At 46.7% G+C, this 144179-nt stretch overlaps 1 protein-coding gene across 18 annotated transcripts; it reads right to left on the bottom strand.

Moving 5' to 3' along the window:
* Positions 1–31977: 31977 nt before the first annotated feature.
* Positions 31978–137102, bottom strand: FGFR2 (fibroblast growth factor receptor 2). 18 transcript variants are annotated; one of them, XM_043475273.1, is made up of 18 exons: positions 136962–137102; positions 132880–133166; positions 108912–109178; positions 107952–108029; positions 98006–98175; positions 86151–86274; positions 68624–68814; positions 67359–67506; positions 63539–63741; positions 53864–54015; positions 50903–51024; positions 48741–48851; positions 47189–47379; positions 40522–40644; positions 39891–39961; positions 38469–38606; positions 36702–36807; positions 31978–33783 (listed from the first exon to the last, which is right to left on the bottom strand). In XM_043475273.1, exons 2-18 carry the CDS (start codon positions 133043–133045, stop codon positions 33721–33723), a joined length of 2424 nt encoding a protein of 807 aa, XP_043331208.1. In that variant the 5' UTR covers positions 133046–133166; positions 136962–137102; the 3' UTR covers positions 31978–33720. The 18 variants fall into 18 exon arrangements, with proteins under 18 accessions (XP_043331208.1, XP_043331201.1, XP_043331206.1 ...); XM_043475266.1 differs by having other exon boundaries at positions 31978–33691; XM_043475271.1 differs by having other exon boundaries at positions 31978–33691; positions 63545–63741.
* Between the last annotated feature and the right edge of the window lie 7077 nt (positions 137103–144179).

Genomic DNA, 144179 nt, shown 5'->3' with positions numbered 1-144179 from the left:
ACCAAACAAATTCCTTGAGAGGGTCACCTCCATACCTTTCCTTACAAACAGCCCCCTGAATACTCCCCACCCCCAAAGTGGAAAGTCTTAGAAAAGCCTGCCCCATGCCTTGTCACTAGGGTCTCCGCTTTCAATCTCAAAACAACCACTTATTGTCTCCCAAGCATATTTTTATCTGAGAGCCTGTGTGTTCACTGGGCTGTGGAAGAAACCTTCCAGAGTCAAGCTCATTTCCTGAGACTGCCAGCCCCAAAGGAGCTGGGGAAGGAGATGCACTGGAGAAAGGCGTTGGGGAGCCCATGCGGAGAACAATTTATAGTGCACAGGACTCAGGTGTGGTGAAGACAGGTGACTCTTCTAAAGATTAAACTCGTTATCAAGGTAAGGCACACCGTAGGCCAGGGTCACAACCAGGGAGCCGAAAGCCAAGTACCCGGGGTGCAAAAGGCCCTTGGGTACCAAGTCTGCCCTTCCTGAACCTCCTAAACGCTGGTGCCCTGGGTGCCTCCCTTGCCTCCTCCATCCCAGGCCACACATCCCCAAAGATGGCAAGAACAAGTTCCATTCTCCCCACGTGGCTTGCTTTAAAGACTTAGTGGGAAAGGCGGGTATTTTTTGTAGCAAGCCAAAGCTTGTCTGCCTGAGCTGGTGATCAACTCCCAGCAGTTACATCTCAGCCAGTCACATCTTCTGACTCCTCCTGTGATCACCAAACATCTTCCCGTTGAATTCCTGGCCCAAGTCCCAAGCAGCCTGAGCAGAAGTGCTGGGGCTTCCTCCCAGATCCCATCACAGGAGATTCCCCAGCCATAGACAGAGTGTTCTTGCTTCATTGTGCTCTAGAGGGGCTATTAGCCCTGTGATGATGGGCTGACAGTTCTCAAGTAATTAAACAACTCCAGGAGTCTTTTAAACAATCCTCTAATTACTAGTCTCACCATCAGAATTACACCCTCCAAATCCTAACTGATGCTACCGTAGACTCTTGGGAGCTACAGGCATTGGGAGAAAAATCCCAAGAGAACATCTCGTCTGGGGTCACAGACAAGAGTGAGTGGGCACAGTTTCCCAGGGTGTGGCATGGTCAGGACAATGGTTTGGGGGTTTCCTCTGGGCCACTCCAGCCCCCATTCCACAAAGATCCTCTACTAAGGCCCAGACTGGCAGTGATGTTTGGTTTTGCTTTGTTTTGTTAAAAGCAGTTTTAGGTTTACAGAAAAATGATTGGAAGGTACACGTATACTCTTACTCTCTCCTCATTCTCTTGTATTACAAGTATCTTGTGTTAGTGTGGCTCATTTGTTAAATAGTGACGCACTGACATTATTATTTGCTAAAATCAGAGTTCACATTAGGGATCACTCTTGGTGTTGTACACCCTATGGGTTTGGGCAAGTGTATGATGACCTGTATCTACCATCATCGAATCATGCAGAATAATTTTGCTGACCTAAAAACCCCTCAACTCCACCTATCCCTCCCTCCCCACGAAATCAATAGGAATTTTTTTTTTTTTTTTTTTTTTTTTTGCTACTTACATGGCTTTAGGGTTTCCCTGATGGCTCAGATGGTAAAGAATCTGCCTATAATACAGGAGACCTGTGTTCAGTCCCTGGGTTGGGAAGATCCCTGAGAGAAGGAAATGGCAACCCACTCCAGTATTCTAACCTGGAGAATTCCATGGACATAGGAGCCTGGCGGGCTACTGTCCATGGGGGTCACAAAGATTTGGAAATGACTGAGTGACTAACACACTGTTTGACTTTATGGATAATTTTTTTCTTTCTTTCTTTTTGGTTGTACCATATAGCATGTGAGGATCTTAGTTTCCCAACCAGGGATCAAGTTCACACTCCTTGTTTTGAGGGCACGGAGTCTGAACCACTGGACTGCCAGCAAGTCCCCAGTGAAGTGTTTTGACCCCTAATTTGCTAAGGACATTTGTATCTTTTTCTCTTTCTTCCCTTGAAAAGAAATGGAGGCGATTCATTCCGGTCATAGACTCATCATCAAGCTGAGCCCGCACATTCTCGTGAAACATGGTCAGGAACACTCCGTACCCCCCATGTTCCCTGTACAGCCTGGAGAGGCTGGGCTGTGCGCTGGGCCATGGCAGCCTCTCTCCAGGAGCCCAGCGGCACAGCCAAGCTCAGGGACTGCCCATTTCTGGTGGTAAAGGATGGTTGCACACTGTCCACGGCATCCGTTTCCTACCTTCTCATTACCCATTGATGGATGGGTACGCGTGGAGTCCAACCTGTGCTGAGGACAGACAGGTAACAAAAAACAATAAAAATGCAAAGAGCAGGCAGAGCTTATCAACTTAGAGCTATGGTTCTCAAAGTACTGCCCGTGCACCTCCAGGGGTCCCCAAGACCTTCTCTGGGTTACATGGGCTTAAAATGATTTCCGTAACAATACTAAAAATTATCTTCCTTCTCACTTGTATTGTCTCCAAAGCGTACAGTGGAGTTTCCCAGAAGCTACAGGGTTTGTATTGCAATAGACTTAATGCATAAACGAGTACAAGGATTCAAAGGTCTTCCATTAAGGCAGGCAATAGTTTTACAAAATATTTTTTTTAAATACCACTTTTCATTCTTTCTTCTTTCGGAAAATAGTGCTAATTTTCACTTAAAAAGTTACATGTATAATATATAATGGGATTATTACTGTTAATTTATGTGAAATAAATACTTGTGCTTTTTCTGGTTTTATTTTCTAATATGGTACATTGAAAGATACAACCCAGATTAAACAAAAGTTTTTTGGAATCTTTAATAATTCTTAAGAACGCAAAGGAGTCCTGAAACCAAAGAGCTTGGTCCAATTTACAGCAAATAACCTGGAGTTAGACAGACTTCTGTTGAAAACCCAACCTCCTGCCATTTGGATAAGTTATTTATCCCCCACCCATCTAGAGCCTTGGCTTCTTTATCTGTCGAATGGTGATAGTAATGTTTACTTCATGGGATGGTTGCAAAGATTAATGACTTGACATATAAGAAAAGTACCTCTGGTCACTGGCATAGATAGTCAATAAACAGTGCAAACAAGAAGGAAAAAGAAAGTTTAAAGCTGAGTTCCCATTTTTAAAATGAATATATAGCACTATTGTTCATGTACAGTTGGGCATGAAATCCCAGTAAATATCAAAGAGGACCTTCCCCCTCTCTTCAATTCAGGCAATGGTCAGCTGAAGCCAGCGGGCCTTGAAAGGCAGGGGAACTTGCATGGGCAGAAGGAAGGATATTTCTCATCTGTTCTTACAGGAGAGTAGTATTTATAAAGTAGCATGATCAAAGGCTCTGGAGGAGCGTTTCTATGGGATGTTTAGCAGACTTAGCCAGCCTGCTTCTATACACACTCACACACACCAGACACACATGTCCACATGGAATGAGTCTGCATACATGAAAGTGATCACATCCAAAATCAAACAATCATAATGTAATTAACAGGCCCTTACTTTTAATACTTGCTTGTGTTCAGTCATGTTCAACTCTTTGCAGCCCTATGGACTGTAGCCCGCCAGGCTCCTCTAGTCCATGGGATTTTCCAGGCAGGAATACTGAAGTGGGTTGCCATTTCTTCCTAAAGGGGATCTTTCTGACCCAAGGATCGAACTCACATCTCTTGTCTCCTACATTGGCAGGCAGATTCTTTACCACTGAGCCACCTGGGAAGCTCCAACAGGGCCTTGGTGTTTCACAGTTACTGACCATCTCCTCTGTTGCAATGCCACTCAGCCTGTGGGATCCCAATTCCCCTACCTAGGATTGAACCTGGGCCATGGCAGTGAAAGCCCAGATTCATAATCAGTTGGACATCAGGGAACTCCAGCCTCTGTTGCTTTTCAACCCTTTTCTGCTCATCCCAATCCTAGGCCCCACCTAGAGGTCTGGATACAATAGGTCTAGGCAGAACCCAGGCATCTGTACTTTTATATAAGCTTCAGGTGAGAGGAGAGTCCTCCAGTCCACTCTGGGCAGAGCCCAAGAGAGACCTGAGAGGTTCTGCCTTTAAAGAAGATGCTTGTGACATAACTGAAAAGATAAGGCACAGAGAAGGGGCCAAGCCAGTCTGTAATGAGAAGGGCCTGTTCGAGGAAGCAAGATTGGCAAGAGAGAACAAAGGAGGTGAGAGAGGGAAGGAGAGAGTGCTGGGGACAGAGGCAACCTCGGGACTTGGCAAGAACTGGATGGTGCACTGAAGATACGATCATTTCAGAAGGGTTGTGGGTGGAGTGAGAAGACCCCCAGAGACAGTGCTGCAACATAGCAACAGCACAGCCCTTACCAGCATCAGACAGTTATCCTACACCAGGGCAGCCTTGTGTGAAGAGGCTACCTTGAGAGAAGCAGGGCCCCGGGGTCCAGTGGCAATGCCAGCCTGAGCTGACCTCACAGGGAGGTAGCTCGGAGATATGGAAGAAACAGAAAGAATAAATACCCCAAACTCTCTTCCTTTCCTCTGTTTCCACACCCATCAGAGGCCAGTGGTTGGCTTCTGTGTCCATTTGCGCCAGCTTCTGGGGCAGAGAGAAGTGGGGAGGGTGGACAGTGGTCCCTTGGGGCAAAGGGTAGATGTCAGCCACTGTCACATGATTAGAGCAGGATTCCAAGCAATTATTACAGATGTGTCTCTGGAGCCCTGGAGGAGGTGATGAGCTGCAGCTGCACTAGAAGTTCTCATGAGCAACCTTGATCACAACCTGTCAACACCAAACGTGGGAGACTTGCCAGCCTGTGCCAGGCACTCCTCCAGCTCCAGGAGCCCCCACAACCCAACCAAGAAGAAGTGGTTACATGTGGGCACTGAAACTCTGAGAAATAAAATAGCCTGCCTTAAAAGACAGAGCCAGATAGCGACCAGGCAGGATTCAAACCCAGGTCTATTGTATAAGAACTTGAGCTCTGGCCATCCTCTCATGCTGCCTCTCTCCAGAAAATAAAGTGTGTGAGTCTCGAATGAAGAGAATTATCCTTGGCATCTGCATCCTAAAACTGAAAAGAAGGATTGTGTCAATCCTTGCAGTCCCCTTGCAGTCCCAGGGACTCTCAAGAGTCTTGTCCAACACCACAGTTCAAAAGCAACGATTTTTCAGCACTCAGCTTTCTTCACAAGGATTGTGTCTCCTAACAAGGAGAAGTTAGGCTATGATGAAGTAACAAACATACCCCTTATTTGAGATGCTTAACCACCCAAAAGTTTATTTCTCTCCATCATTGTCTAGTCAGGGAGGCAGTAGTCATGGGGGACCCTTGCTCCTAGTATTCATGGGGGACACAGGGGTCGTTCACTGTGTGCTTCCACAGAGGCCACGGGATGGGAAGGGAACATGGTAAAGAGTTCTCACCTACAAAGTCCGACACGTCACTTCACATATTTCATTGGCCAGAGCAAGTCCTATGGCCCCACCAAGGTTCATTACAATCTCCATGCCAATTTCCCTTGGATTCTTACTACAGGCTGGACATTATGCTAAGGAGTTTGTACATCTCATCTCATTTGAAGCCCACAACCACCTATGAAATGCATTTAGAGCCCCATTCCACAAATGAGGGCTAAAATGCACAGAGGGGTTAAAAAATTTGCCAACGCCATACAGTTCAGTTCAGTTCAGTCGCTCAGTCGTGTTTGACTGTTTGCAACCCCATGAATCGCAGCACACCAGGCCTCCCTGTCGATCACAAACTCCCAGAGTTTACTCAAACTCATGCCCATCGAGTCAGTGATGCCATCCAGCCATCTCATCCCCTGTTGTCCCCTTCTCCTCCTGCCCCCAATCCCTCCCAGCATCAGGGTCTTTTCCAATGAGTCAACTCTTCACATGAGGTGGCCAAAGTATTGGAGTTTCAGCTTCAGCATCAGTCCTTCCAATGAACACCCAGGACTGATCTCCTTTAGGATGGACTGGTTGGATCTCCTTGCAGTCCAAGGGACTCTCAAGAGTCTTCTCCAACACCACAGTTCAAGAGCATCAATTTTTCAGCGCTCAACTTTCTTCACAGTCCAACTCTCACATCCATACATGACCACTGGAAAAATCATAGCCTTGACCAGACAGACCTTTGTTGACAAAGTAATGTCTCTGCTTTTTAATATGCTGTCTAGGTTGGTCATAACTTTCCTTCCAAGGAGTCAGTGTCTTAATTTCATGGCTGCAGTCACCATCTGCAGTGATTTTGGAGCCCCAAAAAATAAAGTCTGACACTGTTTCCACTGTTTCCCCATCTATTTCCCACAAGGCAATGGGACCAGATGCCATGATCTTAGTTTTCTGAACGTTGAGTTTTAAGCCAACTTTTTCACTTTCCTCTTTCACTTTCATCAAGAGGCTTTTTAGTTCCTCTTCACTTTCTGCCATAAGGGTGGTGTCATCTGCATATCTGCAGTTATTGATATTTCTCCCGGCAATCTTAATTCCAGCTTGTGCTTCTTCCAGCCCAGCGTTTCTCATGATGTACTCTGCATAGAAGTTAAATAAGCAGGGTGGCAATATACAGCATTGACGTACTCCTTTTCCTATTTGGAACCAGTCTGTTGTTCTATGTCCATACAGGAAGTAGGAAATAGGGCTATGATTAGATCCAAGCAATCCAACACACTTAACCACTGGACTCTGATCATTTATTGATCATCCAACTAATAATTACATTTGTAGGGCCTATATGGGAGGAACTGAGGACCCAATGCAGGTCCAGAGAGCCTAAGTCCCTGTACTGGTGGATCTACAGTGCAGAAGACCACGCATTCTGATACATTTCATCTTTAGAGTGTGCTTGTTGGTATTTTCCTAAGGCCCGCTTGACTTCACATTCCAGGATATCTGGCTTTAGGTGAGTGATCACACCATCATGATTATCTGGGTCATGAAGATCTTTCGTGTACAGTTCTTCTGTGTGTTCTTGCCACCTCTTCTTAATATCTTCTGCTTCTGTTAGGTCCATACCATTTCTGTCCTTTATTGAGCCCATCTTTGCACAAAGTGTTCCCTTGGTATCTCTAATTTTCTTGAAGAGATCTCTAGTCTTTCCCATTCTATTGTTTTCCTCTATTTCTTTGCATTGATTGCTGAGGAAGGGTTTCTTATCTCTCCTTGCTATTCTTGGGAACTCTGCATTCAAATGGGAATATCTTTCCTTTTCTCCTTTGCTTTTCACTTCTCTTCTTTTCACAGCTATTTGTAAGACCTCCTCAGTCACCATTTTGCTTTTTTGCATTTCTTTTTCTTGGGGATGGTCTTGCTCCCTGTCTCCTATACAATGTCATGAACCTCTGTCCATAGTTCATCAGGTACTCTGTCTATCAGATCTAGCCCCTTAAATCTATTTCTCACTTCCACTGTATAATCATAAGGGATTTGATTTAGGTCATACCTGATTGGTCTAGTGGTTTTCCCCACTTTCTTCAATTTAAGTCTGAATTTGGCAATAAGGAGTTTATGATCTGAGCCAGAGCCAGCTCCCAGTCTTGTTTTTGCTGACTGTATAGAGCTTTTCCATCTTTGGCTGCAAAGAATATAATCAATCTGATTTCAGTGATGGCCATCTGGTGATGTCCATGTGTAGAGTCTTTTGTGTTGTTGGAAGAGGTTGTTTGCTATGACCAGCGCATTCTCCAGGCAAAACTCTATTAGACTTTGCCCTGCTTCATTCTGTACTCCAAGGCCAAATTTGCCTGTTATTCCAGGTGTTTCTTGACTTCCTACTTTTGCATTCCAGTCTCCTATAACAAAGCTAGTGGAGGTGATGGAATTCCAGTTGAGCTATTTCAAATCCTAAAAGTTGATGCTGTGAAAGTGCTGCACTCAATATGTCAGCAAATTTGGAAAACTCAGCAGTGGCCACAGGACTGGAAAAGGTCAGTTTTCATTCCAATCCCAAAGAAAGGCAATGCTAAAGAATGCTCAAACTACTGCACAATTGCACTCATCTCACAAGCTAGTAAAGTAATGCTCAAAATTCTCCAAGCCAGACTTTAGTAATACGTGAACTGTGAACTTGCAGATGTTCAAGCTGGTCTTAGAAAAGGCAGAGGAACCAGAAATCAAATTGCCAACATTTGCTGGATCATCAAAAAAGCAAGAGAGTTCCAGAAAAACATCTATTTCTGCTTTATTGACTATGCCAAAGCCTTTGACTGTGTGGATCACAATAAACTGTGGAAAATTCTGAAAGAAATGGGAATACCAGAGCACCTGACCTGCCTCTTGAGAAACCTGTTTGCAGGTCAGGAAGCAACAGTTGGAACTGGACATGGAACAACAGACTGGTTCCAAAAGGAAAAGGAGTACGTCAAGGCTGTATATTGTCACCCTGCTTATTTAACTTCTATGCAGAGTACATCATGAGAAACACTGGGCTGGAAGAAGCACAAGCTGGAATCAAGATTGCCGGGAGAAATATCAATAACCTCAGATATGCAGATGACACCACCCTATGGCAGAGAGTGAAGAACTAAGGAGCCTCTTGATGAGAATGCAAGAGGAGAGTGTTGGCTTAAAACTCAGCATTCAGAAAACTAAGATCATGGCATCCAGTCCCATCACTTCATGGCAAATAGATGGGGAGACAGTGGAAACAGTGGCTGACTTTATTTTTTGGGGCTCCAAAATCACTGCAGATGGTGATTGCAGCCATGAAATTAAAAGATTCTTACTCCTTGGAAGGAAAGGACCAACCTAGACAGCATATTAAAAATCAAAGACATTACTTTGCCAACAAAGGTCCGTCTGGTCAAGGCTATGGTTTTTCCAGTGGTCATGTATGGATGTGAGAGTTGGACTATAAAGAAAGCTGAGCGCTGAAGAATTGATGCTCTTGAACTGTGGTGTTGGAGAAGACTCTTGAGAGTCCCTAGGACTGCAAGGAGATCCAACCAGTCCATCCTAAAGGAGATCAGTCCTGGGTGTTCATTGGAAGGACTGATGCTGAAGCTAAAACTCCAATACTTTGGCCACCTGATGCGAATCACTGACTCATTTGAAAAGATCCTGATGCTGGTAAATATTGCAGGCAGAAGGAGAAGAGGATGAAGGAGGATGGGATGGTTTGATGGCATCGCCGACTCAATGGACATGGGTTTGGGTAGGCTCCGGGAGTTGGTGATGGACAGGGAGGCCTGGCATGTTGTAGTTCATGGGGTCACAAAGAGTTGGACACGAGTGAGCAACTGAACTGAACTGAGCTGTTGGTATTTTAACCCCAAATCTCAAAGCTGGAGAACCCGAGTCTAAATGACCCTTGATCTCATCTTCATCCCCTTTTATGGGGGGAGATTCTCTCTGCAGTACCCCATTGTCTTCCCTGCGGACTTACAGCGTCTGTGTCAACACCTCTCTCTCTGGTGTCAGCTCACCTTACCAAAACTTCATCACGCTGAGCCCTCAGTTTCCCCATCCTGAGACTGGAGGAACTGGAATAAACCCCTGCCTCGTGGCATTCCCCTTTCATATATTGGCGAGCATTGCCACATTGTTCTCTGGGTAAGAATCAGATAAGGGAACAATGTTTTAAGTGCCCCATCCTGCTCCTGGAATGGGTGAGCCTCTTTAAAGGAAGGCAAAGTTCCCAGCGTGCCCAGCCTGGTCTCCACGTGGCTGCCTCTGCTGCTCTGCATGCCATCATGTTCCCACTTCTTTCCTTTGTACCAGGCACTCCCTGAAGACAGCATCAGCCAGGACATGCCTCCAGGCCAGGTTTTTCTGTAGGTGGGGGAATACCTACTTGGAAAGTCAACACATGTTTTGTTTGAGCCCTGAGATAACGTTTGCCCACCCTCCTGGAAAAGGATCGGGGACCTCTGTGGAGAACTATCTAATCAGTTCTAGTTTCCCAGGCCTTTCTTGTTGAATTTTCACTTCATTTTTCAAGAGAAAATAGCCAAGGATCACAGGTTACTAAATTTCTTTCTTTGCTTTTTTCTTTTTATCATAAAGATTAGGCCCAGGCACTAAGATTTGAATTAGTCTATCTTTTCTTACCATATCAATGGGCTATATAATCATAATACCTAGTATTTGCTCAGTACTTTGGGGTTTACCTAACACTTTAATATTTGTACTCTTGATTCTCACATACTTCCAGTGAGATACACATCAGAATTCTGCCCATTTTATAGATCAGTAAATTAAGGCTTGAGCTTCTCAGGTGGCACTAGTAAATAACCTGCCTGACAATGCAGGAGGTGTAGGAGTGCAGGCTTGATCCCTGGGTTGGGAAGATCCTCTGGAGGAGTGCATGGCAACCCACTCCAGTATTCTTGCCTTGGAGAATCCCCGTGGACAGAGGAGCCTGGTGGGCTACAGTCTATAGGGTCACAAATCAGATACGACTGAAGTGACTTAGCATGCATGCATGCAAACTAAGGCTTACTGAAGTTCAGTAGCTGGCCCAGTGTCACATAGTCTTTAAGTGGGAGATCTAGGGCTTGAAATTCACATTTAAATCTGCCACGCAGCCACGGCCACTACATGCTTGCCAAATTCCACTTTAGCAAAGCAATGATTTCTACTTTTAATGATTTTGTAGCCCCAGAATGGAACCAAGATATTTATTTGATAAGTGTATAAAGCATTGTTGAGCAGGAGCTATTTGGGAGTGAGTCTGTAAAGAGAAGGCAGGTGGGCAAACTCTGGGGGTCCAGCAGAGAGGGGGTTCAATTCATCATTTATCCTCACTATGCAGATGGCCCCGTGCACGCATGTGTGTGAGTTTCTTCAGTTGTGTCCGACTCTTTGCGACCCATGGACTGTAGCCCTCCAGGCTTCTCTGTGCATGGGATTCTCCAGGCAAGAAGACTGGAGTGGGTTGCCAGGCTCTCCTCCAAGGGATCTTCCCAACCCAGGGATCAAGCCTGCATCTTCTGCATGGCAGGCAGAATCATTAACCACTGAGCCACCTGGGATGCCCGAGCAGGTAGCCCTACTGATGAGTCAAATCATGAGCAGACCCTGAGCACATCACCCCGATTCTGCAGAGAGTAGACTCCTGGGACTGGGATGCAAAAAAAGGCTTCTGATGGAGAGAAGTGAGCAGGCCTTTGGGCTGGGACTTAGAGGACCAGGGTGAAGGTAGAACAAGGGTAGATGAAAGAAAATGAGCTTCCAGATGAGTGCAGCCAGGGCCCAGGTGGGAACACCAATGCCAGGAAATCTTTAAATTCTTCATTCTGAAAAGCTCTGGCCAATCCGAGAACATGGGAACACATGAGACCACAGAAAGCATGATAATCATCCATCTCATCCTGGGAGCAAGTACCCCACTAACAACCCCAGCTCCCAGCATCACCTGACAAGGAGGAAGAGAAAGAGAAATGATCCAGACTTCAGTCACATGAGGCATGTTTGCACAGGTACACACACCAACTCCCCACCGCCCTCTTCTACAGATACTATCTCTTAATTATTCACAGCTTCACTATATTTCTTATTACAAAGATGCAAGGTTTGGGGACCATTAGAGGCCAGAGAGGTGCCCCCCCTGAGTCCCGGAGGTAAAACCCATCACCTCCAGCCTCTTATGGTGATTTTTCATTTCTCTGCTTACCCCGCTGTGGGCAATAAACTCCCTTGGGGGCAGAAGCAGGTTCATGAGTCCCAGTGCACCCACCGAGCACCCACAGTCAGTACTTGGTCAGGGTGGCAGGGAGACAGAATGCGAGGGGCATGGCCAGAGCAGAGGAGGAACCCGAGTCACCACCAGTACCACCTTGGATGCTGCCTTCCCCTCTTCAGCCTAAGTCTTGTTCTTAAAGTCACAGGCTTGGCATGAGTCACCTCTAAGCCCTCCTCCAGCTGTCTTCCTCTCTCTCCATCCTGGGAGTGTTTCTTGGCAGGCTAGGGGGGAAGTATTTTGTTCCACCCCCCACTCATTATCTCCCAGCCCTTTCTGCCCCAGAGCTTCAAAGTTTGCAGAGTGACCGGGAGTTCTCATAATCGGTGTGCATGACCCTATCGCCCCCCCACCATCACAGACCCCTCGGGCACAGCTTAGCCAGGTCAGGGGCTGTGCTCTGAAGGAGGGGCCTGACCTGTGTCAGGCTGTCCTCTCTCAACATTATCACAAATGGCCCACCTCTCAAAGCCACCTTTCAGGATGTATAGCCAGCCTGGACCCGACGTCTTCAGGTTCATGTGTTAGTCACTCAGTTGTGTCCGACTTTTTGCAAGCCCATGGCTCCTCTATCATGGGATTCTCCAGGCAAGAATACTGGAGTGGGTTGCCATCACGTCTCCAGGGGATCTTCCTGACCCAGGGATTGAACCCCGGTCTCCTGCATTGCAGGGGGACTCTACCACCTGAGTCACCAGGGTGTGTGTTTTCTTCAGGTTGCCAGACTTAGAAATGTATCCAGGCCTGGAGATGTTAGTGAGAGGACAAAATTTTAAAAAAAAGACTCAGCCCATAGCCAGAGGGCCGGGGGCTGTCTGGGCTCCCCACCAACACCTGGCATGGTATGTGTTTCTGCCTTTCTGGCAGCAAGTCCAACACCCACTCTCCTCCTTCTGTCTCAGGAATGGCATCCCGGTTTCCTTTTGGAAGTTTGCAAGCTGTGTGATTCATTCACACAGGGTCACAGAGGGTCATTCAAGATGCCCCGCCCTCCCCAGCCAAGAGATGGCACCTGAGCCTGATGGAGCCCACCATGCAGCTTTTCCATGGAATCTGAATTGTGAACGGAGAAACAAAAAGTAGGAAATAATCCTTGTCCCAGTGGCAGCACCTTGGATGGAACTTCCATCCTCTGCCAAGACTCTCAGAGCAGGCACACGCCAGTCCTTCTGCCCGAGCTGGCCTGTTTCCCTGATTCCGACCCTCGTTTTCAGTTTCCTGTTCTGTTGCCCATATCCCTGGGACCCTGTCTGATTCACCTTTCAAATCTTTCAAATCTAGAGTAAAGGGGTAGGGACCACACAACTGGTTGTCTTGGAGAACAGCAAGACCCCTGCCTCTTGCCAAGAATCAGGACCATCACAGTGGCAAGTCCCGAGCTCCTATCCCAACGCCACCTCTCAGTTGTGTGACTGCATGTTCTGAACTTGGCTTCTCTGAGCCTCAGTTTTCTCATCTCTAAATGGGGAAAGTTTTGCCTACCTATTGGGATTGGGGTGTGGGTTAATAAAATGCCCAGAGAGGACCTAGCACAGGGCTGGAAACCTAAAGGACACTCAGGGAGGGTAGACTAGATTATCATTCTGATGAGAAGGTCTCATTGCTTCTCATCTATTAACCCCCGGGTGTACTTGGATGTATTTCAGAAGTGGTCAACTTCTTTCTGATTCACATGCAATGAAATCACACCTTTTCAGTTGCCCAAACCATTGGGTCACTCAGAAAATGCTTCCCAAACTCCTTTTGGGAAAGGACTTCTTTTTCTAACTTGAAACAAGGACAAGTCATTTGCCAAACTGAAATAGCACATAAACCTTAGAACCCACAGATTTGAGTGAATTCTAATCTTGGCCAAAACTGGCAGGAGTGTGAGGGTGTGGGGGGAGGGGGAGGATGAGTCAGAGATTCCACCCTTCAGAGGGGGCAGCCTAATATGGCATTGGGGAGCCACGAGAGACGACTTAGGTATGCCTGGACTTCCAGACTGGAGCCATGACTCTGGCCATGAACCAGCCGTGCCCCGCCCCCTCCACCTACCCTCACACACATACGGAGCAGAGCCTTGGGTGGTGAACCAACACTGGGAGCCCAGATCGTGTTGGAAGGAGCCAGCCAAGAGAACAGGACCTTGACCCCAGAAAGGATGGCACCCACATTTCTCCCAGCATGCCCTAGGGCTGGGGCCAAAGGTGGACCTGTCTCCTCAGGCAGTCCATGGTCCTCACCGACTCCAAGGTCTCCTGAGGGCAGCCGACGTCAAGTCTGAGATAGGGCACACAGACATGTGAGCAATAGTGAGGCTTCACTCCACATAAACTCAGAGCAAGTGAAATTTATTTTCATCCCTGGAGAAGAAGACTGGGTAGGGGAGGACCTTCAAAGATGAGAAGAGATTTCAGTGGCTGTTTTACAGTTTGATGAAAACGTGGAGATGCCTCTTAAATGATGTGAGTGGAAGCACAGCTTACTTTTAGACCTGGCTTGGCTGCATGACTTTGGGCAAATCACCTGCTTCTTTGTGTTTATTTGTTTTGTTTTGTTTTTTAACCATCTGTAACTTGAATGAAGTCGAGAAATGCTTCTCAAACTGGATAATTCATCAGAATTACCTGGAGGGCTTGTTTCCTGGGCTCTGACTCAGTAGGTCTGGGGTAGGACCTAAGAATTTGCGTTTGTAACAAACCCCCCCAGGGTTACAGAATTACTCAGGCATATTCAGGGAAGAAGCAAGTCTCGTTGCACTCTGATTGGACCGGCTGAGGTCTCCTGTCCATGCCTGAATGTGCTGCTTATCCTCGCCTTCTAATGCTCCAGGGCTTCCCTGATGGCTCAGACGGTGAAGAATCTACCTGCAATGTAGGAGACCTGGGTTTTACCCCTGGGTCAGGAAGATCTCCTGGAGAAGGAAACGGCAATGCACTCCAGTATTCTTGCCTGGAGAATCCCATGGACAGAGGAGCATGGTGGGCTACAGTCCATGGACTTGCAAAGAGTCAGACATGGTTGAATAACTAGCACTTTTACTTTTCTCATGCTCCATCCCTGGGGCTAGCAGGTGAATCCATTCCCCTAGACCACTCAGGTCAGCAAAATAGAGAGTGGGGATTATTGGGAAGGGTTGAAAGAAGGAATTATGCTGGAAACACAAGCAACAGAACACCTCCCCTGGTGTCAGAGCCGGCACTGGAACCCTGGCGAGGCCCACTCCTCCGCCCTGTTCTTTCCAGTCCACCTGCCTCCAAAGTGAACTAGCTCTGGGAGGAGTCCTCATTCAGGTCCCCACCTCCAGGGAAGACTGTACCTAAACATTCCAGACAAATGAACCCCATCCACATTCTTCCAAGAAGGAGGTAATTACCTCGGCTCTCCTGCCTGGTGTCCCCGGGGAAACTTCAGCCACATGCCAGAGTCACGCTGGGTCATTCATGTATAAACCTGTGTCCTGGACAAACATAAAAAAAACTCTCAACCACTCTTGGGCTTGCAGGCTTGCACAGTGTCTATTTGCTGACCTCAGAGGGACTCCCTAAAAGATGAGTGTCATGATGAAATTGATAATGAAGGGGCCAGTGTGTCTCTGCCTCTGTCCCTGAGGTTCAACACTTCAGGACATTTGGCGTGGGACTCATTTACTGGAAAACAGATTAATGTCAGGATTCAGCCAGCAGACAGGCTCTGTGCTCAGACAGGCTGAATGCAACCCAGGCTGTGTGACCTTGGGTAACTCATATAACCTCTTCATGTCTCTTGTCATCTTATAAGCAAATGGAATGCTAAGGGTGCCTCAAAAGGTGGTTTTGACAATGAAAATGTACAAAGTGTTTGAAATGGCCCCTGATGCATGCCAAGCACTTTATAAACATAAGTTATAATTATTTAATTCATAAGGTATTGATGACACATCTCCTATGGGTCCAGACACTGTATTAGGTGAAAGAAATTCAGAGATATGTAAGGATCTGGAATACTATCATCACAGTATTCAGTTCAGGGGAAGAGAAGACCCAAAGAAAGAGAAAACACAATACATGATGACAAATATTATTGCTGAGCTTTGAAAAAAGTTCTAACTCTACCAGCAAGAGACCAAGATAGCCTTTCAAGGACTGACATTTGACTTAGGCCTTCAAAGAGTCTGCAAAAGAAAGGCATCGAGGGAAAGCCATTCTAGGTAAAGAGGTCAGAGCATTGACTTGGGGACAGGTTGTCCATGGAAGGATGGGCTCACAGTGACAGGGACATAAGGTCCCTGGTGGGGGTGGGGGTAGTGGATGATAGACATGGAAAGTCAGTTAGTATGTCATGCTTCAGAATTTGGATTTTATCCCGAGACAGTAGGGGCCAGCAGAAGTGTTCTTTAAGCAAGAGAAGGAAATGGGATGAGACATGACTTTTTTTAGGACTAAAACTGCTAGCAGGGTGACCTTTCTGGGGAGAGACAGTGATGGTCAGGCTAGTCAGGAGATGAAGAGATGGGAGGGCAGAGGCAAGGCCGTGGTTGTAGGGATGGGACTGAGGGGGACAGAATCAGGAGAGGACAGTGGGCAGGAAGTGGTGGTTACTGGACACTGGAGAGGACAGGAAGGACAAGTCAAGTCCACATCTAGAGTCTCCAGCTTGGGAGGCTGATGAACGGTCTTGACCGACTTAGGGAGCTAAGAAGAGTAGACTTGAAGAGGTTGGCATGAGTGGAGCAAATGGACACGTACTGGGTCATTTTCTGTGGGCCACCTCTTCATACTTAAAATGTCAAGTAACTATTAGAAAATGGAATAAGTGATACAGAACAGAGTTTTCAAATTTTCCCCAAGAACCATCATAAGTCTGGAACTCTATCTCCTGATCGTTAAAGCCATCAAGATCATCAAGCATAGCTGCAAAGGGCAGGCAAGGATCTAAACAAGAATAACAAGCAAAGCACTGTTGGGAAGGCAACCTCCTCGTCATTTGTAAACTGAGTCGTGGCCACTGATTGTTGTCAGGTAATATAAATGAACACGTTTAAGAGACATCTACTCTAGGGATTCTGCCCAAGGCCCCAGGCCTGTGCGTACCCCAAAGGGGAAGGTTGGACAATGACCCCTTTCATGCAGTCCTCTTCCAATAGAAAAAAAAAAGAAAATACCAATTTTAACCATGGAAGTAAATAGAGAAGATGATGGCTTCAAAATTAAAGGTTGGAAAAGAGTCATGCAGCAAAATCCCAAACCCCAAACATGGTCGAGGACTCCACAAACCACACATATTTGCACTTCAAGGGGGAAAGATGTTTTGAAAGAGTCCTTGAAATAAAGATTCCCAGGTTCCACTGCGGGAGGACCAATTTCAGTCCAAAACACATCTTTATGGCTGAGTTTTTAAAGCCCAGGAAAGTGTTCCTAATGGAAAGGTTGACCAGCCTGTCCACACACCAAACCAGCAATGTCGTGGCTCTTTAAGAAAATGAGATTTTTCCTTTGCAACTAGGTCAACTGGGAAAGAAAACAAGGATTTCTTCTGGAAAGTTTGCAGTTTTCAAATGGGATGTTAGGAAAATAACCTTTATGGAATGGGATGCCTTATTGCCTTTACTTTTACCTGAAGCCAGGTTAACTGGTTGAGAGGAAGGAGAGGCAGAAAAACAGGAACCACCTGCAGCCCAGACATGTTTTCTGCTGAGCTGTTTTACTTGAGTGCCACGGGCCCAGGCCCACTGAGCCCAGGCAGGTGCATGGAGAAGGTAGGCTGGCCGGGTAGGGTCTGGCCAGGTAGGGCTCACGTGCCTGGTCTAAAGGGGATAAATGCTAATCTGCTCTGGGCTCTGTAGCCATGTGACGCCAATGTCACCTGCATCTGAATTTCCAGGAGAAGCATGAGATAGGCTTGTTTATGTAACATCTTCTGAATTTTAACACCAAGAACAAGTCCCCCCAAACTGAAACACAACATAGGCCAAACACTGCCCAGTTCATTGGCACCCTTTTAGATCTCTGCTCTCCTGTGCTAATCAGGATTGAGGCAGGATTTCAACATGCCAAGAGAAGGAGAGAAAAGAGAGGGCTCATTTGTTAGGCACTATCTTGATGCTAGAGGCCAAGAGACTTGGGTTCCTGTCCCAACTTTTTGACCAACTCCTCTGTATGTCGCTGGGCCAGCTTCCAGCACCCCCTTCTCCAGGCCTCTGAGAGGAGGGACTGGGACAAGGTGAATTCCAAGCACTCAACCACCTACAGCTTGGCATGCTGTGCCCTCAGCTGATGGAAACCATTCGGTGCCTAAGAGGTGTTTTCTGGGAATCAGAGGTGACCCTGAGTTAATGGTTCAGGAATTTAGGGGAGGGCAGTCCCTCTCAAATTGCAGGTGATTTCTCAAGAGGAATCTCCCTAACCTCCAGAAGGAAACAGAACTGATAAACGGAAGGCCCAGTGAAACCCCTGTGATATGTTCACCTGTGTTCCCATCACCTGTGTGTCCCGTAGGGGTTTGCCTCCTCACTGAGACCCTCAGCAAATCACCCCTCCTCAGCCTCACAGTGAGCCTATAAGGCAGGTGCCTTTGTCCATCTCTTCATCTGCATTTTGAAGATGAGGCACCGGAGGCTCATAAGCATTAAGCATCTTACCCAAGGTCACACAGCAAGGAAAAGGCCAAGAGAAGGTCACAGTAAACTGAGGCTGGTCTATGTCCGGAATAGCTGGGCCATCTATTTCTAGGCAATAAAAACCCAAATACTGCAGGAATAGAGGGTGTCTCAAAAATGGGCCGTTTTCAGCATCATTGCACACTCTGCTCTTTCTACAACTTCCTTGGCCACATAAAGACAGCTGTGAGCAACTCTGCCTTAGGCTTGATTTAACAAGGTCAACCCCATCCTGGACCATATTTCTGTCATTTTGAAAGACTTTCCTCAACCAAGTAGCCCACCCTCTTTCTACATAACTCAGTTGTTGCTGTGGTTTTGTGTTGGTTTTTTTTTTTTAATCAAATTCATTCAGTTCAGTTCAGTCGCTCAGCCATGTCCAACTCTTTGCAGTCCCATGAACTGCAGCACACCAGGCCTCCCTGTCCATCACCAACTCCCAGAGTCCACCCAAACCCATGTCCATTGAGTCGGTGATGCCATCCAACCATCTCATCCTCTGTCATCCCCTTCTCCTCCTGCCCTCAATCTTTCCCAGCATCAGGGTCTTTTCAAATGAGTCAGCTCTTCACATCAGGTGGCCAAAGTATTGGAGTTTCAGCTTCAACATCAGTCTTTCCAATGAAGACCCAGGACTGATCGCCTTTAGGATGGACTGGCTGGATCTCCTTGCAGTCCAAGGGACTCTCAAGAGTCTTCTCCAACACCCCAGTTCAAGAGCATCAATTCTTCAGTGCTTAGCTTTCTTTATAGTCCAACTTTCATATCCATACATGACCACTGGAAAAATCATAGCCTTGACTAGACGGACCTTTGTTGGCAAAGTAATGTCTCTACTTCATTACCTGGAAAGAAAAATAGCTTTTTCTCCTTTCTCCTTAGTGGTATTTTCTTTCAGAACCCCAGATGTGGGAAAAGACAGGATACTGACTGTTTATCTGGCAAGTGCAGGGGCCAGGCCTACTGGGCTACCCTCATCCTGGAAGACATCCTGACATCAGAGGACACGTAGCAAGTATGCCTTTCTCCCCAGAGAGAAACATTCCCCTATTCCCTGAGTGAGTGAACAAATCTTTCTCCAGAACCGCTTGCCTCACGCAGCCAGAAAGAACTGGAGAATCTCAAACCGCTTTGTCCGCAGCAGAGTCACCATCCACAGGACCCGAACTCACTCCTTCATGTGCAAAGCTCACCTGTGAACTTGGGAGTGGGCACAGACATCTTCTTCATGGCCCAGACCTCAAGCTTTCTTATTTATAGTCACATTCACCTGCTTTGAATGACCTTTAGACCTGTTCCTGTTTTGCCTCTTTCCAGGGTTTTTCCCAAAGTTATTTGACAACAGTTATGTTGGGGCTGGGATGAGGGGCAGGGTTCACAACTGCCCCTATGATATATATGAGAAACCTGACTCTCCGGGGACCAAGGGCTTGCCCGGCGGGGCTATCCAGTTGATGAGGACAGAGCTGGGTTTGAAGTCCAGCTTCTGGACTCCCCTGGGTTGGGCCACCTGCCTTGCTGTGCCCCCTTCTCACCCCCATGTGAAGGCTGTGGGGGCTCCCTGTGGTCTGGAACCAAGGGGGTCCCAGTAAGCATGAGCAGAACATGCCAGTCCTGGCTTTGAAGCCCACGGCTACGCAAAAGCTACCCCCCTGGCTCAGAGAGACAAGGTGTCATGCCTGCAGCTCCTGGCTGTGGTCTGCGGAGCAATACAGCCTGTATCCCTGTAGGACAGTATCTGAGGGCTGGACATGAGGCCAGGAAGAAAAGGAGAAAGGAAAGAGAGGGAAAAGGACAGCTGTGGATGGAACTATGTCCCTCCCCAACTCACATGGAAGTTGTTGTGACTGCTTCCCTCACGTGACTGCATTTGGAGACAGAACCTTTAGGGAGGTCATTAAAGGTGAGTGATGTCATAGATAGCATATTAAAAAGCAGAGACATTACTTTGCCAACAAAGGTCCGTCTGGTCAAGGCTATGGCTTTTCCAGTGGTCATGTATGGATGTGAGAGTTGGACTGTGAAGAAAGCTGAGCGCCAAAGAATTGACGCTTTTGAACTGTGGTGTTGGAGAAGACTCTTGAGAGTCCCTTGGACTGCAAGGAGATCCAACCAGTCCATCCTAGAGGAGATCAGTCCTGGGATGTTCATTGGAAGGACTGATACTGAAGCTGAAACTCCAGTACTTTGGCCACCTCATGCGAAGAGTTGACTCATTGGAAAAGACCCTGATGCTGGGAGGGATTGGGGGCAGGAGGAGAAGGGGGCGACAGAGGATGAGATGGCTGGATGGCATCACTGACTCTATGGACATGAGTTTGGGTAAACTCTGGGAGTTGGTGATGGACAGGGAGGCCTGGCCTGCTGCAACTCATGCGGTCACAAAGAGTCGGACATGACTGAGCGACTGAACTGAACTGAACTGATGTCATAAGGGTGAGACCCTAATCCAACAGGATTGGTGGCCTTAAACCAAGAGGAAGAATTCCCCTTCTGCCTCCCTGTCCTCTCTCCCCATAGGCATTGAGGAGAGGCTCTGTGAGGACTCAGTAGGAAGGTGGCCACCTGCAAGCCAAGGAGAAAAGTAAGTGTTGGTCGCTCAGTTGTGTCCAATTCTTTGTGACCCATGGTCTGTAGCCTGCTGGGCTTCTCTGTTCATGGGATTCTCCAGGCAAGAATACTGGAGTGGGTAGCTATTCCCTTCTCCAGGGGATCTTCCTGACCCAGGGATCAAACCCAGGTCTCCCACATTGCAGACAGATTCTTTACCATCTGAGCAAGCCACAGAGAGCTCTTCCCCAAATCAAATCACTTGAAACCATATATTGGATGTCAAGTCTCCAGAGTTGTGAGAAGTGAAAGTCTGTTGTTCACTTAACAGCCTGTAGTAATTTTTTATGGCCTCCCAAGCTAAGACCAGCAGGAACTGAAAGAAGAGGGAGAAAGCACGGCCTCAGTGTGGCCAGCCACCACCAGGGTGCATCACACCACCCTCACCTCTCTGTTTCCACACCTGACACCTCTCCCCACCCCAGAATCTCTTCCATCTTCAGGAGGCCTACTCCCTAGAGACCTGGACTGAGACCTACCCCAGTCAGCCCGGGCAACCATTTTACCTTAAAACACGTCCCTTGACATGGGCAGATTTCTCCCTCTTTGATCCATTGTCCACCAGAGAATGACCCTCGTCCCTTCCTCTGACCTGGGTTGTGTGCCTTCCTCTTCAGTTTGGTCTATCCTCCAAGAAGGTCGAGTATAGGTCACCCTCTCACTGGAAGCTGACCCATCGGGTAAGGACTAACTGCTGGGCTGTTGTCAGGAGTATGGGTATTGCAGACAGACTCTCATATCTGGGAACAAGCCAGCTCAGGTTTAGACCCCAGACTCCCAAGTGGCAACTGGGGAACTGTGACTACATAGCCTCATCTCCTCCTCATCTGTCTCGGGAGAGTGGTACGAACATGAAAGGAGGTGCTGGGAAGACGCACCCCCGTTCAGGCCCCTTCTCACCAGGGCAGGAAGGGTCTGGGGCTTAATGTCTCTGTCCAGACACCAGAAGGCCCTCAGATAGAATGGGAGCCCCAAGCTCCACCAACCTGACTGTAAAATTATTTGAGAAACTGCCAAGTCTCAAATATGCCACCCTCCTCCTCTCATAGGTTGAATAATATACCACCTACCCACAAATGGCTTCCTCGGTGGCTTAGATGGTAAAGAACCCATCTGCAATGCAGAAGACCTAGGTCTGATCCCTGGGTTGAAAAGACCCTCTGGAGAAGGGAATTTCAACCCACTCCAGTATTCTTGTCTGGAGAATCGCATCGACAGAAGAGCCTGGCAGGCTTACAGTCCATGGGGTCACAAAGAATCAGACATGGCTGAGCGACTAACACTTTCACCTTCACCCCCAAATAGTTTCATATCCTAATGCCTGGAACCTCTGAATGGGAGTTTCCTTTTAGGGAAACAAGGCCTTTGCAGATATCTTTAAACTCAAGAATTTCAAGATGCAGTCAGTCTGGATTGTGGAGGTGGTCCCTAGATTCAGTGATACACAGAGGAGAAGAGGCAAAGACACATGAAGACAAAAACAGAGGAGGCAGTGATGCAGCCACAAGCCAAGGGATGCCTGGAGTTACCAGAAGCTGGAAGGAGCAGACAGATTCTCCCCTGAAGCCTTCAGAAAGAGCTCAGCTCTGCTGAAATCTGATTTGGGTCTCAAGTGGTGACAGAATAAATTCTGCTTGTGGTAAGCCAGCAAGTTTGTGGTAATTTCTTACAGTAGCAAAGGAAACTCTGGGACTCTATCAATGATCAGTAATATATGGAAGCTAATACACCCTCCATCCCTGGGCCCACAGTGCTGGGCCCACAGCACATGGCTCGCGACTGGCTGGCTTGGTGAAAAGTGCTAAAATGAGCCTCAACGTCATCCCAGAGGTTGTCCATTGAAAAAGCAAACGTGCTTTGGGGCAGTCTTGAAGGGCCACATCTGTCTGCATGTCCCATCCTCTTTTCTCCTCACCCATTGTCAACTCTACCCAAATATCTGTTCGTCCCCGGGAAATGGGGCATGGCCTCACTTTTCTAGAATGCACTGTAACCCTTGGTTCTGGCTCGTGGGAGCTAAGTTAAACACTCCACGGGGGGCTCCCTTTGCACAGACTCTCAGCGTGTCAGTTGTGCAGGACAGATGCTGCCCGCAGCCATCACATGGAGTGAGACCCTGCACCAGCTTGACTAGGGCACGGCTTCTTAAGGGTGGGGAAAGGATGTCCCATGTCCCTCGCTACCTGCAAGGGTGGGGAAGTAGGAGATCAGGAGTGTTTAGAAACTTGGTCTGGTGGACTTCTGGGGAGAAAGACTTAGAAGTGAAACTGCTCAGGCTAATTAGACCTCTTGGAAGTGGTGGGTGTTGGGGAGAGGAGGGGTGGGGGACCTTTGGATACTTTTTGTCCCATCTCCAACCCCTGCAATGTAACAACATCAATGACCAAACCATTTGATTTCTTTCTAGCAAGGTGCTTGTAATGTAAATGCAGTTCTAGATCAACCCCTGGATTCCCCCCCAACCCCTTCCACGCCAATTTCAGACCCTCCCCCCACTTTGTGAAGAAATTCTGGAACCATCCATGCCCTCTCACCTCTTTCTTTCTTAACAGACTGTGTGCTCCTCTGTGGGTTTGAAACTGATCTGAACTCTCCTTCTAAGATGCGCTTGGATCACGTATGATCCTAAATAACCAGGAGGCCCTAGTCCTGGGACCACCAGAGGAATTGAGGAATTCAGAATGTTTTTATTTTTCTGAAAAGCTGTGAAAAGCTCATCGACAATGGTGCATATGCACACACACAGGCAACCACAAATCCTGCGCCCGCCCCCCCCTCCTTCCCGGGGCTTTTGTCCAGGGGCCCCTTCTCGGGTTCTCTTTGGGTCCACAGGTGCCAGGTAAGTCAGGTCAGGCCCATACTGTGTACCTTTCAAGGGATCCCACTTACATCCCGGCCTTGTCCCTCGCAGCCACCCCGGTCTAGCTTTTCACTCTGGGAAGCTGCCAAGGTTCAGTTTCCCCAGAGCAGGTCCACATGCCCAGGCTTCCTTGCCCAGGGGTCCCCTTCATGTCACATCTCCTGCACTTGACTAAACTCACCTGCTTTCAGGTCAGAAACCATAAGGGCTTAGTGTTTGATTGGCTTTAAACCTCATTTAGAAGACAAGGGGAAAGCTGAAACCAGATCCAAGCATTTTTATTACCAGTCTCCATTACCTATAGACATTTATTGCATATGTAGTTTTTGCTTCTTTTTTTTTTCTTCTGGATCTGTGAGAGAATTGCTTGCCGCTTTACAGAGCAAGTGGCTCTGTCATTTCAAGCCTTCAACAATCTGACTTTGAGAGATAAACTCCTGCTTTAGGGAAGCAAATAGAAGTTACACTCGGTTACGGGTCCCGGTAAACTCGGGCAGCTCCAGCTGTCCTGAGATGGCCCTTGTGTTCAGGGAGGAGTTTGGACCAGAATTTGTGCCTACCATTTCATCCATGAAAATCTTAATGCATGCAAGAACACCAAGGGTGATGGAAAAATAAAGTCCGGCCAACAAGACTGTAAAGAAGGTCCGAAGGTGCACCTTCACAGGGAGAGATCAGATTAACTTCCTGCCAAACAAGCATCACTCAAATCCGAACGTCAACCTCTCACCCTCCCTCCTTCTGGAAGAACCACATTATTTATTTAGCCTTTGGTTTGAGGATCTCTGTGGCAACCTTGTTTGGAAGAGTCCTGGGCAGGCTGGTACACGGGGCTCCAGGGGAGAAACGGCGCCAGGAAGGCTTGTCTCGACACATCACATTGGCCACTAACTGTCTCCAAAGGATCTGAAAACATCCCGTTTGGCCTAAGGGTATTTTTCATGACTTTCATCCCCGTCTGCCAGGCCTTTCAAATGGGACCCCAGTCCTGAAAATGTGTTAGTCTCTCAGTCGTGCCTGACTCTCGTGACCCCATGGATGATAGCCCACCAGGTTCCTCTGTCCATGGAATTCTCCAGGCAAGTATATGGAGTGGGTAGCCATTTCCTTCTCCAGGGGATCTTCCCAACCCAGTGATTGAACGCGGGTCTCCAGCACTACAGTCGAATTCTTTCCCCTCTGAGCCACCAGGGAAGCCCCCTCCAATCCTGAAAGCACCCCCCCAATTTCAGAACCTTGTCATTTGCTGCTATCCTTGACCATAAGCCACCTGCCTGAGCCTGGCATCCACCTAGTACCTCACCATCTAAACCAGGGGTGGGCCAACTTTTTAGTAACATGTATGTGTGTCCTCAGTCGATCAGCTGTATTTTACTCTTTGCAACCCTATGATCTGTAGCCCACAAAGCTCCTCTGTCCATGGGAATTTTCAGGCAAGAACACTGGAGTGGGTTGCCATTTCCTACTCCAGGGGATCTTCCCAACCCAGGGATCAAACCCACGTCTCTTGCATCTCCTGCATTAGCAGACTGATTCTTTACCACTGAGCCACCTGGGAAGCCCTTTTGTAAAGGGTAACAGACAGTAAATATTCTTACTTGCAAGCCATTTGGTCTCTATCAAAAATACTCAACTCTCCCATATAGCACTGAAGTGGCCATACACAATAGAGAAATGAATAAACATGGCTGTGTTCCAATAAAGCTTTTTTTTATGGGCACTGAAATTTGAGGGTTATGTAATTTTCATGTCACAAGATAGATCTGTGTTTTCTTCCAACCATTCAAAATGGGTAGCTTGCAAACGGTACAAAATAGCAGGGGGTGCCAGATTCAGTCTAGGGGCTACAGTTCGTCCATGTCTGTTCTGCACGTGAGCAGGACAAGCCCCTCCACTGACCACGCCCCCAGCAACATCGTTTCCATGTTGTGGTTTAACGTTTCACCTTTGCCTTGTTCGTTCCTAACTCTGGCTGCTACTGGATGATGGCCAACAGTGAACCAGAAACTTAGGTATTTTGGTTAAATCTAAATCCACAACGCAGCAACCCAAGGGGTAGTCTCATGGGGGATCAAGACCAGGCCAGGAAGGAGCCTAGGTTTCTGATTTCCTCTCCTGCTGTGTTAGTGTATGCAAAGATACAGTTAGACTTTTTCCAGAAGAGGCAGAAAGTCAAATCACAAAGCAATGTAAAAAAGGCATTTTTTACGTAATACCTTTTGTAATGCCCTGTTCTGCAAAAAGGCTCCAAGCATTTTCTCCCATTTAAAACTTGAATTGGCAGCAAGGAAAAACGCCTGGAGTCAACTGAAATCTCTGATAAACTTCCCCCACAGAGTGGATAGAGCTTATTCCAACCCCTTCCCCTGTCTGGGAACTTACACTAATTTCACAACTCCCGAAGATTCACTTGAACAGCCTCTGAGCAATTCACAGTTGACATCTTTGGAGGGCACCGTTTCAGGCCTCCTCTAGTTTTTCCATGTGATATTTCCTTTTGTCACAAAACCCATTTTGATTTGCTTGTAACAACATCACATGCAGAGTCAGAAAGGAGTGTCTCTCACAAAAATCCTCCTGAGATTTACAGTTTTGGTTTGATCTGCTGTTTTTTTCTTAACTGTGATACTTAAACCCTTCCTCAGCATGACTGGTACAGCTCTGAAAGCATTGACTTGTCCCTTAAAGTTCATCCAGGGAATTGCCTGGCAGCATTTATAGAGCAAAGCTTGTTTTAAAACGGAACACAATTAACACAACCATGTAAATCAGCTACACTTCAATTTAAAAAATAAAAGGGGAACATAACAGGTTGAGTATTGTAAGCAATTTCATTATTTTAGAAAGTTTTGATCATTATTTTCAGTGATTTAAAACATAATTTTTTTTTCATTTACAAAAGTAGGGGAAACATGGTCCTAGTGAAATTCAAAGCTGACTAGCAATTTCATGAATAAGTTTCTTCAGTAAAAATGACAATTATAAACACATACATATACTTTTTTTATATCTGCCTCTATATCTATGTCTATCTACACTTTGATCAATTGATAGATAAATAAAACAGCAGCTAATATTTGAATGCTAGGTAGCAGGCACTGTGTTTAGTAAAATCTCATTGAATTCAACTCTTATTTGAGAAGGGGATCATTTGCCCCTCTGAAACTAGTCAGTTCTAAAGGCAACCCATCAATGTTCATTGATGCTGAAGCTGAAGCCCCAGTACTTTGGCCACCTGATGCAAAGAGCTGACTCATTCAAAAAGACCCTGATGCTGGGAAAGATTGAAGGCAGGAGGAGAAGGAGACAACAGAGGATGAGATGGTGGGATGGCATCACTGATTCAATGGACATGAGTTTGAGCAAACTCTGGGAGAAAGTGAAGGGCAGGGAAGTCTGGCGTGCTACAGTCCATGGGGTCGCAAACAGTCAGACATGACTGAGGAACTGAACAATTACAGACCAAGAAAACACTTCCTCCATTATTCTTAATTTATAAATCCATGAATCTGTCCCTTTCCAAGTACATTATGCTGAGGATTTTGGCTTGTAAGGGATGCAGGCAAGATTCAGTTACGTGTCATCAACCAAAGAAGGAGAGGGGAAAGAAACGTGGACATAGAGAATGGACATGTGGACTTGGGGCAGGGTAGGGTGAGATGAATTGGGAGAGTAACACTGATACATATGCACTCAGCTCAGTTCAGTTCAGTTCAGTCGCTCAGTCGTGTCCGAATATATATACGCTGCCATGTGTAAAATAAATGGCTAGCGGGAACCTGCTGTCCAACGCAGGGAGCTCAGTTCAGGTCTGCGATGGTCTAGGCGGGTGGCTTGGGTGTTGGGTGGGACCGGGAGTTGGGTGGGAGACTCAAAAGAGAGGAGATATATATGTGTGTGTATGCTCAGTTGCTTCAGCCATGTATGACTCTTCGCGAACCTTTAGACTGAAGCCCACCAGGCTCCTCTCTCCATGGGATTCTCCAGGCAAGAACACCAGAGTGGGTTGCCATAACCTCCTCCAGGAGATCGTCTCAACCCAGGGATTGAACCCACCTCTCCGGTGTCTCCTGCATTGCAGGAGGATTCTTTACCCACTGAGCCACCTGGAAAGCCAGATATATGTACATATAGCTGATTCACTTTGTTGTACACCAGGAACAAACACGACATTGTAAAGCAGCTATACTCCGATCAAAGGGGAAAAGAAAAGAATTTGAGGGGAGAAACACGCTCAAAAGAATCAACTCGAAAAGAAGGCAGTGTTCTGAGTCACAGGAAGAAAGACCCATCACTTATCTGCAAATGTATTTCAAGCCTAATTCTGTCATTGAACTACATACCCTAGAATTCAACTTTGCAAATGAAAGGAATCCACTGCCTTTTATTTCAAAGGTCTTGGGAGGATGGCCAGGGCTGCTGGAGTCTCCAGATAGTTGGCACTGACTGTGCTCACATCTACCGTCTTCTGTGGCCCCTCATGTGACCTCTGAGACAGGACTTGGAGGCAATTTTGAAGCATTCTTCAAAACCACCTGGAAACCCTGAGGAAAAGAGGACACAGAAAGGCCCCATTCCAAAATGTCACTTAAGACGTGGAAGGCTTCTGTAGTCCCTGCCCAGCTGAGTCATTTCAAGGCTTCCAAGGAATGAAATGTGAGAGAAGATAAACTTTGCTTTCATCTTCAAAAACATCAAAAAATAAATAACATCAAAATGCAGGCTGGATAAGGAAGGCTCCAGTGTGCATACATAAGTAATGGTGCATTAATCGGTCCCAGGGGATTCTCAAGCTCACTAGACTTTATTTGCTATAAAACTGGGGACCAGGGGAAAGATGCACTCAAGGATTTCAGCCAGAAAAGAGTCTCTATCCCTCTGCATCTGTGAGTGCTTCCTTCTTTTCTCAGTCAAGAGGAAAGAGATGGAATTGATCAGTTTCTCAGGCCCTCCACTCCAGGAAGCTCCACTGATGCTCCTTTGCTATATTGGCCATTTTATAGATGTCAAAGCTAGCCAGTTTTGTATTTATGTATTATGTATCTTTGATCCATGATCTAAGTAGCATTTCCTCAACTTTTAAAATCTTGGAGAAGACACTTTACACCCACTAGCTATAATAAAATGTATAAACAATAACAAGTGTTGGCAAGAATATGGAAAAATTGGAAACTTCATACACTGTTAGTGGGAATCTAAAGTACTGCAGCTGCTTTGGGAAACAGTCTGGCAGTTCCTCAAAGGCTAAACACAGAATTACCTATGACCCAGAAATTCCACTGCTAGGTATACTACCAAGAAAAATAAAAGCATGCGACTACACAAAAACTTTTACACAAATGTTCATAGCAACGCTTTTCCTAATAGCCAAAAAGAGGAAATAACCCAATATCCACCAACTGATGAATGGTGGAAATATGTATATATCCACACAATAAAAAATGAGTGAAGTGCGGATACATGCTACGGCACGAATGAACCTAGAAACCATTATGGTGAGTGAAAGAAGATAGACACAAAGACACAATATATGATTCCATTTATATGAAATAGCTAGAATAGGAAAATAGCACACTGGTGTTTGCCAGAGCTGTGAGGAGGAAGTAGGGAGTGACCACTAACTGGTATAGGGGCTTCTTTTTGGAGTGAGGAAAATGTTATAGATGGTGGTAATGGTTGCACCATCTTGTGACTATCTACCAAAAACAAAAAATCACAAATATACAAATTCTCAGGAAGAGAAAACTGTTTATCAATAGAGTACCAATTGCCAGGGCTGAGCTAAGCTCCTACAGGCAGCCCTTATGTTAAGACCACGAGGCTGGTGATAAGCAGTTTTACAGTTGAGGAAATGAAGGTCCAGATAGAATCCATGACTTGGCCAACATCACCCCACTCTAAGAAATAAACCAAACCAGTTCCCTCCCAATCCACTATCCATCGTCTTTCTTCTGGACTGCAGAAGGCTGCCTTGCTTACGTTTCCCAGGAACCTCAAGTACAGCCTCAAATTCCTAATCTGTAATAGGGGAGGTCTCTATACCTGGCCCCACTAGTCTGTTATACAGTACAAGCCAGCAGAGCATCATCTGTTTTCCAGGATGGGGGCTGGTCGTCAATCCTTAGCTGTTCAAATCTGCCATATGTTTTACTGCAATTGCACGTTTCAGTTTTCTATGTGTGGGATCAAAGAACCTCCCAGAGCACCTGGTAGAGGGAAGCTACCTGAGGTCACCAGGGATGGAGAAACTGGGAGTGGAACAGAGTACCCAGTCCTCAGGCAATCCACTGAAGGCCCAACTTCTCCTCCCCACTCTTTACCTGCCCACCCTGTCCGAGGCCACCACCAGCTGGACTTTGAGGCAACCTCTTGAATCAGCCCCCTTCCAGGCTGGAGACGGCAGGGCCAGGTACGCCTCCTTCCTCACCAACATGCCTTTTGTTCATGTCTTGATGACAATCACACAGTGGTTCAACTAATTCCCAATGTTTCCTTCGGTCCTAGGGTGAGAGGGCAGGGGGAAGCCATAAGCTTTAGGATTCTTATCAAGTCCTGCCTATGTGTTTATTGGGAGCAGGTCTCAAAAAAAAATTATGTCTAAAAAGTATCTCAAAAGAAGTATCTCTCATCCTTCCCATGGACCACATTACCTTCCTTCCCTTCCCTTGCCTAATTCTTTTCGATCCCATAAGACTGGAGCCTTCAGGCTCTTCTGTGCATGGAATTCTCCAGGCAACAGTACTGGAGTGGGATGCCATTGCCTTCTCCAGGGGATTTTCCCGACCCAGGAATTGAACCCGAATCTCCTGCATTGCAGGCAGATTCTTTACCGTCTATGTCACCAGGGACGCCCCCTTGATGATGAATCTAATTCTAAAATGAAAATAGCTAATGGCTGGTATAGGATTACAACTTACTTCATCTAATAACAATATAATTTACATTGTAAAAGCCATAGACTGCCCCTAAACAGTCTCAAAAATATAGAAGATACATCATGAAATTGCATGAACATGGAGCATCAAGTCCTTCCTGAAGCCTGGCCAACCAAGGAGAGCCCGCTTGTGAAGATGGCCAGAGGGCTACAGAAGTCTTCCTGTATACACGTGACTGCCTTAAAAAGGCTGCTTTCACCTATTTTTACTTTTTTTTTTTTAATTGAAGTTTAACTGATTTACAATGTTATCTTTTTCTTTTTTGGCTGTCCCATGTGGCTTGCGGGTTAGTTCCCCAATTAGGGATTGAACCCAGGTCACAGGATTGAAAGCGCTGAGTCCTAACCACTGGTCTGCCAGGGAATTCCTATGTTATCCTATTTTTTATTTATTTTTATTCATTTTTTTATTTTTTTTTTTCCGTGTTATCCTATTTTTAAAATCTCATTCTTTTAGGTGGGATGATACCCCTGTCCTGATGATAAATAGTGCAGGAGATTGGCAAGTGCAGAACAAGGGCTGAGGTCACTCTTCAGTTGGCTGGTGAGACCCTTGCTTCACTAATAGCCTCAAACAGAACAAAGATGCCAAGGATACCACCTTTGTCTTTTTTTTTCAAGAGAAATATTTTATTCTAAACTGAAAAGTTGAGTTCTGGCCAAACACGGCACTTTTTAACCACCAACAGCCCCAGAGGGTTCTGAGAGCATGGCTGAAGTTCAGATGCCAGATTGTTTTTGTCTTCTTCTGCTGGTGTGAAGGCTGGCAAGCTGATCTAATGAAGCCTTAAAAGTCACAGACACATATTTGTCAACAGGCAAAATGCAGTTTCCCTCTTCAGATTCTTGGTGGCATGGAAACAGTACAATTATTTTGAAAATCTGCTCAAGTTGTCTTTTTGAAAATTTGAAGCAAAGTGTAGTTTCCATACATCATGAGGAAGGCAGCTTAAAAGGTTTCAAGGTGCCCAGTATCCAGAGCTTCTAAATGTCTCCCCTCTGATGACCTCCCATCCTTAGAACATCTGCCCAGCCACAAAGCTCTCTCCCATGCCCTTCATTTGCTCCTCCGGGAGCAGCTAGGGTCCAGAAAGGAACACAGACTTCCCTGGGGTCCCAGGAAGCAATGAAGCCAGGACTTGAACAACCTTTTCTGATTTTCCACTAGATCCACCTGTCCCAGGTACTGCTGGGTCCTGGCCAAGCCCTCTGAGAAGTCACCTGTTTGTAGCAAACAACAGACCTCCCCAGCTCTGCCTCCCTTCCGGGCGATCACACCACGCGGCACCGAGTCAATGCCTCCGAGCACGGGAAACCACTTGGTAAGACACGAGTGTTAAAAAAATAAGCCGCATGACATTTATTTTGTCTTGTTAACATTAATATCTGTAGAAACATTTTTATTGTCAGTATAAAAATTAACAGGTTTTATTAAATACTTTCTCCAATTTCATAACACGTTAAAAATCAGTGTCATTCGCATTCATGTCGCACAGCCAGAGCAGAGTGAGAAGGTGTTTTGAAAGCAAAACACAACACGTTCATACAGAACGAACACCATGGCAGTAAGACGACGCTGGCATCGGGCGGGATCTTTCAGTGAGGTCCTGCCAGAGGAGGCGGAAGCGATCCCTTAAAAAGATGGAAGGATCCCCCAAACTATCAGCAGAACAACTCAGTGTTTCCATTTTCTCCGACGGGGCATGAAGATTCTAAGAGACTTCTCTGTTGCCAGTGAATCTGGAAGCCGTGATGAAGATTCGCCAAAGAGAATACAGGCTAATCTGATCAATGTGCAACTTGGCAGGGAGGGGGGCAGAAGGCCAGCGTCTGGACAGAACATTCTATTAGCATCTCGATGAGAGTTCCTCCTTTGAGGAACGGATTAAGGCATCTTTTTAAGAGAACGCCGGCACCGTTTGTCTTGGGAAGCCCAGTGAAAGGTTTATGGGCCCAATGACCAAGCTGCACCAAAGCAACACACCTTCTCATTAATGGGCCCTTTTACGGGCAGTTAGGTGGTTAAAGGACAATCATCTGACAGCAGAGTTGAAATACAAATAAACCAAAACTTCACTTTCCCCAGATTAGTCATATTTTGTAAATATTTCTCTTTTCAAAGGATCTGGTAACTAGTTAAGTTCAAGTAAGAGATTAACTAGTCTGGTGCGCTGCCTGCATAGAAATGCCACTTAAATTACCAAAACAAGAAAAAGAAAAAAAAAATAATAAACAATTGTTTTGTATATTACCAATTCATTAATAAATTAACGTCATATCATTTTTCCCTGAAAGCAAAAGTACTTTTCCACCTCCGCTCGGTGAAAATTAAGAAATTCTGTGTAAGAAACAGCATTTAGCAAATAGCTATTTTTAAAAAAAGAGAGAGAGAGACCAATTTGCTAGGTGCGCTGGGACATCCATTTAAAATCAATACAAAAAATAATTCCTTGTAAATATATAATATATATTTATACATAATTTGAATATATTTACATACATCCAGCACCTATATACTGCAATTGTGCTCTATAAGTGTGCGCTGACATATATTTTCTCCAATTATTACAAAATTCACAAGGCAGGCAGAACGTGTGTTTGCCTCAAGTCCGGCTGGTCCACAGCCAGTACCCACAGTGGGTCACGAGCACGTGGTGGCCGATGGCAGTCCATTGCCCCCACAACCTTCTTGTTCTCCTGGTGAAGATTACAAGTCTCCAACTGGATAAATTCTTTACACGTGTGCCGATCATTTTTCCAAATATTTACTCCTCTGATCCATATATACAAGCCAAGACAACAGGCTCCTGGAGGCAAGGCCCCCCCTGCTCAGTACAGCTAAGTTCCTGACGCCACCCTGTTTGGGGACAGGGGGACAGGCCCATTCATGTTTTAACACTGCCGTTTCTATGTGGATACTGAGGAAGGCAGGGTTCGTAAGGCATGGGGTCCGGAGAGAAAACAGAATCATCTCCCGAAGAGCAAGAACTCCTTGTGTCAGGGTAACTAGGTGAATACTGTTCAAGAAGCTGACTGAGGTCCAAGTATTCCTGAAAGAAGGGAAGAGAGACGTTTTATTTCATCTTGGGTCAGGATAACAAGGTGAATACGGTTCGAGAGGCTGACTGAGGTCCAAGTATTCCTGAAAGAAGCGAAGAGAAGACTTTTATTTCAAACACAGGTTCTTGGGACGTTGATATGGGAGTAGGGACAGGATGGGGGCACCCCCAGCAGGGAGAGACCCACCCAGCCCAGCTCCCGCAAAGACCACCTTGAGACCCCGACTTTATCTCCTCTAGGTTACCCTTCAATAGTTACAAACTATTGCCAAGTGGGGAACCCTAATACCCAGCCGAGCGGTCACCTCGATGGGCAGACCCCAGGACTCGTTGATAGACCACACAGTTCAAATCCACGCCCAGCAAAATGGGGAAGATGTAAGAAGCTGTGGAAGTCCAGGACATCTTTCCAGCACTGAGACCCTGAATATTTATGTCACAAATTACATTTTACTATTGTAGCTTCTAGGATAATTTAAGGGGACTATGTCTTCATTCAGCGGGTAATTTCACAGATGCAATTCATTACTCTCAGAAGCTCTCTGAGTTGAAAATGTAAACAGGTTCAAAAAAGGCTTGGATAGACTCATGTATGTTATATCCACAGTAGACAGCAAAAGAACCGTTTAGGAAAACGCAGGTTACATTTCAAAGTTTTGCAGGTTTGAAATTCAAAAAGGGCTCTTCTGCTCCCTGAAACACTTAGTGGTGTTGCTGCCGGGAAACCTACCCAACGGCCCCTAATATTTCTTTCGACTTAAAACAGGTGAAAATCCTCTACCTGCTCTTGTGTGGCCCGTGAGCTAAGAATGGCTTTTAACATTATGAAATGGTTGGGAAAAAGAAAAAAAAAATCCAAAGAAGAATAACATCTCATGGTATTAAAGTATGTAAAATGTCCTAAAATTTAAATGTTAGGGTTCATCCAGTTTTATCTGAACATAGACACATTTATTTATTCATTTACACAATGTCTGTGCCTGTTGCTACAGAGATCCACAAAGAGGCGTATGAAACTAAAAATATTGACTGTCTGGCCCTTGACATAAAAGGTTTGCAAACTATGAAAAGATTTCTAAACTGGGCCACTACTGGGTCTCACTGCCACATCCAGGCTAGCATGTTGGGGTGCTTCTGCTCACACCCCCAAAAGCCAAGGAGTATACCATGACACGTGGTTTTGCTGAGAAGGGGACAAAAAGTGTAGACCACAGCACAATGAGCCTCGGTGTTATCAGAGAAGGGCCCACAGAATGTTGGCGACTATACATTTTAACAGACAGGAAAAAAAAAAACCCAAACCACCCCTATAATTCATCAACAGGTTTGGCAAGAAAAAGAGTCCCCATCCAAGAAAGGGGGATGTGTCCGCTCCAACAACATCAGCATGAACCACACGACTGGAAACAAACACACCCACCACATCAAAAGAGAACTTTTTTGCTTACAATGATAAAAAATGAAATTTTGTCCTAAATGGAACCATTTTTCTCCAGCATGTGGTAATGATTTTCAGAAGGAAAGAACTTCGATTTTTATATCCGTTAGACAATATGGCATTCTGCTTTTTTTTTTTTTTTTTAATTTTAGGATGCTAGATGTAAGTTTCAGGGTGAAAACAGGCCCACTTTAAATGTAAATGTATAAATAAATGGCATAGAGCATGGACACAGGATCATTAAAATGGAACTTTAGTGCTTTTTCAGTTTCTAACTGAAGCCATAAATGTTCAGATCTGATAGGGGAAAAAAAAAAACCTAGGGATATCAGTGGATTCCAAGTCTAGGGTTAAAGGAACTTATACTAGAAACAACAATTTTGGCAGGAGAAGAAAGTTGGTTGTTTTTTTTTTTCCCCCTTGAACTGTTCCTTTCCTTTTAACTTCTGAAGGTCAGCTGTATTCATTTAAATGCAATCTCTCCCTTTATCAGCCACAGTCAGACACACAGATAATATTGCTGGCTTAAGGCTTCAAATCACAACATTTAATTATTTAAAAAAAATCAATCTGAACTATTAAATACATTATTTTAAAATAAATATGTTCTTTTCCTTCTAAAATGTTTAGGCAGTTTTAACCTTTTCTGTTGTTATTAAGACAACTATGGGGATTTTCTCCCCTTGTCTGGAGGAACACTGTTCTATATCCTCATTAAATACTACTTCTCTCTATTGTGGGGTTTTTCTGGCCTTGATGGGTTTATCATCTTTCCTGCTCACATCACTTTCTTTCCACAACCAAAGATCACTCTCTCTGCATGGTGAAGTAGCCACGGACATGGCTGAGTGTGGACAGTGAGTGACAGAAGACGGTTTCTTTTGTTGTTATAGGTTATAACTATTTTATAGAAAATACATATTTTATCAAAAGTTTTCACTTAAAAATCCTGTAAGTCACTCTTTAAAGGAGTGACTCTGTGCATGTTTACACTATGATCACACAGGGTCATGTAGGTCTATGTCCTGCATTATATAGAAGCTGGAATGGCACAACTTCACTTCATCCTGGCAAGTTCATTGGTAATGGACCATCAGCAGCCCTCAGAGGACTGACCAGGAGCCCTCAGAGTACTGACCAGCAGCCCTCAGAGTAATGACCAGCAGCCCTCAGAGTAATGACCAGCAGCCCTCACACTAATGAGCAGAGCAAGGAATCCAACCAGCACAGAAACCCCAGCTCCTTCCCACTCAAATCCAAATGCTGCAGTTTTGGACATTTCTTTCCCCCTCCCCATCTTCCTACACACACACACTGTGGACCCACAAGCCACAGTGAGGGGCGGCCTCAGGTGGGGCCCTCTGTGTCTTGCTTCTGTGAGTCGGAACTCTCAAGATGGAGTTCCAAGAAAATTCAGGGTTTGGGAGGAACACAGTTTCACTCTGTCCAAGCCATGGAACAATGATAAACTGTACCCCAGACTCCCACTGGGGAGGCTGCATTTCAAAAGCTGCACGGGGGCTCCCCAGCAAGGACCCTTGGCTTCTGGAAGGAGGCTCTTACCTCGTTGGTTGTGAGTGTGAGAATTCGATCCAAGTCTTCTACCAACTGCTTGAAGGTGGGTCTCTGTGAGGGCACTGCATGCCAGCAATCTCTCATCATCATATACCTGGAAGAGATGGATTTCCTTGGTGAATTAATTCCCTGAGGACCAGGGGTGTGGCTATAAGTCACTCTTAACAGTCAGTATGGAGAGATGTCCTCAATTATGAAAATGTATCAGAACTTCCCTAGCAACTGAATTAGGAAGTGGTGATCCACTCTGCCAAAAGAGGCACTACTTAGTTCCTCTGAAAGGCACTTTGATTTACAAAAACACCACTTTATCCAAAATGCTTTAGGACAGTATCTACACCATCTAAAAAGACACTTCTGGGAATTTCCTGGTGGTCCAGTGGTTAGGACTCAGTGCTTTCACCACCAAGGACTGAGGTTCAATCCTCAACCAGAGAACTAAGATCTCACAAGCCATGCAGTACAGCCAAAAACCCAAAAAAACACTTCTATGTGTTTTCCTGGTTGACTTCTGGTACCCCTGTAGCAGTGACTTATAACATGGCATCACATTTCCACACTTCTGGACATTGTGGGAAGAGCCAGGTAGGGGCGGGTGGAAATCCAGTCTTCCCTCCCCACACACCCTGCCAGGACCAAAGCTGCTCTACTGTTATCTGCCCGACACTCTGGACAAAGGTTCCTCAGTTTTGAAAAACTGAAGTTTGAAAAGCACAACATTAAGGCAAGGTTCTTATGAATTAACCTGTCGTCACTGGGCTATGCCTTCACTTCCGGATTAACTCTTGGACAGGCCTAGGTTCCCAGGCCTTATCTTGACGATGGGTTTCGACAGACCCTCTATAGTAGAAAAAGCACCAGGAATGACAAGGAGCACAATAAATGCCTTTATATAATATACTATAAAATGTGACCATTCATCTGACGCCCACTACGCACCGCAAAGCATTCATGGGATTACTGATATAAAATCCCCATGAAACAATACCCAAGAGACCGCAGTCTCTGGAAAAATCCCTCTTCTTAGCTGACACTGGGAGCTGGGAGGAGAGACTCCTTTTCAAAGCACTGATTTTGCTGCACAAGACGCTTGTCAACAACACAAGTAATTCCACTTAAAGTACAGGGTAGGTTTTGCTCGAAACCAGTTTTATAGTCAGATCAGGATTAATATACTATATTAGCACCTGGACAAATTTTTAATCCTCTGCACTGAAATATGGGTAAAATATCAGTAAGCAGACACTAGTTCATTCACCCTGAGGGCTGTGGTCGAAATCCATCTATGATAGCAATGGTCACAAAGAGGCTGCAGAAGCACCCACTCTCTACTCACAGTGCAGAGGCCACAGACCACTCATAAGAAATGGAGGCAGCCCCATGGATCTCAAGCTTGTATATGAGGGAAGGCTTGATGTATCTTCCTTTCACTCTGAAGAACAGCAACGACAGCACAGCGGCCCAGGAAGATAACTGTGGGGCTCACTGTGGAAAGCTGGGAGCCCTCGGCCAAGCACCCAACACATCCGTGGTGTAAAGCTCACTCCATACCACCTCAGAAGGATGCTCTTTCTTTTGGACAGTCAGGCCTGTCTGAACTATCTCAGTTCTGGGATTGAGCCCAGGAAGTCTCAGCAATTCTTTTTCTCAGGACATATTTAAAAACCTGGGGGCCTTAGGAAACCAAACCAGCCAGGAGAAGCATTAGTGGCATGGTGGGTCCCCTGGGGCATCAGAAGAGACAACAGCCCTTACAGTTCGTTGGTGCAGTTTGCTGGCTTGTCCATCCTATGTCCCTCCTTAAGCAGCTTAAAAAGTTCCTCCACGGGAATCCCTGGGTAGGGCGAGCCCCCTAACGTGAAGATCTCCCACATTAACACCCCGAAGGACCAGCTGCAAAGAGGAGAGAAAACAGCATTAGTAACCCATCTGAATCACAGAAACCTAAACACACCCAGTTAAGAAAACAAACTCCCCCTCACTTCTTACGTTCAAAGACAAATGACCAGGGCCCTCCTGCAGTTCATCCAACCTGCCCCTTCCTGCCCCCAGAAAGCATCCCCAGATGATGAAGAGGAGATATTCTGATGGGATTTTCCATCAGCAGACAACAGATAAGTGATGGTAAACCATCACTCTCTGGGGAGGGTGGGGAGGGGAAACAGGGACGGAGATTCGGTTCTTCCTTCCTCCTTCCACCACTTTCAAACAAAACTCTTCGTCTTCATGCAGTGTTATTAACATGAGCTTCTAAGCTGGAAACACACCCTCACTGATTCTATTAGGGTGGGTTTCAGAAATGAAACTGCCTTCAGTTTTGTATACAGCAAGAGAAGCAGCTCACTGCAAAACCGGAAACCATAAGGCTCTCCTTCTAGGACTGCTGAAGAGAACCAGTGGCCATGGCACAGGCTCCATGCCTGCCCCAGAAGCCCTCCCACCCACACAAGTAAGAACAGCTCAGCTGACTTTTTAACTTTTGGAATAATTATAGATTCACAGGAACTTACAAAAATAGAGCAGTGCAATCCTCCGTACCTCTCACCCAGTGACTCCCAGTGGTAACATCTTTCCACCAGATTTCCAAAGCTAGAATTCTAAGACACCGCTTAGAGCCTAGCTCTGGTAGTGTTTTTAGGTGTATCGTAATTGAAATACTGTAGTTTTCAGTCTACTGCTGTAATGTTATCAAGGCTGCAAAGACGAGGTTGGACATTTTTCAAAGGATAAACAGGGAGCAGGCTCTGTGGAGATCCCCTGAGTGGCTCTCGTCCCAACCAGCCTCCCCCTGTAAGGACAAACCCTAGCATGGGGAAAATACGACAAACCGCTCTCAAGAAGGAAAAGCTGAAGAACGCGAAGGACACGCCAACAGCTTGGCAAGTTAGATAGCAGCTTTGTACTTGCACATCCGTGAGTAAGTTCAAGGGGGGAGCTTCCGCTCTGGCAGGAGCAGGTTAGCAGTTCCACCTCCCATGTGCTTTGAAGCCAGGCAGATTAGTAACAGAGCATTGGTTACCAGCCTGGCAGAAAATCCGTCCTTTCTAAGGCTGGCTCCTGCACCTTCTCTGCCTGTGCGAAATGCAGCAGGCACCAAAGAGGGAAGGAAGGCGAGGAACAGACAAGATTTCTGCAAGTCAACCCCAGGGAGGAGACAGCAACAAGGGAGTTACTCACACATCGCTCTGATGGGTGTACACTCTGTCGAAAAGGGCTTCGGGAGCCATCCACTTGACCGGAAGTCGGCCCTGCAAGTGTGGAAGAAATGTAAAACCCAATATATTAAAACCGGTTTACTTTAGCAGCCCCAGCCGGGCTATGCCCTGTTTATTTTAAGAGCTGACACTCTAATGGTTTTTGGTGGAGAGTCATTAGCGAAAAAATACGCTCCAAAGGGACTACACAGCATGTGGGAGATGCACAGATATGGACATGTTGATAAAGGGTCGTTTCCTCATGATCATACATCTTCCCTAGCACGTTGACACACCCTGGCCCATTTCTAGGTGAAAATTAACCCAGAAACTCCCAAGCTCCAATCTTTGCTAGGGAATTTCCAGATGAGGAGCTTATGAAGATCCTAGAGGCTGATTATTCAGTATATAAGACTAGTTCACATTTACTAAGAGTCTTAACTCTTAGCAAGAGTTAAGCCTGAATTTGCTTATTTAGAAGTTGGTAAGGAGTAATGCAAATGAGCGGGAATAAAAAGGCATTGGTCATTCTAGTTCTGAACATTATCTTTCACCTGGAACACTCCGTGCCACCCCTCCAACCCTCTCCCACCATATCATCACCATAGACTCACATTTGTGGTCTTTTTGTAATAGTCTATATTGTTGATATCTCTGGCCAGTCCAAAGTCAGCTATTTTCATCACGTTGTTTTCTGTTACCAAAACATTTCTGGCAGCTAAATCTCGATGAATGCACTGAAATTAAAAAAAAAAAAACAAAGAAACTTGTTTCAAAATGCCACAAAGATCAAAAAGGTAACATAGGCACTTCTTATAACGTAGACAGAAGACACAACTAAAGTCAAAAATTGGTTTTTCTTTTCTAATTAAAGACTAAGACCCCAACTATTTCAACAAGCAGAGGTAGATAAGAAGCCACATGCCTTTTTAACTTCAGTTGACTGGCATCCTTCACATTGTGAAGACTCAAATGCAATTTTTTCCCTCTCTGCAGTTCAGGACACTGTTTTCTTGCTCATTTTTGAGGCTGTCCCCCTGCTGAGTTCCACCCCATCCCTTCTCTTGGCTCACTCTCCTCTTCTCTCCCCACCCCTTCAGATTCCTTGGCTTAACTCCTCTCTCCCTCAAAACAGAGGACCTGCCCCATTAATTTTATATATTTCCATACATCCTCATGGCTCCCATTCTTAGACACACAGGAAAGATCTTCAAATTCTTATCTATATCCTGACCGCTCTCCTGGGATCCAGATTCTCACTTTTATCAGGCTACAGGGCATTGCCACATCCCTTTGGCACCTTAAGTTCAAGGTCTCTACTCTTATCTTCTTGGTCTTTTTCATACACACCTGTGACACACACACCAGAATTCTTTACAAACTCCTCCCGAGTTTTGATTTCAACTCCCAAATGCCTCTCCAATTTGTCCACCCAGCTCCACTCCCCCTGCCACCCGCTTAGCCCAGGGTCTCATCACTGCCCACCCCCATCCCCTACAGACGGCCACACTATCTGCACAACAGTGTCTGTGCTTCCAGACTTAGCCCTATTGCATCTTCTTTTCTGTTTCCCTCAAATTTTGTTTCTGAAGGAGTTGGTCACATCTGTTCCGGGCTTATATCAAAATCACTGCCTGTCTATCCAAATCCTCTGTCCAGTTCTCACCCAACACCTGGATCCCACATAGGGCCCAACCTATGTCTGCCACATACACAGGGGCCCGGCGCTGAGATGCTTACTACAGGGCTGCCGATTCATGGTTCTAATGTGATCTCTTCAGCCTCAGAAAGCTCTAGTCCTTATAACTTCTATATTTCCTTTCTGCAAATGATATGCTTTTGTAAGCTGTTGAAAGCGTTTTAGTTGTACTTTAATACACCAAAATTTCATCAGTATACATAGTAACTGAGGTCCCAAAAACCTCCTATTTTTGGAAATGGTAAGGTAGACAGAAGTAAACAAACATCCCTAACAAACCCTTTTACATAGGTTCTGGGCAAAGGCAAACTATTATATGAAGGAGAGACTCCTAGCAACCCCTCTGATATGGGTGAGATGCGGCTGGTTTTAGACACTCTAAGAAACAGGCCATTAAAAAAACAGGAGCAAGCCAAACTCTCCCTGAAGAATGAATTAGGAACCATTCTTTTCTGCCCACCCTCCAACTATTCCCTGTTTTCATCGGCTTCTGTGGCCCCTGGACGGGCTAAGGTCATCGCGGGGAAAGCAGGAGAAGCCCACGGGCTGCCTGTGCCCGGCCGGAATGGAAGCAGGAAACTCAAGAGCTCCCAGAAGCTGCCCGGGGATCCGGTCGGGGCGGGAGCCGGGCTCCTGGTTTGGAGGCCTCTTCAAATGGAACTTCCAAGTCCTGGGCCAAACTCTCCCGGCGGTGTGCTCCCCGCCGACAAGACTGTGCGATTGGCAAGCCATGCGGTCAGAAGAATCTGGCTCCCTGTGCATGGGGCTCCGACCACACATGAGGGCTCAACTCTGAGTCACCATGATGGCGACCTCCATTCTCACTGTGGAAGCCAGAATCCATCACCAGCCTCCTGCGTCCCCGGGGGCTGGGAAACACCAAAGCCCACCCTCTGGGCTGAACAAGAAGAGACTTGGAACCAACACCCAAGAAAAAGAAAATAATCAACGTCAGGCCAAATTCCCATCATCTGCAGAAATCCGAGTTGTTCTCCAGTGCAGAGCTGACCATTTTATATAACGAGCTCTTGGAATATTTGATATTCCTTTTTTTAAAAAAAATAAACAAAGGTCAACGGGTCCCTAAGGAAGGAAGACCTCTATGACCCTGACAGTGTGCTGGATGTCTGTGCAGAGTTGATCACATTAAATTTCCAAGACAACTTATGAGATGGGTGTTACCATAGCCATTTTAAAGATAAGGAAGCTAAGCTTTAAAAAAAAAAAAAAAAAACCCAGCAAAAATAAAAACAGTTGTTCAAGTTAAACACCTTGGAGGTTTAACTGTCCTTAAGATTTTATCAAAAAAATTAGTGTACTTTGCACTAAAAATAGAAAGGCTTACACAACTGGGATAAGGCTCAAATACCACATCACCCATTGTATAACTGTACACATCACAGCGTCTTTTAACTTGTCCATCTCCAGCTTAAGCGCAGGACTGCAGGTTCATCTCTACACGCCCAGCAGAGAGCCTGACCCCGTCAATGTCCATTGAACTGAGTTTCTCATTACACTCCATCAGCAATGAGCCAGGTGTCACAGCCAACAGCTCCTCAGGCGGGTCTCTAACAAACGCATCACCCTCCACCGGGACAGAATACGTATGGCAGAGCTAGGATCTGACCTGTCCCCTGCTTCTCCATTGTCCACTATCAGAAATAAGCCCTCCAGTTTTAGAAGCAGGTTCTACCCCGGGTACCATTCTTAAGATCCTCATCTAGAACCTGCCCAAACCTGTTCTAGGTCCTTAATTACAGGTGGCCTTTGGCAAAGAGCTTTGGAAACATATGACTGCAAAGCCTTAGGAAACAGGACTCTGTCCCCTCTACTCCACCCTGGGTTGGCAAATGAAGCCCAACACGGAGCATTTCTTCTCATCTTCTTGGCCTTTTTCATATACACCTGAGATATACACAGAGAATTCTTTACACACTCCTCCTGAGTTCTTTTTGATTTCAACTCCCAAATGCCTCTCCAATGGTCCTTTTCTTGGTCCAGAGAGGCGGGAGTACCTGAGAGCAAGATAGTTGAGTAGAAAACCAAAAGGCCAGGTCTGGGTCCAGCCTCTTTATTCTCTGAACTGACGAGTCCCCATCTCAGAAATGAGCACAGTGACACACACATGTGGGCTCAAAGGTTTCCTGCAGTTTCCTAACAGCCCCCAGCATCTTTACCCACAGGACAGGGATTATAAACACACCTGTTTCTGAGTTATTCTGGGGTTACGGACAATACTGTATGTAAAATGTTCGCCCCGGGCCTGGGAGGACACTAAGCTCTCAAAAAGTGGTAGTGATTAGTAGTATGATTATTATTACAATACTACTAATAAGAGTACTTTCAGTTTTCCATTCTAAAACGTATTCTTTTCCCCATTTTGCAGAGTTCATCGGATCCTCAGTTCTCTCTTCACCACACCACAGAGCAAAGCAGGAAGGCTCTGATGCTCGGGGCCAGGGTACGATATGGGTGGTGGGGCGGGGCAGGACCACCATCATTCCACGAGCCAGACTCAACCATCTTCTTTCTCCTCCTTCTGCCTTCCTGAGACACCTCTCTGGACCTCTGTGAACCACATTCTGGGTTTCTTCCTCCTCCTCTGAGGCTGCCTCCTCCATCTTTTCCTGCGCTTTAAGTCAATCTCTGGATTTGAGAGGTTTCTCGGGGTTTGACTCCAAGCTTCTGTTTCTGCCTCTCGCCAACCTCCCCGCCCAAGGTGAACTCATCCATTCCCATGCCCTGAACCTATACCTTCTTCACTGGCTCCAGTGTCTCGCCCAGCCCCCCAGAGCTGAGCTGCAGCCTTCAGTTTCCTGGCGGACATCCGCCCTTGAATGACCCTCGGACATACTGGAAATGCACCTGGGGTTTCCCATGGGAATCAATTCCTGCCACCGCCCCTGCCCCTCCCATCTTCCTCATCCTGATAAGCTGTACCACCATCACACCACCGTCCAGTTTCTCAAGGTGGAAATCCAACAGTCATCTTTGGTCCCTCTTTCTCTCCCTCCCGTATCTACTCAACCCATTAACTGTCCTGATGGCAAAATATATCCCAAACCAATCTACTTCTCTGGTGTCTATCGGAGCCAATAAACCTTAGCTGAAACAATGGTCACAAGTAGTTACCTTTATACTGTGAACCTGATCCAAATCACTGCCCCTTGGAGGGGAGAAGGAAATGGTAACCCACTCCGGTACTCTTGCCTAGAGAATCCCGTGGACAGAGGAGCCTGGTGGGCTGCTGTCCATAGGGTCGCACAGAGTCAGACAAGACTGAAGTGACTTGGCATGCAAGCATGCACTGGAGAAGGAAATGGCAACCCACTCCAGTATTCTTGCCTGGAGAATCCCAGGGACAGAGGAGCCTGGTGGGCTGCTGTCTATGGGATCTCAGAGAATCAGACACGACTGAAGTGACTTAGCAGCAGCAGCAGCCCCTTGGAGGTTTCCCCAGTGCCCAGAGCCAAGTCTTGCCTGGGGCTGTCACCTTCTGAATGAGCAGGGCCTGCCTCCACACAGCTTGTCCCTCTGCAGGAGGACTCAGCCATCACCTTTGGTCCCCAAACCTCCCGAGTCCCCCCCGCCCCGTTCCTGCCCGCACACCAGGGGCTTCCTCCACAGCACGATTCTCAGCCTTTCACATGCTTATTTTTATGCCCATGTTTACTGTTGATTTCACCTGCTGTCTCCCACAGTGCCTGCTCCAAGAGGCCAAGGACAGCGTCCATTCCGGTCACCTCACAGGGAGCCTGACCCAGTGCATCAGGCATCCGAATCAGGCATATTTGCTGAAGGATTAATAAAATGACCAGGCCAGCCTTCTACCACTTTGTATCAGGAGCAGCTCCCTGATGAGACGCCAAAATCTTCCCCCCTCCACACCAGAGCAGGAGGACAGAGCAACAAGGACCAGAGGGTCAGACCAGGCAGCCTGCAGGCAGGATGTCTTCCCAGGGTTTTACTTAGCAATTGTTCCAAGCTACAGGAAAGGTGTAATAGAACAATGGATATCCACGTTTGCCAGATTCAATTCTTATGCTTCCTTGCTCTCCCTTTCTCTCTATCCCCAGACTCCCCACACACACTGTTTATGGATGAACCATTTAAAAATGAGTTGCAGACTTCATTAGCAGGTATCTCCTACCTGCTAACACAAGACCTCTGTCACTGCCCCCAAATTTAACATTGAAACAGTCACATTATCTAATATACAGTCCATATACCTCTTTTAAATGTTCATAAACGGTTTTTACAAAAGCTGTCCCCTTATCTCCCGCCCAGAACAGGGACCTAGTCCAGGATCGCACATGTATATTTAGTTGTCATGACTCTTCAGCCTCTTTTCATCTGGAACTCTCTCTGCAGCATTTTTTTTTTTTTCCGGTCTTTTGTGACTCTGACATTTTGAAGCAATGTCTTGTCAAATGTCCCACATTCTGGATCTGATTGTCTGACTCGTCAGCTGGCAAAGTCTGCTGCACACACACATAAGCACACAACTCCATCCTGTCTTGGTTTCCCAAAATCTATACATTGGGAGATTTTACAGGAAAAAACAATTTTTTTTTTGAAAAATCTTCAACTCTGGACTCTTTTGCTAAGAAGAAAAACCCAGAACATGTGGTAACTTTGGCTGTGTTCCCACCTGGCTACAGACAGCAGGGGCCGAGGTGCAGCGGGGCCCTTCCTGAATCACTACGTGGTGTGACGTGACAGGGACCGCCTTGTCCCATCAATGACCGTCATGGCCAAGATCCAGCGGGGGGACAGAGGGTCCACGCTCACCAGAGGCTCTCACTTCTTTGGAGACCCAAGGAATTACTGGTGTTTCATGACACTCCAGAGCAGATAAGAACAGGTCCACCTCTGCCCAAGGAAGAAGCTGTGGACCTTCCCCGAAGTGTGGGCCAGGGAAGGGTGCCTGGGGCCAATCCAAAGTGCCCCAGGGGACATCTGGGCACCCGTCTAACTGCTTTCAGAATAACTCAGATGTTTCAAGTTCCAACTGTGTGCAGCATGCTTGGAATGCAAGTGATTCACCTCAGGGGACCCGGCCAACTTTTAACCGCAGAGGGTCACCTCGCGAAATGAGACAAAATAAATCCAGAGACTACCTGGCACTCGATGCTACCAAAACACCCCATCATTTGATCTCCACTCCTAGAATCTTTAACATCGTTTCAAACTCAAAACCACAGGGACGACACCCGAGGTCCACGTCCAGAGACTCAAGAACCACAAAACAAAGCCAAAAGATCATCGGCATCAAAGGCAGCACCCCCTAACCCACTGCCGCCCACCTGGAAAGCTGGTTCCCCAAAGGGTGCTGGCCAGCCCCGTCTCTGAGAAGAGACGTCTTCTCTGCTCAACTCTGTGGTGCTGCTACAGGTCTATGATGCAACTCTGGCTGTTAAAGAGTTCATCAAACCCCAGTATGAATAATGCAAGACACATTTTCCAGGTTGTACAAGACAGGCCAGGGCTTGACTCGGCAAACGAGCCCATCCAAATGGCCTGTTCTCTTCAGACATTTTTCACTGGAATCCATCCAACCGAGGAGAAGGGGAAGGACTCACTTTCTGGGAAGCCAAGTACTCCATGCCCCGGGCCAGCTGGTAGGTGCACGACACCAGGTCCTTGAAGGCCATCTGCTCCTCGGGAACGCGGCTGATATCATAGGAATACTCCATCCCGGGTGGCCTCCGGGCGCGGAGGTATTCCCGAAGGTTGCCTTTCGAGGCGTATTCGACGATGACATAGAGCGGCCCTGTGGATGGAAAATGCTAGCTGGAGAGGCAGTAGACCCTGGAGCTGCCCTGGGGCAGCTCTGCCAAGGAGTTCTTAGTTATTACAACCCAGTGCTTTATTATTTTTTTTTTTTAATTTAAACATACAGAAAGGCACACACAAAAATAGAACACCTGCCTTCTAATCGCCCCCCAAATGACAACTGACAGCTGGTCAAGGTGGACTCAACAGTCTTTCATAAAACAGAAATGCTTCAGTGAGTGCCCCTTTCTTGTCATGCCCCCTCTTGGAAAGCAGCGACTACCTTAAATTTGCTGCTCTCATTTAATTTTAAAGATTTTACAAACACCTATGTATCAATAAACGATGTATTATTTTTAGCGACATCAATGAGTAATAAAGACACAGCTTTGCACCAGTTTCCCCCCACACATGATCTTTCTGGAAGCCAGTCAGGCTGATAAAAAATAGATCCAGATCATTCCGTTCAACACTTACATAGAGTCTATCATATAAATATACCATGCTGTATTTATCCACTCCCCTAATGGGTTGTTTTCAGGTTTGGGCCATTGTAAATGTTGTGCAATGAACACTGCAAGCTAGTGCATGGCTCCTTACACACACATGCAATAATGTCCCTATGGCAGAGACCAGCCTGTTTTCGTGTGTAAATGTTACTGGCACACAGCGAGGCCAATTCATTTCTGTATTGTTTGTGGAAGCTTTCTCACTCCAGCAGTAGAGGTGGGTGGCTGCCACAAAGCCGAAAATATTTACAATAACCCTTTACAGTCTCCTGACTCCTGGTAGAGACCTCACAAGGAAATTGCCAAGGCAAAAAACAGGCATTCTAAGTTTATTAATTATCATTAAACTGGTTCCCAAAGTGACACAGATCATCTATGAGAGAAGCCAGGGTTCTCACTCCCTGGAGGAAGATAACATGTCCTTCCTGTCCATCTCCCCTCTTTACGGCCACTCCTGGGGGCTCACCCATAGCAAGACATGGTTCCTCAATCCCATTTCAAGGGAAGAACTTGTCAACCAAAATGCAGGATCTTACATTGGTAACTCTCTCTTAGCACTCACTAAACAAACATAACAAGATGGCCTTTTCCAAACACCCTCTAGGTTATGTCCAAAAAACAGCAGGACCCTATAGGCCTTCCCATCCAGGGTCGCCCAATATCCACCTTTCCCCCTAGACCCCAGACATGGTCATCAGGAACACCTTCCTGAGGGGGGTTTTAAAAAGAACTTTAAACACGTGCTTAGGAGGCTCTAGGAGCAAGATCTAAACATCCATATACTTCTAAAATGATATGGATGCTGAACCCTGGGTTACGTGAATGAATGCGTTTTTTTCCTCCTACTCACCATCCTGCGTACAGGCTCCAAGGAGATTTATGATATTTTTGTGTTTCCCAATCATCTTCATCATCTCCATCTCAGACACCAGATCAGAAAGGTCTTTCTCAGTGGCATCATCTAGAACATTAGGTAAATTACGGATCAGTTTTGCTACTATTAGTTGATGAACATTTGGTTGAAACAACATGAAATTGAATTTCTGAACCAGAAAAGACTTTCCAAATCACCTCTCTCCTCTTACTGGTAAAGCAGGAAATGCCCAGAGAACTGCCTTCCTCCGTGTCAAACAGCTAATTTGGAGTCAATAGTGTCAAAAGTCAGGACAACTGTATACGCCTTGAACTCTAAGGCCAATTCTTTCCCAGCAAACCTCACAGATACAGAGGCATTCTTCTCTACTGTGAAATAATTCTATCCTCTGGCAGATCGCAGGTACCTCAGAAAACCACATCAAATTTCATGGGGCCTGAAAGCAACTGTGAGGACTTCTGTGGAGGAGGAGGAAGAGGAGGAGATGGGGGCATTTCATATACTTCAGACTTTTTCTGGATCACAGGCTGCTAAGCTGAGCCCTCAAAGCCCACAGGGCATTCACAGATGGATGCAGGCAAGGACAAAAGTCCCCATACCAAGGACAAAAGTGTGTGTGCGTGTGTGTGTGTGTGTGTGTGTGTGCGCGCGCGCATCTGTTTGCGCGCGCTCCTACAGCTTGAAGGGATGAAGGTTCTCGCCTTCCATGGGCTTCCCAAGGGCCTGGGATTCCCATCCTAAAATAATTAAAGTTTTAAAAACCTCTCTGCTCCATAATTTCAAACAAGAACACGTTAGGTCCTGCATATCCTGGCTCGCAGTTAAGCTTCCAAAAACTGGCAAGATTCTTCCTCAGGTACCTGAATTGAACTAATTCAATATGGGAAAATCTGGGCTTACTCCCAAAATGAGGATAGGTCATGGATAGAAGCCATGCTGCATAAAGCTCTTTGGCTTCACAAAAGGAAGAGCAACACAAGCGCCTGGAGCGTAAAATCCACGCGGACGCCCATGGAGGAGTGCACACGTGCCCCTCAGAGGGAGAGGCTCCACTGCTCAGACACACAGGGTCCTCTCTAAGCTCCGAGATGCCCACTGGATATTAAAACAGCCACAGCTGATGTCTGTGGTCCTCCCAGGCATCACACACAAAGTGGGGAGCAGCTCAAAATGTCCTCGTTTTCCTGGGGAGCCATTCAGATACAGAGCTAAGGAAATACAACCAAAAAAAAACACCCAATACCTTTCCAACTATTTCTACCCTGCTCCCTCCTCTCAGGAAGAGATGCGATGACTCAAAATCCCACGAAAGAAAGAAAAAGCCTGATTCCTGGGTGTCCACAATGCGTGACACTCCCCCCCGCCCAACACACACTCAGACCTCTCTGCCAGGACATGTGGGAAAAACTCTGCTTGGGGTGTCTTTTCTGAGATGCCTACAATGGGCTTTATAATGTAACCGTTCCCTATAACTCCTCTCATAAAAGAATACTGTGGGAAGATGAAGTTAATGGTTAAAAGGTCTTCAGGCTCCTTGGCTGTAGGCATGAGCAGGGTTGGAAGGTTAACACAGAAATGTTCAGGCTCCCACGAACGCCTCTCAACGTTTACATCTCTGGGTCATTGCTCACACGTCCCTGAACGTGTGAGCAATTCTGTACCAGCATCAATGCCGTGAGCTCCCTTTTAGCTTCCTAAGCGACTCCCCCCAGACCAGGGCCATTCCTGCTCTGTTCCTCTTGCAAAGAAGAAAGAGTGGCCTCCTCTCTCTGAGCCTTCTTGGCTCCCCCTAAAAAGGCTAACTTCCCTTTATTTGTAAGCTAAGGTTTGTATTCTGCATCCAAGGTACCAAAACTCATCTAAATTAATCAATTCTACGTGAGTCAATGCTTTCTAAGCATTTTCAAATATAAAGGGAATGAGCTACCACTTTCTAACAGAACTGGCTTTTCTTTTTAATAAGTGCACACTGCTCAAGATAAATAGTCTGTCCGAGATGCTGATTTATACTGAAAACTTCTCAACCCCTAGGTCAACTATGTGCTCTTTGACCCCGTGCCATGATAGAGTTCACACAAAAGGAACATTCTTGATAAGGCGACCCCCCCTCTCCTCCCTCCCCACACCAACCCCCTCACCTTTCAACATCTTCACGGCCACAGTGACTGCTTCCTTGGGCTTCTCCTTGTCAATTCCCACTGCTTCAGCCATGACCACTTGCCCAAAGCAACCTTCTCCCAGGGGTTTGCCCAGCGTCAGCCTGAATGTGTAAAGAGAGGATTAGTACATGGCATCTGGTACAGCGAGGGAAATTCCAGAACTCAATATAAAAATCTTTCAGCAGCTTACAAAAGCATGGAGCATTTATCATATGGAACTAATGAGACTTGGGGAACACACGCGCTTGAGTATTTTCTTAGTGACGTTTTAGGGAATGTCAGTGACTGCTGGAACAACTATTGAATGTCACATTTGTATTCTTGATTTATTTTCTTTAAGGAAAGTATCCTTGCGAGTCAGGTGGTCAGCTTTCCTAAGTGCTAATGAGGAGAAGCTTTGATCTTGAGCCCATCGAATATTTGTAATTTAGAATGTCTCAAAAAATACCGTTAAACTTTTTTTTTTTTTTGTCTCTGTGAAGTGATGTCTTTAAAAATCACTATTATTTAAATACCAATGGACTTCAAGGTCACATCCTGGGCCAAGTTACAAGATATGAATCTTAAACGCATTTCAAGGAATCTCTGTTTTTTCATTAAAGGAAAAAGAAAACTCTAGAGAGAGGGGGGATTTTTCTGACATATTAGTTTAGAAATCCTTATGACTACCCAAAATTAATAATGAAGAAAATCCAAAGTGAACACAACAAACTAAATTTCTAAGGTCAGAAGTGCTACATGCATCATGCTAAAAGCTATATAGACTCCTTGGACATTCCAAAAACCAAAAGAATGGAAGAAACTTTGGAATACTTACAAATGTGGTTTTTTCATTTAAGTATAACACAGCAAAGTACTGAGCTGCCACTAGTAAGCAGTATTTTTGGTAAGTACGCAATGGTTTGAAAAAGTTAAAGCAAAGACCAAGAGTAGCTGGTGCTATGCTGAGGTAATTCCCTTCCTACCCTGAGCTAAAATTAAATTTAATATCTTGGCATAAAATAAACATTTGCATTGGAAAAATGGCTAATTTATGTCCTATTGCCCTGCTACTACAAACATAACAATCCTTTCTTTGTACAACGTCTGCCTCCAATCTAATAAACTGCTTCTAAATAGCCTTCATTCATTGGAAATCTGCTCCACCTATGGTTGTGCTAAACACTATTTTGAAACGCTTAGCACTCAGATTTTCCGCACTCAGGGTACTCCGGGTGGGAGCTGGCAGACAGACTCCCACTGTTGCCGGTGGTGTCACAAGTGGCAAAAGCTATGGCTTGAACGCGGGAGCTGCAATTTCTTAAAATATGATCACAGCTCCCCGACTCAGTCCTATATCCATAGGAATGTGCACAAGAACCCACCAACTTGTTTAGTCAAGCCCTGGCGCATGAGAAACACCCCCTTCTCACACTCCACAGGTGAAGAAATCATTCTTTGCTTTTTTCTGGTGCCTCACTGCTAAGAATGCAGTAAACAAGTCCTGAATGAATGAATGAACAGCACACAAACTGGAAGTCACTTCCGTTAACACTCTAACAAAATGACACCGGTACAATAATTTGGCTCTAATTTATGGCATATATTAATATCTCTAAATGAGCTGTTAGGAAACAAAGCCAGTTGGAGTTGTGTGAGTCAAGGTTATAAGTGCCATGTTAGCTACCTCTCCTTCCAAAGCAAGGCTCCTCATCACATCCAATCTCTGAAAAATCTTATCTTTGTATTTCCAAATCTGTCCATGAGTCCCTTCTCTAGTCATTAGACACTTCTCTGACATAACCTCAAGAAGACAGTGCAAATATCAAGACTAATAGGGTAGCTGTACATAAGCAAGTCAAAAGCTTATTCCAGTTGATTCGATGCAGATGTAGCGTCAGCAATTTCTACCTTCCATTACTCTCAAGCTGTTTAGACTCTAATCACTACAAGAGAGACCCTGGAAATGAGCTGACAGCCCTTCAATGACCATCATATTCACTTCAGAAGGTAAACCTGGGGGCTGGCCCATGGCTGGAAGATGGAGGGCTGGTAGCCCAAGATTTGTCCACTGGCTGGATGCCCATCTTGCTGAGATTTGAAGTTCAGATCTCACCAGTTATGAAGGGAAATTCACATGAGCCAAGAATTGTGCTCAGTTCTGGGAGGTCTATACTATGACCTTCATTTTATAGAAATGAAGTTCAAACAGAATCAGGTAACTCATATAAGGTTGCCCAGCCACTGGCTGGCATAGCCAGGATTCAAATCCAGCCCAAGAGAATCCAAAGTCCATGAACTTGAAGCGAGACCAAGAAATATACAGCTCTCAATAATGCCTTCACCAGAGCCCAGGTGGCCACACTTGGACTGATCTTATTGGAACACCTCTATATCAGCCAATAAGGAAAATATTATGGACCATAAGAAATTCAATGGCGGGTACCATATTTGAAGATTTTCAGCCCAGTATTACATCAATAACTATTAAAAACAGTACTATTGGGTGAAGATTCTTAAGGCAATTTATATTCCATATCTAATCTCTCTAAAGAAATGAACCATAGGACAGTCATGTTCTAGGAACCAGAAGTTAGAATGTCAATTCTGTTTTATAAATGGGATAATCCCACTTATATTCCACTTGACTGGATCTAAATTATCTAGAAAGTAAAAAAAAAAGAAAGAAAGAAAGAAAAAAATACTAACAAGGTACCATTTTGTTTGGGGACCATGGCTCAGTAGCTCTGCTTTAAAAGAACTATTAAAAAAGAGTCCATGAGAGAATCAGTTCTTTGCTTTTCCTGGAGTTGGTTATTTAGAAATACAATCTTACCCATTCCGGTTGACGTCATCACAAGAAGACTTTGGCAGTTAACAGTCATAAACAGAAAACGTCAACCCCATGTCCCCATTTATACTTAAGTCTTCATTGGGAGATATGTTCCCACTCGTACTCACTTATCTCTCGGAAACTCCCATTTGGGATCTTCTGGAAGCTCGTACTCGGAGACCCCTGCCAGCATGGGGGTGTCTGCAGCTGAAGAGAGGCGAGTTGTAATCCTCACCAGCGGGGTGTTGGAGTTCATGGAGGAGCTGGACTCAGCAGAAACCTGGATACAAAATGCAAAGACAAAGATGTAATCCTGGCTCCACCTGAGAAGACTGGGAGCCGGCCAGAACCCAGCCAGTGGTCAGCTCTTAGAAAGCAAGGAGAGGCTGGGTTGGCCAAAGTCATTAATTTAGGACCAAACATTTAGGAGCTGGATTCCAACTCCTCGGTCCTCCTATCCAGGCAGTATGTGCTAGATTTCATCCAACTTGTATGTTCCTAAAACCAGACTTCCAAACAACATTTTTTAGACATTGCTTGATTTAAAAAAAAAATAAAAAGTCTTCTTTCTGCCCTAAACCCTCAGTGTATCATCTGAGGACACAGAGCTAGACCCCCACGGGCTTCATTCTTGTCTTTTTGCCTGGGCTTGTAGCAGAGCCCCAGATTAGCAATCTCCTCCTGGCATACCAGCTCAGATGGTGAATCAATGCTACGGTTATGAAATTCCACAAAAGCTGGAAAATCGGCTCTTCAATCAGCTCTATCTTTTGAAATGTAAAGGAGAATACGTCAAGGATCTAGCTCTAGGATTTGAATGTGAAAAGCATTCTGGCAGCAACAAGTGCCTTTATTCAAGGGTAACCAGAGACCCAGGCATTGGGGACCACCGTCTACTTCTTCCCCATTCCTTCTGAGAACCAGTTGATGATCAGGTCAACTTTGGTTTCAGAAACTAGTAAACGAAGAGTCAAGGGAAGAAAAATACCTCTTTATTCACAATCTTGTGGGAAAGCTCCACTCCCCATCCCCCACCCCCCAGCAGACTGCAGGCTTTTACTGAGTTTTCTCAGTTTACGCTCATTCATTATAGTCTGCATTTGAAAAAATGGTACTTCTTAAATATATTATCTTCCCTGTGCTGGTTTCTATAAAGGAAAATACCACTACGGGCTGCCTGATCATCACTTCATTCTAAACCATGAACAAGACCGGCCCAAGAGAACTGGAATCAGGTTTGACGTGATCCCTCAAATTTGGTTCTGTCCCCTACATGACTCTCACATCAACCCTTCTCCCTAGCAGTGCTTACAAACATTTTTAAAATCAAGGTGGCAAGGACCAAGATGAACAAATATAATGAGGATGAACTTTCAAGGTAGAGCCTGGACCATTCCCACAGGGAACCAGAAGACTTCCCAGGGAACGTCCTACTTAAAAAACCTTGACTCTCTGCTTCTTAAACCCAGACTGCCCTTATAAAGCAGGCAGGAAACCTGAGAGGATGTCCAAACATGGACTAGGGGCTGAGGATCGTTCCAGGAATAGGAAATTGGTATTAGTATTACTTATAATAGCAAGAAGAAGGCAATTTTTAACACAGAATTTCTATTGTCTTTTTAGTGTACATGAAAACATTTCTGAGCCTTCTGAGCAGTCTTTTGTCAAAGGGAATCATGCTTACATTTTATTATGTAGACTCTATGATCAAGGTTTACTATGAGCATAGTAAACACATATATGTGTGTGTGTGTGTGTGTGTGTGTGTGTATATTTAATGATATATATATATACATATTTTAAAGGAACTGAGCGGTCATTAGTTTTGGAGCTGAGAGGGGCCTCATGGACAGATAAAGCTCTAAGAGGCTTCACACCTAAGTGCCTGGGCCACAGAGGCAAACAGCAGAAGCAAAAAGACGAAAAGGTTTAAAAAAAAAAAAAAAAGACAAAGGTAAACATGAAAAGCCTGCAGAATCTACCTCCGCAGCACGCTGACCTCAGCTGCAGGGCCCACCAGTAACACCATCTCCGCAGCCTCCACTGACCCCATATATGTCTTGAGCTCCATCTGCAGAGAAGGGCTCAGAGAGATTTCAAGGAACAGGTTTGGGTAAAAACACTTCCCCAAATCCTAACGCCCTGAATCAGGTCGTGAGCTATGGATGCCAAAGGAGATGGGTGTTCACAGACAAAAAGGTCTCCCACGTGAAGAAGCACAAATCACCACGCATCACGGTCGGAACCGGGCTTGAAGATCACAGCCAGAAGCCTGGGAAGAGCAGTCAGAGTTAGTCTGGCCCCAGCTGGACGAGGTCCGGCAGAGTCCACAGCCAGAACTCCCTCTCCAAGGCCAGCAGTGAGCCCTGCTCACTGGACCGCAGGGTTCCTAGAACCCCTGTGCAGCGTGTGCAGGGACTTGGAGATGGAAAAACCCCTGGGGCGGTGATGGGGGGAGCAGCTCTGGGTGAGGAGGCCCGGCCCGCCTCCTCTGGCATCATTGAGGTTTCAGGACACAGTGAGCGGGGCCGCCTTCCCACACGAGGTCAGAGGACACAGGCACGGAAAACAAGTCTCAGAAAGGATCCGTGAAAGCCTGAGCCCTGGTCACCTTCGGGGAGATGGGTTAGAAGTTGAGGAGGGAGGGGGTGGAATATGTCTTATTTCAGAACCTTCTAAAGCATTTGAATTTGATTACCATGCATATGTATCTCTTTTACATTCTAGAAAAACAAAGAACTTTCCCTTAATGACAAAAATATTTTTAAGAATGAGAAGGATCTGGGCTGAGGCATGTCATGGGCAGGAGTGGGGGGGGCATGAAACATATTCTTGAAATATACTGACATCTAAAATGAGTCAAAAACGACGAGATCTTGGCTCTCATCTCTTCCCTGGGCTGTAGGCTGAGTGTTGGGGCATCTCTGCATCCTTCCAGGTGGGTCCCCAGTGACTCCCCCAGCCTAGCTGGTGCCACCAATCCTAGCTGGCACCCTTCCCCTGCGAACTGTTTACAATGTGGGACCCTGAGTGGGGATAGGGGTGGTCCCATCTGAGCCAAGTGCACCACTGCGATCTGCAGGGTCCCTATTCCAACACTGTGAGAGCTTCAGCCTGTCACTTGACCTTCCTAAACTCGAGTCTCCTCGTCTGTTAAAAGGAGGCCAGTCCAAAGAGATCCAACCAGATCCAAGGACTGGCTGGAATCCAAGGAGATCCAACCAGTCCATCCTAAAGGAAATCAGTCCTGAATATTCATTGGAAGGACTGATGCTGAAGCTGAAATTCCAGTACTTTGGCCACCTGATGTGAAGAACTGACTCATTGGAAAAGGCTCTGATGCTGGGCAAGATTGAAGGTGGGAGGAGAAGGGGACGACAGAGGATGAGATGGTTGGATGGCATCACCGATTCAATGGACATGAGTTTGAGCAAGCTCCAGGAGTTGGTGAAGGACAGGGAAGCCTGGCATGCTGCAGTCCATGGGGTCACAAAGAGTTGGACACGACTGAGTGACTGAACTGAACTGAGAACAGTTCCCACGTCACTGAATTACTGTGAGGGTAAAATGAGGTCATACCCATAAATCGTTTAGCCTGGCACCTGCTAAGAGTTCAGTTTTGCTACCAACACCACAATGGCTTCTCTTAGCATCTTCTGTATTTTTGGCTGCACCCCAGTGGTATACGGGAACTTAGGTACCTGACCAGGGACCAGACCCATGCCCCCTGCATTGGAAGGCGGTGTCTTAACCACTGGACCACCAGGGAGGTCCCTTAGCATCTTTTTATAGTCATTTGCTGCTCGGATTCATGGGAGTTTATGATAACCCCTCCCTCTGGGGAGGCCTGCAGACTTGGAGCCTAGCACTGTTCTGTGTGAGAGATGCTGTCTGTCAGATGGTGTGCAGCAGGGGAGAAAGCAATTCCACCGGCATTAAGGGTAGGATTTGCCTTAATGGTTTGAAAGATGAGACCCTCTGCTCACAGCCAGGGTGGGTGGGTAAGGGCTGGAGGGGTCCGGTGGGCAGAAGAGCAAGCCTCAGAAATTAAGGAGTCAGGGGACAGTCCCAGGGCAGGAGGAGAGCTGGAGAGTTAAGAAAGCCCTCATGACAAATAGGGCTTAGTGGCTGCCTCAGAAAGAAAAACGAAGCATTCAGTCAGAAGTTAACTGCTCTGCGGCTAACCTGTGACCCCAGAGGAATCTTTGCCCACAAACCCGTGACAAGAGTTCACACCCATACACATCTTCCCCCACAGACAGAGTGTCTCTCACAAGGTTTCAATGCAAAAGCTTTGAAAATGGAAAACCTTCCCCAACTTTGTTGCTGTCACTAGAATGAAGGTTATGGGAACTTTGTTCAGATTAAGGGCAGAGGTTTAGATTCCATGAACAGATCTGGAAGATACTGCTGTTAAAACAAAACAAAACAAAAAAAAACATACACAAAGAGAAGAAAATGTCCCGAGTGGAACAATCGACAGAATTCAATCCCTCTGTCTACGGAAGGTATATCATAATTTTACCTCCATGCATTTTACTATGCTTTTAAAATCCCCTCTGGGACTGTAAAACATGACTGGCTTTCTCTTCACTCCGTCTTACTCCAAGCGCTAACGTGTTTGCAGGGCTGGCCCAATCCCTTGCAGGCAATTCCTCTGAGGAACACCGTGTTTCTGGAGCTTCTCTCTTCTGGACCACATTCTTCAAGGAATTCCACTGAATTTCACTCCTGAATCCTGCTTCTGCAACATAGGTAATCACTCTCTTTTTTTGGGAGGGGGCACAAAATCAAAATCTTCCCTCTCAGATATGCTCCTTCAATTCCAGGCTTCCTTTTCCTCTAATTTTGAAATATCCGAATTAATAGTGATCACTGAGTTACTTAAAACAAGAAACACTAACACTCTAAAATAAGCTGTTTCTACTCCCAAATCCTGGCAGGCCCTTTTCTATCATGTTTTGCCACAGTCTCCACTCAGCTTCCTCACTCTCCGGAATCTCTTTACCATAAATTCCTCATGCCATAAATCAAGCTTTTAACTAAATGTGCTTTTTCTCCTATTTCCACAGCACATAAAGGAGATTAGGTAAGGAAGTGGGTTTTTTTTTTTCCTTTTCTTTTTAAAGGGCCACCAAGAGATTGTGTTGTCCTTTAATACTAGATTCGATTCATCAACGAGAGGGGGGGCCCGCAGAGAACAGGGCAGACAGAGGTATAGATGCCACAAGAAGGAGGACTCACACATGGACCACAGCCAGCCAGAGAAACCCTCTGACGCTCAGTCCACGGATCCACATTCTCAAACCAGAGCACGAGACCCCAGCGCTAACACAGTGATGTTATAAACACCGCCTATCACTCCCCAATAGCAAACAAAGTGCCTTCACCACCTAGAGCTGGTGGTTGAAATAAAGGTTCAAGGGATGGGGGAGGGGAGGATTTTTTTTTTTCTTCCATGACAAATTTTAGGTAAACAGGCAGGGGAACTGATTTGACACTTACTTTCCTCCTTCAGCAAGTCTCTGCATCCCCAAACCTCCCCCGAGAGAAAACCTATCAAACCCCGACCGGTCTCATCAGCCCAAACCCAGGACTGATCTTAGCCGAACTTCGTGTCTTCTGGAAGCTGAGGGGGAGAACGGCCAAGTGGGGGCTGGGAGGGCCAGGGGCCCACACGCAAGGGCAAATTCCAATTAAGCCATCCATGACCATCCAATTACCCACATGCTTTCTGGAACCAGCCACGTTCCATTAGACCACTTGAATGACCAAAATACAGAGAATGTTCCGAGATCACGCTGTTTAGCTGATCAGCAGCAAATGAGCTTCTAGATGTGGGCCTGCCCTTCATAAAATGCAGTGGGTTTTGTAACACCGCCCCCAGAACTGGCTCCTAAACCACACAGGTCATTTTTGTCCCATTCACAATGTCCCTGGGAATGTGTCCTTTGCCTCAAAGATACTGTTATAAAACATCACCTTGACTGACCTTGATTTTTCTCTGGTTTTCAATCTATCTGTACCAGTAACCAAGAGGGCGAAATTAAAGTCTGGGGAAAGAAAAAAACAAAAACCAAAAAACCAACCCTGCCGCCCCGTCCTGAGATGCTGATGGTGAGATAGCATGAGGTACATGCATGTGTGGGGTTATCTGCTGATGCAAGTGTATCTCCATCCCACCCAGTGGAAGAGTCTGGCTCTAGAAAAAGACTCAGATGTGCTCACTGAGAAACCAATTCAACAAACCCAGTTATGCTGCTTACCTCCTGAACAAACAACTCACTTCCTTTCACACCTCTTCCAGCCCCCACAGAACTAATGTGTGCAACACACAAAAAGTACAGCCCACCCGGCAACTCATGGATGTGTCAGGAAGACTTCCCAAAGGCCACGCCGTCCACTAGCAGCCCTGGAGACCTGTACAAGAGCCAGCAGGCTCGGGCATACACCCCTCTCTGGGCTGGCTCTTGCTGGTCCCCTTGTTTGTCTGAGCCCCAGCTCAGAACATGGAAGGATCCCTGTCAAAGGAAACAGGGAGACACCCTATACCACCCACCTCCCCTACCGAAAAGTTATTTCTCTTTTCCCAAATATCAGAATGCATAAAGAGCCTCAACAAGCTCATGGTTACCAGGAAATGATCACAAGGAATTTCTTCTTTGGTACCAGAGAAAAATATTTTTGTGTCAAAAACTAATAACAAGCTCATATGTTGGTCTTACACTGGTAAGTCCAGTACATATTAGTAAATATCAACAAAAAAATTCACAATAGGATAAAACATTTTTTTTTAAACCTTTTATTCTAAAAAGGGAGCAATGATGGATCTAGTGAGATGTGGTCTGTGCATGTCTGGGGAGGGGCAAGGATCAGGGCCAAGAATATGAAATTCCGGGCACATGCAGGACAGCAAGTGCTAGGAAATACCGAGGAACAGGCCATCCCCAAGACATCTAATTACAGCTCACCTGTCGCCAGGTAAAGGCATGCCCGGCATCCCTGTGGTATGCTCTCTGTCATCAACATATCTGCAGGCCTTTCTGGGGCTTTTCATTCCAGCCACAGTCCAATAACCCTCTTTTATCCAGGTATCTGATAAGCATTCCTCCACCAAAGGGGCCATGCTTATTATGGACGAATGGCTCTTTGTGAAGAATCAGCAGGTCCCACATGTACAGCTGAGATGTGTCAACATCCCCCCAAATAAACGCCCAGAGATTTGTTTTTCCAGGGGACTGGTACCTGCCTACTTTCGACTGCTTCTCTTACACTATTTGACCCTACTGAAACACAAAGCCATTGCATCCCAAATGAAGGCCCTCAAATAACTTTGGAGCCACTGGCAAAGGCCACAGGCCATGTCTTTCATGAAACCTGTGTTAGACTAAAAGCACTCAGAAAATTAAGAAGGAAGGAGGGGCTGGAGGGATAAACAAGGAGGAAGAACTGGAATGCTGCCTTCAGTTACACATAAGGGAAGGACAGGAAAAACGACCAACTTAGACTGAGACGGACAAAGAAGAAACACCAGTCAGCCAGAGAGAAATACAGCACAAAGACCAGAGTTGAGTCAAGGGGATTTTAAAGGCATCTGCTTCTACTATATTAAATAAAAAGAAGAGTACTGTAACAGCTGTAGGGAAAAAAAAAAAAAATCATGATGAAATAATTACAGGACAATGGTCTAGCTACACCAAATTAAAATGCTCCAAAAGGTAGCATTTTTCCCTATTAGAAAAAAAAAAATAGAGATGGGACTACCACTCTCTCTTTCAAGTCCCTAGAGTCAGGATCTCAAGATGGTAGCTGTAAAAATGGTCCAAATGGCTGTAAAAATGGTCCTGCGGGTCAGGCTGGAGTGGCCACACCACCCGAAGGTCACTGAAGGTACCATGTTCTAAGAGTCATCCTAAGACTGGACTCTCCCAGAGTCAGCCAAGTGGCCTCATCATCAGTTCCCTGGCCCCAAGAAAGATACGCTCAGTCACTTCAGTTGTGTCCAACTCTTTGCGACCCCATGGACTGTAGCCCACCAGGCTCCTCTGTCCATGGAATTCTCCAGGCAAGAATAATGGAATGGATTGCCATGCCCTCCTCCAGGGGATCTTCCCGATCGAGGGATCAAACCTGCATCTCCTGCATTGCAGGCAGATTCTTTACCGATAAGTCACCAGGGAAGCCCCGAGAAAAACAGTGTACCACTTTAATAAAACAGCGTTCTTGGAGGCAGGGGGAACCAACGACATCTTTCTCCCCTGCCTCACCCTGCTGCTACTCTTAACACCATGTGGGCACCACTCTACACTTGACACACACTCCAAATGCTACCCTCAGCCTCCCCTTTTTTTTAAGCCTCCATCTAGAAAGACCTGCTTGAAACATAGATTCAAAGAAGTCAACAAGGACTCATTCAGCCCAGAGTTTGGAGCTGGGCTGAGAACAGCCATATCTGTGCCAAAACCACTGCTGACCAACTGGTTCCTAATGTTTCCTAACGCCTTGTCCAGAAAATTTCATTGCCACCTGCAGTCCCAGGAGGGGTAAGGCTGGGATTAATCCAGAGTTTCTCAGAGTGCATTTCAGAATCATCTGAGGACTTACTTAAGATGTAGATTCCTGGTCCTCTTCAAAACCTACTCAACCAGAATCTCTGGGGCTGCAACTAAGGAATCTACAATTTTAACAAGCATCCTGTACACACTGAGTTAGAGCCTGTGAGTTAGACATTTTCCTTACTGTTTCAAAAATCATGTCTTTATTGGAACCAAGTACTAAATACTTTTGGAAACACTGCCTTCACACCTGCCTTCCCCTTCCATCTTCGTGACCACTTCCAGCCCCACCAGCTTTGCCAGGCCTTGGTTTAAGGCAGAGGTGTTGGCTCCAGCTTGTCCCATCTGCCCAAAGCAAAAGTAAACCCACCAGGAGGCATAGACGAGCAAAAAGGAACCAACAAGACTGAGGTTAACAAGCTCAAGGTTAACAACAACTAGTTGCCCGTTCAATATAAAAATCATTCTGCCACCAAATCCACAGTCATGTTCATGTGAACACCTAATCATAACATATTATAGGCATATGTGTGGATGCATGCTCAGTCATGCGACCCCATGGACTGCAGCCTGCCAGGTTCCTCTGTCCGTGGGATTTTCCTGGCAAGAATACTGGAGTGGGTTGCCATTTCCTCCTCCAGGGGATCTTCCTGACTCAGGCATGGAACCTGCATCTCCTGCATTGCAGACAGATTCTTTACCACTGAGCCACTGGGGGAACTATAGGATTCTATTTTAAGAATCAGAGGTGGAAGCCAAATCCAGTTAAGACAGACCTCATGGGGTAGTGGTTCAGACACCTCCAGGCAAAGGTTTCTGACCTTGACTTCAAAAAAAGTAAGTCCAAGAAAACCAGAATCCCTTCCTTCCCAACAGGCATCAGTCTACCGCCAAAAAAAGCATTCGATCACAGGGACAAAGAGGGCTTATGCCACTGCACTTGAGTCCCACCCAAAGGCACTAGGGTGCTGCCTCTTGGGTTATTTCCAGTCCTGCAGATGAGCTCAGAGTCTCACACCACTGGGCTTTCTCACCCTCAGAACTAGACTCAGCTGACCCCACCAATGCACCAGGACTTGACCTTCCAAGCTCCAGACACTGATCAGACGGGTGCCCACTAAGAGGCCGGTCAGAACCACTGGCTCAGGGATGCTCCCAAAAGTAGAAGCACAGAAGCAGAGGAAGAGACCCAAGAGCTGGCTGGGCGTGGGGAAGCAGTAAAGTTCTTCAAACTCTTTATCTACTTTCTGTTACCTGTCTCCGCAGGGGGATGCGCTTGGTCAGCTTGTGCACAGCCGGCTGGCTGCTGAAGTCCGGCTTCTTGGTCGTGTTCCTCATCCGGCACAGGATGACGGTCACCACCATGCAGGCGATAAAGAACACCCCTATGCAGTAAATGGCTATTTCCAGGTAGTCTGGGGAAGGTGTCATCTCCTTTTCCCTTACAGGAGCTGGATTGCAGATCACAGTGGGGAACAGAGAAGCAGGCCACAGAGTTAGGACACTGCACTGATGCTTCCTGGCATAACTACAGGAAATCGAAAGGCGACAATCATTCCCAAGGCAAGATGGGCCTCCCAACAGCTCAGCGCTGCAGGAGGCATGGGCTCTGGGCCTGCCGTGCATGTCTTCTAAACTCTGGGCTCCTTGATTTACCACTGGGGCCCAGGTGGTCTCTTATCACTATCCTCAACGGACCTCCGGAATCCTGAGATCGTGATGGATTGGCTGACACCAAGGTACGAGGGTCAGGTTACAAGGTCACATTCTGTTAAGACATTTGGGTAAGGTAGGACGGTCACCCACACCCATGATAAAAGGGCTGCCTTCTTCCTTGATGGTCTCTGATGCAAACCACTTAAAAATTCTTACATATGAACGATGCCCACTTCTGTCTCTAAAGGAACAGTGCCTCTGTCTTATTTGGGTAAGCTCTTCCAAAGGAAGATGTGACCAAGTCGTTTACCCAGATGAACACAGTTTCAAAGGAAACAAACAAAAAACAATATTCATCTACTGGGCTGGTCGGAAAAGGTTCAGGTTTCTAAATATAGTCCAGTAGATTATTTAACGAAACAAACAAACGCATTTAATATAAAGACTGAATTGGTTATACCATAGAATCATTATGTCCATATGGTAAAAAGTATGTAACATTCTTTAATCAATAACCATTTAAGTTTTTGTGTATCTTGTTATACTGATGTCACAACTCTTAAAGAAAAAAATAGAGATGATGTCACATATGAGGACATATAAAACTGCTTAAGTTAGAAACGTTTACACTAACTTCCAACAATCTGCTCCCTCCTTAGTCCTCAATGATCAATCGACAAGCAGTGTATTTCCAAATAGTACCTTTTCTCAAACTGCATTCTTAGTTAATGTGCTCGCACTATCAGGCAAATCGGTTAAGAAGTGCCAGTCGGGCACTTGCAAAATGCAGTACTGCAAGTAAAAGCAAGCTCAATACAAGAGGCGTCACACTGTCTCAAAGCAAATACTCAGAGCAGATTCACAACAAAAGGAAAAAATGAATGCAATGGCATTATTTAAAGCTTATACATTTGAGTCAGAAAACTATTTGCAAGATAGTCAAAACTCTCAGCAGCACAGCACAAAATGAAATGATCAATTTATTTTTGCTAGACATAAAATAAGCATGCAGGTAGGCACCAAACTCTAAATATAAGGAATTAATAACTGGAGTGGAACATTATGAGCTGGCAAACCATAGTCTATGCAGTTTCACAAAGGAAATGACAAAGAGACGGATGTATTAAAGAAGATAGCAGTTAAGACTTGACTAGGGTAGAGATGTCAGTTAAAAGATTTAGACAGCGCAGTGTTTAGGCAAGAGGGCTTCAGTGATGTTGATTTCTCTGTAGGATGGAAATAACATCAAGCCCAAGATGGCAAGAGCATGCTTTGCAGTAAAAGCCTAAGAGTTTGTTCCATTACATCATGCAGCAAGCCACCGATCCCCAAGTAGATAACACACTGCTTCTGAACACCCTACACACAGAGGTGTTTCTGCCTAGGAGCCTCGACATACACCCATCTATTTCCATCTCATTAAAAACAGAAAAGTGGAACAAAAAAAAATTTTTTAAAGTACATATGGGATTTTAACAAAATGGAATTTGAAATGAGAAAAATTACTTTGAATTTTACAGAGTGATTTCAACTTCTTCCTTAAAAGAAACAGGGATGGGTGAATTTATACATTGACTCAATAACTCACTAAAAACATAAGATCTCTTGGGGTTTGAAGGGTAAAATTTCACTTGATCATAAATAAATGCAAGGGTGGGATCTCATTGCAAGTGAATTTCCAAGGCAACTTTCTTATCCCAGGGGGATAATTTTAAACATTTTAAAAAATCTTTATGTGAGGGGAAAAGGGGTCATTCCTGAGAACAGAAGCTGTGTTAATTCCATAGCAATCAACCAAGAAGAGGGAAAAAACCATGGAGAGAAAGAGCAGTATATACCTGGCAGAACTGTCAACCATGCAGAGTGAAAGGATATCCCAATAGAATTACCCGCCAAGCACGTATATTCCCCAGCATCCTCAAAAGTTACATTCCGAATATAGAGAACCTCAATTTCTTTGTCCGTGGTATTAACACCGGCGGCCTAGAAAACAAGGAAAGCAAGAGAAAAGGCTAGACGACACAGGAATGATTGTGGAGGGGGCCATGGAACCACGAGGCATTGCACCGGGACCTCCAGCGGGTACCGGCCACCGGAAGATTCCAATCGCAGCCCATCCACAAAGCCCGCAACCAAGAGACGCTGAGCGACATGGAGCAGCTCACCTCCACAGGCCCGTCACCACACCGGCGTCACCACCTAGACAGACATGCATGCAATCAAAGGCATGGAAAAATCAACCCACAGAACGCCATCCTCGGGGTCTCTGCTTGCTTGCTTTGGATGGAGGAGTGATTTTCCAAAAGTAGGGCACCCAGAAGTCCAAGCTGGGTTCTGGTCCTGTTGGCTGCAGACTCCCACCTTGAAAAATGGATGGCTCTGTCTAAACTGTTGTATTGCAAGACAGCACGCTGCAGGAAGTCCAAGTGGATACCTGGCATATCCTTCCAGGCCTGTGAGAACCACCAAGGTGGGGTTCTGTGTTAGTTACCAGCTTCTGGTAACTTTCATTCCTTCACATACATTGCATTAAAAGAAAAAGGAAGAAAGCATGGTATTGATAGCAAAGAAACCAGGCTTTTTTTTTCTTTTTTTTGTAACAAAAACATTTGCATGTGAATCATGACAAATTGGTGGCTCAGACAATAAAGAATCTGCCTGCAATGTAGGAGACCCAGGTTCAATCCCTGGGTTAGGAAGATCCCCTGGAGAAGGGAATGGCTACCCACTCCAGTATTCTTGCCTGGATAATTCCACAGAGGAGCCTGGTGGACCACAGTCCATGGTGTCTAGAAGAGTCAGACGTGACTGACTCATATCACTTTCATATGAAAAACTGAGAAAGGCAAACTGCTGTCTTCAATAGCCAGTCTGCAGTATTATTCACTGAGATGGAATATCCTTGAACTTGGGATAAGAAGGTCAAGGACAGTATTCTATAAGTATCAATTAGGTAACAGAGAAAACGGTGCTCTGTTGAACCAATGATATTGTGCCAATATTTCTCTAAAAATCTGGGGCTGAGGAGGTATCAAATTCTGCTGTTGTGCAAATGCCACAAATGCAACAGGCACCCCGGTGTGTGTCTGCAACAGTGCTGGTGTGCAATAATGATGGGAGATGTGCAGCCTGAACAAGATAAACCAGAAGGAACTACTTCAAAACTGGGTGGGGGGTGAAGGGCAATCTTCAAAAGAAATTACAGCAAGCGCTTTGAACATGTGTGGGTATTTTTCCATGGCTGCTGGCATCCTACCAGCTGCATCACGGAAGAAAGATTATGATGAATATACCAAGACCACAGAATCACCCTATAAGCTGCTTGCAATCTCCCAAAGCACCAGGTCTTTTCAGCTTCTATATCCAGCCTTCTTTAAAAAAAAAAAAAAAAATCAAACAAAAACGTTGTTACCTTGCTGTTTTGGCAGGACAGTGAGCCAGGCAGACTGGTTGGCCTGCCCTATATAATTGGAGACCTTACAAATATACTCCCCAGCATCCGCCTCAGTCACATTGAACAGAGCCAGCACTTCTGCATTGGAACTATTTATCCCCGAGTGCTGGAATAGACACAGGAGAACAATATAACGGCCAACCCGGAAGGACTTCACAAGGTCCCACCACCAACACACCACCAAAAAACCACCTCCATCTCATCTAAACAGCAGCATCAAAGGGCTGTGGGTTTAGAAGGAAGAAAAATAAGTCAACTGGTGGACAGTGGAAGTGACCCAGTGGAGAAGGGAGGGAGGGTGTGATCAATTCCCTTGAAGAAAGGGCCCGCAGTTCCCCAAACTGATCATCTCTTTCCAGCTTTTTGCCTCCTGGGGGTTTGCAGTTGGAGAGCACACTTTAGCAGTTTAATGTTCTAAGCTGAGCTACCTATGGTTCTGGAAGACTGTTCTTCTTAAGGACATTCTCTATGAGTAACTCAATGTGGGAGACATGTCAGGCAGCATGGTCAGAAGTATTTGTGCAGACTCAGCTACCTGTTGCTATCACCATCCTGAAGAGCAAAAAATAAAGATCTAAAAAATAAAGAGGCTGGTGCTATTAAAACTGGGTCTTGCAAGGAACCAGAGAAGAACTACATGGGGAAAGAAGGTTTCCTTGTTCTACATTTCACACATGCAGAAATACCTTCTCAAGTTTTCATCTAAACCACGTGTGAAAGAATTTCAAAGGTTAAGGGATTTCTTTTAAAAGGAAAATCTAAATTGTTTCTAAAAGGTGGCTACTAAAATCTGATCCTAACATCATATTAAGAGAAAACAACATCAGTGGAACAATAAACGTTGCTACAACACCTAAAGTTTATAACGCTCTTTCCAGCTACTCCAATCCATTGATCTGCACAACGCCCTGTAGGGGAGATATTATCACGATCCCCACTTTTATAGATGTGCAGCTAAGCCTAAACATCTCATCTAAGATCTCTGGGCTGATAAACAGCTCAACTATTCTGACTCCAACTTTAGTAGTCCTCCCACTGCCCCACGGCTCCCTTCTGAGATTTTATTAGCAAGCCTAATGATCTGCTAATTCTCAAACACACTCTGTACTAAACACATACGAGAGTTATCTTCTCTCAAATTCAAAAGGAAATCAGAGAACTTGTGGCCAAACTCATAAGGGGAAACCCAGTCGTGGGTATCTTTGGATTCAGAACTTGCTCACCTTCAGAACCTTGAGATAGGGCAGCCCGTCGGGCCCGTATTTACTGCCATTCTTTTCCACGTGTTTGATCCACTGGATATGGGGCTGGGCATCACTGTACACTTTGCAGACAAACTCCACATCGCCTCCAACCACGGTGGAGGCATTTGCCGGCAGCCCGGCTTGAAGGATGGGCCGGTGTGGTGATCGCTCTGGTGGAGACACAGAAGGAAGGGGGAGAGGGGACGGGACACGGAGAGATGAACAAATAAGTCGTGCTGTCCAGAAGGCTGCTAGTGAACTCAAGCCAAAAAGGCCTCGAGTCTGCTGGCTGACTCTTTTGAAATAACACCACGGCCCGATGCATAACAAAAAACGACTTCAAAGGAGATGGCTGGAGCACGACCCTTGTAAAAAGAGTACTTATTTAGAGAGCTGAGAAAAGAACTTACTACATTCTCAAGTCATTGTTGTCCATGGCCACCTAATGAACAGGAATAAGATTTTATTTTGAGGATCTAAAAGATAAATGGTGAGGGAAAGAGTGCCTCTTCTCTTATTCCATTTGGGACCATTTCAGAAACTCACCTTGATCATCAGCTTAACATCTCAGGGACTAACTCTGAGGTCACCCTGAATTCCAAAATGGCACCCATAGGCAGTGTCTCCCAGCACCTTTCTAAGATGCTCTGGGGAAGATTTACAGCCCTTGTTTTGAAAAGAAAATAAACTAAAATCTAAAGCCCAAAGTAACGAACAACTGGTTTCATCCCTTTGCTGTGGAGTTCACTCCATTTGGTCATTCTTCGTCCCCTGTCCCGTTCACCTCCCTGCTAAGTACTACGGATCACTGTATGTCCCAGGCTAGATGCACAGGCAGACGCTCCTCGGCTTACTCAGATGTGGCATCAAAAGAAACACAAAGCAACACTGGTTCACAAGCCCTGGCGCTGTCTCAGACCGTCTTAAAGGAGGCCCCACAGTGGGTAAGCCAGCAATTACTTTCCACCCTCACTTGTCTGCGTCTCTCTAGGGAAACTTTCCAGTTCAGGGGTGGTCTTTGCAGAAACCCTGCAGAGGCAACCGCATCAAGATGCAGGATCAACTATATAAGGTTCCTCAAGAATCAAGTAACAGACCAGCCTGCTGCGTGATCTTGTCCACAAAGACAGTCCACATAATCACAAGTGGACCAGAGCCTCCCTACATAGCAGCTCGGTCAAGAGTCACACACAAAAAGAGAGTCCATGCACAAATATCACCCCATACCCACCGACCTGCACATACCTGCTCCCTGTCTCCCTCCCCACACTGTGGGTACCGCTGCCTTTAACCTCCAGCCTAAAACATCACCAAGGGAAATGAGGACATCCCAACCAGCCTGATAAACCGAAGATGTCTCCACACCACACCTGAGCATCCCCAAGCATCGCACTGGAAACAGCAAATTAGAACGACAGCTATCTAAGCCTTTCTATATTGGGGCTTTCAGATTAAAATGTCATTTAGTGGAATTTGTTGGACAGGAGCCAGACCATGTGCAAATTGATTTTACTGCGTAAGCCTGTGGCTGGCTTTTAGAAACTTTAAAAAAAGAAAAGAAAAGAAAAAGTGCTAGCAGTTACACTTTAGCACATTTCATTCTAGAGTCTTCCATCATTTCACAAACACCTTTATTTTTACATTAAAAAGATAGGATTGCAGAGCCCAAAGAAGGCATTCTTTTGCCATGGTATCACCCACATGGGCTAAGCAAACAGCTCAGAAGTCAAGGCTCCTAGTCCTGGGGGTAGAAAATCTCAAAGCTGGAAATCAAGTGTCACTAGAAACAACTCACTGCTTGGCTAAGACACCACCCCAGTGATGGGTCACTGTGAGCTCCTGGTCAGGTCTGGTGGCCAGGTGGATGCAGTAGGGACCTGCCAGAGGCCAGCAGGGACAGAGCTACGGTTCAACCCTAGCTTACCCCATGCACGTGAAAAGAACAGAGTTAAGTCCTCACACACTCTCCCCACCAGGCCTCCTTCTAAGAGACTTAACAGCCCAAGGGGCGCTGGTCCCACGGGCTAGATGCTGCCGGCCAAGCTCACAAAACAGGCTCCTTTGCACCTATCAAATACGGAGGCACTTTACTCCTTCCCACAGAGAAGTGAATGTTAGGTATCAGTTCCTTCCCTGGCTCAGTTTTCCAGTTTTGCATGCGTGTGTTTGCATGTTCAAAAGATAAATATTTACAGTGGACCTAAATATTTATTCTTAGAAACAAAGGTACTATAAAAATCTTAAATGTCATAAGCCAGATCAACTGAATTTCAAACCAAGTCCCCTTTCTTCAACATGCTTGTTTCTCATAAATCGTTTCACAAGCAAACATTGTGCATGTAATACCAAATAATGATGCCGTGAACAATGAGGGCTTTCATACGGCACCGCAGCCCTGGTCTGCGCCAGCCTTCAGCAGAGAACTTTGTCACTGGGGTAACACTGGCAGGGCCCACGATGGAGCTGCAGTCTTGTTTTACTTGTGGTCAATGTGCTGCTCTGCTCCAGTTATTAAGTTATTCCATTGCTATCCGGACTATGTTCACCCAAAAAAAGAAAAAAGAAAAAAAAAAAAGCACCATCTTCGCAATGGTTTCATGTTATTGCATTTGCAAATTACAGCATACCAACTGTTACCACTTACAGTGGTGAATTCATCCTTTCAAATTTTCTCACCTTATACAAAATAACCTCTGAGCCACCCCCACTCCCCCTCGGCCCTTTCTCACTTTGGGTACAAAAACTGCAAGCTGGATCACTCTGTAATCGAAACCTTACACCGCCTTCCAAAACTTATTACAGCTGCCTCCAGTATAAAATGAAACCTTAGAGAATGTTATTTAAAATGTTTTTAAAAAGTCAGTAGGCCTCATGTTTCGTTTCTCCACATCAGGCTTTGATTTCCTTTGCAACCTTATTCTCTGCCCTTAAACAAGTCGGAGAACGAGGCCTGAAGCATCTTGGAAGAGATCCCAGGATGCCAGGCTCTGCCAAGAACGGCGTTCCCCTTTCTCAGATCCTTCAGCAACCACTCTTCCCTTGTGTCCATCAGACCCCCAAGAACGGGGATCACTAGTGAGAGGATGACAGCGCCTGGACTCCCGTTCTAACTTCTGAAAAACTGGGGTGAACGCAGGGTGCAGACGGCAGGTAGGAGAGCAGGCTGGGGTGCAGCCCCCAGGAAGCGGGCAGTCCCTCCCAGGCCCAGGCCAGCAGGCACTGGGAAAGCGGGACAGGGCTAGGGCCAGGACGGTGGGCACAAAGCCCCTCTAAGAGCGAACGTGCTCTCCTCGGCCCTGGGGGTACACCAATGCCCTTGCATCTGCAACATTTTGGGGGCAGCAAACTGATACAGAAAGAATTTGGTGGTGTTGTTCGGTTGCTAAATCGTGTCCAACTCTTTGCAACTCCATGGACTGTGTGGCCCGCCAGGCTCCTCTGTCCACGGGATTGCCCAGGCAAGAACAGTGGAGTGGGTTGCCATTTCCTCCTCCCGGGGATCTGCCTGGACCAGGGATCGAACCCACGTCTCCTGCATTGGCAGACGGGATTCCTTACCACTGAGCCACCAGGGAAGCCCATAAAGAGAATCAGTCAATGAATCATCTCTGGATGAGAGAATAAAACCCAGAGCTGGCCCATCTCCTGTCCTTCTGTAATCACAGAAGTCATATCTCCTCTACCAGGAAGGATTTCCTTTGAGGCAAGGGGTCTCTCACAGCATGTTTAACTCTCAGATATTATAGAAACCAGATTTTTCTCTTTATAAGGGGAGCAATATACACATACAGAAAAGCCAACAGGCATCTCATCTCTGTGTTTTTACTGAAATGTTTAAAAATACATATTCTGGTTCAGCAGGTTGCCGAGGTACAGTGCACGGGCCGGAAAGAAGATGAGCACCCTTACAGTAGGAGATTCTGAGGTCCCTGCGTAAGCTCCAAATTTAGACGGAATGGAAGGCAGTCCAAAGGGTGCGGCTGCGGCCGATGGGACAGTTGGCTGCCTTGCTGGAATGAGGTTCCACCAAATAAACGTGTAGTAAGCACAGCCTGGAGTGCTTTAAAAAACACATTCTCTCCCCCGCATTCTCCCTCTCACTCCTTTTGTCAAGTACTCCAAACCAGTCGACTTTACCAAAGCAGAAGGCCCAGCTGCTAAGAGTCTAAATTTTTGAGACAGGCTCTCTCAAATCCTACTCTGGAGCTGGGACCAAGGCTGCAGGAAGAAAACAGCCTGTTTCATTCCAAGGGGTAATTATTGAGAAGGAGAGAGAGAAAATGCCTGAGTGACAAAGAATAAATCTTTGTTAATTGACCATTTGAAACTTTATAACATGCCCGTCCCTCCTCTGGACATAATAATATGTTTGCTCGTAAGAGATCTATAACTTTTGCTCTAACACAGCAAAGGCCATAAAAAACGTCCACTGGGCAGAGAGGCCTCCTGTCCATGGGCTCCGTAAATACACATCCCCGGGATCAGGAGGAGAACCAGCTTCTTAAATTACACCTATAAATTAATCAAGTCCGGAGTCGCCAATTTCCCAGCACACACTGGTCTTCTAAGTATTTCTCCACAAAGTTCAGCAGCGCTTGCCACAAAGAACCATTTCAAAGCCACACTCTCTGGCAGCAAAACACGGAGAGACTCCAATCACGGTGCATGCCCAGGACTGATCTGGAAACAGCGAGCCTCCTCCTTCTCGGGCACCCATTCATTTCAGGGACGTGAAGAACCCTGCCTGCCCTGTCTTTAAATTAAAATCAAAATTGAATTACCCCTCCTCTGAAATGGCAGTTTCTTAGCAACTCCAAGGGGCTGAATAGGGAAAGAACATTCTGCGATTTGGAGGACCCGTGAAAACAACTGAGAATTCTTGCTCCTAAAGCCCAGCCTCGCTTTTTTTCTCAAGAGTAGGCGGTGGTGGCTTTTGTTGCATTAAAAAAAAAAAAAAAAAAAAAAAACACACACTAAACCAGTTAGCATGAGGCCTGGTTATTAGGAGAGCCGATCAAAAGCCTCTGATGTTTGAGGAGCCCAAGAACCTGCGAAAGACCTCACACTAATTACAATTAGTAGAATGAGTTCATTGCCTTGTCAAGACTCTGCCGAATATGCCCTCAAACCAGCCAGGCTACATCTAACTGGGTTCCGAGTTTTCTTTTCCCTAAGCTTCCTCCGGCGTCTAGAGACAGGCACGAAAGGAGGTCAGAACTAAAAGTAAGCTGGAGGAAAAGGGACAGTTAGGACATAGGATGAGAAGGAGTGCTGCTCTCTCAGAAACAGTCAACGCATCCATAGCCAGGATTTTGCTTGTCATTTTCCAGAAAGGACTAGGGGATGCTGGGTACCAGAAATTACTTTAAAAAAAAAAAAGGAAAAACTCACTTTGGTAGAAGGTGACTAGTTTGCTGCTCTCTTTCCATCCTACATGTAGCCTCATCTTCCTCCTGCTTGGATATCTGATTCTAGGGGTTCTAGAGGAAGTGGCCTGGGGAGTCAACTTCCTCCAAAACATACGTGTGTCTCTGCAGAGAGAGCAAAGTCTGGGGGAGCAAGCTGGTTTGGGGAAAGCCGAAATGTTCTCCCCAGCACTGAGGTTCCTCAGTGACTGAGGGAGGCTGCGCTGTGTGAAATGCTAGAAGCAAAACACCACTCATGCCTTTGTGCTTGCTCGATGAGGTGGAGACGCAGGGTGAAGCGCTGGCTGAGGCTGGATGCACTGGGAAGCCCAAAGCAGGCAGAGGCACGGCGCCTTCCCTAATTAATGTCATAGACGGTATTATTTGGCTGGGAGTTGAGTGGCTTCTACCAGCTGGGTGTCAATTTAGGTCTTCTTGGGCAAATTACGGGAGCGGGGCCGTGCGTTATTTACACCCCAAATGTTTATGATACCCTGATCTCTGCGTCTTCAAAAAGTTAAACTGGATGTGAAAATGCTTTGGCGGCCACAAAGGTATGCCAACTTTAGGTTCAAATGTGCCCTTTCTTTTGTGAAAAGGCTTTGGGATGATGAAAAAGTTCTGAGATGGACACTGGTACAGTAACAACTGTACTTAATGCCGCTGTACTGTATCCTCAGAAACGGTTGAAATGGTACACTTTATGTTATGTATATTCTACCTTAATTTTTTTTTTTTAAAGGAACATGGCAAAGGTGGCAATCTCAGGGGGAGATCTAGTCCCAGGGATCCTGGAAAAGCCGCCTTCTCAATTAGTTAAGCATGTTTATCTTGTCTGGTTGACTAAATGAAGGCTCTCCTCTCACCAGGCACAAGGTCCCTGCCTGTATTGTGCTTGGTTTTCAGGCTGATGCAAAACTCAGACGTCAGTCTCCCTCCTGAGGAGCTGGGATAAACACAGCTGAGCACAATCATGCCGGGGAGCTCCATCACCGAGCCTCAGCACCCTGCCACTTGCTTCAGCCCATGCAACATCTTTCAGGAATGCAAGGTTATCAGCTGGTGTCTGCAGAGCTGGCTTCCCTTCATGGGAAGAAGATGTTGGAAGCGTTAAAAAAGAAAAACAAAAAACTCCAGGATCGAAATATACCCTCTTGTTACACAGGTGGAACTCTGATGTAGATTTCACACCCCCGCCCCCAAATAATTTTCAAAAAAGCTTAAAAAAAAAAAAACCCAAACCATGGGGGAGTCCCCAAAGACAGCAGTGCTCAGAATGAAGCTGTTTAGGATGAAGATGTTGGTACCCAAATAGATCCAGTGAATCTCCATCTAGAAATAGGTCCTAGAAAAATATTAACCCAGGTGGCCAACAAACAGGTGTGAGCAAAGTCTGTCAATGGAGCCTCTCTTGTAACTGGAAAACAAAAGATGAACATAAGCTAAATACTCAGCCAAAGGGGACAATTAGATAAATTATGTCCACAACAGACAGTTACACAGACCACTAGAAAGACTGAAGCAAAAAGCTACGTACAGACATGGAAAGATGTCCACAGCAACAATGATGATGCTTTTATCAACTTTCACCATTAAAAAACCTGACTTCAAGAGGAAATCCAGAAAAACCCATCGTGCTCATCTCTCTGATGCCTGACTCCTGGGGCTATTCAAGCAGAAGCAAAAGCTTTCAGCCCATCTGAGCAAACAAGAAATGCCTCCCTTTGGTAACGAACCACAGGAGAAGTTGGACATTAAAACCCCATTTGTTTTCTTAGAGGCATACTCAGGCCCTGAAAATAAAAGTGACTCTAGAGAATAGTTCCTTGATCATAAGCAGCAGCATCTAAAGGGAAGCTTCAAAACAGTCACCCAGATCACAAAAGGCTCCAATCTGAATTCTTCTTTCTTCACCATCCAAGCCAGATGAGAGACCTCGGGCCAGCCCTGCCCACTACCCACTGATCACTCAGTGATGGTTCACACTCAAGGTGCTTTTGTTTTGTTTGGCCAAAATGTAAAAATTTAAAGGACTAAATCCTTCATCTTTCAGTTTTAGTCCAGAATGTATACTGAACCAAACAAAATGAGGGATTCCTTTTTTAAGTAAAGCACAACTTCCAAAATGATTCCTCCAAAACAATATCCAATGCTTATCTTTAAAAAGAGCACTTTCACACGGAGACAATAGAGAATATGTCTGGGGCACCTTCTGACCTGTGACTTGCACACTGATTTGGGATGGAGAGAATTCCAGTAGGCTTCGTTTGAGAGAATTCTCTAAGTGGGAGGCTCTGGGAGAAAGAAAAAAGGGTTCTATCAAGATCCAGGAAGCTCCATTTCTATTTTATCACCTCACTGCGGCCGTCTGCGGGGACTGCACTGTGACCTGGCGTGCCCAACAGGCGAAAGCACGTGTTCCATTCAACCGACCGTCCCAAGCACTCTGCAGGCCAAGCACCAGATGCCCCACAGACAGAGGATTAATCATTACAATGCAATCAATAGACATGACCCCTGTGGAGTGATCTTTCCCTCCAGACCAAGGCAATGATGTTCTTACCTCCACATTGCTCTCTTCTCAGGAGGAGGAACAGAAAAACTTCCCCACAGAAACACTGACACTCTCCCTTCAGCCTTTTCTTCCCCACTTCCCCACCTGTATCTGATCTCCTTATGGTGAAAGACAGTGTCAGTAACTCAAGATGCCACCTTTCCATTTCAAACCTGCTCTTGAAGTTGGGAGCACATCCTTATTACGATAGGTCATTTCTCCCCTAGCTTCCTCTGACTATGAAAAGAAACCAAACACAAGACCCCATTGCAACAGCGGGGTACTCTAAGGGTGGGGGAGTTCATAAATGCATTCTGGTGGAACTACTATTTCAGAGGGGAAGGATTTGTTGGTGTTTCTACATTCATCTTAATGAGAATAGGCATAATACAACCCAACAGAGGTCTTTTGTTTAAAAAGGTGATCAGTAATTGAAGCTGTGTGAGGTTAGGGAGAAACTAGGAAGATTCCTTACATTAGAATTTGCAGTCCACTATTCTTGCCTTGGAAGGAAAGTTATGACCAAACTAGATAGCATATTAAAAAGCAGAGACATTACTTTGCCAACAAAGGTCCATCTAGTCAAGGCTATGGTTTTTCCAGTGGTCACATATGGATGTGAGAGTTGGACCGGGAAGAAAGCTGAGCACCAAAGAATTGATGCTTTTGAACCGTGGTATTGGAGAAGGCTCTTGAGAGTCCCCTGGACTGCAAGGAGATCCAGTCAGTCCATCCTAGGGGAGATCAGTCCTGGGTGTTCATTGGAAGGACTGATGCTGAAGCTGAAACTCCAATACTTTGGCCACTTCATGCAAAGAGCTGACCCACTGGAAAAGACCCTGATGCTGGGAGGGATTGGGGGCAAGAGGAGAAGGGGACGACAGAGGATGAGATGGCTGGATGGCATCACCGACTCGATGGACATGAGTTTGAGTAAACTCCGGGAGTTGGTGATGGACAGGGAGGCCTGGCGTGCTGCAATTCATGGGGTCACAAAGAGTCGGACATGACTGAGAGACTGAACTGAACTGAACTGATTCTTGCCGGGAGGAGAAGGCAATGGCAACCCACTCCAGTACTCTTGCCTGGAAAATCTCATGGACGGAGGAGCCTGGTAGGCTGCAGTCCATGGGGTTGTGAAGAGTTGGACATGACTGAGTGACTTCACTTTCACTTTTCACTTTCATACATTGGAGAAGGAAATGGCAACCCACTCCAGTGCTCTTGCCTGGAGAATCCCAGGGACGGGGGTGCCTGGTGGGCTGCCATCTATGGGGTTGCACAGAGTTAGACACGACTGAAGCAACTTAGCAGCAGCAGCATTCTTGCGGGGACAATTCCACAGACACAGGAGCCTGGTGGGCTATAGTCCACAGGGTTGCAAAGAACTGGACACAACTGAGCATGCACACATTCAATGTTAAGAACCACAAACCCCCAAATACAAGTTACTCCAACTGTTTCTTATTATTTCAATTCAGCACACACTGATCAAAATCTTGCTAAGTTCTAATTCAATTACTAGGCACCCTGACTGCCACTGATGAATTTACATCTTCATGCCATGCTAACCTGCCCACACTCTGATAGCAGCAAGCGTTCTCTCTGCCCTCTGCTCCCACCTGAATCATTTCCAGCTATGGTGAAGAGACCCTCTTACAAAATGCTGTAAGTCATACACTTTAACACGTCTACATCCTCTTTGCCCACATCATAGACTCAATGCCAAAGACTAGACAGGAGATCAAATATTAGCCCTCACCCCAGGCACCTCTCAGCCAGGCCCCCTGCCAGAATAAAAAACAATCAATAAAGCTTCCTTCTTCAACTCTGGGGCAGAGGGCAGCTGATGGGTTGCAGAGAACATGGCATATACGCTGATGTGGCAAAGTTCTAACATGTCCCATCCAGGCCAGCATGTGCCTGCTCCAACCCCAGGAGCTGGCAGCCATGGGTTCCACCTGCTCTCAGTGCCTGGAAGGAGTCACCTCGAGTTGGTGTTAGTCCTGCAGGAAGCACTTTCTGCTGGTCAGTAGATCTGGGGCCAATGTAACCACCCACTGACCAGTTTTTGCCCCTCGAATACCTGTTATGAAACAGGTATGAAAACCCGCTCTGGAGCAACCAAGAAGCTCGTTAAACAGTAGCTACTGAAGGAAGTTTTGAAATCTCTGTCCTGAAGGGAAGGGGAGGACCAACCACTCCTTTAGGCAGGGCTGGGCTGAGTGTGCATGTCTCAGCTTAGAGCTGTGAAAGAAGGTGTGGGACCCCCTAACGACAAGACTGGCAATCACATGGGCCCCATTATTTAAAAGCACCACACACCTACTGCACCTTTCCAATGGTGCTACAGGAAAAGCATGTCATCACCCCCATTTTACAGATGAGAAAACTGAGGCTCAGAAGTTCCACGACTTTCAAGGCCACAGAAATAGCAGAGGAGGCAAACAGAATTTGAATCACTCACTCATGTAATTCCCACAAGAACCTCCAGAAGTGCTACCCGGCAAGGAGTGGAGACCCCTGAGGGTTAATGTGATAGCAAGGTTAGGAAGAGGAGAAGGAATTGGCTGCTGAAGACACAAAAGCAGTGAGACTTTGCTTCCTACTCAATCCCCACTAGAGCTCCAAGATTCCATGTCAGTGTTAACAGGCTCACTTAGGAATGCACCACTGTGACCTATTCCCTGGCATGGCACCTTCATCCATCATCAATGGAGGGGCCTTCTGCCCACCTCCAGCTAGATTTCACAACGTTGAGCTGGCACACAAAACCAGTATCAGGAGAAACACCAAGTCTTAAACTTAGAACAAGAAATGGAAAAGAATTCATTGGCAGCAAAATCATGAATATGGAAAATCAAATGAGGTCTGGCCAGGAGGCTTCTAGGTCAAGACGCTTCAAGTTAAGAACCCCAAGGGGCTCTGTGGAGCTGAGGGCTGGCGAGTGCCAGGGAAATGCACAAGAGCTATAAGTTGGAAGGCGAGAGTCAGGTGTTGGACGCATTTAAATCTCCAGATACACAGTGTTGCATTGTTTCACGCTACCTGTACCGTGGCTGCCCTCATCACACAGAAAACCAAAAGCAGCATCCAGGAATCACCATGTGATGGAAGCCAGGACACAGAAGGGTCTTCCATAAGAAGCAAGTGGCTGGAAATGATCCTAATTTTGAGAGCCTCAGTAATAAGCCAAAAAATTAAAGTCGCTCAGTCGTGTCTGACTCTTTGCAACCCCATAGACTGTATAAACCATGGAAATCTCCAGGCCAGAATACTGGACTGGGTAGCCTATCCCTTCTCCAGCCAATCATCCCAACCCAGGAATTGAACTGGGGTCTCCTGCATTGCAGGCGGATTATTTACCAACTGAACTATCAGGGAAGCCTGATCCAGCCAGTTAATTCACAGACTACAACACCATTTCTTCTTTTTTCTTAAAGCTTACTTTGTTCCAATATCCCCCTCTCCCCGCCAAAACAAAGGTCCACTGCCCTGCAGAAGTGCGGTTTCAGGGGCTCTGACTTGTCCCAGTCTCCTTCCTATGGCCCAGGGATCACACAGGGTCCTTTGTCTTCCTAGGACAGGGCTGCCCCAAGCAATAAACAACTGACACGACTTCTCCCACGAGGACGGGCTGCCAAGCGCTCCACACCAGGTGTCGGCCTCTTAGTCAGGCCCATCAGTCAGCGTTCACAGTAACGACTTCACTCCTTCCCAACACACACCTGAGGGACAGGCAGCACTGCGATGGATTCCCTCCTGCTTTCAGGCTGAGTCCCATCCTGTCTGGAGCCAAGTTATAGCAGATTGAGGTCAAGGGCCAGTGGACAGCACCATCGTCCGCTGAGCACATCGGGACTAGTGAAGGGGACTGAGTGATTCCCTCACAGCCAGAAGGGACACCTGGCCCCTGAATGGCTCCCAAACATCCACCGAGACACTGTCTGCTGCTTACTGCCCCGGGAGGACGAATCTCTGGGAAGCCAATTCACAGGAGGCACGGCTGGCCTCCGCAAATCCAGAGGACTTGTTCCTCTGGACTCAGCTGCCTGTGGGCTTTCTCTGGTGGCTCAGACAGCAAAGAATCTGCAGGAGACCTGGGTTTGATCCCTGGGCCAGGAAGATCCCCTGGAGAAGGGAATGGCAACCCACTCCAGTATTCTTGCCCAGAAATTCCATGGACAGAGGAGCCTGGGGGACTACAGTCCATGGGTTGCAAAGAGTCAAACATGCCAGAGAGACTAACACGGCTACACATTACCAACCCCCCCCACCAAATACCCAAGGCCAGGTGCAAAGCTCCCAAGTTACCCGCTGGTCTCTGGGAACGCAAAACTAGACAGCAAAAGGACACAAAGCTCATAAATCAAAGCCAAAGAAAGGGTCTTTATGAGTAAGAAGGAGCAACTGGTCTTCTGAATACTTCCCTTGCTCCCCCTCTCTCTCACTTTTTGGGGGTTTTGGCAACAAAGAGCTGAACATGGGGTTCACCTTTCTCGAGCCTGGCTGCAGCAGCTGCTGGTCTACACCACAGTAATCCTGAAACAGAGACATCAATGAGGGTGCCGGCAGCATTAATCTAGGATTTGAGAAGACCCAGCTCTGGAGTTCCTTTGAGATCTTGGCACCCACCTGGAACTCGGATTTTCCCGACTGTAAAATGGGGTGAGAGGTGGAAGTGGAAGTAATGAGACCAATTCAATGAACTCAAAGCTCTCAAAACGCTACAACCTTCTTCTGCAAGCTCAAGCAACTATCTTATTCCTGGGGCAGCCTCAACAACACCTTTAACCAAAGGTGGACACCTCAGCAGGATAAGTGACCGCCAGCCATTGGCCAGTTCCATCATGCCATCCAGTTTGTTCAATAAGACTTCTGATTGACTCAATAAAAGCCATTTAGGGTGTCTTCTGATTCTCAAAGGAGTTTCCAGTTTGGCAAAAAAGAAAGCAGCATTTGTTGCTAGTCACCTAGGTACCCACTGGGTGTTTTCATCTTTTAGACCAACAAATTTCTCAAACCACCAAACTGGGTTGAACTGTGGCCCCAGAAAAGATAAGCCCACACCTTAACTCCAGGAACCTGTGAATGTGACGTTATTTGGAAATAAGGTCTTTGTGATTAAGTTAAGGATCTCAAGAGATCACCATGGATTGAAGATAAGCCCCAAATGCATTGACTGGCGTCCTTAAGAGAGAAAATGCAGGAGATTTGAGAAAACCCAGAGAGGAAGCCCACGGGAAGACAGAGCCGGAAATGGAGTGATGTGTCCACAAGCCAAGGACTGCCACAGCCACCAGAAGCTGGGACAGAGGCATGAGCGAACTCACCCTCGGAGTCTCCACAAGGAACCAACCCTGCGGACAGAGAATAAACTCCTATTGTTTTAAGCCATCTGGGGGCTTCCCAGGTAGCTCAGTGGTAAAGAATCCACCTGCCAATGCAGGAGACACAGGTTCAATCCCTGTGTCGGGAAGATCCCCTGGGGGAAGGCATGGTGACCCCCTCCAGTGTTCTTGCCTGGAGAATCCCACGGACAGAGGAGCCTGGTGGGCTACAGTCGATGGGGTCACACAGAGTCAGACATGACTGAGTGACTGACCACGCACACAGGCTTGTTCTAACCACCAAACAGTCTCTGAAAATATAATGGATACAGTTCCAATTATTTATTAAGCTTTTTTAAAAATTCTTTCAAAGCATTCATTGAATTTGTTACAACATTGCTTCTGTTGTTTTATGTTTTGGTTTTTTAGCTGCAAGGCATGTGAGATCTTAGTTCCCCAACCAGGGACCACATGTTCATGCCCTGCATTGGAAGGTGAAGTCTTAACCACTGGATCGCCAGGGAAGTCCCTCAGTGATTTATTTAAATACAACTTAAGTATCAGAGCTTGATCTCTGGGTGAGGAAGATCCCCTGAAGGAGGAAATGGCAACCCAGGCCAGTGTTCTTGCCTGGAAAATCCCATGGACAGAGGAGCCTGGCAGGCTCCAGTCCATGGGGTCACAAATAGTCTGACTGGACAGGACAGATCATGCACACATGTACCTTATATACATAAGCCATCCAGGCTATGATGTGTTAGAGCAGCCCCCAGAAAACTGATAACCCAACACAGGGATGAGGTAGGCGTCACCTCTGAGCTCAGAGCAGCTAAATCACTTGTCCCAGGTCGCTCGGTCCCCAGTATGTGGGTAGACAGACCCGCTACACTCACACCACCAGGCTGCGTTTATCTAATGTCAGTGGGTCTCAGCACCTTCATTCTCAGACATGAGGAGAGTGAGACCAAAAGTTAAATGACTTTTCCCAGGTTGCAGCTTCTTTCTTGGTGGCAGGGCCCCGGGCAGGACCCAGCATTTCAGCCTCATTCGCAATGAACGGTGGCTACTTGCCACCTCCCGGAGCCAGGCCTTTTAAAGAGAGCCCGTTTTATTATCAGCACAGTTACCGAGACGTGGAGCTTCACACTAATTTTCTCTTGCAAGTAAATGGCTGAAAAGTAATGGTGTCAATTTTAATGAGGATCAAGCGAGGTTCTTAAAAGGGCTCCCAAAAACCAAAGCATCTCCCTCACACACAACAATGGCTTGCTGTTTAATTCCAGAACACAAGAATGTCACTTAAATTACACGGCTTCTACATGAAAGTGCTTATGGGAATGCCTTTCCAAGGGAGAATTTCAATAAAAAGATCTCACCCGGTTAGATGCATCGTCATATCTAAACTGAAAGCCTATGTCTCATAGCAACAAAAATAAAACCTCAGAGAACGTGCACTAGGACAGGACTTCACTTTCTCTGGGAAAGAATCTCTGAACTTCTGTGAAACAGAGATGTAGCTGAGAGGCTGCTACGAAGCAGCGGTATATTAATCTTGGACCTGCGGGCCACCAGAAATTCAGTGTTTGTGCCTGAATCCTTTTTGTTTCCACTTGCCGAGATGTTCAGAATGATTGTCTGCCAGCCCTGTAAGTCTGCCTGAGACCCTTCAGCTGACTCAATCCTTACTTTATTACCACTTCTCAGAGCAATTACTAGGGTTTTCGAGCAAAAATGAGAGTATTTCACACCTCCATCTTTCCTGAAAATGTCTTAGACTCCACTGACTTTTGGCTTCTATTTATAAAGAAGGTTCAAGGCTTGGAAAATTATTGGGGTTGAGCTTTCATGGATATTCCCAACCAGCATTGTGTCATTATTGGCCCACGTTTAGCTGGGCGAGCTCCCAAATTTGTGACATAATCAGGCCTTTCTCTGCATTACTCCATACACTCTACGCTCTCTCCACATTACACCACTGAATCATACGCTCTTTTCAACAAGACTGATTGCCAGGGGATTAACATTAGACAGCACAATTCCATTATTCAGCAGCCCAATTCAAATCCAACCCTAAATGCTAAGAGAGATTTCAGGGCTTCACAGAGATGAGCTGCCAGAAAGCTGAAAGGGGAGGTGGGGTGAGGGGCTTTTGAATGTTTTACATAACAACTCAACCTAAAACCTACTATATAAGCAAGAGCCCCGTGGCTGAAGTGGCCGAGATATGACTCCTAATTCCTGGAATGGCCCCAACCAATCTTAATGAACAATTTGTAGACCTCTGCAAAGCCAGGATCCCCAAAGACTGCTATAGCATGATGATTTTATTCCCATAATAAATTACTTATTTTCAAAATTAAGTATTTAGAACTTTTAGCCCCAAACCTTTCTTTCCTGAAATAGAAACACTCACATGTCAAACTCAGGATGCATCAGACCCAAAGTGAAATACAAGTGGTATGTTCTTTGATCAACAGACTCATGGTACATCAATGCCAAGATAAATGCTAACTACTTTCTTCTCATATTTGAGTGTTACTTCTCTTTCTGTTTCTTTGGTAAAATATCTGTACATGGTGATTCCCACTAAGAAACATTCCACAAATATCTTTGTAAGAAAAGAGAGTATAAAACTCAGGCTTTTATGAATATCTATAGAATTCACATTATACAAAATCCTTTCAAATTTCACATTAAGGATTCTGAATAATAAAATGTTACTTTTTTCCCCACTGAATACTCACAAATGGAAATTTTAAAAAGACTGTATCATACTTTCTAAAGCAGAGCTTCTTAAGAATTTAATTTAACCTGCTAGAAAATTAAAATGGTTTTCTATTTAATTTTCAATTAACCTAAAACTTCAAGTAACCAAATCTATGTAATTTGGTTAATCAAACTTTTGCAAGGTTTCTTAATGGCTCTTTGGGCAATTCAAATATCTATGGGTGGTCGGGGATGGAATTTCCCTGGTGGTCCCTTGGTTAAGACTCCACACTGCCAAAGCAGGGGGTGTGGGTTCGATCCCTGATCAGGGAACCAAGATCCTGCATGCCATACATAAAGTGTGGCCAAAATATTTAAAAATATATATATTTATCTGTGGGGTCTCTCTCCTCAAGGAGTTTATGTTTTATTGAAGGAGAAGAAATGAATGCCCACATGGAAAATAAAACTAGGGTCTCATGCCCAGGAAATGATGGAGGAAGGCCTTTGTTTATGGATACACAGTGGGTGGGCATGAGTTTGTGGGGTTACAAAGGGTCAGATCAAGGCAAACTGAAGCAAGGTGAGCTTTGAGCTGAGACCTTAGCAGGAGCAACCTGGCATATGGAGACGTGCAAACCGATTAGGTAACCCACAGCAAGGACTCAGGGACAGGCGGCCACTTTGAGAGACAGGGTAGATGGTAACGAGAAAAGATGGCTTCTACAAAGAAAAGACCTCGACCCACCATCGCAAAGCAAGACACGTCCTTGGGGTAAGTTTATCAATCCTCTAACAACACAGCAAAACACCCTTTCTTCATCAGTGACAACAAAACCCATCATAATAGACCAGGCTTGAGAAGAAATTTGAGTTTCTAGGACAACAAGCTATGTGGTCTTAAGATATTTCATGAAAATAGCTTATTTCTCCAAGCATTTCAAGTATTCATCAGTCCATCAAAACAGTTCTCTTTTCACAGAAGAAATAGGTTCTAGGAATGGATGTTGAATTTGTGGTGTCTAATGACTCTCTTCTGATGGAACTGAATGGCTCCTTGATATTAACCTTCCTCCAACCAGCTATAAGCTCAGTCATTATAATACGTTTTCCTCTACTCTTCAGCCAACATTATACAGTTGACCTTCTTTCAAAAACAATGTTCCCCCACGGCCTAACTAGACCCATTCCCTACACACGCTAGTGTTTTTTCCAGAGAAATCTCAGCTTCCAGAACATCAGCGCATCTCATATCACACCCACATCACACAGGAGGATGCTTGGGAGCCGAGGGGACCACGATAAACACATGTAACTCAGCTAATCAGAAACAGAACACTGTCAGATGACAGAAGCATCCTTCTCAAATGACAGCCTGTATTTAGAAAGAGTGAAAACAAACCAACTCTCCTGAAAGCACAGGGAGAAACAAGGCTCACTTTCCCAACTTCAAATGAGTCAAGCTGCTGCAGGATGGCACACGGCTGGCACTCGGGGAGAGGTAAACTCACCAACAACGTCGAGGTGGTACGTATGATTGATGGACCCGTAATCGTTCTCCACCACGCAGGTGTAATTTCCTTTGTCAGATGGGACCACGCTTTCCATAATAAGGCTCCAATGCTGGTTTCGTACCTGCAAAGAGGAAAGGCGGTTACTGGACATGTTTAGTACAGAATACCGGGTGCTGTGCTTTCGTGATTTGAGAAGAAGTTGAGAGAGACAAGGAAGGTAAAGAAGAATCATCTGAATTCTGAAGTTTCCTCCTAATAAGGACTCAGACTGGTGACAAAGGAAATCCATAGGTATCATCACAGTGAACGTCTGGCAAGCCCGCACTGACATGTTCAGATACAAGAGCGTGTGGAGGAGGTCGGTCATGTCGTGGGCTTGAGGGCTTCTCTAGAAGCTGCCAAGTGGCCAGGGGACACATCACTAGCCCCCAGGTGTCAGTGTTCCTGGGCAGGTAAGCCTCAGACTGGTCATCCACTGGGAACCCTGAGACTATGGCACCAAGGACCCACACAGAGCCAATGCCAGGGATGTGAACACACACTGGATACCAGGTATTAGGCTGGCCAAAACGTTCACTCCGAAAGCTGTCACAGGAAAACCCGAACGAACTTTATGGTAACCCAATATTTCCCTGAGCACTCCTTTCAACCTCAGCAAGTTTAACCTTAACTCCTCCAAGGAACCCACGAGGTAGCTACTGTTTCTGTTCCTGGAGCCTTCTGGTTTGAAGGCCTCCCAGCACTTTCCATGTGGCCCTTAGATGCTATTGGGACATCAAAAGTTTCAGCTGGATACTTAGATCTGCGCCCTGCCCCATCACCGGATAAGATGCTACATGTCCCTCAGATATATACTCAGAATTCCAAATATGGGAGCAATGAATCCTTAGGCAACTTAAGGTGTGTATTCATCTGTTTACAAAATCCTTGAGACTTTTCAAAGATAGGCAGCAAGTGAGAAAATAAGTTACTATGATTCTTACCCTAGTTCTGTCAACATGCAAACAGGCTAGATTCTAACGTCCCCACTTTGCTTTTAAAACATTTCAATAGACTCAGGTTTTCAAGCAACTATGATTTTACCCCCCATATTTAGAACAAAATGCAGATTGCATCGTTCAGGCTCACAGCTTTAACAGTTCTCTCCAAATCCATATCCTTCTTTAAAGGCATTTTGGACAAGGCATTCTGGAGAAGTAGAAAGAAAAAATAAAAAGCCGGGGCCTACTCATGTTAACTATCGTTTCAGGAATTCCAACTGACCTTCTGAATGATTCCCTGAGCGCGGCAAGTGTTTTCTGCCTTAATCACATAAAAACCGATAATACCAGCAGAGCCTCTGCAAGCACATGAGTGATTCAAGGAACTAAATTAGAGAAGAAAGAAAATCATCTCGTGAACGCCCCATTATACAAAACAGGAGGGCAGAGCAGCTGTCCACTTCGAAAAGCAGAGCCAACAGAGGTAAGAGATTAGCCGAACACGCTGTAGTACAACCCTCTTCATGTCAGCCTGTCAGTTCAGCACAAGCCACCGCTGCAGAGTGCAGTGACCGATGCTGAGCCCAAAACCAGGATGGCTGGTCATCACTAACAGTCTTAGGAAGCATCATGGGGTGAACGCTGGACTCTACTTCTTAACAGACTACAAGCCCTGCATCAAGACTGAGCAGCCACTTTGTTTCAGCTACTGCCTGAAGACGATTCCCCCTGTACAACCATGGAGGGCTAAGGTCCTAGAGCTGGTGAGGGGGCGCTGGTCTCACCGTCACAGGCAAGAAGTCTGGCAGTAAATGAACTTGCAGGCATCAGAGCCACAATAGAGACAGGAGACAGTCCATTCTTTGTGTTGGGAGAAGATACATTTTCTGCCCTTGGCTGGACCACAGGCTTTTGGGAGACCCAGAACAAGAGGCTATGTCTCCTCTTAGGAGGGATAAGCACCTTCTTTGAAGTATGTATTAAATGGATGCTCAGAAAGAGGACAAGATGTGGATGCTAAAATTTCCAGTGCGAGGAGAATGCTCTACTGAAATCCTGGGCCTCAGGGACTCCCCTGAGGCTACAGGCTCCGCGCATGGAAAGTGCTTGATTTAACTTAGGCCAGATGAGCCCACAGTGAGACCCTCCCTCTCCCCCAACTCTCAGGAATATCAGGAATGGGACTCGCCTGGCCTCTGAGGAACCGGTCACGTGGAGGGTAACTCAGGCCCTGACGTCACCAAGCCACGTAATCCAGCGTTTAGCCCTGCTGTAAATATTCAGTTCTTTGAGCCCCCGCTCAAATGTCATGGGCCTAAGCCCTTAATCATGGCTAGTGCCTGTCTCTGGACCCCGTCCAAACTGTCAATGTCTTTCTTGTGCCTGAACCCAGATTTGGCACAGAGTGGATTCCAAATGGAGCTGAACCTGGACTGTGCAGAGGGCATGGTCTGCCTCAGCCCAGACGTTAAATCTTGGCATATGCAGCTTGGCAGGCCACCGCCTTTTTCTTTTTTTTTTTAAACCCCTGGGCATATGGTCAGCCGCAATCTTTCGTCGGGGCTATGGCAGTACACGTAAGATCCCTCTACAAGGGCATGTTCTCCCGTGGATATTTACTTCCTAGAGATGCATGACAATAACGTTAATAAGTTAACATTTATAAAAGCTTTCACAATGAGAAACACATTTACCAAACAGGGTGTTTCTGCCCTTTCAGAGACCTTGGTACTCAATCAATATTACCCCATACAACGCTGCTAATATTTATTTTCTTACACCATGGCTCCAATATTTGATTCCTTGACTTGCCACCAATCCCAAACTTTATGAGCTGTGGCATTTTCCAAATGGATGCCCTTGGAAACCACCAACATGGAGACAATTTGACACTTTTGTAGAGGACATCCTACCATTAACTATTAGCTGCTTAATGACAAGCCAAGAGACTATAAACAGTAACTCTACAAAAATAGGGAAGAGGCGGAAAGGTTTCTGTGTTTTTTAAACAATATCCTCAGTCACTTAGTCATGTCCGACTCTCTGCAACCCCAGGGACAGTAACCCACCAGGCTTCTCTGTCCAAGGAATTTTTCAGGCAAGAACACTGGAGCAGGCTACCATTTCCTCCTCCAGGGGATCTTCTCAACCCAGAGATCAAACCTGCATCTCCCATATTGGCAGGCAGATTCTGTACCACTGAGCCACCAGGGAAGCCACCGTATTAAACTTGATCTTAGCTAAAAGGCCATGAAACACACCATTTCCATACCAAGAATCTGGGTAAACCTAAAGAAACTACAAAAATGTATAAGATGTTATCTTCAACATGTTTTTCTCAATTCCCCAGGTTTTGAATGCTCCAGCGTTTCTGCCAATTAGGTCAAATGCACATAAACCATCTTTGCATTCCCAGAAGAGGAATGTGAACATCTAATAAACATATGAAAAGATGTTAACCTCATTAAGGAGCAGGGAAATGCAAATTAAAACAATGATGAGACACGGTTACTCACCAGTTGATTAACAAAAATTAGAAAGATCAGTGTCATTGAATACTTGGTGAGGGTGGAGGGAAACAGACTCATAATAGGAATGGAAGTTGAGAAAAATATTTCTGTAAAATAATTTACTCATACCTATTAAAACAGACATTTTTGGGGGGACTTACTTAATTCCACTTCTATAAACCTTGTCTACACAAAAAAGAGCAGAATTACTCCAAAGCACATGAACAAGATCATTGCTTCAAGCACAGCTTGTAACAAAAAAAAAAACAACTTGGAACCCATGAGGAGCAGGCTCATTCAGAATGAGTAGTTTATTCCAGAAGACTAGCATACAGTCACTAAAAAATATGAAGCATTCTTCTGTCCAGTGCTGGTAAAATATCATTAATAGTTATTGATGAATGAAAACAAGTAGCCTGAATGCAAATGTCTATTTATGATTCCCTTTTGTAAAAAATACACACACACATACCACACACACCCTTCTAGGTGCATATAGGCCTGAATCTGTGAGCATGACTTACATGCAAGGTAAAATCAGGAAGAAAATATACTAAATTGTTAGCAATGTATAATATATACATAATATAATTAAAGTAATGGAATTAAAAGTGTTTACACTTCTCGCATTCTCACTTTTAAAATTTAAACATAAATCCCCCATGCAGACAACAGAAGATGTGAACGAAAACTCTAGGTGAGGAGTTGCTCTGCGGCAGATTCACTGCATGTGTAGCTCTCTTGCAGACCGACCTCAAGAGCCCAGGAGAATCGAAATCCTGCATCAACCAGTACATGCACAATTCCTTCTTTTCATTCCTGCCTGTGGCTAAATCTTTGTGGAATTCATCAGTATTTTTCATCTGCCAAGGAACAAAAGGAGAGAGCGTGGGGTTTCAAAGCTAATGTTCACTAAAGACTTTTAAAAATAACATTGCAATACTGGAACCAAGTCGACTAAGCTAACAGCCTACACTCTCTGACTTGCCATCCAAAAACTAGACTCACAAACATTCCATACCCTGTCATGCAAAGAAAAAAGGTGGCCCAGACAGGTTTGTTTGTTTTTTCCCCCGAAATTCCTCGGTTACCTAAAGCCTCCGAGTTGCCTGTTAAACCCCTAGCCTGCAGCTGACAACCAGGAATGTCCATTGAGTTGGTCAGAGACCAAAAACCTGGGTGAAAGGTCAAAGAACCAGTTGTCACCTGGATGTTTGCCTTCACATTGCAAAAACCTCTGGACATTTCTAAATACCCAGGTGTTCAATAACAAGCAGAATAAACACCCAGAAGCTGGATGGAAAGTTGAACTCTGTGCCAAGTCAAGGAATGTAGTGTCCATATGACGGTAAATATTCTCACAACTTCCTTCCACCAGTATCAGGGTTCAAATGGGTTCAAATTATAGAGAAGGACAGCCCTCCCTTTTAACTCTGGCCATCATAAGGTGCCCCATGAACTGTAATTCAACAGAGGCCAGCTGTCATTAGGATGCACAAAATCCTACTATCCCCTGCCAGACTCCCATTTTCAGCTGGTTCCTGGGGTATTTCAAATCATCTCTCTGGGATGTGTATATACGAACTGAGCTTACCTGTGCCGAGGGCTGGGACACATACTGCTGCCTGTCACTGGGCAGACGTGGAAGCAAACACCTGTTTAATGCTTAAACACCAAGTTTGCTTTTCAGGTGGTGTCCAGAGAACAGGGCTGGGCGAGCGCTGATCTTCTAGGACCTGTGGCAGAAACTCTTCCCTCTACTCAGCAAGCAATGGATCTCTTCGGAGGAGACAGGAAGGGAATATAAAATGCAAGCCTGTTCTCTTAGACGTCTATTCCCTAAAAATGCCCAGAAAGGTGCTCTGGGGCCAGACTGCCAATGGGGTATCCACTGCCTTTTGAACTTAACTCTTTAAAAATTTCAAGGCCCTCCTTAAAAAGCTAAACACAGAATCACCATATGACCCAGCCATTCCATTCCCAGGTGTACACCCAAAGGAATCCAAAGCAAGGGCTCGAACAGACACTAGTACCCTGATGTTCACAGTAGCAGCATCAACAGAGGCCAAAAGGTGGAAATAACCCAAGTGCCCATTAACAGATGAATGAATAAACAAAACGTGGTCTTATCCATATAATGGAATATTATCCAGCCATCCTTGTAAAAGAATGAAGTTATGATTCATGCTACAACATGGATGAACCTTGAACACATGAAGTGAAATAAACCAGACAGGAAAGGACAAATTTCCTATGATTTCACTTATATGAGATACCTAGACAGGCGAATTCAGAAATAGAAAATAGATGAGAAGTTACCAGGGCCTGGGGAAAGGAGGAACAGGGAATTAATACTTAATGGATACAGAGTTTCTATTCTAAGGGATGAAAAAGTTATGGAAAAGAAATGACAAGTTTTACCACACACGCACCAAAAAAAAAAAAAAAATCTCCCAGGTCATGGAAACTGGAAGAACAGCATCATATCATCCCCCAAGCACCCCCGACCCACGGGTTTGCTCTCAACAGTATGCCTTGATTCATCTGGTATTTATGTGCTCCAGGGAAGTTATTACCATCTCTGTTTTTCATTTATCGTAACAGTGGTTTTTATTTTTTTTAACAAAACATGGAACCATGTTTGAAAAAAGCAGTTTAATAAGAGCATGAACTTTGGAGCAAAAATTGCCTGGATCCAAATGGCAGCTCTGCCATCTAGGAGCCATGTGACAAGCCTCATCTGTAAAAGGGGCAGAAAAGCTCACCTCTTTGGGCCAGAGTACGACGCACACAAGAGGCACCCAGAACAGTCAAGACACAAGTGAACAGACCACACATGCCAGCAGATACCAACTACACCTGCTTCTCATCACAGACGGCCTGATCTGAGATGAAAGCAGAAACGTCTTATTTGAAAAAAAAGTTCAACAAAGTATATAAATATATTACAAAGTCACATTAGTCGTGACTTTTCCAAATAAACATACTTTGGGGTTAAGCATAACATTTAATAACCTAGAAAATGTAAATCTAATCTACCCATCGAAACAACCAGCTCAGTTATGATTCTAAGAAAATGATTTTTTTTTTTAGTTGTCTTTTCTTGGACCTGAAATATACTTGGAAACTAACAGTCTATGCTGTACAATGCTTCTCTCTGCCAAGTGGTTCTGTGGAAATTCTAACCTCTTGGATGCCATGGACTCTTGTGCCAATTCCATGGTCATGTTGAGGGAGAGATTTACCCCATGGTCTCTCCGTGGGTCTTATGCAGTTGGTGGCTTGAAAGATGGTTTTTGAGAATGTTTTTCTCCTCTATGCCTAAATCATTACCTAGGAATGAATTAGGAATGGAGATGGCCTATTAATCTCAGCCATCTTCTCATTTTTCTACTTTTAATTGTGAAAACTGTCCAGAGCCCTACTAAATATCTAGCCTTAAAAGCAATCTCCTGGGACTTCCCTGGTGGTCCAGTGGCTAAGACTCCACGCTCCCAAGGCAGGGGGTCCAGGTATTCGATATCTGGTCGGGGAACTACATCTCACATGCCTCAACAAAGATCCCATGTGCCACAACGAAGACCCAGCTCAGCCAAATTAATTAATTACATATTTTTTAAAAAGCAATCTCATTTTTAAAAATTTGTGCAGTTATTTAACATGAAAAATGCCTGATGCTACATCATGGCTATGCTACTAAATCACAAGTTTTAGGGCTGGAAAGGATCAAACATGGGAGATTTTCTATCCCAATTTCCCATCTTAAGGACAGGTGAAGTACAGAGCCTAGCCAACTTTTTAACTGATGTTGAAAAGGCCCAGGCATCAGCACAGTTAGGGAGATATGGTTTTGTTGCAAGTCATGCTTGGTCATTATAAATAAATTAATAACATCCAACCAGCCTTTGCCCACATACTAAGAAAAACAATAATCTGACTCTTAATCACCTAAGAATGGCTCAGCATGAGTTCTTTGATAAATAAGACTGAAGCACAGAATACCAAGGAGTTTCACTATTTTAATTAAAATGAGCTTTCTGTCCTGTTTCATAATTTTCTTTGACTTCGCTTTGGTTTTTTGTGCTCCTTTTCCCTTCAGTGGGCACATAGGCATAACACAGTAGCCCAGGGCCAAAGCACCCGACCCATCAACAGCTGGAAAGAGCGAGACAGACAGCTGAGCCACTGGTGAACAGCCATGGTTTATGGAATGAGATTTATGAAGGAGGGGGAAAAAAAATCACAGAAGTTAACACAATTTCGTTTGCAGAAAACTTCAAGTCAATTTCTAGAAAAAGACGTCTTGGAAAAGTTGACACTCCGCTTCTTCATTAAATAAAAGAACTAATGGATGGGAATGAGAGGAGGGGTCATTTAGATGAGGTATGTGGGATCTTAGTTCCCCAACCAGGATTCAAACCCACACCCTCTGCACTGGAAGGCGAAGTCTTAGCCAATGGACTGCCAGAGAAATTCCAGAGGTGCAATTCTTTACAAGTGCATGTAGGTAACAAAAAGAATATCAGAGGGAAAGACCACCATCATGACCCTGCTCCCCACTCTGCCCTGTTCAGCCCCATGAGTCTGGAGCTCAGACCAGTGGGAACAGTCCTCAGGGGAAGGTCAGCCTCTGTGACCTTTAGTGACTTCACAACCTGGGGACCGCAGACCTGGGGTGGGTCTAACATATCATTAGCAAGGCTTAGGCATTAGGGAACTACATTTTCCCAGAGATGAGAGAGCTCTGTCTTTTTAAGTCCCAGAAGCCCATGAAGCTCAATGGAATTTCTAAGAGTGCCCAGTATTTTCTAGAACTCATGACCAATGCCACAACTGTTGTGAAAACCCCTTAGTGAATCCAGGCTGACTACCCTTGCAATGACGGGGCAATCTCCGAGGCCAAAGTCTACTGTCCCAGCCCCTTTCTCCAAGGAGAAAATCCATCCGGGCAAGAGATGTACCCTTAACAGAGCCAGCCAGCACCCCACGTTCCAAAGATGGTGGTGTAGTTGTTGTTTTAGTCGCTAAGTCTTGTCCGATTCTTTTGTGACCCCAATAACTGTTGCCCTGTTGCCAGGCTCCCCTGTCCATGAGATTTCCCAGGCAAGAATACTGGAGCCAGTTGCGATTTCCTTCTCTAGGGAATCTTCCTGACCCAAGGATCAAACCTGGGTCTCCTGCATTAGCAGATGGAGTCTTTACCACTGAGACACCTGGGAAACCCAAAGGTGTGGTACTCTCTCCCTTTTGCCCTTTTTGTAGAAAAGCAGAACAGATTTCAGACTTTCGTCCCCATACACTCAAATTCCACTCCTCTCTCACTCCAGAAATGACGCCAACATCAAACAGCCAAAACACTTGGGTCACCTCTGCCTCTACGAGAAGAGGCTAAAGGTTGCTCATTTTGCTTTTAGAACATAGCTGCTCTTCATTTAGCGGGGTGTTGTCATCAATAATCAAAACTGAACTGCACCCGGTGAAAACCAAGCAGTGCTTCCTCATCAGGCACCCTCAGTCTTCCAGCATGTTTATAATCACTAATTCAGACTTGCAAAAAAACTCCTCAGGCAGAATAATGATGTTGGTCCTGTTTATTTTGAGAGCAGGAATTTCTAGAGGCTCATCGACCCTTTGTACTCATATCTCCCAGGAAGGAAATGAGCTAACCACCAGGATTTTGACTACCTTTCTGATACTTAAGCTATATTTAAATAAATCATTGAGGACCACCATTCCCTGGTGGTCCAGTGGTTAAGACTTCGCCTTCCAATGCAGGGGATGAAGGTTCGATTCCTGGTTGAGGAGCTATGATCCCACATGATATGCAGCCAAAAAACCAGAACATAAAACAGAAGTGATATGGTAACAAATCTAATAAGTGCTTTGAAAGAAAAAAAAATTTTTTTAATAATAATTGGAACTGCATCCATTATATTTCCAGAGAACGTCTAGCGGTAAGAACAAGCCTGTGTGTGTCTGTGGTCAGTCGCTAAGTCACGTCCAATGCCTTGTGACCCCATGGACTGTAGCCCACCAGGTTACAAAGCCCATCCTTTGTCCATGGAATACTCCAAGCAAGAATACTGGACTGGGCCCTCCTCCGGGAGATCTTCCCGACCCAGGGATTGAACCTGAGTCTCCTGCATTGCAGTTGAAGTCTTTACCACTAGTGTCAGCTGGGAAGCCCAAGAACAAGCCCAGGGGCCCAATTTTAGTGGTTTAACCCTTTCTTTACAACCAGCACTGCCTAATGAAATCTGTATCTGTTCATTCCTTTAAAAAAAAAAAAAAAAGCCAACTCCAACCTCACTGTGCCCGTCTAAGGACAGAACAAAGAGACAAACCACCCTTCTGCTACCGCTTCCCCCAAAGAGCAAGTTGTGGAGGACAAATGGAGTGTGTCCACTCCACAGCTTCAAAGGCATCCACCTTCCAGTTGATGCACTTCACACATAAACTGCCCACACACACACTTAGAAATGCACTCGTAGGCTTTCCCAATTATCCTCTGGGCTTTTGGCTTCTAGAAAGTCATCTTTCAGTGTTAAAAGCCATAAACTCTTAGAGATGAAAACACTAACCCCCTTTCGAGATGAGTCACTGGGCATGGTATTCCAGGAAAGGGCTCCGGGGCTCTTTGGGTGGAGAGAAGCCCTACCTGACCACAGAAGTGGTGACGCGGGGACTCGAGCGTCATCCAGAGTGATGCTGGTGTGTTAACACAGGTGAGGGGTGCACCAGGGAGAGTCCTCCTAGGTACCACCTGCTCCCACCAAGAAATCCTCTCCCACGTGATTCTTAAGGACCTGGCTGTGCACACTCCATGTTACCCACTGCGCAGGTTTCTCCAATGGTCCCGTGATGCTCATGTCTCCTGATATTCATGCCCTCAGTCATCACCTCCCTTGGGGACCTGCTTAATGCAGAAAACAGCCATCAGTGGTAGAATGGCTCGTCCACGATTAGGTTACAGAGGCTGTGACATCGGTCTTCCTCATGCCCTCCTCCGTCTTGTCTATTCTCCCTCAGGAAGCCAGCTGCCATGCTGTGAGCTGCCCTACAGAGAGGCCCACGTGGCAAAGATCTAAGGGTGGCCTCCAGCCCACGGCCAGTGAGGAACTGAGGCCCTAGTCCAACAACCTGCAAGGAACTAAACCCTGACAACAACCACATGAGTGACTCTGGAAGCAGATTCTTCCCTGTTGATCCTTCAGATAAGATCCCAGCCCTAACTGAAACCGTAATTACAGTCCCATGAGAAGCCTTGAGACAGAAGCCCAGCAAAGCCACACCTGGATTCCTGGCCCATGGAAGCTGTGAATGAATAAATGTTGTTGTTAAAGCTACCAGGTCTCGGGGTAATTTGTTACGCAGGAATGGTAACTGATGCACCCACTCATGTTCCAAATGGACCAAAGAATTTCACAGTAAAGTTTCTGAAGTCTTCCTCACATACTAAATTCACAAAGCTCTCCCTTTCCCGGCTAAATGATCTGGAGATTCTGTATCACTCTTTCTGAGACAATCTTCCTTCTAGCTTGGTCCAGAATCCTTTCCTGATCGCCTTTACCTTAGTGTCTAAAGAAGCCATCACCACTGAACATCGACAGGACAATACACTCCTCTAATTTCACCCATATCAGTGTCCTGATGGCCAGATATTTATCTGCCTTCCTGCTGGACAAGGAACCCCGATGAGCTAAAGGCTGTGTTTTGCCCAGAGCCTCGGACGGTGCCTGCCACAAAGGGCACTGGATCAACGTCTGATGAATGGATGAACAAAGGCCTGAAGGGGCATCTTGGGGGACACGTTGTCCATTTCAGCCTCTCCAGTGAGTGATGAGACTGTATTTCACCATCTCCTGTAATGGGCTCTTCAGAACCCTTGAGGATGGAGGACAGGGAGATTGCCTCTGTCATCTTAGAAGCATTCTCTCTTAATAAGTAATATTTCATACCCCAGTCTCTCATCCAAGTCCATCCACTATTCACACAATCCTGCTCAAACAGGGCAACTGTACTTCTCAAATTCTGCTCCAATTTTAGTTTTACAGACCATAAAACATATAGAAAACAGACTCTCAACTTTCGACCCTTCTTTTATTAAACTCTCTTCATATAAAGAACAACACAAATGGGGATTATGCTTTAAAATCACATGCAAGTCTGGGGTAACTTTTTTAAAATATCAAACGTGGTAATGATCAATTATGATAATTACTGATTTTTTTAAAAAAGAGAATATTCCTTCTATTATTTCCTGCTAACTTTTATTGACTACTTAAAAAATGAAGAAATAAAAATTTAAGTAATGGTATTAAGTATTTTTAAAAATGTAAGCATTTTACAAGCTTCATTCTACCTTATAGCCTCCAATGCGATGCTCCTGCTTAAATTCCTTCCCGTTTTTCAGCCACCTCATGGTTGGTGTTGGATTCCCCCCAGCTGGACAGCGGAACTTGACAGTGTTGGCTGCTGGGACCGCATGTAGCCGTTTTTCCATCTTTTCTGTGTTGGTCCAGTACGGTGCTCCTGTTTTGGAAAACGACATTATAATGTACAGAGATGGACAACTGATCTCCATCAATAAACCCCTAACAGGTTCGTATGTGAACAATCCGACACTTCCAAAACTTCGGGTAATATTTATCCACAGAAACATTTTCTGAAGTCTGATCCAGCTGGCCTCCCAGAAGGTCCCTGGAGATGGACTGCTTAGAGTTTATTAACAGGGAACTTTTCTTTCCCTTGTACTTACTGCCAGAATATAAATTCATGAATGTTTTTAAAATGCTACTTTAGACACAAAGCGACAGACAATACATACAGTAAGAACAGTTGAGTTCTCCCCACCCCAAAAAATATATTATTTTAGATCGCCGCACCTGTGAAATGATCACACATACACATAAACAAATTGTGTTCAAAAGCCACATCAACTTATCCACTGGCGCTTTAAAGGGTGATCAATAGTATAGCTTATCATCTCAACGTGTGCATGTTCAGTCGCTCAGTCATGTCTGATTCTTTGTGACCCCATGGACTGTAGCCCGCCAGGCTCCTCTGTCCATGGGATTTTCCAGGCAAGAATACTGGAGTGGGTTTCCATTTCCTTCTCCAGGGGATCTTTCCAGCCAAGGAATCAAACCTGAGTTTCTTGTGTTTCCTGCATTGGCAGGCAGATTCTTTACCACTGAGCCATCTAGGTAGCCCTTTTACTTGCAGACATGGCCCCAAAAGCTCTCACACATTTAATTCATTTATCCTGACAACAATTCAATTATAATCCCTGTTTACAGATGGGAAAACTGAGTCATGGAGTCGTAACCTGCCCGAAGCCACAGAGCCAGGAAGAGGTGCAACCAGGATTTGAGCCAAGGCAGTTTGATTCTAGAGCCCACTGTCTGTCTCCCCAAACTACTCTCAAAGCATTGGAATCCATACCTTTAACCTCTCTGACATGCAGGATTAGATCCAAGACAGACAGCCTCAACTGGAGGCATGCTGCCTCCTTTTATCACTGCTCAGGATTTCCACTGACAATATCTTGTATGGCGATTTAACTCTTCACATGCATGTTTCTGTCCCAGCAAATATGTAATCAAAATCCCTGTATCCCCCTGCCTAAAGCATCCATCAACAGGGCCTGGAACATCCAAGAACATTCTAGAACACTGAAATTCTAGAAGACGGACCCATAACCACTTACAAGGGTTAGACTGAGCAACAGTTCACACCCCCCACAAACCAGAGGCAGCGTGGGGGGGAAGGGGCTTTGTCTCCAGTATGACTTAGAAGTTTCCTCTCCTGTTCTGTGGATGGCACAGCACATTCCTGGCAGGGTACTGATGCCCTCCACTTAACAGCCAGGTTGTCGTGGTAGAAAGAGGAAGTGGAACAACTGCATTCAGAACACCCACCCCTCTTTGCCTCGCCCTTGCTCTTGAAACCTGCTATAAAAAGTGGAGTGAAGATTTCTTAACAGGAACATGCTGTGTCTTCTTCATCCATCAGCTTATCTAAGTGTCAAGGTGGAGGGTGGCGGGGTGGGGAGGTGTGGCTGGTATGGACATGATGCTAAGGCAAAGCCAAGTGAGGCAGAACTTGTCGGTCTGTGTACCAGAGACAGAAGGGCCAGTGGAGGGTGGGAGGGGAGCCAGGGCAGAAGGACCAGAGCCGCGTTCTCGCCTCTGAATCCAGTTGCATCTGTAATGAGCAGGCAACTTGGTAGCCACTTGACTTGGGGTGTCAAACGCCCATAAACACATCTATTCTTTGGAGGGGGTCCCCAGGGAGTACTCAATTTCTATTTATCACAGGTCTCGCAGGGCCTGGCATATCCCGAAACAATTTCAATCATCTTTCATTTGAAAAGCTTCTATTTGGCAAAGTCCATCCACAGCCACTGAAAAAGAAAGCGTTAAGAGCACAAAATAAATAATGAGCTTTGTCGCTACACAAAGACTTTTACAAAGCTGACCTAAATGAAAGGCATACCTCACGCTGTCAGGTGCCTGAATTCATGTCATCGCTTTAAGTAAACACAATAGCCTATTCATATGAATTAGCTAAATATTAATGGAGTCACTCTTTCAGATACCATCAATTACAGCTGCCCTGATCCTATGGAATGTCTTTTCTTTCTTTCTTTTTTTTTTTTATATAAAAGAAATCAACAGATACATGCTGTGTACCATTAGGCACGGTTTCCGTGTTCCCTGGGTTGAAAAGCAGACTGGGCTTTAGGCACTAGGAAAATTGCTCTGTTCCTCTCTCGTAGGGCTCAGCTGTGGGTGAGCCTGCAACCTGCCCAGGTATCACCCACACCACATGGGCACCTATGCTTGTAGCCTGTGGCAACAGCACACTGGCAATGAGGGCCTTTTACTCGGCGCCGGAGTAATGATCTAAGGACAAGAGGGAAAGAATTTTGCTGGAATTTCTGGCAGGTAGCCACTTTCCTGGGGTGAAATTTCAATCATCAACACTGCACCTATAAAACCTGCTTCTGCAAAACAGACACGGCCGTGTTTCTCTTCTAAAGGCTCAGAGATCACAGGTGAGTGGGGCACCATGAAATCTAATCAACAAAGTAGAAGCCAATAGCCTACACGACCATCACTGGAAACCTGAATTCATGACATCTGCTCTCCCTGAGGAACTGTAAAGCTTGACTCAACAGAAAGGGCCAAGGTTTCAAGGTTCCCTGAGTAGCAGCGATGCTCAACCCCCATCCAACCCCACTCTGGGTGATAACATCATACAGGCATGATGTGCTTTTGTGACGAGGCTTTCCTTCAAGGTGTCCAGCTCACAGATTTTATTACAGGTGTGATGCTGGAGGGGAGGGGCTATTTTAATCTTTTACAATGGCTCTTTCTGAAATAAACTAGCTTTGCAAAACTTGAAGAATCTGGAAGGTCTAGAAAAATAATCACACAGCAGGAACAGCTCCGCTGTGTTCCCAACATCAGTGTCCTCTGCAAACTCTGTCTTCAGTGCTTCCCGCTGTGTGTGCAGTGTGGACACGTGGAAATGCCAGGGCCCCCACTCCATAAACTACAGCGCAGCTGGTGAGAAACAGGGACCAGGCCCATGAAAAAGCTCCTCTACCGAAGGAGGCCCTCTTCCAGCCCAAGGCTGTGAAAGCATGAACAACTTCCATTTGCAGGAGGAACTCACTTAACAAATTAACGACCTACAAAGGGAGAGACGACTGGAGCACTCAGTAGGCGCTCAATATCGATGGCCAAGGCCACATCATGTTGCCTGAAAGAAGTGTACGGCATCCACTTTGTAAACCTTCCCTGGTATGATCTTAGCGATCTATTTAATAGAGAGGGAACTGTGGCACAAACCCCTGATGACACAAACATGGATCATACTTAAATCAGAAGTAAATAAGTTGACCTAGACATAGGTATGGCCCTTTCTGCTCTGACATGCTCAAATCTTCTGATGTAGTATGTAGCAAAAGCACATTCTCTTAGTCATTAAAAACTAATAATGACCAACTTAAAGGGACAGTCAGACCCAGCCGAAATAAATAAGTACAATCGCATCCTCAAGGCTTACCTACTCATTATCGTCTTCTACACTGAAACAGATATTGTATGTTAGTAACGATGCCGAGGAAGTACAATTTTAATAGAGCAGAAGCCTCTTAACACGTGTCTGGCGAAGCAGATTTATAACCCCACCAAAACATCCCTCAAAGTTCCCTCCACACAGCCTTTCTTAATCCCCTTCATCCCACCAATAAAGATCCCCTACTCCTTCGCTGGGCCACCATTTTCTCAGTTATGTGTATGTCTCCATGCCCAGGGCCTTTCTATACTGAAATAAATTCCTTTCAATGTCTGATGATAAGGAAGAGGGGATCACCTGGAGAGGTACAGCTTAAGTCATCTTCAGACGATGGAGCAGACACCCAAGTGTTTATTGAATGGATGGATGGATAAATGGACGGATGGATAAACAGATGGATGGACAGACCAGACAGACAATCGTTAAAAGCCTGAGCTATAAAATGAGGGCATTGAACTGAAAGTTCTGATAAGGCCCTTCCCAGTTCTAACATTCTTTTCAGATATCTGTCCATATCCTACACAGATACTGATTCTGTCAGTAAATGGTGGGATCAGAGGCTTTGTTTTGACCCAGTGACTTAAACCTAAGGAGAAAACATGGACTGCCGAGCCTGTTCCCACAAAAACCCTCATGCATCTCAACTCTAACATCTAAGGGTTACGGTGTTCTCTCTTTCTCTAACCAAACAGAGAGAATACAGCCTGGGGGTTTAAAGGAAAAACAGGAACTCATATTACCACTGTACCAAAAGAGACCCCACTGACCATCTGGCCCAACGGCTGGTATGATCAATGTCATTCAGAAAGGTTAAGTGATTTGATCAAGGTCACACGGCCAGAGGCTGGGCCAAGGCTAGATCCAAGTCTCCAACTCCCTAGGCAGTGCTCTTTCAACCACTCCATGCTGCCCTTTGAACTCTCCCATGGTAATTAAGTCAAAAGTTCAAGATTTATGTGAGCTGTGGCCACTGATGACTGCCAACTGTATTTTTATTGATGTAAAAATAATAAAAAAAAAAAAAAACACAGCCTGTTTCAGCTCCTAGATTAAGCCTCACAAACTCTCTAAAGCCCCACTAAGGCCTCTGTCTTAAGTCTATAATTAGGGCCTTTAAAAATATCACTAATCAGGACATTTCAATGCTTTGACCCTTGATGAGGGAAAGGGTATGTGTCTGAGAGCTCTCCCCCATCCTCACCACAGACTGCACTTCATCTGACTTCAGTTTTGCATAGAGAAAGAGAAAACAAACCTGACAAAAGTATGAAGATGTCAGTGAAGGTGTGGCTGTAGGGGGCAGGAGGGCTTTATTTGCGAAGTTTCATTAAAAGGACAACTTGCTGATCAGTGAGGCATTCAGTAAGACACACTTTAGAACAAACCAGGCAAATGACCCCCTACTGGGAGGCCAGTTGCCCGCAGAGGTCCCCAGGCTCTGCCTTCAGCCTGAGACAACCGCTGTTGGACCAGAGGAAGGCTGAGAAAGAAAAGATATTCAACCTGGCTGAGTAGATGGAATATCATCACTGGCTTCTGTGATAAAACACCCAAACCAGTTTGTGATGAGGTTTCACTGAAAAGGCATTTCAAAAACTTTAGGCAGCTTACATGTTTTTTTCAAAAATGCATTTTCTTCAACTCCTGGAAACTTCAACACAACTAAGAAACCAGCATTACCAACTTAGAGACAACCTCTACCAAGGAACAATCCCAATTAGAGCAAATGTGACCATGATCTCCTACCATCAGTAGGTCTGTCGATGCAAGTTCAGAATCTCAGGCCAAGAACCTTCATTTTCCCGTTACTTCCAAGAAAAAAAAAAAAACCCTTTCTCCCTAGCATGGAAGATGGGCAGCTGCAGGTCTCAAGGAGAATAAAACAAAAATAGAAAATTATCTTCTCTCTCTTCACTCAATAGTTAGAACCACACTCCACTTGATACAGCTGTCTTACTATCAACTCCCTCTAGTTAAGCAGCCAACATGAAACTTCTGTCAATCATGTTCAAGCTCTTCGGAGACAAAAATCACTTAAACACAAGCTGGAGGTAATAAAAGTACCTTGAAAAAACGGACAGACATGTATACTTATTTGCTGCCAGATAACCCATTAAGATACCGAGTACCTAGGGAAGGCAAGGACTAGTTAAGTTATGCTTTTCTAAGCTGAAAGATAAAGCTTGAACCTTTCAAAATCCTCAACCTGGATGCATTTCAAAAATTAGCATTTGAAATTACAACTTTCTGTCCAGAGAAAGTCTCTTTCACCAAAGGGCATATGTAACAGCATTATTTCCTGGCAGCCAGGCTTGTAATGACATCACAAGATTGTTCCGTTCAGGGAACCGTCTAGCACTGGTAAAGCGTGACGTCATCAGCAAGTCAGCTGCTAAAATATGACCGGAGAATGCCCTTCACATCTGTGATGGAAGGACCTGACTTAAAATCGGGGGGTGGGGGGTGGGGGGGGTTAGATCAATCAAATCAGCTCACTGGAGGGATTTTCAAAGCACGTGCAGCAGGATGTTAATAGATGCTATATTTTTTAAAAGGGTCTTATGGTCAATCAGTTTGGAAAACCCTGGGAATGGACAAAAAGAAACAGATGTTTTCCTACAGAACTTCTCAGAGCTTATATTAGGCTGATAGGCACCATAAGTCTTTGAGAAAGGGTTACAGTATGAGATATTCTCCAAATTCATTTTAAAATACAACTGATTTTTGGCAGAGGATTATTCGGAATCAGGGTTCCCAAGGATACTCTTTGAGAAACACCGAGTTGTTCTCTTCATGTACAGACCAAACCTGAACACTGCTCTGTTTTTAACGGGATCCGTAAAAGAGATTATGGGAGGACGGTGATACCACAAAATATTCATTCAACATCTGGGCTAGTCATTGCCCTTCAGAAGCAATCTAAGGCGAAAGGCAGGTCCGAGATGCTACCTAATACTGAATGTGATACCAAACATTGTACAACGTACAATAACATGCAAACACTCAAAGCCACTCAATCGGCCAGTATAAACAAGGAAAGCTACAGAGGAGCCCACTGTTGAGTTAGGTCTCGTAGGAAGAAGTAGAAGTTCAGCTATACCTGAACACTGCAGAACATTCCCATAAAAATCAAATCAGACCCGGAGGTTAATGCATAGCAGTTTCATGGCCAAACGCAACAAACCTGCCTTAATTTTTGACTGTTATTTTTACCATTATATTTGGCTACCATGCTTTCTGTACTCCATACAGAATCTAAAAAGAACTCTACCAGGCAGATAAGCTTGCCTTCTTAGAGTGCACTGCCAGAATTAGATAAACAAGAATACCAGCAACCGGAGTAACCTGCCATCTATTTTTCAAGTCAGATGATGGACAACTAATGTGGACCAACCCCCAAAAAACTCTTTTTGGAGAAGCTCAGAAATATCACTGTCAGCACAGGGTCACTGAAGCATCGTTTGTTAACTTCACTAAAGGGGAACTTTCAAACACACCCCAGGGGCATTTCCAGACAATCAGAAGGCACCCAAGGAATCCATTTGGACACATGAGTGGTTTCCAGGTGGCTGAAAATGCAAAGAATTCGGTGCTTCTACAATTTTCCCTATTAATCAGGTCAGGCATTTGACACTCGAGGTGGCAAAAAATTGTTTTAATGGCAACATCCCCTTCCCCGCTTTGCCAATTACCCTGGCCGTGGCATTCCTCTGTCCACGCCGGCCACAGCTGCTTAATCTCAGCTGCCCCAGGCCGCACCTGTGAATCACACCCGCCTAATCACAGTAACAGATGGCAGAGGCCACGCAGCCAGCTAAGAACTGCTATCACTTTAAATCGCGTCTAATGTTTCACGGGCCCCAAAGAGAGGCAGTTCCCGACAGCAGTATCTCCCTGGTACAGCTAACACCAGCCCTTAATCACTCCAGAGCACCCACTTCAGGGCAAAGCTGGTGTCATTCGAGAGCTAATTACAAAGAACCCTGGTTGCAAGGTGAAGGCACGGTGATTCACTCAACGTAGGCTGGCATTCATTAAATGGAACAACCCTCTACCTGGGCACTGGGCAGTCAGCACTGGTGTTCAGGATGCAAAGAGACTCATCAGAGAGGGAGACCAGACACAGAAGTAGTTCATTCAGCCTACCTGTTACATCACCTATACCTTCTGCTACATTTGATTACTTCCTACGTGTTCTGGGTAACATGCTGTCAGGCAGGGGGCTGATCACGAGGACAAGGCAGTTCTCCGGCACGGCAACAGAACCTCGCCGAGTCTGATGCCCCAGTCAATAGCAATGGCTACCACACGTGGGTACCACATTAGAGCTGCCCACAACTCTGCGAGCATCCTCCTCCCACCTGCATCATCACCCTGGGGATGGGCAGAGGGGCATGGCGATTAGACAGGCAACAAGCCTAGGTCTGAACTGCAGCTCCGCTTTGTGTTCACTGGATCACAGATTCTCAATCAATAAAACACAAACAACTCCTCTCTCCACCTTAAGAGGTTGCTGGGGGCACTGACTGAACCAGCAGTCAGAGCAGAGCTTGCCCTGAGCAGACTCTTTTCATAACCGTCAGGCTCACGGCCTCTCGTGCCAGAGCCAATAATAAGTGAGTGACGTGTTCTAATCTACCAGTGTTTTATTACTAAGTCACGATAATAAGAACAACAACCTTGTTAAAAGGCTGTTTCAAATCACAGTGGAAGACACTTTCACTCACCCTGTCACCCTCTGTTTTACCAACAAGCCTTCTAACAGTAAACTCCTATTGGAGGCAGACCTGTGTGTGTGTGAATACAAAAGCCAGTGGTTCTCACACTAACTGTGCATCAGAGTGAGTTCCAAAGTTTCTAATTCAGCAGGCGGTCTGGGGTGGGCCCTGAGAATCTTCATTTTTAGTAAGTTCTTAAGTAATGATGATGATAGTGGTCCAGACTGCAAGCTTTCTCTTGTCAGAGAGTGAAAACTAACATAAGCCAAAATATGTCCCTTTTTGCCTATGCTGCTAGGAGACTCAGAGACAAATCCAGTTCCCCATTGAAGCAAAACATTATCCCAGGTGCTGAACAACATTGATTATCTCTTCTTCCTTGAAAAAGCCCTGGGTCTATTTTAATAACTAATTGTCCCATTATTTAGGTCTTGTTTAAATTTACTAAACTGACTAATATCCTTTTGAGAAAATGAAGACTATAACATCTAAGCCAAGAATGCCAACGACCGACGTAAGATCACTTTGGAAATATTCCAGCCATGTTATTGGAAAATACAACTTGTATTTAATCTTCTTTATTGAATAAACTCACAAATGTTTTTCTGAGCAGTGTACAAATATGCACTCACTAATCTTCATAACAGCCCCCAAAGATTGTTATCATTCCCATTTTACAGATGAAGAAACTGAGGCACGGAAGTTAAATTACTTGCCCAATTTAGCAGTGTTGGAGCAAGATTTGAACCAAGGCTGCCCAGCTCTGAGAGGCCCACATTCTCACTCACCAAGTAAAGGCCTCCTAGTGTCAGTTAAGGTAGTGCTCTGACTATCCTTAAACATGCAAACAGCATTTGGTGTCCCCCTTTTCTACTGGCAATATAAGGCACGCTTCCCTTATTTCTGCTCAGCAAGCAATAATATCTCAGAAGGCCAAGATTTCGCAAGCTCTGCACTATCAACATTCTGGAGAAGAAATTCTTTGTTATGGGGCTGTCTTGTGTATTGAAAAGCTGTTTATGAGCAGCATCCCTGGCCTCTTTGATGCCACTAGCATCACCCCATTCCTTCGGTGAGACAACCAAACATTGCCCCGTGTCCCCCAGGGGAGGGGGAAGGAGGAGAATTCCCCCAAGTGGAGAACCACTGGGTCAGGCCAAGCAACATTGACAGGAAGAAGATAGGATGTCATATGATTCTGCTGGCTTTACATCTCCAGATAGCGAGGAACCAGAGGGGAAAAGCAAACCAAGGAAAGAAAAGTCATGAGTGCTTTCAAAAGAAAGTGGCTACTGACACAATAAGAATGGACAAACAGTACAGAAGGGTGTACAGTAACACTGCTTTATTCTCAGATTTGAAAGTCAGGAAGAGAAGGCACAGTGGAGAGGTGGGGACTGCAGTCAACAGCTTCCAGAGGAGTCGCCAGGGAGACAGCTACGAGTCAGGACTTCCCACTGAGCTCTCCTCTCTCGGGGACGTTCGGAGACGGTAATTACTTACTCTTGCTGTTACTGTTCTCACTGACAAAATCCTCCGAGCCATCTGCGTCGTCCTCGTCATCTCCGGATGAGATGGCATCTGTATTCAAAAGAACACAGCCATGGTTGTGTTTTTGCAAAGCAAAAGGTTGCAATCATCTATAGCTCAGTCCCTCTGGAAAGGGAATTCAACAACCCAGGAACCCAGGCAAAAAAAAAAGTCTGAGATCGTGTTTAGTTAAGATGGTTTTAATGGCTTAAATTTTTTCTCCGTGATGACAGTTGGTCTATATTATGATTCTTCACGTGTTCTGCTTTCATATTATTTAAACATGCTATAAAATGGGATACACTGAAACGGGATTTTAAGCTTCAAATGGTATTCAAGTCCCCAACAAATTTACTGATTGTGTAATAGCTGAAGATTCTTTCCAACGCAATCTTTCAGCACTCAGGGTCTCCTTCAAGAAAGGAATTAGTCCCTAGAAAAACTTAATCCTGTGGTCTTCTGACTGTTTACTAATAATCTGAAAGCAGAATTTTAAACTCAGCCACGAAAGGGGACCTGGGCAGTGCCCCCTTGCCACATGGGAAAAGTCAAGGAGAGAAACTTGAATTTTAACAAAAGGAAGCAGAAATCTTTGGCATCCAAATTTCAATCCTATGTTCTAAACGCCAAGGATGCCGATGGTATAGGAGTTAAAAAAAAAAAAAAAAAAGATGTGTTTTTTACTTATAGGAAAGTGTGTGGTCTTAAAAATGTAACGTTGCATATGAGAACCCTGTCATTTTTAACGACCAGCCTCCTCTTATATACCAGGTCCGTAGAAGAACTTCAAAAACAGATCAATCACCAACTGTGAAGCTCTGTGCCCAGCATCCAATTAGCAGACCCCACCGTGGATTTCACTGGTCTGACAAGACTTTACCCAGAAAAACGACTACAGGGAAGAGAAAGCGGAGGGCTGGCAGGCCAACTCACCTGTGACATTGACCATGAAGTAGACAGTCTCACTGTCTACGTTCCTAGCAGCAGTACAAGCATAGAGGCCGGAGTCTCTAGGCGTGGCGCCTTTTATCTGCAAATACTCCCCAATAAGCACTGTCCTATTGTTGGGCCCCAAGTGTACCCCATCCTTAGTCCAACTGATCATGGCGGCATCTCGCAACAGGCAGCGCAACTCTAGCGACTCCCGGGGCGCAGCCACGTAAACTTCTGGTTGGGAGATTTGGTATTTGGTTGGTGGCTCTGCAGAAAGGCGGGAGAGAGAAGATGGAGACAGATGGGAAAAGAGGAAAAGGAGAGAACGTCCAACAAAGGTCAGTGGAGGCCCCTTGACTCCCAGGAGAGGCAGTTCACAGGTTGTTTTCTCTTTTCGGAAATGGCCCCAGGGGTGTCTGTCTGCCTCTCCTTGTACCCCAGGAAGCTGCCCTCACCAAGGAGCAGAGGAGTGTCTGAAACCAACCGCAGGAAGCACCCAGCAAAAGCTGCCCCACTCAGTCTCCAACAAACCATAGAGCGTTCAACACAAACCCAAAACCCAACCGGCAAGGACACTGTACAACTTTGAAGTCGATTGTTAATCCAATGCCTGCTTACCCACGCGGCACCTGAGAAAGTATAGCATTGAGGCATTTTTAATTTATAAACATGTGCGTTTCACAAATGGTTTCATTCCACATGACTGTGTTGACTGTGTACACACACACACACACCTCTCCCTATTTGTGTGTGCTGACTTCCCCTGTTATCACAAATCTGAGCTTCTTAAAAAGAAATGCCTCAGTTTCTCAGGCTCAGAACACTGCTGGTCTGGGAGACTTACTTCTGTGCTGGCCCAGCTGGGACACACTGTTTTTTCCTTAAAATGATAAAAACCTGGAGGCCTTCATGTTAAAACCCAAAAGACAAAACATGCCCCAGGGAGCTGAGGGACGGCCCCCATCGCACTTGTGTGTGTTAGTCACTCAGTCGTGTCCAGCTTTTTTTGTGATCCTGTGGATTGTAGCCCGTCAGGCTTCTCTGTCCATGGGATTTTCCAGGCAAGAGTACTGGAGTGGGCTGCCATTCCCTTCTCCAGGGGATCTTCCCAACCCAGGGATCAAACCCAGGTCTCCCACATTGTGGGCAGACTCTTTACTGTTTGAGCCAGCAGGGAAGCCCATTTAAATGGATCTTAAATCGCACTTAAATGGATCCAAAGAAGGTGCGGAGGGCTGCAGGCCTGGTGCTCCATCTGGAGAGCTGGACCCCTCGCTGATCCCCAGCCCGCACCACACAGCCCGGGTTCCAGTCTCCTCGGCCTTCTTCTGCCTTGTCTCCTTTAGAGCTTTCCCTTCTCCCTTGCCTGCCCACTGAACCCCGCCCGTCCTTCACACCCGGATCATGAGAGCCTGCCACCAGCCACCCGGGCCCAGAACAAAGTGGGTCTCCCCTCTCCACAAGCTCCTGGGGACGGGCCCCATTCCTGACGGACTTGTCCCATCCCCCGAGGAGATGCCCAAAGACCCCAGAGGAAGGCCTGAGGTCTCCGGCCCTTAGCGAGCCCCTCCCCTGCCCCAGGCAGGCGCATGGAAGGTGATTGTTACAAATCATGGTCTCGGTGACTCAAGAGGTAAAGAATCCACCTGCAGTACTGGAGACACAGAGGAGACGTGCGTCTGGGTTGGGAAGATGCCCTGGAGGAGGGCACGGCAACCCATTCCAGTATTCTTGCCTGGAGAATCTCATGGACAGAGAAGCCTGCTGGGCTACAGTCCATGGGGCCGCAAAGAGCTGGACATGACTGAGCATGCACATGATCCACAAACATGCAGGGCGAATCAGGCCCGGGAGGACCGAGCCTCTGCATACAGAGTGAGGAGGAACCATGCGTCTCTAAGGAGAAGAGCCAGAGCCGCCAGCTGGGACCCACAAGAGTCCATGAATTGGCTTTCATCCTTCACGGAGAGCACTATGAATGGTACCCAGAGTCCCAGGCCCAGAAGGCACAAAGCTTCCCAGCTCTGGGATGGCTCCGAATCTGGGCAGCGTCACAAGGAAATCGTTTTGTCCTTAAGTGTGGTCTGGACAAGGGTCCCACATAAGACTGAAATACACGTACTTCCTGTTTCAGTGCCAGGGTCCAAGAATAAGCGAGGGCCACACGCATCAGGTTCTAGAAATCCGTCCCCCACCCCCGACCCCCACCCACTGTGGAGGGCCAGGGCTCCCCAGGGGGCACCCCCCAAGGCCACCACACCAGGAAGAGCCCAGACACTGAACGGGACGGGAACATAAAGGGGTAATCACAGCAAATGGAAGAAAACAGAAGTCATATTCAACCTGGAAAAACTTACACCCCCAAACAAGGGCAGAAAGCCCCAACTGGCAAGCAGGTTACATTTCAAATGCTTGTTTTTTTTTCCAGTCAACAATTATTTTACTGCACACCTACTATGCGCCACATGCTTTTATCCTGGATGCTCCAGAAGCAAACAGAATCAAAAATACTCCCTGCACTTGTGGGTGATTAATTACAGTGGGGTGACAGATAACAAATATGAAATCTACAAAACTATAAAGTCTGTGGCGTGGTCCCGAGTGTTAGGAGGAAGAAATACAGCATGTTAGGGGCACATCCAGAGAGGCAGGCTCTGGACTCCAGAACAGGAGCTGGCAAACCACACAGTCGCCAACGGCGTTGGTCCCTGGGGCCACACCCAGCCCAGAGCCTGTTTTTGTAAACAAAGTTGTACAGGTGCACAGCCGTGCTCATCGCTTACATAATGTCCGGGGCTGCTGTGATATGACGGTTGACAGACCTGTGGTTGAAACAGAGACTTGATGACCTGCAGAGCCTAAAATATTAACAGTCTTGCCCTTTCCAGAAAATTCGCCAGCTTCTGTTGTGTAGGATCATCAGAGAAGGCTTCTCTAGAGAGAAGGGAAGGGCAAAATAATGCTTCAAAGATACTGCTGTGAACTTAGTTGGAAGGTCCTCAGATGAGGCCTCCTAAGGCTGTTTAAGTCATAATGCTGCTAAATCCAATGACTAATAACTCTGGATCCTGAGCAGAAACGGTATGGGAAGAGAAATGTAGGGAAGAGGGGAAGAGGAGGAGAACAAAGAAGTCAGTTTGGCCCCAAATCTCAGACCATCTCTCACTTCCGGCATCCTAGAGTCAGGGCCACACAACGTTGCAAACGACAAGCCTCTCAAGGCCACGTGGCCCAGCCCTTTTACAGCTGGTCAAAGCCAGGATCAGACGTCATTTGAGTCCTGGGTCTCCCACAACTGATTACAGACACAGCACCCACAATGTTAGAATGAATTGACACTGCCTCCGCCTGAGTTATAAAATAATCGCTATTTACTAGGACCAACACTGCACGATCAGCATGTCACCAAGAATGTTGTGGAATTTGCTTTCCTCTGAGCCAGAAATGATCATCAAGAGATGACTGAGCAAGGAAACAGCTGGACAGAGCAGTAACACTTCCCTCCCTTAAAGGAGAGCCCGGGACCCATGTGGCCCATCCTGCTCTGATCTGTCCCCCTGGCCCTCGATAAGGGAAAGCCATGTAACTACTTCATGGAGGCACAGGAAGACTCTAAGACAGTTTTTTGGTTTTGTTTTTAAGAAAAAAAAGGCAAGATACTTGCAGTTATGATGCAGAAAAATCTCTCTCCCAGACAAAAGGGAGAATGATGATTTCTCAAAGAAAAGCATTTTCACTAAGAATCCTCTCCTTCATCTGAAACAGGCAAACCACAAAGTCTTGCTGAAACCTGGGGTATCTAAGATGCTGGACCAATATCACCAAAAAGTCATCACTACCTGCTGCTGCAGGAGGAGGACCACATCCTATTCAGGCTGGATACACAGGAGATGCTAGTGGAAGGGGTGCTAGTGGAGGCCAGAGGAGTCTGGTATGCTACAGTCCACGGGGCTGCAAAGAGCGGACATGACTTAGACTGAACAGCAACCTGCATGAGAAAAAGATGACACCCTGAGTTCCAAGTCCACTCTGCTCCTGCTTAAGCTCACGAAGGCCCCCAAATAGAATGTTATTTTGAGACTCCAGCAAGCCATCCAATATGAACCTGATCTCCCAACTATAACTTATGGGGCCAGTCACCATCACTGTCACTCTTCAAGACTGACGACACTACCAAGATTGCAAGCACCACTCTTTTCAGAGGCTAGTCAAGAGACTACCTGGATTTATGAAAGTGAAAGTTGCTCAGTCATGTCTGACTCTTTGCGACCCCATGGACTGTAGTCCATGGAATTCTCCAGGCCAGAATATTGGAGTGGGTAGCCTTTTCCTTCTCCAGGGGAATCTTCCCAACCGAGGAAACAAACCCAGGTCTCCCACATTGCAGGTGGATTTTACCAGTTGAGCCACAAGGGAAGCCCAAGAATCCTGAAGTGAGTAGCCTATCCCTTCTCCAGCAGATCTTCCCGACCTAGGAATTGAACTGAGGTCTCTTGCATTGCAGGCAGAATCTTTACCAACTGAGCTATATCCTGTGTATATAAAATGATGTTGCTAACGATGGACTCCCAGCTCAAAAGGATTGATAAGGTGATGAGCTATCAAGAGTGATTTTAATTTTCCAAAAAAACCAGGTGAAAACTATCACCCAGCTTTCCAATGAGATGATCAGCTTCAAGGATAGTAAAATAATTCCCCAAAATACATCAATAAGGTGAGGATGTTCAATTATAAAACAAAGCCATCCACCTTCAAGGTCTGAAACCATTAACTACTCCCATGGGAAATTCAGAAAGCTGTGTTCCTCCCTCCCCAGCTGATTATTTCACAACAGGCTCATCTGAGGGTCCGGGGCATCTTTGGAGAACCCCAGCAGAATCCTGTGATACTCCTGCATAATCTAGGAGGACATCAAACACATCTTAGGGAGGATGGGTGGATGACTAGAAAGAGGGGAAGAGGGAAGAAGGGGTTAAAGAGTCAGGCAGGATGGGCAAGTGGGGCCTATGGTGGGAAGGGGCAGAACGACACACCCAGCCCCTCCCAGGCCACCCAACAGCTCCTGTGGCCCAGCTTGCACGGTCCTGCATCAAAGCCACCCCAGGCCAAGATGCCAAGAACACAGACACTTATCAGGGACCCAGACTGGCTCAGTGGAGGCAGTTCTCTCCCTGCCCCTCCCACATGGCCCCTGGGGCTTGGCTTCCCTTCTGGGGCTGCCATCTCCAGGTGACTCCCCGGCAGGTGCTCCCAAGGGCTCCGCAGACACCGCCACAGTGATACTGCCCTCCTCTTGCTCGGAGGGGACAATGGACCAGATCCCCCCAGAGCAGCAATGCTGCATCTGCGGGACCCTACCCACCCCTCTACCTTTGATGCGACCACCTTCCAACGACACATCACCAAGTCACACCGCCTGCTCTATAAAATAGGACGGTTGACATGGGCAGAGTACTCCCTGGGAGATTTAAACCCTAACCTTTTACAGCGGTATTGCCAGTTCCGGCATTTGTTTTTTTCTGGTGATGTAGCATACTTTTTACTCTTTTACACAGAGGAGGGGAGAAATCACAGGGAGCGCACAGCCCAACACTTCCCTCCTCTGCTCTAACCAAAACACGACGGGAGAAGGTTCCAGAAGTCACTTTGCTACACTGCAAGTGCTCCTTCAGAAGCTTCCACAGGCAGAAAATGTCTCTTCACATCTTTCGTAACATAAACGACAATCCACAATAAAGCGAGAAGGCTGGGACACTCGCACAGTGTTGGAGTTCTTCCCGCAGCTAAGAGCGCCCAACAAACAAGGCCAAGTCTACCTTCTGGGAGGACGAAGAGGCCCGTGTTCCTACTTGCCGAGTGCACGGCCAGCGGGGACAGCTCACTGGTGCACCTTAGGTTGCATCACCTGAACTTTCTCCCCATGAGTTTCAAACACTTGAGAAGCGCCAGCAGCATCTTATCACGCAGCTGCTTTCCAATAAAGGACTAATCTGATATGAAAAAATGAGAGAGACAGGCAGCCTGGCAAAAAGTGAACAGGGTGAGTAACAGCTGCCTCGGCTTATGGTCAGCGTGTGATTCCTGCTGGAGCGCCATCTCCTTCCCACACCTAAGAAACTCCAGAGCCCTGAACCCCGGGAACTACTGGAATTTAGAACTGAGGGGCCGCTCACTGCAAAGAGAAGAGATGTGACGTCAAGCGGGGCAGAGGTGTGACGTCACGCTGACGTCACCCGCTCTACCGCTCAGGAAATCCACACGGGGACAGGAGTCCTGGCTGGAGGCGACCAGAGCGGGGAAGTCTTGCAAAAGGCAGAACAGGCTGTCGTTTCTGGGACTTCGCTGCTGAATTCTTCGCCCAGCTGAATTCTTCCCCGGTGTCATCAGGAGGCCGTCTTGAGACAATTGAAGCAGCGAGCGCGTTTGGAGCGGGGAGCTATTTCAGGTAACACTTGACGCTGCCAAACCAGCCATAGCAGCACTTCAGACTGTCACTTTTTATAATGTTTGCCTATAAACTTTTCCCGTGTGGTTTTTGAAATGGCGCCCAAATGCAAACAGGGAACAGATGGGAAACCTGCGTCTTGCCCTGTCCAATCGCTTCGTGCAGAACGGATGACAGGTTTAAACTCTTAAGGAAGAAAAAAGCGGCGTATGCCACAGGGACAACAAACTACGTCACATTGCACAAATGCACCCTTTTCTGGGGTTTCCTTGGGACCGGTGTCTTTTCAAAGGTCAGGATGATCACAGCTAAGGAGGGAAACTCCAGCTTCAAGGATGTGGGGCAGGCAGAGGGGTCCCCCAAGAGGTCTCTCCATCTCAGAAAGTCAGAGGCATCCAAACCCTTAACACACTCCTCCAGAAAAAGTGGATGAAAGGGAGAAAGAAACAGAAAGAAATGCCTGAACAGATCCCTCTGAGAGACAAGGAGGGAAGGAGAGAGAGCAAGGGATGTCCTACAAGGGGGTGTGGGCGGCGGGGGCTCCCCTGGGAACTACAACACCCGCATTTGGGGTGAGAATAGAAACACAGCCTTGGTTCCCTGATGCCCTCCGGACAGTCTGCCACCTTGCACAAGAGGAACAAACATCAGTGCGGTGGGGCTGCCGCCGTCTTGCCAGAGAGACCCCCGGGATGCAGCTGCAAATGTGGCAGCCCACGGGGCAGGCAAGCATCTGTTCCAGACTCGCCCTCCGGTCTTCACGATGGCCCGCCGCGGCCACACCCTGGTCCTGGCAAGAAGCGTGAACTGGCCGATACCCCGCGTTCTGTCCATAGGCGCGGGATACAGAACCGCCTCACATACACAGCACTGCCAAAGTGCTTCTCACCAGCTGGACACGGTCCAGACAGACAGACACCCGGCATCACTTTTCAGTGACCCGTGGTGTCTTAGAGCACAGGGACTTTGGAAGAGCGTAGCCCCAACTTTTCTACGGCACAGTTTCCATCGAGGTGGCATCCAAGCCTAGCTTCAGAAAGATCTAAAGGCCCCGGGATCCCCCTCATGGAGTCAGAAATGACCACCCTCGTGTTCCCCAGCACGGGGGCCCTGCAGACGGCCAGAGAGCAGCAGCAGAGCCGGCTGTTTTCAGCTCAGACAGCCTTGAAGCTTCGCCTTTACAAGAATGGGCTTGCAGAAGACAAAATCCGGACATCAAACGGAGGCCTTATAAGGCCTGGGTACTACTTGTTCCTTTGGGGTGGGAAGGGAGACACAAATACTCTGCACAATATAAAGATGAAAGTTCTCTACCTCAAGAAATACTGCCAACATTAAAATGGGGGCCCCAAGGAATTCAAAGCCCTGGAACATGGGAGAAGTAAACAGGCTGCAGTCTCCTCTTTCCAGCCCCTGGTCGGGGTGTCTTCTAGACTCACGTCAGGACTTAACACTCTCCCTGTGGGTATCATGGGGGCCAGGACGACCACTAATAAATAGCTGCCTCTGCCACAGAAGCTTGACTGTTCCAGAAACTCTAGCCTGGCTCGCATTCCCCCTGATCAGACGGGATGATGGCTAAGGCTTCCAATATGGTAACCATTAAAAATTATATATTTAGGCACACCCCTCCTATAATTTAGGTCTGTCTTTGAGAAACAGGGCAAACAGCTCTCTGAGTCTGAAAAGAAAAGATATATGTTGCTGCCTATGAGAAAATAAATGCACAAATAGGCCAAGTGCCTTAAAAAAGCACCATTTAAGAGTCACCATTATCACCTAATATTTGGACCCAAAATGTAGAAATATCCACTCCCTAATTTGTCAGCATCCCTTGATCCAGTGTTTTACACTATTCATTACAGTGCTCTCCGATAGGGAGAAAGAGCGACACAAAAAGATTTTTTTTTCTCCCGGTCACAATACGTGCATCAAACATTAGAGCAAAAAACCATTCAGGAGGTCCCCTCTGGACCACCAGGAGGTGAGTATCAAAACAGAACCATCTGCAGAAGGTCCCCAGATACTGGCAGCTTTGGTTGAGCAAGAACTTCAAACTTAGCCCTCTCTTCAAAAACCATTTCCCAGAGAGATAAGCCATTAGATGATCTACTGCCCAGGAAGCCGAAAGGGGCACTATTCATGTCAGAGGAGCTCCCCCGGCCCAGGTCAGACGGACAGGGAGTCTATGTGCTCGGCCACCTGGCCGTCCAGGGCCCAAGCCTCCTGCCTTCTGGAGACACGCCTGCCAGACACAGAGGAGGAGGCTGGCCCTTCTCAAAACCTGGGCTTCCTCAAGCATGCTGTTCCAGGGAAAACCACATCATCAAAAAGCTGGCCCTGCCGACTGACCGAGACCACTGGAAAATCTCCTCCTTTTTCTCAGTGGAAGGTTTTGTACTTGTATCACCGCAAGCAGGAAGGGGGACGGGGGGAGCAGGAGGGGGGGTCTGATGAGGAGGTATAGGGATGAAGGAATGACGGGGCTTGGCCTGAGCCTTGTCAGCTCCCTCTTTTAAGGTCAAGGGTGGCCTTGCCAAGGCTTCATCTCTAAAATGAACACACATCATCTCCGGTCCTGAAAACCTAACTCTCTGCCCACCCCCACCCCCAAAACACATTCCTTCCCAAGTCCTGGTGACAGCCCTTGGCTCCAGGCAGCCCTCTTCCTTGTACAAAATGGGGGGCCACCTTCCTCATCCGATGCTCCTCCGGCTCCTGGAGCTGTCCCCTGAGCCCGAGCATTAGGTCTCACTTCTGTCCCCTGCCTGATGACTCTTCAGAAAAGGCGAGGACGGGCTGGGATGTTAAAAAGACCAGACTTAGAACAGGCCCGAATCTCAGCTCTGCCACTTAGAAAATCGTGTGACCTGGGACAGGGCCCTCAGGTTTCTCATCAGTTCATTGTTCTGCCCCTGCAGGCCAGGAACGACCATGAGGCAGCGCGTGGAAAGCTCCACACACAATGGCCAGCGCTTAGCGAGAACTCAGAGGTACCAGCTGTGGGGAAGACCTTACGGTTGAAATCCTTATTCCTCAGCTGCAGTTGGCTAATCCTGAAAGGAGGAAACATCCCCTAAACCAGATCGTCCCAACTTGGAAGGGTGGGGACGACAGAAAGAGAGCCCCTAACACACAGTTTAGTGCCCGTTAATCTATAGTGGCATTCTGTTTTCTATTGGCCTGTGTGTGTGTCTGCGTGCACACACATGTTCTCAAGAACAGGAACATGCACTGAGGTCTTCCTGTCCTTCTGGAAGCCCCTTCTCTACCCCCATACCTGTGGGTATGTTCTGATTTCCATCCCTGGCTCCTCTGGTCCTTTTGCCTACTTTCTGATCACCATCTCTGCAGCTTTTCCCACTCCCACACATCAGTGCCCCTCAAGTCCCTGCTTGCAGGTTCATATTTCCACCTGCCTGAGGGAACACATTACCTGGATGCCAACCAAGGTCCTCTCCAAAACAAGCAGGCAACCTTCCACCTCGTCCTCCTCCGCTGGCCTCTTGCTGAATGGCGTCTCCACGTGACATCAACTCAAGCTCCACGTCTGCCCTAAAGCCCCTATGCGCCCTCTCACCTCTCGTCCCCAAAGCTCTTCCCCCTATTCACTCTGCCTCTGCAGAGCTGTGCCCCTACTCACAACTCTAGAGAGAAAGCAAGGGCAGATGTCACTTCCACAGCCCACTGCTGCAGACCTCTGCCATCTCTCTGAAAGATCTCTGCAGTGGCCCCCAACCCGTTACCTGTGGGCGGCCCCATGTTCATCATGAGCCACTAGAGTAATCTTTTGAAAAGCAAACCTTACCTCTACTATTTAAAAAAAAAAAAAAAAAAAGCAGGGGGCACAGACCACTCCACACTTTGACAAGATAAAACCCAAAGAACATCACCCAGGCTAAGGCCTTGGTTGCTCCTAGCCCTCAATGTCTCTCCACCCACCCCCTCACAGCTTAGGCTTGTCTGTTCACACGGGCCCTGTTCCCTCTACCTACAACCCTGGTCCCAATACCCTGCATGGCAAATTCCTATTCAGCCTTCAAAGCCCAGCTCAAGTATCTCATCTGTGAAAACTCCTCTGATTCCCATTAAAACAGACTGCATGGCTCCCATCTTTTGTTTCACTGGGTCTTTGTTTCTCTATCTAGTATATTCCTACAGAATACAGTCTGTCTCCACCCACCCACCCATTTCAAGGGAGAGCTTGGGGCTGGCACTCTGCATAAAGACTTTGCATAAACACCACCCAGACATAGCTTCCAGGGCCCCACTTCCAAAGTTCCTAGGCCAGGAGACCTGAGGTAGGGTCTGAGATTCTGGATTTCTTGCAAGTTCCCCGATGCTCCTGGTCCAAGGGCCATCTCATGAGAAGCCCAGCTTCAGGATCCCAGGACAAGCTGGAGACCAGTTGTAGCAGTGAGGAACCCGGTCCACTCGGGCAGCCCCTTCACATCTCTGAGCCTCAGAGTCCTGGTTAGTAGAACTGGCTACCTCTGGGCTGGGTCAAGGTCATCATGGGGACAAAACCAGAGAGTGCCTGGGAAGGCCTTTGGTAAGTGGGGGTACATCCGAGAGAAGTCTCCCACCCCTCAGCACTGGCCAGGCTCCTGCTTGTGGGCTACAGCTTGATAGGACTGATCATCAGATTTTATTAATATTTTTCCAGTCACGTGGGACTGAAGGCAGGAGAAGGAGACAACAGAAGACGAGATGATAGAATGTCAACGGACATGAGTTGAGCAAACTCCAGAAGATGGTGAAGGACAAGGAAGCCTGGCGTGCTTCAGTCCACGGGGTTGCAAAGAGTCGGACACGACTGAGCGACTAAACAACAACAAAAACCACGTGGGAACCTCAATTTGCATTTGCCTGACTTTAAAACAGAGTTTTCTTTCAGAAGAACAAATCTACCACATCATATGTATATAAGTTATTGAAGCAGGGATTTCTGGAATGTTCTTGAACATTCAAGGATCTTGTAAGAGTCATCGTTATCAACAGCCGTGTACAACACCTGTTGGATTCCTTTCGTAAAGGAAGAGGCCTGTGGCTTATGAAAATACCATTTACTATTCATTCATCCAACAAATCTGAGATACTTGTATGGGGGGGCACAGTAACCCCCACAGAACTCCCTAAGAAAGAGGATCCCAGCTCCACTCAAGGATGACTAATGTCAACGCCATGGCGGGCCACAAAAAAATGCTGAATGCCTGAGGCCCTGGGTTCCAGCGAGTAGAGTAATTGGCCAGCATTCCAGACAGCAAGCTCCAAAGCCAGCAATCTGACTACATTCCAGAAACAAGTTTTCAGGGGCGGTCGGTCAGCTTTCCACCTTAGCATTACCTGTGGCTCACAGGGCCCGTTACCAACATAAAATGGATAACCAGTGCCAATTCAACTGGATACATTTGCCCTCTAAGTCCCTTAAACTGTAAGTGTTAGTCGCTTCAGTCATGTCTGGCTCTTTGCGACCCAATGGACTGTAGCCCGCCAGGCTCTTCTGTCCATGGGATTTCCCAGGCAAGAACACTGGAGTGGGTTGCCATTCCCTTCTCCAGGGGATCTTCCCAACCCAGGGGTCGAACTCCAGTCTCCTGCATTGCGGGCAGATTCTTTACAGCCTGAGCCACCAGGAAGCCCCTTAAAAGTCAGATCACTGTCCAAACGTGACATTTTCCCCAGCCCCTCCCTCAGTGAGTACATTCTGAATACATGAATACTCTGAAAGTGAACCCCGTGACAAATGGGGGTGGGGGCGGGGAGGCAAGGGAGAAGAGGTGAAGAGTTCTTCCCGGAGGGCAAGACTGCCTCCTGCATCCGTAACTCGGGACCTTTTGGGGGTATTGTTCGGCAAGTTTACTTAAAGGGCTCGGCCTTTCTTCTCTCAGCAGGACCCCAGTTCCAACACCGGTTCGGAACCTGCAGATGTGTCCCCAGACACATTCCCTCCCCTAGCAGCATCCCAGCCATTTGCAAATGAAGGGACAGCAGCTGGATACTGGGAAACAGATGGGCCTCCTCATTTGCATGGGTTTGATCTGGAGGCCCTGGCCCTGCAAGTTCAGGCCCAGCTAGAGAAGCAACTGGGTTCGGGCAAAGGCACAGATTCACAACCCGCAGGGTCTCCAGCGAGCAGCTGGATCAGGACTCCTGGGAGAGGTCCCGCTAAAGTCAGAGGGGACGGAGCCTCTGCGGTGGGCGGGGCTCATCCCCAGCTGGCTGGGCCCCCGCAGGACCCAACGATGCTGGACCAGCGACAGGGATCACTTTTCTCCGGTGATTTGCGGAGAAAAGTCTCTCTAGGGGGATCCTGGGCTGGAGGACTGAAACCACATTCATTCAGGAAATTCCAAATTAAGATAGGCGCCACCGTGGTTAACCTTTCTCCCCAACCCTGAGCCGCCTATTTGCATGGAGGTGAAGGCTTCAAGAAAACAAACAAACTTTGAAGAGTCTCTACCTCCCCACCGTGAGCGAGAGCTCAGTCGCTCAGTCCTGTCCAACTCTTTGGGACCCCACAGACTGTAGCCCACAAGGCTCCTCTTTCCATGGGACTTCCCGGCAAGAATACTGTAAGTGGGTTGCCATTTCCTCCTCCAGGGGAATCCTCCCAACCCAGGGATTGAACCCGAGTCTCCAACGTCCCCTACACTGCAGGCAGATTCTTGACCGCTGAGCCACTGGGGAAACCCACCTCCCAACAGAGCCTTTTTCAAAACCCTCAAGAGCACCTGATCTGGGAAGGGCTGTGCAAGGCTCCCCAGTATCTTAGTTTCCCAAGATGTGGACAAGGGCATAACAAGTCCTTTCTTAAGTGGAGACTATTCACCCCTCTCCAGGGCACGAGGAGGAAGCCTTATTCGAACCTCTGAGTCCCCAGGCAAGGCCCCCAGGATGGGAGAAGAATCATCTTCATTACCCAGTCCAGGCCCCCTGGCTTCCTGGGCCATCTCCCTGCTTCCACATGGGTCAAACAACAAACTGCAGCTCCAGATAGACAAGGGGAAAGAAAAAACGACCTACGTGAGTGCCAACTGCGGGCTGGCCCTAACCTCCTCACTCGCCTTTAACTGTGGGCACAGGTGGCTCAGTGTAAAGAATCCTCCTGCCAATGCAGAAGATGCAAGTTTGATCCTGGGTCAGGAAAATCCCCTGGAGGAGAAAATGGCAACCCACTCCAGTATTCTTGCCTGGGAAATCCCATGGACAGAGGAGCCTGGTGGGCTACAGTCCACGGGGTCACAAAGAGTTGGACAAAATTTAGCAACTAAATAGCATCTACAACAAAACCTCTCACCTGATGGGCAGAGAGGCCAGGATGATAGCCAAACTGGGCACAGAGCAACCTGGCCAGCGTGTCCGGCTGGGACTGACTAGAGGGCCAATGTGGTGGGTTTGCCAGTGAGTCAAGGGGGTACCCACTGCCTTCAAGACCAGCCTCAGGAGGCTGCACAGCTGGGGGGGACCCAGAAAAATCCCTGACATGGCGCGTAGGCTGCCTCTACCCTGTCTGGCCTGGCCTACTTCTGCAGTCTTCTTTCCAGCACACTGGTCCCCTCAGGGCTCCCCCAAACCCCTTCGAGACACACCATGCTTTTACTTCTGAGGACCTTCACCTCAGAATGGTCGGAAGGGCCCCCTCGTTTTTTTGCAATTATTTGATGAAGGCCCATCTCCCCATCCCCTAGTCCACAGGACTTGAGACTTTTTTGCTTGCCACTCTTATCCCCACTGAGCCCGGCACAGAGTAGGACGCAGTAGGGTCTCAACTTAATTGGGGGATAAACTATGCATCCACAGCGATTACGCTGCAACGAGAAACCTGTGCCAGTCACCCCACAGCACTCGGGTCTGGAAGCTGCGGCTACATCAGGGCTTTGAGGTTCAGAGGGGACACGCTGTGGGGCTGCCTCCCCGCCAGGCATCACACAACTTCTCCCCCACACAGAGCCCCCCTGCTGAATGCCGGCATCCTCTGCATCCGCGGAGCATGTGATCCGTGCAAAGTATGGCTAACTGAACCAGCCCTGGTTCACCCCCACGTCTAGCTGGAACCACTCAGAGAGCACTTTAAAAAAAGTCATCAAACTGAACTCTATTTGCTTTAAAAAAAAAAGGCTCCTCGGCCTCTTTTTTTCCCCTAGGACATCCTTCCTGGCCAAGGCCGCAGGAAGTGTAGGTGTTTGGAGCTTCTGCCCTTTCATTCTTGGAATTTTTTCCCCCTTTTATTTTTATTTTATACTTTTTTTTTCTTTCCTCATCTCTGACATTAGCAGGCCCAGCATGCATTATGTCCACGACCGCAGGTTGCAGGAGCCCTGGGAATATCAGCAGTCTCATTGGTAGGCCTTGACCCAATCTCAAATCAGAAAATGCTCAAGAAAAGCTTAACACAACGTCAAACAGAGAACCAAAATTGAACACTGAGCAGGTCCCAGGGTAGACCACCCAATGCACTCAGGACAAGGAGAACAGGATGGCCTGGAGCTGCTGCGTGGGGGTGAGTCCTTCCCATCCTGACTCCCTGCCACGTGACTCAGCCTGGGACACTAACTGGGACTCAGAGCAGCCGCCCTCTGGTCTCCTGGGCAGCAGAAAGGGTTAGCTTCTTACCGATAAGCATACCACCAGAGGCCATTCCAGAAGAATCCCAAAGCAGTAATTACTGGAATGGTTTTACTGCCATGACTTTTCTTCAAATAGCTTTAGGGGAATAGATGTGGACAGACGAGAAGCAGCAGCACTAACCAGCAGTGTCCTTACATGTTAGAGAGTCAGATGACAGATTTAGGAATAGGCGGACCCCCAGAGGATCCCACAAAAGACCCTCCTGTTCAGGAAAGGGGCATGCATTGGAGAATCTTTGCTGCACCAATAAATTGACCCCAAGGTCTGGGCCCGTGCTCATTAACCATGGAGTCTTGGAGGAATCATTTCATCTCCGAGAGTCTAGGTCAAGAGTCTCATCTGTATAAATGGGAATGTGGATAGCTGGGGTCCACTGCATTATTAAGATTAGAGACGGTGCAGGGAGGAGGATCTACAGGAAAGTGGGTCAAAAGGTACAGATTTCCAGTTAAAAGAGAAAGAAGTCCCAGGAATATAACGTAAACATGATGACTGCAGTTAACACTGCCGTATGGCTGGTATACATAAATGTCACTGAGAGTAAATCCCGAGTGTTTTCATTACAAGGGAAAAAAACTTTTTTCTTTTTGTGTGTATGTGTCTATATGAGATGCTGGATGTTAGCTAAACTTACTGTGGTCATCATTTCACAATACATATAAGTCAAATCACAACACTGTACATCTTAAACAGTGCTATTATATCTCAATAAAACAAGGGAAAAAAGATTAGAGATGATATGTCAAGGTATCTCACACAAGGTCCAACACACAGCAGGCACTTAATAGATGTGATGACAATAAGAATTATTGTTATCATCTGCCTTCTCATCCTCTCAAGGAAGGAATGGGCTAAAAAGACTATGACCCCCCAACACGGCCTACCCCTACTCACACCCTCCTCCTTCATACCCCCACCCCACCTGTCCTGTCAGGTAACCCCCACGGGGTGTAACATGCAAGTAACACTCAGCTCCCCTCCACCCCCAGTACCACGGGTACCATAACCAGCTCCCTGCCATGAAGACTGGGAGTCCAGACACCTGTGCACTGAGGAAGGCCCAGCAGGCTGCCTGGAGGAAGTCACCACAGACCAACCTGGCAAGCCCGTCTTAGCATGCTATGGACACCCCTCAAGGGCCAGGACCCAGGCAGAAAATGCAACACCCCTCCTTCCCGCCAACCAATCCCAAAACCCTCTCTCCATCCTTCTTTCTTTGTCTTTGGCCAAACCACACAGCAGGCAGGACCTTAGTTCCCCAACCAGGGATCGTGCCCCTTGCAGTAGAAGGATGAAGTCCTAGCCGCTGGACTGCCAGGGGGTCTCTCTCCATCCTTCTTCATAGGGCCTTTTGACAATCCTTCGTCTGGAAGCCCCCAAACACAGAACTCCCTGAGAAAATACATTGCTCTTTGTGAAGCGCACGTCCCGCTGTTATTACATAGCTGCAAATGACTTCTTTCGATAGGGGAAAAAAAAGTCAACCCCGAACTATCTGGACCGCAAGCAGCAAAAGGATCACATTTCTAAAGTCCAGACTTGTAAATACCCCAGATAATAAAAAGGGTTGGATAAAGCCAGGGCCAAGAGCTCCCTTTCTATTTTAATTAATGTAAATACCTCTCATCAGAAGACTTGTCATCCTATATGGTAGGGTAAACATCCCTGAAATATTGACCAGACATCCTATCTCAGGTTTTTACATAAAGGAGGAAGCTGGGTGGGGCGGGGAGGAAACGAGCATTCACTGAGCACCTAGTATCTGCCAGGAATTACAGTAGTGGCTTTACATCCATTTGCATTTAATCCTTAAGGTCCCCCTTACGAGATGTTTATTATCAGATAGACTTTTAGATAAAGAAAGAGAGGCTCAGAGAGGTTATCTAACAAATCCAAGGTCACAGCACCAGTAGATCATAGAGAGTCAAACCAGCCTTGTCTAGCTCTCAAGGCCAAGTTCCTTCGGAGAGTTTCTGTTCTCAGAAAGCAAATCACATACGATTTAAAATGATTTTACTCATGTCTATGAAAAAAAAAAAAGCAAATGGAGACTTTAGGCTAATTATATAAAGGATTCTTTTACAGATGTGAGTGATTTTCAATTGGAAACCTTTATAATATTTAGGATCTATAGTTAATTGTGTGCCCACTTGGGTCCGCTAAGAAGGCAACATGTTTCGGTTAAGGTCAGAAGGCTTAGAGTGATGGGAGGGAGGTGGCTTCTTTGGAGGGTGAAGGGCATGCAGGATCTTAGTTCTCTGACCAGGGATTGAACCCGGGCCGCTGGCAATGAAAGGGCTGTGTCCTAACCACTGAACTACCAGTGAGTTCCCAAGGGAAGGCGGTGCCTTGAAGGCAGTCACACTCCTTTGAGGCAATCTCATCATCTATTCACGATCTGAAGTTTAAGGATTTTCAGAGTTTAAACCCTCAACTCACCCCTGCAAAGATCTTCCTATTCACCTTACAGCACCTCCCCACCTCCCACTCCCCTCAACACACAACGCTGGCCTTTTCAATGTCTTGATATCTTTAAAACATTACAACTGGTCACGTATGGAAAAACTTAAGAGTAAACTAGCCTTTAAAAAGAGGTCACACATAGTAACTCGTTCTCGTGTAGAAAATAATCATCACAGTTTATACAGAGTTTATTGTACTAATGTCAGAGCTCAGAACTGGGCTCTTTCTTTCAAGTAAAGTGCTGCATATAAATCACAAAATATATACGTCCCTTGTCCTCAATTCTGAATCTATCGGTATTTTCCTTATAAGCTATTTTTTTGACCTCCTCATAAAACATGTTCACCACGACTCGACATTCTATATACGCGCATTCCATTCAGACATGACTTGGGATTTACCATGCTTTAGTTGGACAGGGGTTAAAGGAAAGATTAGGCCACACCTTAGCTCCCTGACTCAGTACAGTCAAGAAGAAGCTGAAATTTTTAATATCCACATGAAAATGGCAAAAGTCCAGAATGGGACGTAACTACTTATGGTATTCCGAAGTGGAATAAGTGACAACAGCTCACACCCAACATCTTAAAACTTCATCAGTGTCCAAAGTTCCTAAAACACAAATTACTGAAGCTCTAAAGCATGCCTATTTTGCTTGACCTGTACTCTTTAAGGATGACCGTGGTCTAAACTGGTCATTACATATCCTTTTGCATGAATCTATAAATGGTAAAAGCTTGAAGTTATACAAAGAGAGGCCAGTGAAAGCCTGCAACCACCACCTACCACGGATGTGAGTACCATCTTGGATTGCCTATCATGCCCTAAAATGGGGTGGTAACAATCAGAACAAGGGAGAAAAAAACACTCGAGAAGAGTGTGACCTCTCTTAATTTCAGAAAAAAACATCTCCAGGACATGGGGGACCATCACGGTGAAAAGGCCAGCAGCTTGTTCAACCAGACTTCTTTACAGAACCAGCCTTCCCTCCCTTCCCCACCTCCTCACATTCCCTGATCCAGGAAAACCAGAACTGAACCTAGTGGGGTAACTCCAGGTCTACCTGAGTGATCAGGAGGAAGTGGCCACTGTGTACAGATTCTCAGGCTGCCAGAAAGCCTTAAGGCTTCCCATGAAGATAAACACTGTCCCCAAAATGGAACACGAGCTGCGTAGAGCTTTATAAACTCAAGTTCAAGAGCCTCTAGCAAGTCAGAGCTGAATTCTTCAGGGTTTGTTCATCGTGGATTCAAAGATCGGAAACCCTTCTCCTCTTCGGCTTAAGGTCAAACATTCCACCCTTGCTTTAGGTCCATGATTTGGCACATACGGCCTTCAACACTGTCACGGTCAGTTAAAAGAAACTACAACCAAGACAGCAGAGTCAGAGAGAAGGACACAGGGTGAGGGTATGATACAGTTAACCACACCAGGCCCTGCAATGCCAGGGAAGCTGGAAAAGGAGCCATTTCTAAATCTCACTTGGATACAGCAAAAGCATAAAAAGGAAGCAAAATCGAAGGCTAAAGTCATCTCTCCAGAAAAACGAAATAATAATAAAGACCATGCGTCTTTTGCACAGCCTCATAAAACGCACTGGATCAGAAAACCATTTGTGGCACAGCCTAAAAAACTTCCAAACAATCACTTTTGAATTGCCTACCTAGGCAAGTCACCCTGCTACAAATCTTAACCAACACAGCAGAAAGTAACACACAAGTTGTATTTCCTGTGGAGCCTAAAATCCCAAACTCCATTTCCCATGTTTTCCTTTAAAGACTAATATTGGACAGGATTTTTAATGGAAATGTACAATTAAGCCAAACTCTGATGGGGGGCGGGGGGGGGGGGGTGCCGGGGGGGAGATAGCCTTTTAACAATTATCCTAAACACCCAAACAAGAGACTGCAAACGGGAAGGCTCCTGGACACATTTTATTGAGAATGTAAACATTAAACAAAACTCTTCCTGTTTAAACACTACCCCAGTTATTTCATAACCATGTAATTATTCATTAAGCTTGATATTGAAAACATCTCATACGGATTGCTCTAGTTATGTGAATCCTCACCCTCAACTTAATGGGAAAGACTTGAAAGCAACAAGTCTTCAGTGATGGCCTAGTGGGAGCTAGTCATCTAGTAGGTGTGTGCCTGCTAAATCGCTTCAGTGGTGTCTGACTTGCGACCCCATGGACTGTAGCCCGCCAGGTTCCCCTGTCCATGGGATTCTCCAGGCAAGCGTCCTGGAGTGGGTACCCATGCTCTGCTCTTGGGTATCTTCCCAACCGAGGGACTGAACTGGAGTCTCATTATGTTTCCTGCATCGGAGGCGTGTTCTTTACCAGAGCGCCTCTCAGTGCTTTAATTGGTTAAAATAAAAACGGCAACACACACACACACACACACACACACGCTTCAAATCTGCATCAGAGCAGACCAGTATAGAAAGTATACAAATACCAATTCTCTGGGCTTGCCAAATTTTTGCTCTAGAAGTAATATTAAACACAGCTCTTTGTCTATGAATTATGAAATACTTTATATACTAATAAAGAATGTGTACTTCATTGTGTATTTAACTGCACAAGCCTGCATTTGGTTTAATTTACTAAGAATAAGTCCTTGTTCCTGAGCTAACTATCAGGTTACAGTCAACTCTTAAATATTAACACTCATATTGAGGAACAAAGATGCAGATAATACAAAACAGAAGATTATTTTAAATCATTCATTCTTGGTATGCGGATATATTCTTTTTTTTCTTTCCTTTTAACTTGCAATTAAATGCGTATGGCTGATATTATGGCATTTACAATACTTCTAACGGAAGACCTAACCCACACTGGAAAAATCTGACAGTGGGGAGGTCTCCATGTAGACCCCCTGGCTCCATCTCTCTGCTATTGAACTTTGGACCAATTCACATCAGTTCAGGACAGCATGACCTCAGAAGGTTGCCCCAAAACTGACTGCAAAAAAAAAAAAAAAGCAAACTACTTTCTTCCCAGGCTGTTGCTTTTCAGCATCACACTTTCTGGAGGGTGGGAAAGTAATTAAAGGTTTTAGGTTGGAAAAGGCCTTTTATTTTAACTCCTACTGGGCTGGTGTAAACAAAGATGTCGTTAAAGTCAACAACAACGTAATTAACCAGAGTAGGTGACAATGTCAGGAAGAACTTGAAAGCAAGAGTCCTCTCTGCTACAGGGTAATCAAGCTTGACTATAAATAATTAGAACCTTAATCAACAGAACAGTACTTGGCATTGAGGACTGGCCGCCTTAAGTCAGTAACTGAGTTTAAACCCTGCACAGCTGGCCCCCGACAAGAATGACTGACCAACTGAAAATACTCATCTTTTTGAGTCTGCAATATTAACAACTAAAATCTTCTAGAGATTATTTTCTTCTTAAGTCAGTTGAGTAGACCCAAACCCACAGCTACCACTTCAGAACGTGTCCAGAAGACAAACGATACATGACAGGTGACAGGATATATGATCATGATACATGGTAGATGAGATGATGTTGATACATGACATGATGACAGATGATGGATGGGATGGGATGATGATCAATGAGATGATACTGTACAAAGCTGGGACAATTGGAAAAGGATCCTCTAGAAGGAGGGCTCAGGCCCCTCCCTGGAACTTAAGTCACATTTTTCTCTGGACATATTTATCTAAACTGAGCTTCCACATTAGCAAGCCAAAAAGTCTTCCAAGATCAGGCCTTGTACGATAGAAGGTTGAGGTTGAACTTACTTTATCCAAAGCTATAGTTAAAACACACCATGGAGGACAGACAGCAATTGATGGACACACATGGATGAAGGACTCTGTCGGTCTCTCACCAATTCGCCAGGACCACAGCCTAAACCGGAGCTGCCGACTTAGTCTGCTTCCAGTTGCTAAAAATTCTTCTTTCTCGTCTGTAATTAGATTACCTTCCTAATAGCCTCTGACACCAAAGCCAAACTCCTGCACTGGAAGAACTCATCTTAGGGCTCAAATCAGTCAACAGGGGAAGTGCAGACCCTACAGAAAGCCAACACAGCTGCTCCTCCATCAGGGAGCAACTTTCTTCTCAACTGTCTCCAAAAGCCTAGATGTTTCCTGATGTTGTGGCAACTGACACAGCCAGCCCATGGGACTGGGAAGATGGGTGTGTCCAACTCACCGGCAACCACGACAACAACTTGTCCCAGGTGCTCATTAGACACCAGGACCTGTGCTAACAGCATTTTACATCCAGACCCACTTAAATCTCCCAGCAACCTTTTTAAGACAGGTCATCAGAAGGCTTCCGAGGATATCAATATTCATTTAACATTAATAAAGAGACCCTGAAGATTGTCTAATCCAGCCCTCGGATGACAGAAAGGGAAACTGAGGGCCAGGGGATTGTGTGCTTTTTCCAAAGCCGCCTCTTTGCAGGGTTTTGCACAGCTTCCACTAAACCTTTGTTTGAAAAAAACCTCTCACAACTCTGAACGCAAACCTCATAGGAGCTGTGAACCCCAAAATATGACCTACCATTTCAGGGAATTCAGGCACCTCCCCTCAACCCCCAAGCGCATTCACAGATGCCAGGTTGGGAACACCTCCTTCCAACAATACTCACATTGCTGGATGCACATTTTTACACAAAGAACTGCCAGGGGTACTGCGTCCTTGTCTGTCTCCACTCCCCTCCCCACCTCTGCCTCACCTCTTCCTACCAGCATGTACACACATATTTTTAAACTCCATTCAATAATTAAAGACGATAAAAAGAGGTCCTCCAGGACCATTTTACACTTTATGTTGAAATAAACTCCAATCACACTGCCCTGAAAGTCGAAATGAAAAATGACATTTTCTTCCTAACCTGGGCCGTTCCTGGGCTCACACTGCAGGAAACCCCCCACTCAGCAGCCTCGGTGAGTGTACTGAGCCATGCACCCCAGGGAAAACCGGCAATTAGAGAAACATCCATTTTAATTATCAGCAAAATTAAAGACGTACAGGCATGACTTTCAGAAACCGGGAACCTTTTCCCTCATATTAAGCCCTTTAAACATGCATCCCCATTGCAAGTGACATTGGCGCTCCTGTCACCTGGAGGCAGTTCCATAATCCCTGGAACCGGAGCCTGTGAACGCTTCAGACACAAACTCCTACCAGGTTCCCTACCGGAGACCTGGAAGCCACTGCAACATCACTACACCTGTTTATTACAAACCTCTGGGTAAGAAAAAGGGCACGAGCCTCCACTCGTGACTGCTGAGCTGCTTTTGGTAAGAAGCACCTCTGTTTTAGAAAAAAAAAGATGTGCCTTTATCCTTGCATGACTCAGGGTCTCGGTGGGAGCCCCCCTCGGATGGGGACACAGCCCTCCCCTCCGTCTGCTCCTGGACGGGCTTGCGGTCCTCTTCCGAGCAGGGTGTCTTTTCCAGAACGGCTGACGGACCACAGCCCACCAGGCCCCCCGAGCTCAGCGGGCACCAGGTGGGCTCTCAGCAAACAGGTTCATTAAGTGGCGATGAGTGCTAGGATCTGCCGTTTTATTCTCGGATTACCACTCGAAAAATAACTCAGCTACCAATATTCCCTACTGATGACAGATCTCGAGCGGCACCAAGTCGGGGCTGGGCTACCGACGTTGCGGAAGGACCCGGGAGAAGAGGTTCCAAGTCTGCCTGGCGGGAAAATTCAGCCCTGTTTTGTGCTCACAACTGGCCTCATGCCTTTCTGCATGTTCCAAAAATGCATAATGTGTTGCCTGCATGCAATTTCCACAGCTGAAACACCAACGCACGCCCTGTTAGATCTGGAAGTTCTCAGAGATTCGGGAAAGGCCCAGGTACATTTCAAATTGACCTAAAATAGAATCTGCCGCTCTGTGACGTGTGGCTTAAGTATTATGAATTACAAGGGCTAAAAAGAATGTAGTGTCTCAACCCTCTCCACGCTGAAGTTCAGAAGCTCTCTCTCCTTAGACAATGAAAATAAAATGTCAGCATTTCAGAGGTTGGCAATTTCCCTGCGTGACTCCTTTTGCCGGCAAATTGCTATCCTTTACATTGTGAGCAAGACTCTCTCGGGTAAGCAGGGAGTGGTAGATGGCATTCAACTCCGAGCTGCCTGCCACAGCTCTCCTGGCACTGGATGAACTGCCGGCCGCCTCCTTTACCCAGCACAGAGAAAAACGCACACGCCAAGAAACCACCGAACTACACCACCCTGCCCGCAGTGTGACAGCTGAGAACCTTCTCTTATAATCCCTGGCTTGCAGGGGGCAGAGAGCCACAAGCTCCCGCTCTTGGAAGTCTCCTTCACAACACAAGGGGCAGCTGATTCTCAAACAGGCCTTGACCTCAGGGCCACTTCCCCCAGACTAATCCCCAAACAAACTTGGTACCCCGAGAGCAAAATGAGATAACTTACCTTCCGGCTCAACCGTGGTATCGTCAACTAAATTGAAGGAGGGCCGGGCCAGGGACAAGGTTGCCATGGTGACCACAACCAGGCAGAGGAAGCGACCCCAGCTGACCATGGTTACGGTGCCGATCCCCTGTCCTCTTCCATATCTCCATGTGGACGTTAATCCCATCTGCACCCTTCCTCTACGAGCATGGACTGCCTGCAGCAATGCCTTCAGCCGGCGGTGGGCTCAGGAACCAAGGTGCTGCGGCAGCCGCTCACTGGCCTTGCCGCTGCTGCTGCTGCAGCCTCTAGAGGAGAGAGACACGGCGAGTCAGTGAAATCTTCCCCAACACCAATTCAGCTCAACCCAGTTCTCTTTCATCATCTGCAAATACCTTCCATCCGCACCTGAGTCCCAGGGGTTCCCACCAGACCGGTCCACAAAAACGTGTTAGGCTGATGGTTGAGAAAGCCTACTCTTAAGAAACAGATAAAAAGAGTAGCTACAGGACCCAGATACGTGCAGCCACTTCAGCTGGGCAAGTGGACTCTCTCCTCCTACCCACTGTCACCTCTCCCGCCATCCAAAAGCCGAAGCTACGTGACCTTAGTTTCAAGGGCAACTACAAAAGCCAAGTTAACGATGCTCCGGCTGGCATAGCCAGCCTCTCGTTAACTTCTCTCACGCCAACTGGGCTTCAGAGGCGTCTGCTTCTGGGGGCTGGAGCTAAGTGGCTTGCTCCACCCTCCCTGGAGCCCTCAGGAGGAAAGGAGACCAGCAAAATAAAAAGAACCCCAGGAAGGCGACCAAAAATTCCCACCAGTTTACACTTGTCAAGATTCATTTTCAAATGCAGAAATGTATTTCAATCTTTTCGCCAAGCAGCCACTTACAAAGAATGAACGGGACTGCAGTACACTCAAAGCAGCTGATCCAAAAAGAGATTCAAAGCTTGAATCCCATTCCACTGTGACGAATGGCAGCCCAGGCCTAGTGGATGTCTTCAAACTAGACAGTACATTAAGAAACGGAGCAGATGCAAACTCCTTTGAATAACACGGGTGTTCATTAATGATGATGATGGTGACAATATGTAAATTATTCTTAGGGTAGGTGATTGGGCCAATAACTTTCAATATGCTAACTTATTGGCTAAAATTTCAGAACAGAAGTTACCAGGGGGTGTTCAATGTACTAATCTGCTCACCCATTTAATCCAAAAGCAAAGAGAAATTTCCAAGCTTAAGATAATCCAAAACTTTACATTTGTTCGGTATCAATTACGAAGAATAAGAACCAAAATGCACAAGCTTCAGAGAATTTGATCCAATCACAGATTCTGTGAATTATATATGAAAGAACCACATTTTATAGGATTGAGGGTGGAGGTGAGACCTTTAATATACAAATCTCGAAACTCCACGCTTTCTGCTTGCAGACTTCATGTTTCACATTATGACTTGGGATTTCAGTACTGCCTGAGCGTCCCCAAAGTTACATCAGAAAAAAACTTTCAGCCTTGACTAAGGATTAGAGTGGGTAAGGGGAAAAGAGGAGGAAAAAAGAAACCTCTTCTTCAAAGAAAGCACATGTGAAACGGTGTGATTCACAGCAAAAGAAGAGCGTGTGCGCCCACCCAGGGCTTTCAGGTTGCTTGAAGGATTTCTTTGGCCAGTTTTTCTATTCCTCTTCAAGGTAAGAGCCTCAAAAGATAACTCCATATCTATTTCTACATACACGTGGGAGGAGAACACACATTCTCACTGATTTACAAAGCATTTCCAGAATGCATGGGAATTTTTTTGCCTCTAACAACTCCGGGAACAGTCTTAAATCCCAGCAAGAGAGTGGGCCTCAGACTGCTTCCCAGCCCCCTCACCCACCTGTCCCGGCCTTAAGGGGCTTCCTTTGCAGGGAGAGGCGGACAGTGAGTGACCTCAGCGAAATCTCAAGCCATCCCTTCACGCCATCAGCTTGCACCAGCAACTGATTTACGTAGCCATTTCCAGATCCAGACTCCACAGCTGCCCCCCTTCCTTCCCAAATCTCTGGAAAGTGGAGGCGGAGGGCGGCAGGACTGCACAACTCCTCACCCGAGTGGACAAAGGTACGGAGGGACCTCCTGGGTGGGATAATGAGGTCCCCAGGCTCAGTGTTGGGAACACAGGCCCAGCGTGCCGCTGGCGGCCACAATCCCAGCTTCCTGCCTTCAATACCATAATCCTTCCTGGAGTCTGAGCCTCAGTGAAAGCCCCAGCGTGTTTATTTTTCCCCTTGAAAGGGAACTCTCTTCTCCGCTTGGGCCCGGGAGGAGTTGTCACCCTCCTAGTGATGGATGGCTCTTCCTGGCCACCCGTTCCCCAACTCCCCTCTTCCACGTCCATTTTCACCTCAGCACAAGCCTGCCCCCAAAGAAGCAAAGTGACAAGTGAGAGGGCTAGGCTGGGGAGTGGTCCCTATGCCAGATCTATGCAGTTTACAGAACATTCCCAAACCCTCCACCCTTCAAGACAAGTCAATACATCACCCGCCTTAACTGAGCCTCTACCCGACACTTGGGAGCTTTGTTCCCGGCAGACTTCCCATCAGTCAAGAGTGCCAGGCAAGGTGGGGGGGGTGCCCAGGCCCCCAGGGGGCAGACCCACCTTCCAGGCTCCAAGCCTCCCTAGGCCCCCCAGGGCTGAGCAGAGCAGGGGGCTCTCAAGAGGTCAGATGTGGTGGGGGTGGGAATTCCTCAACACACTGAAATTTCAAGACAAAATATAGGCTGACCCGGGACCACCTTCTCTTCCCCGTTAACCCCCGACAAGCCAACGAGAACTTGCAGCAGCTCCGGGAGAACTCAACACCACCAACCCGGTTTCAATTGTAGTTCTTTTGATTTGTGTGCTAGGAATATAGTGATTTTCTCCCCCTTCTCGGGGCGCTAAAGAGCTCAGAGAAATCTGCATTTTAATTGACATTCCAGGGCGAGAGAGAGGGGCGCCCGATTGCTTTTCTATTCAAACTAAACAGGCTTTTCAGATGAAAATGAGTCGAGGCCGGTGGAAGATTTACAGGGATTTGGGACCCAGGGGACAATGGGGTTTTAAATGTTGATAGCGTTTCACACCAAACACATAATGGGTGAAAGAAGGTTTGCTTTTAAGGGTGGTTTTATTGAATTGGGCGAGAGGAAGGAAGGTCCGGAGAAGAGTCTGCAAAGGAGCAGGCGGCGAGGGGAGCTGGTGAGGCTCCGCGGCGCCGGGCCGAACCCCTGCGCCTGGCCCTGTGGCCGCGAGGGTCGGAGCCAGCCCCTGGCCCGGCCCTCGGCTGACTCCCCGGCGCGGCCCCGGCGCTGAAAGAATGAGCGCGCAAGTTAGAACTCGCCTGCGCTTTCGACATCTCCGAGCTGCTGCCGGTAGAGCAGGCAGCGAACTAGAAAAAGTCGGTCCAGTTCGCCCCCTAGCCCCAGGCGTACCGCGCTCCCTCCAGCCGAGACGGCGGCTGCGGGCCAGGGAGGCCGAAGGGCACTGCAATCGGGGAACCGGAGCAGCCCCCTTACCAGTGCGCCAACCCCCGCCCCGAGCCCTCGCCTACCCTACAGAGGTGTTGCCAGCCCCACCTCAGCGCACCCCTCCCGGGGAAGGGTCCCCGGCCCGAGCCTAGAGGAGACGGAGCGGGGGCTCCCTGGGCCCCGGAAAGCGCGCGGCAACTTCGAAGATGCCCCCTCCGAGTCTGGGACCTACCGGGCTGTGCCATCAGCGAGCGAGGCTGCCCCGCCGCTTGCCCACCAGCTCCGGGGTCGGAGGATCGCGCCCGGCCAGCGGGAGTGAGCCGGCCGGAGTTTGACAGGGAGGCGGGCGCGGGGGGTGGGGTGTCAGCGCCAGAGGCAGATGTCAGCATCTGGATGGGGGTGGCAGCGGCAGAACTTCCCAAACGCCTGCCGTCAGCAGGCACCCAGCTCCCCGATCACCTATGCAGCCAAAGAGGAAGGACAGGGAGCCTCCTCCACAGTGCCAGCCCTCCGTTTGGGGGGCCGTGCACCGGGCGTCTCGGGCTTCCACCGCGCCCACTCTCCCGCCCCGCGAAGCTCCCCCGAGGCACCCGACTCGGCGATTACCTTGAATGGCAACGATCCCCGGCGATCGGGTCTGTCCCCGCGCCCAGCGTGGGTCGGGATGGAGCAAACGAACAACTCCCCGCAAAAAAAAAAAAAAAAAAAAGTGGTCCTGGAGTCCTCGCCGGCGCCAAAGTTCCGAGGCTTCACGCGCACCACAGGCTGCGGAGGCGCGCGGGCATGACGCCCGCGGGCTGCGCTCGGATTTGGGGAGCGGGAGGAAGAAAGGAGTCGGGTTTGGCGTTTCCTCCACCAAACTTCGCTCGCAACTTGCGAACACTCGGAGCGCGGAGGAAAGCCGCGGCCTCGGGTCGCCCGGGCCCCGCCAGCCTGGAAAGGAGTCGCCGCGCCGGGCCAGCTACGCCGCGCGCAGACCCCGCGGCGCCCGAGCTTTGTGGCGGCCGCGCTCGCTCCCTCGCTCGCCCGCCCGCCCGCTCGCTCGGCTCTCCGCGGCGCTCTCCGCTGCCGCCGCCGCCGCCGCCCCCTCCCGGCGGGTCACGCCCCCGCTGAAACCCGAGCCGTTTCCTGGACGGCGGCGCCCGCTCTGCCAATCAGCGCCGCGCGCCCCGCCGCCCCGACTCGGCGCGGCTCCCGACGCCTGCGAGCGGCCCCGAGACCCCGGCGGGGAGGGCGAGGGGGCCCGGGCCGCACCGGGAGGCGGAGGGGCAGCAGGCAGCATCCTCCGTGAATGCGGCCGGGGCCCGCGATCCCTTCCTTCGCTGGGCAGTTCGGCTGACCCACGCTTTGCCGGGTGGTTACGTTACGTTGTCTCATTTCAAGTCAAAACAAATGACAGAAAGCCTGCTCTCTACCCACCCCCACCCCCCGCCACGAGACTTTAAAATGCATCTGCGTGGTATTGGGGCGCGTGGGGGAGAAATATAATGAAACTGAAACTTTGAGACGAGAGAAAGTAACCTAGGGAATGCCTGCCTATTCATCAAAGCGATAGCGATGAGCAAAGAAACGTGTATTTACGGAGGTTCTGCTATAGGCAGGGCACACGGAATAGAGTCTTCTTTTTCAACCGCACAGCCACCCTGCATAGTAATAGTCCCAGTTTCTGCTAAGGATACAGGGTGAGAGAGGTTATTTGTCCAGGGTTAACCAGCTGGTTAATGGCAGCAGCTGAGCCTGACTTTGAATCTGGCTCTCTTAGGGAAAAGTTCAAAACTGGGCGGGGCGGAATAGTGTTTGGTACTATATATTTGAATCAATAAATTCGGAAGATTCTAAGGACTCAACTCTGCTATAAATAGCTATATGACCTTGAGCAAATCAATTCCTCTCTCTGAATCTTAAGATTCTTCAACTAAATGCCAAGCTGTAACTGGTTAAAGTCCATATTTTCCATTTACCTTTTTCACTAGGCTGTGTCTACAGGATAATTTATTCTTTAACATACTTGCTCTCCTTCCCCACTCATCCAGCTCCCAAGCAGTGGTGCCTTAAGTCCAAGACAATATAGATAAAAACCTTAATTATTTTTTCCTTAAAAAAGGTCATTAACCCAGAAGTGCTTTGGAGTCCTAAAGATGGATGGAGCAGCAGTACCAAATTGACCTGGGAAATCGACTTTTCCTGCATTTAGAAAGGCAGTTGCTTATGGGTCATTGACACTGCACACTTCACAACATTTACAAAAATATTTTTTCAGGGTGCCACATCATTAGAAAATCATTCTTCTTCACAATACCTCTCAGAGAACTTTTATGTAAAATTACCGAAACGCCAGGAGTACGGGTCCATTGAAATGCTTCAGGCAAATGGCTCTGAAATTCTGTTTGGGAAATGTGACAGCAAAAGTAACAGTCTGAGTCTCAAGCAAAATAAAATAATCAGTTTCCATGCTTGGGGGCAGGCTATGGTTTTTGGTCAAGTCTTTTAACCTGGATCAGTCCCAGAATCTTTTAATTCATGGAGATACCTTGGCCAGGTGACCTCAGCCATCTACCACACCCGAGTTGTTCTGACCACATCAGTGCTTTTCAATGTCTCAGATCAGGCTGAGTGTCTGCCTGCTTGGAAGCTGGCACTTACAACTTTATATTCCCCACCAATGGGGATCTCAAGTCTCTCAGGACAGATTCCTTTCCCATCCTGCAAGGAATCCATCAGGCATTGAAAATGCTGTTAACACGTTCTCACATAAATTACTGGTGCAGGAAGCTGCCATCCCTACCCACTGTTCATCAGTGGCTCTGTGTACCCTGAATGAAAAGGAAGCCTTCCGCTGAAAATAACAAATAAGAACACCTACTTCAGTGTCCAGATGCAGTCTGCAGAATTTATTCTTTATAGGAATAAAAAGACACCCATCCATCAAAAGCCCCTTATTCCCTTAAGAGTGTCCGTTTTTAAGTGAGCGAAGCCCACAAGCCCACAACAGCAAACTTTTTGGTTTAGATAAAAGCAAAACCATGTTTGGAATTTTTTAAAAAACCCAATCCTGTCATCATATTTTAGGCTTCAAGTGACCTCAGAGGGTCTAGGAAAGCGTTCACACCAGTGAGGCTTCTGAATGAGAAAATAATCTCTTTACAGTTTTTTTCTCTCCCCTCTTCAAGTGGCTGGAACCCCTTTTGTCAATGGCCTCCCTTGAATGGTGTAGCTAATAAGCTTATTAATGAGCTTCCACAGCCGAGTGTGAATAGGTAAATAAGCCCCAATCTGTTGAGGTTCAGGGCCGAGGGCAGAAAAGCCAGCAAGAACTAAAGGTGACAGTTTGAACTGAACCAAGAACGCCTGCACCAGGTTTCAGCTGAAAGAGCCTCCAGACAAGGGCACATTCACAGCCCCTTCACCCCCCACCGAGGTCCCTTTTCCTAGCAATTTTCCCCCCTTTACAAAATGTCTTGAGTAGTCACCCATTTTTTTTTTTTTCAAAAGCCCTCGAGACGTCCTTCTTTTTTCACTCTAGTAATGATACATCAATGGAAGGAAGGAAAATGAGGACACCAGAACTCTGATGCCCCAGAAGTTTCAAGGAACAAACTGCTGCTCACCCACTTGTTCTGGGAAGAAGACGGCGGCGGGGCTGGGGTGGGGACCCCGGCTGCCATAGGCCTCTCTCCTTTAAAGATTTAGAATTTCTCTTTTAATAATTTGTTTTCTAATGGGTGGCTGGTCCTTCACCCGATGGAAAAGTTGGAGGAATAAAAAGGCTACTGACATTTAAGTGCTAATGAGCCCTTTTAATGTGATTCTGAGCACCTTGCAAAACTGAATTTCATTCTTTAAGCTACATCTCAAGAATGTCCGTAGCATAAAAGAAGCTTTCGAAAGGAGAAATCTACAATAGTCCAAAGACTATGGTAAGAGTTGTTAATCCTAAAATGTACTGATCGGGATGGGTGGGGGGATCGGAGAGACAGGACCCGTCTTCAAGGAGCTTATGACATTTAAACAGAATCATGAGTCCCAGTACTAGTCACCATCAATGATTCTAAACTTAGAACGGGGTCTGAATTTCCAAGCCAAGACTTCCCTGGAGAAAAACTTAAGTTATCTGAGTCTTTCAGGTTCTTAGCTATAAAATTTGGAAAACAATGGTGTGTGTGTGTGTGTGTGTGATAAGTTGCTTCAGTCATGTCCAACTCTTTGCCACCCTAGGGACTGTAGCCCACTAGGCTCCTCTGTCCATGGGATTCTCCAGGCAAGAATACTGAAGTGGGTTGCCTTACCCTCCTCCAGGGGATCTTCCCGACCCAGGGATTGAACCCACGTCTCTTATGTCTCCTGCACTGGCAGCACTATCTTGTAGTTATTTAATAGAGTCATGCAAAGCATTCACTGAATTAAGGTGTGACAAACATTTAGACCTTTTTATCCAGATGCCCTCTGGTTCTGGAGAAACTCTTGGCACATGAGAAATGCAATGTGTTTGCAATGATTATCATTAGCTGTTAATTATTATTCCCACCTCCTGAGACTGCTGGAAAAGTTAAGTGATTAAGTGAAGAGCTGAGGACTCACTAGCACTACATGGATATTATTATGAAATAATAACATGAAAACCTGGTTTTCAAAGAGTCTGGAGCCACCATTGCTGGATTCCCCAACCCACCTCCGCCCCACTGGAAGGACTGATGCTGAAGCTCCAATGTTTTTGCCACCTGATCAAAAGAGCTGACTCACTGGAAAAGACCCTGATGCTGAGAAAGAGTGAAGGCAGGAAGAGAAGGGGACGACAGAGGATGAGAGGGTTGGATGGCATCACCGACTCAATGGACATGAGTTTGAGCAAGCTCCAGGAGATGGTGAAGGACAGGGAAGCCTGGCGTGCTGCAGTCCATGGGGTCGCAAAGAGTCAGGCACGACTGAGCCACTGAACAACAACCTCTGCCCCAGCTGAAAGGCCTGGTGGTGTCTACCCAAGGCCCACCCCAAGATGAAATGGCTGAGTCAGACAAATGGCCGCCGAATTGGAAAGCATCACAACACTCATTGGTACCCAATGCCCAGAAGCAGTCCCTCAGAGTGGCAGGGAGGTTGAGGGGATGGTGCTCAGCAGAAGACACTTTTAACACTGGAGAATGGCTTTAAAAAGAGCATCTGAATAAAAACTGGCACTATGCCTTGCTCTGATGGTTTACGAGATTCCCAAATGGCTTGAGGGACATGGATAGGTCTTTCTAGGGAGACGGTGTCCAAAGATGAGGCAGTGTGTATTAAACCCTGGCAGTCCAGTGGTTAAGACTCTGCCTTCCAATGTAGGGGGCACGTGTTTGATCCCTGGTCAAAGAATTAGGATCCTGCATGCTGCCTGGTGCAGCCCAAAAGAAAAGAAAAAAAAAAATTGCCATCATGTGACTCCAGGATTTTACAGGAGAGGAAATCAGGATGCCAAAGGGGGAAGTGATGGACTCAGGGCTGCCACACCAGCTGATGGCTGGGAAATCCAGAATCTGATCTCTCCATCAGGCTAGGATTCATTTCAGTGGCCACCAGAGCAAGACATGGGTTTTTACCCTGACATTGTCAAGGACTAACTGTGTGATTCTGGCGAAGTCATTGAATATGCACCTTGCCCACCACCACTATCCTTGGCATCACCCACTTCTGCATAATTGAGGTTTCACCTTTCAACCTGAAAAGACAAATTTGTTTATGATCTCCACCCCCTCCCAGCTCTGAACAGTCCTTGCCTCTAGAGAAACAGAGGAATTGTCATTTACTCATCACTGAAGAGCAAACTGGTTACAGAGTCTACATCCACTCTGAGGTATTCTGAACCCTAGTCTAGGAACCCTGCTTTTCACCCCTATCTACTAGTCACGGTATCTCCCAGAAAAGTCCTCTAAGCCCTGATCCATAGCTGCACATACCACACAGCATTGCTTGGCTGCATTTGACTCAGTCGGTAAAGAATCCGCCTGCAATGCAGGAGACACAGGTTCAATCCCTGGGTCAGGAAGATCTCCTGGAGAAGGAAATGGCAACCCACTCCAGTATTCTTGCCAGGGAAACCCCATGGACAGAGGGGCCTGGCGGGCTATAGCCCATGAGGTTGCATAGCGTCACACATGTCTTAGCTAGCTGCCAAACCACCACCACCATTGCTTGGCTACAAGACTCCGTTCTCTTCCTTCACCCCCACCCCGCATTCAACCACCACCTCCACCACACCAATGCCTCCCAGCCGACTGGAGAGAGAGCATACAGGTGGTTTTAGCTGGAGTAGAGCAAATGAGGATGAGATCAACTATGAGGTCCTCCTGCCTCTTTCAGACCCCTCCCCATCACTGCCTAGAGCTGTGCTGTCCACTGTGGTAGCCCCTAGCCAATGTGATCATTTCAAGTTAAAGCTGAATAAGACTCCAAGTTCAGCTCTTTGATAGCACCAGCCCCGTTTCAAGTACTCGATAGCCACATGTGGCTAGGGCCGTCACATCGGACAGTGGAGATTTTAGAGGAAATTGTCACCATGGCGGAATGCTGTACACAGTGGACTTCACTGGAGAGGCCCCCTGCCTTCCCCTGCCTCCTCCAAGAAGATCTCCTAAACCAGGGGTGTCCCCAGGGGCTGCTTTTGCCAATCTCCCCCCAACTCCCACGTGCATTCCATCGTCTTGTGTTGCCAGCAGGGTTTAGGGCAAGGTCCTCATCAGAATGGGAAGAGTGTCAGAGATAGCCAGGATGGTCTCTGATGGACAGATACAATATTACTATTACTGTTGGCTGAATGAAAAGGGCCTGCAGCATCACCTCCTGCTTCCGGGACCCACTTGAAGCAGTCCCAGTGCGGGTTTCTGTAAGCCCTAAGTCCCTCCCTGTGAGGACTGAAGCTCCCTCAAACCCCCAGGAATTCACAGCTGTGTGCCCAGAGCCATGAACCAGAGGGAGAAAGGCCAGCTGAACCAAGACGGCAGTGCCCGAGGAGAGAGCCCTGTGGAGTTTGACCTTGGACATCAATGAGGGGATAGACGAGTTCACTGGGGACTCCTAAATCACAATGGGGCCTCCCACATGCCTCAGTGGTGAAGAATCTGCTGGCCAACGCAGGAGAGGAAGGAGACGGGTGTCTGAACCCTGAGAAGGGAAGATCCTCTGGAGGAGGAAATGGCAACCCCCTCCAGTATTTTTGGGAAATCCCATGGACAGAGGAGCCTTGCACGCTACAGTCCAGAGGGTCTCCAAGAGCTGGACACGACTGAGTGACTCGGCACAAGCACAACACACACACAAATCGTATCACCCAGAAGAACCTGGCCTGCCTCCCCCTTCTCGTGGTCCAGGGCCTGGCACAACTGCTGGCTAGTGGTGGACAGCTCATGAGCCGTTTTGTGCATACAGGTCCTCAGTAGATACTAGGTAATTGATGGGGATCATGACAGCTTTGGGAGCTTTGGGGGGCTTCCTAATTAGGGCATCTGGGAACATTTACATAGAGTTTGCACCTAGTTCCTGAAGTATATTTAGAAGTTATTGCGGTGGAAGTTACCTTTCCTGGCAAGACCTGATTTCCATGGTGCCTTCCTCTTTGCCCTTGATTTCTGCCTTCCGTTTGTTACCCTGTTTCCCGAGGGTGTGTCTACTTTGTCCAAACGTGAAAGTTCACTTTAATAAACCCAAGTGGAGAAAAGTGATGCGGCCAGGATCCTGGTGAACTAGGGAAGAAGACGGGCGGGGGAATCCAGAGCAGGACTCATCGTAAAACCACAAACCCAGTAACACTTTCAGGGTCCCAGAGCGCTCGTATTTTGTCCCCTGGCTGGAGAG

Source organism: Cervus canadensis, chromosome 8, assembly GCF_019320065.1.
Source record: "Cervus canadensis isolate Bull #8, Minnesota chromosome 8, ASM1932006v1, whole genome shotgun sequence".
In the NCBI taxonomy this organism is placed as follows: domain Eukaryota; kingdom Metazoa; phylum Chordata; class Mammalia; order Artiodactyla; family Cervidae; genus Cervus; species Cervus canadensis.
The sequence above is the reverse complement of the archived record's forward strand: the minus strand, read 5'-3'. Positions and strand labels throughout refer to the sequence as shown.

Bases quoted from the DNA above. Each gene is read 5' to 3' on its own strand.
- FGFR2 (XM_043475266.1), bottom strand. From the start codon at position 133,045: ATGGGATTAACGTCCACATGGAGATATGGAAGAGGACAGGGGATCGGC. The intron at 68,815-86,150 runs GTGAGTTTACCT...TGTCTCCACCAG, and splicing joins GTACCACCTCGACGTTGTTG to AGCGATCACCACACCGGCCC. The intron at 40,645-47,188 runs GTGAGTCCTTCC...TTTTAATTTCAG, and splicing joins AGTACTTGGCTTCCCAGAAA to TGCATTCATCGAGATTTAGC.